Genomic DNA, 144,179 nt, shown 5'->3' with positions numbered 1-144,179 from the left:
CGGCCCACAGAAGAACCACAAATATGTACCACCATGTGACGGTAGTTTGAAATGGTGGATAGACATTGCAACTTCCCTGTATTACTGAAGCTAGTATTCAGCTATTTATATGTTTCCAATGCTTAGTTGCTGAGTGAGTGAGAGAAACAAATATGCCTGAAGAAAAAAAGGGAAAGTATTAGGCACAGCAGAGAACAGCACATAAAACACCTTCTGACCCCATCTTTTCTGTGCAATTGAGGGGTGTATACATTACATATTACGCAATAACCTTCCATTTTTGTCTTGCTTTCTATTGGCTGTTTAAGAGGTTGCTATGCAGATTATGTAAATATAATTTGAGGAAGAGCTATAAATTATGTTCTCTAATGGTAGGATCAACTGATTCTTGCATTTATTAGACAAAGTGAAAAAATTGATTTCTTGCTCAAACAACTGAAGTAGCCAGTTAACCCTCTTGCTTATAGTTGCACTAGGGTCGGTAGCAGAAGCCAAAGCAACCATTTTGGAATGTTTGTGTTAGCTAATCAGCTCCTTTGTTGTTCAAAGGAGCTGACGAAAACAGCAGTTTACTTCAAAACGTTCAATCTTCTTGGTGTAACAGTTGGGATAATGGGACAAAATCAGAGTACAACACATTTGTCATCCCTTGATTAAAGTACCTTTTCCGAGCCATACCTCGCCCCGGGCTCCATGGTGTCTTATTATACACAGGAATGCTGTCAGACCCCAGTGCAGCTGTAAGGAAGTGGGTTGGATCCGCTGGCTAACAACTGAAGTAGAAGGCACTCCATTGGACACTAGTGTCCAGTAGACACTCAATTATAAAAATAGAGTGTATTACAGATCCACACGAACTGTGACATTTCGGTCTGAGACTTTTGCATTTACAGACAAAGAATGAGTTCAGGATCCATGAGTGGTGGGTTTGATTCACATTAAAAAACAGTCAGACCAGAAAAATATTAATCAATCATTACACTTAACTATAAAACATGCTGTTCTGCGCAATTCCCTAAATACATTGTCAGTCACACAAAGGAGACAGTGGCCACTGAATCTGTTTGTCAGTTGGTGCAGTTACTCCTGTGAGCTCACTACTTATCACACTGTGTCTGTCTTTGACCTTTCTAAATTGACTTATTCAGACCAGTGTTCCAACAATTCATATATATATATATATCCACATACATGACACTGCTCAGGAAAAAACTGAATCATAAAACTGATTTATTCAAATAATGTTGTGTAAATCAAATCATGTCGTACTACTGACAATGACAAGTTCCACTATGCTACCTCACAATGCTACCTCACTGACAATGACAAAATCCACAATGCTACCTCACAATGCTATCTCACTGACAATGACAAATTCCACAATGCTACCTCACAATGCTACCTCACTGACAATGACAAATTCCACAATGCTACCTCACAATGCTATCTCACTGACAATGACAAATTCCACAATGCTACCTCACAACAATCCCTACCGATGTCCACCAGTGGATATTCAATGGTATTTTACCCTTCTTGTCAAGATCCTGCTATGACCCCCACGTGGCATGGCAATACATAGAGCAGAATAAAGGAATGTTCTATTACCTTCGAATGCAGAGAACGTAGAGTTTCAAAGACAGAGAGTTAGTGAAGTGTGTCCTGAGAAGAAGAGATGTTTTCTTGGCCAAGGTGTTGTTTTGCCCAATTGTAATTGGCCTGAGTTTATAGCCAAGAGGAAAGAGCAGAGTGTCTGCTAAGAGTAAGGGAGAGGGTTAGGGGGCGAGCACATATAGAGGAAAAGGCACTAAAAGGGAGGGTTGTTCAAAATGATGGTCTCAAGTTTCTTATGACGTCACACATGCTCACTACTTTGCTGCTGTCAAAAGCAGGCGGTCAGGGGCCTTTTCTCGCAACAATTGCTCCATTGGGAATCTATCACATTTGGAGGCACACTCAGATACACTAGACCCATTGACTTGTTGTCCTATCAGCAGACTTCATTCTTACATGCCCCCCTTTTCCAAAAAAACTGGCAACATTGGAAATAAATATGGTGAGGTGATCAACCTCTGGTTGCTTTAGAGTCCGGCCCAGTGGTATGAGTTACATCAGGCCCCCTTATGAAATACAGTCGAAAGGAAAGGTAAACCCCAAGGCTACATGAAGCTAAACTCAGAACTGCTGAAAGCAGTCAAACGTTTTAAACTCAATAGAGTCGTTAAGACAAAGCTGCATCCAAACACCAGATGGCAGAAAAGGAAAGTACTCCCATGGTTGTCATTCTGATTCTGATGAATCAGGGATAGCGACTTTTGTAAATGTGTTTGTTACTAGAAATCTCTGCATTAAAAAATGTATATAAAATGTAGGACCTATAACATCTGAGAAAAAATACACTGTTTATAACTGTTTAGGGGTGATGAGGGTGCTGTAGCACACTCTGAACAATCAGAAGAAAAAATATATATAAATAATTTGTGGTCACACCCAATGATGTGTTTAAATCCTGGATGACTGACAGGGGCACCATATTGGCAGACCTCCATTCTAAAAAAAGATTTTGGAAGCTATAGAAATATATTTATTAATGTCTACATTCGTTTTTTGACACATTTATTATATTACGCACACCTTAATCCATACTTTTAAATGATATTATGTGAGCTAAACATAAAACATATATAAAACATTTTCCTTAAAGTATTTGTTTTAGAGAATACTAATGTTACGGTCCCCCACTACAACAACAAAAATACTTAAATACATGTAATTTTGTCCTTGAAACATTTAATTTAAATAGTGTAGAATTCCATTCATTCCTATGGAGGACTGCTCCAACTGGGGAGTGCCAATATGGCCGACAGGTGGCTTCAAAGCCTCACCACCTCCCTTCCAGACACACTCGACCCACTCTAATTCGTCTGACAGATCAACGGATGACGCAATCGCCATTGCACTGCACACTGCCCTCACCCACCTGGACAAAAGGAATGCATATGTGAGGATGCTGTTTCTTCAACTGCAGCTTGACCTTCAATACCGTAGTGCCCTCTAAGCTCACCACAAAGCTCACAACCCTGGGACTGAACTCCTCCCTATGCAACTGGGTCCTGGACTTCAAATAAGAAAAAAAGTGTTAAGAAAGTATTTACTAAAATAAACTGAAGTAAAAAATAAATAGACCAAATAAAAATATATTAAAAAAATACGAAAAATAACTGATAATTAAGGAGCAACAATAAAATAACACAGAGTCAATGTGCAAGGGCACCGGTTAGTCGAGATAATTGAGGTAATATGTACATGTAGGTAGAGTTAAAGTGACTATGCATGGATAATAAACAGAGAGTAGCAGCAGGTTAAAAATGGGGGGTGTGGACAATGCACATAGCACGGGTGCCATTTGATTAGCTGTTCAGGAGTCTTATGGCTTGGGGCTAGAAGCTGTTAAGAAGCCTTTTGGACCTAGACTTGGGGCTCCGGTACCGCTTGCCGTGCAGTAGAGGAAAGAACAGTCTATGACTAAGGTGGCTGGAGTCTTTGGCAATTTTTCGAGCCTTCCTCTGACATCGCCTGGTATAGAGGTTCTCCACTGCTGTCCCATCGATGTGGATAGGGGGGTGCTACCTTTGCTGTTTCACGATCATCTCCTTTGTTTTGTTGATGTTGAGTGAGAGGTTATTTTCCTGACACCACACTCCAAGAGCCCTCACCTCCTCCCTGTAGGCTGTCTCGTCGTTGTTGGTAATCAAGCCTACTACTGTTGTGTCGTCTGCAACTTGATGATTGAGTTGGAGGCTTGCATGGCCACTCAGTCATGGGTAAACAGGGAGTACAGGAGGGAGTTGAGCACGCACCCTTGTGGGGCCCCAGTGTTGAGGATCAGCGAAGTGGAGTGGTTGTTTCCTACCTTCACCACCTGGGGGCGGTCCAGCAGGAAGTCCAGGACCCAATTGCACAGAGCGGGGTTGAGACCCAGGGCCTCAAGCTTAATGATGAGCTTTGAGGGTATTTATGGTGTTGAATGCTGAGCTGTATTCAATGAACAGCATTCTTACATAGGTATTCCTCTTGTCCAGATGGAATAGGGCAGTGTTCAGTGTGATGGAGATTGCATCGTCTGTAGACCTATTGGGGTTGTAAGGAAATTGAAGTGGGTCTAGGCTGACAGGTAAGGTGGAGGTGATATGATCCTTGACTTGTCTCTCAAAGCACTTCATGAAGACAGAAGTGAGTGCTACGGAGCGATAGCCATTTAGTTCAGTTACCTTTGCATTCTTGGGTACTGGAACAATTGTGGCCATCTTGAAGCATGTGAGGACAACTGACTGACCCGTTGAACTGCAACTCCACTTTGTCTCTATACTCACATTTTGCTTGTTTGAATGCCTTGCGGTGGGAATAACTACACTGTTTGTATTCGGCTATATTCCCAGTCGCCTTTCCATGGTTAAATGCGGTGATTCGCACTTTCAGTTTTGCGCGAATGCCGCCATTTATCCATGGTTTCTGGTTAGGGTAGGTTTTAATAGTCACAGTGGGTACAACATCTCATATATACCTCCTTATAAACTCACTCACCGAATCATCATATACGTCAATATTATTCTCTGAGGCTACCTGATACATATCCCAGTTCGCATGATCAAAACAATCTTGAAGCGTGGATTCCGATTCGTCAGACCAGCGTTGAATAGTCCTTAGCACGGGTACATCCTGTTTGAGATTCTGCCTATAGGAAAAGAGGAGCAAAATGGAGCCGTGGTCAGATTTGCCGAAAGGAGATCGGGGGAGGGCCTTGTATACATCGCGGAAGTTAGAGTAACAGTAGTCCAGCGTTTTTTTAGCGCGAATGCTATAGACGATATGCTGATAGAATTTAGGTAGCCTTGTTCTCAAAAGTCCCCAACTACAACAAATGCAGCCTCGGGATATATGGTTTCCAGTTTGCATAAAGTCCAGTAAAGTTCCTTCTGGGCCGTCGTGGTATCGGCTTGAGGTGGGAGACACACGGTTGTGACAATAACGGAAAATAATTATTTTGGGTGATAATACTTTTGATTGTGAGGAATTCTATGTCAGTTGAACAAAAGGACTTGAGTTCTTGTATGTTGTTACAATTACACCATGAGTCGTTAATCATGAAACATACACCACCGCCCTTCTTCTTCCCGGAGAGATGTTTATTCCTGTTGGCGTGACGCACCGAGAATCCAGAAGGCTGGACCGACTCCAACAGCATATCCCGAGAGAGCCATGTTTCCGTAAAACAGAGTACGTTACAATCCTTGATGTCTCTCTGGAAAGCAACCCTTGCCCTAATTTTGTCTACCTTCTAATCTAGGAACTGGACATTAGCGAGTAATATACTCGGAAGCGGTGGGTGGTGTGCGCGCCTCCGAAGTCTGGCCAGAAGACAGCTCTGTCTTCCTCTTCTCCAGCGGCATTGTTTTGGGTCAGCCTCTGGGATCAGTTCAAATGCCCTGGGTGGTGCGGACAAAAGATCCACATTTTTGGAAAGTCGTATTCCTGGTCGTAATGCTGGTAAGTTGACGTCTCTGATATCCAATAGTTCTTCCCGGCTGTATGTTATAACGCTTAAGATTTTCTGGGCTAACAATGTAAGAAATAATACTTAAAAAAACTAAATACTGCAAAGTTTCCTAAGGACAAGATGCGAGGCAACCCTCTCTGTCGGCGCCAACTTGTTCGGACTACATTGTTTGTATTCGACCATATTCCCAGTCACCATGGTTAAATGCGGTGGTTCGCGCTTTCAGTTTGGTGCGAATGCTGCCATCTATCCACGGTTTCTTATTTGGGTAGGTTTTAATAGTCACAGTGGGAACAACATCGGCTATACACTTCCTGATGAACTCAGTCAACGTGTCAATGTATACTTCGATGTTATTCTCAGAGGCTACCCGGAACATATCCCAGTTCGCGTGATCAAAACAATCTTGAAGCATGGATTCCGATTGGTCAGACCAGCGTTAAATAGACCTTAGCACGGGTACTTCCTGTTTGAGTTTCTGCCTATAAGAAGGGATCCAGGCTGTATCACAACCAGCCGTGCTTGGGAGTCCCATAGGGCGGCGCACAATTGGCCCAGCGTTGTCAGGGTTTGGCCGTTGTAGGCCGTCATTGTAAATAAGAATTAATTTTTTTTAAAGTAACCTTCATTCAACTGACTTACCTAGTTAAATGAAGGTTAAATAAAAAATAAATAAAGGGGATGAACAAAATGGAGTCATGGTCTGTTCTGCCAAAGGGAGGGTGGGGGAGGGCCTTGTAGGCATCCCGGAAGTTGGAGTAGCAGTGGTCGAGTGTTTTAGCAGCGCGAGTACTACAGTCAATGTGTTGATAGAACTTCGCTAGGGTTTTCCTCAAATTTGCTTTGTTAAAATCCCCAGCTACAATAAATGCGGCCTCAGGATATGTGGTTTCCAGTTTGCACAATGTCCAGTGTAGATCCTTGAGGGCCGTTGTGGTATCGGCTTGAGGGAGAATATACATTCACACTTGTATTGGGCTGCATCACAGCCTGTTGCAGCAAGGCGCTAAAGAGGGTGGTACGGCTCAACCAAACGTACCATTGGGTACACACTGCCTATCCCCAACCCCACCCCAATGGACATTAATCATTGTTGACCTCCACACAGACATGGCCACATGGTCTGCTTATCTCGCGTGGACAGATTTGGGGTGGAGTAATGCCGCGTTCCAATACTAGTCGGAACTAGGAAACTCAGAAATGTCCGACTTGCTAAATGGTTGTAGTTGTACCGTGCCGCATTTACCAGTTGGCAAGTCAGACATTTCCGAGTTTCCTAGTTCTGACTAGTACATGAACGTGGCACAAATCCTTTCGCTTCGCCTCTTCCTCGACGCAGTACCCAGTCATGCGACTCTAGAAGCGGGGGTTTGCTGGGAATCATAGTTTTACTTTGCCAACTCTCCAATTTTTTTACAACACTGCTGAAGAATGTTGAAACTCAGCATCCCATAGAACACTGCTATCATATCTTCCTCCCATGTGACTTCATGTGTTTATAGATGCAACATTTTAGCTATCACTCATACGATAAAAAGCTATTTGCAAGACATTTAAGGGAGCACAAAAAAAGTGTTAAGTGGAACGGTTGCTGGAATAGCTACTGTCGTGCCCCTTGTTCATGTGTTGAGAAGTGACAACGTTATAGCTAGTTCCCCAGCTAAAAACAGGCGAGCTAGCTTGTTTTTTTTTAATGGACCCGCCTGTGAGACCGCTTACGTTATCTAGCTAGCCAAAATAAGCATATTGAAGCCTAATGATTGGAATTTAGGGGGCTTTTTGCTAAAGGAATTGCAAGGCACTTCATTTTCTTACAGTGATGGAGGAAGTTGATAAGATTTTAATTCACTCCCTTAGACAGACCGGCACGTAAGTAGTTAGCCAACATTATCAATAACATTTTGTTTCTAGTTAGCGAACGTTTGCCATCTGGCTTGCTACTGTTGCTTGTTTGTGTCTAGTGAGTTTTGGATAGCTCGCTACCTCTAGATACATAGCTCTTTTCTTTGATTTAGTGACTGACACCCAGGTCTTTCTACATTCAATTACTTATCAGAGCCATTATCTCAGCTGATGTTTTCCTTGGGAAGTGAAGTGCAGAAAGCTAGCTAAGTTAGCTAACTTACATTCATTCACACTTGTACACGTGTTCTAACAGCTGGTTCTTTTGATTTTAACTCTGCAAATCTTTGAGCTAGTGTAATGACCAGAATTCTTCCATGTCGGTCAAGTTAGCAACTCTAACGGTACACACTTTTCAATGTCGTTTAAAAGAGTAACTTGCTGATTACATGACTAGCGAGGTGTGAGACACACATGACAAGTTAACCCCGTGTACCTGCATCTCATGCTCTGTGTGTTTGCAAAGGGACGTGGGGGAGGATGTACAGAGTGTGAAGCGCTTCTCCAGTGAGCTCATAGTGGAGGCGGTAGTGAAATGTCTGCGAGTGATCGACCCGGCCCTGGGGAGCAGCCTGTCCCACTCCTTACCCCCCGGCATGTCTGCCCGCTTTCGAGTGGGCATGAGCCTGGCACAGGCCTGTCAGGTGAGGGGTCAAAAAGAAAAGGGATAGTGCTCCCCCTCCTGTTGCGAAGTGAGGCTCGTGACTCTCTCCCAACAAGACTATGTTGATCAAATGAAGAAGATTAAGATATTGTTGGATCTAAAATAATACCCATGCACGACTTCTTGATGTAGAGTAGCCATATGACCTATACCCCCTTTGCATGACTCTCAGTCCAGGGTCTTTTTATACTCTAAAATGAATTGACTTTCATTAGATCAAGCTCAGTTATTAATGGTCCCAACTACATGCATGCAGTCTGGACCACTGATGTCTGAATAGAAGTAATTCAGCAACCAATTTGACCGCCTGCGACAATGTGAAGTCATGTCATATCCTAATGCCATTCCATCTCGTTGAGCACTGCTTTTAACTATCTTTATTTCCTCACTCGATTGGCTTTATTGAATAGTCCATTTGCTTGCATAACTTCATTGAAGTGATCTTCTGAAATGTAGTTTTATTACAAGATTTAGAATCTCCCAAGTGTGAATACATTTGGTTTGCTCATTTTGTGAAGAAGGCTCCATCATTCCACATGTTCATAATGGTCTTCATACACAATGTCATGGACTGGTTCCATTTTCACCCTTAATGACCCTCATGCTCTACAGTTGTAGCCCAAATTTTTGAGAATGACACAAATATTAATTTTCACAAAGTCTGCTGCCTCAGTTTGTATGATGGCAATTTGCATATACTCCAGAATGTTAGGAAGATCAGATGAATTGCAATTAATTGCAAAGTCCCTCTTTGCCATGCAAATGAACTGAATTCCCCCAAAAAAACATTTCCACTGCATTTCAGCCCTGCCACAAAAGGACCAGCTGACATGTCAGTGATTCTCTAGTTAACACAGGTGTGAGTGTTGACGAGGACAAGGCTGGAGATCACTCTGTCATGCTGATTGAGATCAAATAACAGACTGGAAGCTTCAAAAGGAGGGTGGTGCTTGGAATCATTGTTCTTCCTCTGTCAGCCATGGTTACCTGCAAGGAAACACGTGCCGTCATCATTGCTTTGCACAAAAAGGGCTTCACAGGCAAGGATATTGCTACCAGTAAGATTGCACCTAAATCAACCATTTATTGGATCATCAAGAACTTCAAGGAGAGCATTTCAATTGTTGTGAAGAAGGGCGCCCAAGAAAGTCCAGCAAGCGCCAGGACCGTCTCCTAAAGTTGATTCAGCTGCGGGATCGGGGCACCACCAGTACAGAGCTTGCTCAGGAATGGCAGCAGGCAGGTGTGAGTGCATCTGCATGCACAGTGAGGTCGAAGACTTTTAGAGGATGGCCTGGTGTCAAGAAGGGCAGCAAAGAAGCCACTTCTCTCCAGGAAAAACATCAGGGACAGACTGATATTCTGCAAAAGGTACAGGGATTGGACTGCTGAGGACTGGGGTAAAGTCATTTTCTCAGATGAATCCCCTTTCCGATTGTTTGGGGCATCTGGAAAAAAGCTTGTCCGGAGAAGACAAGGTGAGCGCTACCATTAGTCCTGTGTCATGCCAACAGTAAAGCATCCTGAGACCATTCATGTGTGGGGTAGCTTCTCAGCCAAGGGAGTGGGCTCTCTCACAATTTTGCCTAAGAACACAGCCATGAATAAAGAATGGTACCAGCACATCCTCCGAGAGCAGCTTCTCCCAACCATCCAGGAACAGTTTGGTGATAAACAATGCCTTTTCCAGCATGATGGAGCACCTTGCCATAAGGCAAAAGTGATAACTAAGTTGCTCGGGGAACAAAACATTGATATTTTGGGTCCATGGCCAGGAAACTCCCCAGACCTTAATCCCATTAAGAACTTGTGGTCAATTCTCAAGATGCAGGTGGACAAACAAAAACCTACAAATTCTTACAAACTCCAAGCATTGATTATGCAAGAATGGGCTGCAATAAGTCAGTATGTGGCCCAGAAGTTAATTGACAGCATGCCAGGGCAGATTGCAGAGGTCTTGAAAAAGAAGGGTCAACACTGCAAATATTGACTCTTTGCATCAACTTCATGTAATTTTCAATTAAAGCCTTTGACACTTATGAAATGCTTGTAATTATACTTCAGTATTCCATAGTAACATCTGACAAAAATATCTAAAGACACTGAAGCACCAAACTTTGGGGAAATTAATATTTGTGTCATTCTCAAAACTTTTGGCCACTACTGTAGACTGGTTGAGGCATGTGACACAAAGGTCAATGTCATGTGTATGAGCAGACTGCATAACCAGGTTGACATGTGTTTCTATGCAGGACCTTGGCTACAAGGGAGAGATTGGCTACCAGACCTTTCTTTACAGCAATGAGCCAGAGATCCGCTCCCTGCTCATGTTCCTGGTGGAGAAGCTGCCCAGAGAAAGTGCTGAGGCCTTGGACCAACCAGCAGGTACAGACACATTGTCCCACCATTGTACTTCTTGTCATTAATGAGTACCATTCATACCTTAACTTTAGCTATCCCCTTATACATTGGTCATTTTTTTTGCTTTATAATCTGATCAATAAAAATACATTGAATGTTTGTGAATCTCTCAAAATGACAATTATTTTATCATAAGTATTTATTTGTCTCACATTCATTGTACCCCTTAACAGGTAAATCGGTCCTCCTCCAGAAATTGATAGCTGCCCAGATCAAAGCTCAGCTGGCCTTGCCTTGGCTCCCTCCATCTTGCAGACTACCCCTCCTATGTAAAACACAGGTAGGTATGTCCTGCTGGCAATATCACAAAGCATTATCAATGACATGGCAGCTAAAGCTAAGAAACACTGACAAAAAACTGTTGGTTTCCTAGATCATAAAGGAAGCTGGATTTCAAGGCTGGTCGGTGAAAGTAGTGAGGCAATAATGCAATGTCTCTCATGTTTACCCAGTTTTTTATGACCTGGATATTTACTGAAGTCAATATACCAAAATGATGCACTATACAAACTTCCTATTTGAATGTCTTTGTGTCAAGTGTTCTCACTTAACATTTCATTATTTTTAGAACCCAGGACCATCCCACAGTTTCCACTCTCAGCCCCTTAGTGTACTGCACTGCCTCAAAGTGCCTGGGAAAAAGCAATTGAAAGGTAAACCCCAGAATACACAGGGCCCTCTGATATGCAATGACATTAAGTACATTCTGTAATCCAATTCTTCCAATTATGTAGGGTTCTAAATTAGTAGCCTATATATATTAGCATGTGGTACAAGATATTCTTTGCCAATGAAATAAGAATCTGTGGTGAGAGTTAAATCGCAGTGTAACACGTCATTCTTTTCACCCCCTCTCCAGAGGAAAATGACTACCACAGGGAATTTCTTCCCCCTGTGACTGCTCAGCCGTCACAGCATGCCTCAGTGCCGGCCTCCCTGTTTGAGCTGCATGCAGGGGAGCTTAGTGCCGCCCAGGAGTGGGAAAATGAGTGGAACAGCCAAGGCCTTCTTTCCCGCCTCCCACCTGAGGTACACTTTTAAAGGGATAGTTCACTTAAAGGGATAGTTTTTCAAGATTTTGGACAATTTCAATTTGAGCACAAGAAGAATATTTTTGTGTTCATTGCAGTGTTTTAATCTCTGAACTCCACTTTGTCTCCTCTCGTGGCCACCCAGGAATATCGCTCCAGGAAGCGTTCCCGTCTGCAGAAGCGGATCGAAGAGCAGCTGCGCACTGCGGCCCAGCCTCACTCGGACTCCCTCGGTGCCCACAAGTCGGGCTCTGATCTCACAGAGCTACTGCAGTCCTTTGGGGGCTCCTCCCTCGGTGGTGACATCCTCGCCAAGGGCACCCGCTTCACTCACACCGAGAAATTCACTTTCACACAGGTGATTGAAGAGTTAACAAAGCCTGCCCCAAAGACATTGAGCAACATCTACAAATGTTACCCCTTTCATTGCCAATCTGGATCTAGCCTTGTGTGTGTGTGTGTGTGGCAGGAGCCTGCGAAAGCCTCCCAGCAGATGGCAGCAGCGGCCAGCTCCCTTCCCAGCTCGCATCAGTCAGAGGAGGAACTGCAGGCCCGACAGCAGGAGGAGCTGGCCTCCCTGCAGCAGCAGCTACAGCAGCTCTCCCTCAGCCAAGAGGAGGTGGGCGGAGACATGAGGCAGCTCACCGTATCCATACTTCAGGTAACTGGAGCCTCTCTGATTTAAAACAGATAAACTCTGTATTTGTGTAAACCTCAGACTAGGGATGTGCGTGGTTATTCGAATATCCGAACTGACATTTGTATTTTGGATTACTTGTGTGCTTTGTTTTTTTGTGGGGGGAAGAAATCAATTATAGCCCTATTTTAACACTGGAAAGTATTTTAAGTTTCATTAAAATATCCATATGGCAGTGTTACATGAAAGAATATACCATGACATTTAAACATGAAAAGTTTTTTTTTTTAATGTAGTTTTTAGGATGTGCACCCCATTAAAAAGGCCGGTAGCTGACCGGTGGTCTTCACATGTGTAGCTTGTTGTTTATGTTGGCCAATCAAAGCGACAGAGGTTCAATGTGTAGAAAGAGAGTGAGTTCACTAATGCAATGCAAGATGGAATAAAATTATGGAATGAAAAGTTAGCGAAATGAGGAGTAGGCAACAATGAGCAACCAACATATAGGCAGTTGTTTTATCTAGCTAACTTGCTTCTCTAGGCTTTTCCAGTCAAGACTGGCACTGTGTTATGCAACGATAAATAACATTGTGGCTGCAACAAGTTAGCTAGTCTTGGCAGTAGCTGAGTTGCCTTGACGTCTCTCTCTCCGTCTGCTCCTTCACATACTCCGCCCCCTCCACAGCTGCAGCAACTTCTCTCCATCGCGCCGCAGTGCTCAGGTTAACTTAAGTAAAAAAATACAAAAAATACGTACATTTCCTATATCCGGATATCCGACAAATTCATGATACTATTCGAATAGTGAAATGATTACATACCCCCATCCCTACCTCCGACCAGAGTTACCACAGTCAAATGAACTGTGACATGTAAGAGGTAGTCACCCCGCGAGACTAACTTGTCTCCTGTCTGTGTGCAGGTGTCAGATGAGCTGAAGCAGAAAGAGCTGAGCAAGGCGGAGAAGGAGGACTCTGTGCGGGTGAAGAAGCAGACCATTGACCTGATGCCGGACGCAGAGAACAACCTGGCCAAGCTGCAGGGCCTGGTGGAGGGAAGTGCCAAGCGAGTGGTCAACCTTGCCGCGCAGTGGGAGAAACGCAGAGCTCCGCTCATCGATGAGCACCGCAGGCTCAAGGAGCTCTGCAGCAACCAAGAGGTAGCGTTAATCTCATTAGATATCACCAAATGGGTGTGTTTGACTGTGCGAGAGAGAAATTATTATTTCAACTTCCATTCATTTTTGTAGATTGAGTCCTCCAGAAAGCTATCTGAAATCAAAGAGCTTCACAACAAAATCCGTCAATCTGCGGAGGAGTCCAAGAAGAAGGAGGCACTGTATAAACAACTGGTATTAGAATACATTTTAAATGTATTTGGGATGAGTTACTTCCACACTGTTTATTTGGGTTCCAGTCCATGCATTGTACGTCAAGACACAATTTGGGGGAATCTGACTTCTCTTTCAGATAACAGAGTTTGAGAATCTCCCCAAAGATGTCTCCCGCTCAGCGTACACTGCGAGGATCCTGGAGATCGTTGGCAATATCAGGAAACAGAAGGAAGAAATTACGAAGGTACACTGTTTGAGACACCTCTCAACAATACAGTCCTGAGTATCTCCTCAAAAACAAAGGAATTAAAAACTAAATTTGAATCTGAGTAGTGCTATTTCAAGTATGGTATTTGTGTGTCCGACTCTCGGTCTCTGTAGATTCTGTCTGACACTAAGGAGCTGCAGAAAGAGATTAACAATCTGACTGGAAAACTGGACCGAACGTTCGCTGTGACTGATGAGCTGGTCTTCAAGGTAGAGCACCTAGCAAAATAACTCATGCGTCTACTTTTTGCAATTATAGGTCAAGGAAATCCCTTCTAGATCACCTGATAATGCTCAACTTGCTACCAAGGACCCATGCTGTCAATTTGCTCATGCCTTTCATTTCAATTGTTCTATACTACAGTTTGACAATTTCAGGAAAGCACACCAATGATGTTCTTTCTTGCCTAATCAATACTTTCCCTAATACTGTGTAGGATGCGAAGAAAGATGAATCTGTCCGCAAATCCTACAAGTACCTGGCAGCCTTACATGAGGTAAGAGCTTGTTTGCAGAATATAAAATGTTCTTAGAAATTGAAGAGCAAGACATACTGTATATCCTTTGGTCTGGTGCTCTGTGTTAATTTTACGTGCCTATAGCTACATTTCTTAGTTGTGTGACTTCATTATCTTCCTTGGTATAGAACTGCACTCAGTTGATCCAAACTATTGAGGACACAGGCACAATCATGAGAGAGATCAGAGACCTGGAGGAACAGGTATATATGGCCCTCTTTCTTTTATTCCAAACCACTAACTTGCTCTGCTACTGTACCACATGAGTCAGTTTGTCATTTTATTGACATAGTGATATAGGGCTGACTTGGTAGAGCAAACTTTTAAGTTTCCTTCTCTCCATAGATTGAAACTGAAAATGGTAAGAAGACTGTAAGCAACCTGGAGAAGATCCTGGAGGACTACAAAGCCATTCGCCAGGAGAACTCTGCTCTGGCTGCCAAGATCAGAGAGGCCTGACGTGAACCTCCGCATGATGCACTGTAGTGGCCGCCTGACGTGTCTGCTGGTCAAACTGACTGGTAGCATGCCCTCGAGACTGCCTGTCCTGTGTGTGTGTGGAACCAAGAAAGCACACTCCATCTGGTCTCAAGACTTTCAACGCTGTCCTGTGTCCACTGTCTTGTTGCATTGCCTTCTGGGAGCACTGACGGCATATGGGGAAGGGGAGATAGATTTTTGTACCATTTTTATGCACAAACTTTAGCTTACCCAAAAACTATACTGGATAAAGAAAAGAAGTGTGTAACAACACAGCGATGAATTATACTGGCCTTGCATCCCTGGTGTCGATACACTGGTTCCATATTGATTCCACCCAATCAAAAAATACGTTTGGAAAATGATGCTCTGACTTTTTCTATTATAAATTTGTAGTAGTTCTTCAAAATTGCAGTAGTTCTGATAGTGAATGTCTTAATGATCTACTTTGAAGTTCACTGCAATTCAGGTGAATTTCTTCATGTTGGCCCTCATTCCCCAGAACAATGCAGTGGTTAGGTACGGCCTAAGATTCCATTCATGCCATATTTTGTCTTAACTGGAGTCGATTTGGAGATTACTAGGTTTGTCCTTTCTAGTTCATTCTCATGCCTTGAAATCAAATGCTGCTTTTGTCTGTCTCATTGGCTCAGTGTTATTTGGATTAGGGAGCCTTGGTGCAAAGTAAATGGCCTCACCTTTTGAGCACTGATCTCCTGAAATGGTCTAGATTAGGTAACAAACCACATTGATTGATGTAATGAATCATGCGAAACTTGTATAAAAACAATACAAAATATTTGTCATAGCAGAAAATGAACATGTTAATGAAGTCCTGTGCAGTTGTTTTCTTTCACATGTTTATTTTATTTGAAATGCTGAAAGGTCCTTAGTGTTGTTCGTATACTGTCCTTTTTTTGTTGTTGCTTGATCCTGGAAGGGGATGCCTGTTGAACTGGCTCTCAAGCCCCGTTTATACCTGGTGCTAACATGCGCCCTTTGTCCTAATCTTGTCAACATTCTTGACTGCCCACATTTTAGACTGGTGTAGACTATTATTAAAGACACGTGATCTGATTGTTATCAGATCTTCCTGACCAACTCCGGAGGTAGTCAGGTATGTGTGGTGTCTGGATATTAATCAAGTGTAAACAGATCTGGATGGTCAAACTATCTGAATTATCATTATACTGGCCTCTAAAGTCACTGGCTGTGTTCTAGTGCATCAAAACCGTTATGTGTCATGGGTAAATTGTGACTGACTGATCTACAAATAATGAGTTATTTATGACGTAAGGTCATTTGTACACAATGAAAATTTAAATTCAATATGCAACAATTTCAAAACGTAATATAAGAATCAGTCAATTACAATGTATTAATTAGGCCCTGATCTATGAATTTCACATGACTGGGAATAAAAATATGCCTCTGTTGGTCACAGATACCTTTTAAAAAAAGGTAGGGGCATTGATCAGAAAACCAGTCAGTTATCTGGTGTGACCACCATTTGCCTCATGCAGTGTGACACATCTCCTTCACATAGAGTTGATCAGGCTGTTGATTGTGGCCTGTGGAATGTTGTCCAACTCTTCAATGGCTGTGTGAAGTTGCTGGATATTGACGGGAACTGGAACACGCTATTGTACGTGTCAAGCCTTAGCATCCCAAACATACTCTATGGGTGACATGTCTGGTGAGTATGTAGGCCATGGAAGAACTGGGACATTTGCATCCTTCCAGGAATTGTGTAAAGGTCCTTGTGACATGGGGCTCTGCATTATCATGCTGAAACATGAGGTGATGGCGGCAGATAAATGGCACAACAACGAGCCTCAGGATCTCATCACAGTATCTCTGTGCATTCAAATTGCCATCGATTAAATGTAATTGTGTTCGATGTCCGCAGCTTATACCTACCCATACCATAACCCCACCGCCACCATGGGGCACTGTTCACAATATTGACATTAGCAAACCGCTCTCTCACATGAAGCCATATATGCTATGCTCTCTGCCATCTGTCTGTTACAGTTGAAACCGAGATTCATCCGTGAAGAGCACACTTCTCCAGCTTACCAGTGGCCGTCGAAGGTGAGCATTTGCCCACTGAAGTCTGTTCAAGACCCTGGAGATGACGCCAAGCATGCAGATAAGCTTCCCTGAGACTCTTTCTGACAATTCTCTGGAAACAGCTCTGGTGGACATTCCTGCTGTCAGCATGCCAATTGCACGCTCCCTCAAAAGTTGAGACATCTGTGACATTGTGTTGTGTGACAAAACCTCACATTTTAGAGTGGCCTTTTATTGTCCCAAGCACAAGGTGTACCTGTGTAATGATCATGCTGTTTAAACAGCTTCCTGATATGCCACAACTGTCAGGTGGATGGATTATATAAGCAAATGAGAAATGCTCACTAACAGGGATGTAAACAAATTTGTGCACAACATTTTAGAGAAATAAGCTTTTTGTGCGTGTGGAACATTTCTGGGATATTTTATTTCTGGTCATGAAACATGGGACCAACACTTGTGTTCATATTTTTGTTTAGTGTAGAAAAGGCAGTCGGCTGCAATGTTGAACACGCCCATTGACACTGAGCACCATTTACTTATGACCTCAGCAATTGTCTTTAAAAAATGCATTCATATTATTTTGAAAGAATGGGCGTGTTCGAGTGGATCAATTTTACCATTTCACTTTCAAAGTATGTTGCATTATGGGGATAAAATGGTCAGACTTCCGCCTACATGTCGACTGCATGAACTTTACAAAAACGATGAAATCGCCTTCAAGTCCCTGCAGTTGCTTCTCACCCAAGCGAACGGGACAAAAGACCTGCGTGAAACTTTGCTACGATTCATGTCTACAGTGATGATATGTACAAATGAATGTGATATTTTGAGGCTCTCTCTCACCAATTGATAGTACAATGTACACATATTTACATGTTAATTTTGACATTCCATAGAAAAACTTTTTATAAACAATGGCAACACTGCCATATTGGACAGAGCCTTGCTGTAGGTAAACCATAACAGTGTCCGACTTTCGGCTGTCGCAGATACACCTCCCCGACTTCACTCATCAATGTTCAGCCATAGCAGGCTGCGTTTGCGTTAATGCGGGGCGCGTTCTAGTGGATCTCTTTTTTTCAACGCCTTTCAAAGTGTGTTGCATTCTGGGGATAAAAGTTGTCTGACTTTTGCGCCTGCATGTCAACCGCATGAACTTTACAAAAATCATGTGATCAAAGGTCACGAAGTTTTGACTGCAGGTTTTTGCAGTCAACAACTTCATCCTGCGGCCATCGCTTGCACTGTGGGAGACTGTTGTCTACCAATCATTAAGGTGTTTTTGTTTGAACCACACGAACGTGACCAAAGACATGACTGAAAAAGGAAACAATTTGTCCTGACTTATTTGTACAGTGGAAATATACATAGAAATGTGATATTTGAGGCTCTCTCACTAATTGATTGTACAATGTGTACACACATAATATGATTTCAGTTTGTGAGTGTGTGATATGAGGGTTAGTTACATGTTTATTTCGACATAAAGAAACCCTTTTACAAACAATGGGCTTGATCAACAGTGCAGGCAACTGACTGCTCTACAAATTTGCATCACCTTGCATCATAAATAACCACTCATTATTATTTGTAGATCAGTCAGTCAGTCACCCACCATTTACCCACAATGCATCATGGATTTGATGCTCTCGAAACCAGCCAATGGCAGCACTGCCATGTTGATCTGAGCCTTGCAGTTGCAAAACTACATTAGTGTAGACTCTCAGCTGTCGCAGATCAATGATTTATATATACACTAGACGACTATATATACACTAGACAACTAAAAGGGAGGGCTAGAGGCCAACTTGCCTCCATCTTGGAACTTCCCCACCATTGTAAAAAATATTTTGGAAGCTATAAAAATGCATATATTAATGTCTACATTTGCCACACTTATTCTATTACAGACACCTTAATGCATAGTTTAAACATATTATTATGTGAGCTAAAGATAAAACAAATAATATATATATATAAAAACATTTTCCTTAAAGTATGCTTTTTAGAGATTGCCAATGTTACTGTCCTTACTAAAACAACAAAATTACTTAAATACATGTAATTATGTCCTTGGAACAATTAATTGAAATACTGTAGAATTCCATTTATTCCTATGGAGGACTGCTTTTGCTGGGGAGTGCCAATATGGCCAACCAGTGGCTTCAAAGCCTCTCAATGGTCAATACATAGCATTTGCAATCCAGGGTTTATATACATCATTGGTTGCAGATGCACCTCCCCTGACTTCACTCCTTGACTTTAGTCTATAGTCAGTTGCTTTAGTCTTATCACTCAAACACACCTGATATTTGTCAAACAATTTGCACACAGGGAGGCACCCGCTAATCTGGTCACAATGCAAACACAAGTAGGCTGTTTACACAGGCAGCCTAACTCTTTCTTCACCAATAATTGTGCAAAGGATCAGAATTAGACTTCCTGTGTAAACACAGACACATTTTAATACTATGTGTAGACGTGACAGACAGATAGTGATTGGGTCATATTGATCAGATCACAAAACTCGCATGTTACCGCAAGGTGTAAACAAGGCTTCTAAAACAGTTATTATTTTTGAGACATTTGCATCAGGTACAAATATACATTAGCAACCAGTTATCAATCAGTATATCCACACATAGCCAGTGAAAGTAACTGTCATCATGTACGTCTCTTGGACCCATTGTGCTATGTTATTTTCAATAATATACTGTATCTTCTATATTGAATTGCATTTATGAATACATTTTTAATATTTGTATATAAATTGATCATGCGTTACAAAATGTAGTCATGCAGTTACAATATTACACATGGCATTGCTGGACATGGCTGATCTCTGGCTGTAATTTTCACTAGAAGGGCCTACAAACCTTAAATTACAATGTGTATCTTGTTACTGGGGAAAATAAGATATGACCCAGGTTTTATAAATATTTAATCCATGAGGACTGCTGTAAAGTTTGACGTTTTTGAAAATATGTGAAGAAAAAGACCTGAGGAGATGCTGGCGTAGCAAGGCTATATTATACACTATGAAAGTCCTTCCTACTTCCTGGATCATGTCCCATACTGTTTTTGAATGGGATTCAATATTATAGAATCAAATTAGTGAAAACTTGGTCATTTAAAATATATGTGAAATTATATTAATATTTGCCGATTAATTTACTTTTACCCAATGCCTTTTATAAAGGTTTTCGATTACGAAAAACAAAATGCAGTAAAAAATATAATGAAAGGCATAAGGTAAAAGTAAATTAATCCAGAATATTTTAAATGACCACGTTTTCATGAATTTGACAATATAATCTTGAATCCCATTCAAAAACAGTATGGGACATGATCAAATCAAATCAAATTGTATTGGTCACATACACATGGTTAGCAGATGTTAATGCGAGTGTAGTGAAATGCTTGTGCTTCTAGCTTCTGACCCAGGAAGTAGGCAGGACTTTAATGGGAGAGACCATAATGCTGCGTTCACGTGCTATTGTAGTTATCTGAAATTCCTAGTTCGACTTAAACAACCCTCCAAGTGGGAATTACAAGTGGCCGGGAAACTCTGTTGACCGAGTTGTGACCAATGATGCATATAAACCCTGGATTTCTGATGCTATGTATTGGCCATTGAGAGGCTTTGAAGCCACCGGTCGGCCATATTGGCACTCCCCAGTAGGAGCAGTCCTCCATAGAAATGAATGGAATTCTAGTATTTCAATTATATGTTTCAAGGACATAATTATATGTATTTAAATATATCTTTTTTTGTAGTGTGGACAGTAACACTAGTAATCAAAAAAATATATACTTTAAGGAAAATGTTTTAAAATATGTTTTTATGTTTAGCTTACATTATATAATTTAATAGTATCCATTAAGGTGTATGTAATATACTGCTCAAAAATAAAGGGAACACTTAAACAACACATCCTAGATCTGAATGAAAGAAATAATCTTATTAAATACTTTTTCTTTACATAGTTGAATGTGCTGACAACAAAATCACACAAAAATAATCAATGGAAATCCAATTTATCAACCCATGGAGGTCTGGATTTGGAGTCACACTCAAAATTAAAGTGGAAAACCACACTACAGGCTGATCCAACTTTGATGTAATGTCCTTAAAACAAGTCAAAATGAGGCTCAGTAGTGTGTGTGGCCTCCACGTGCCTGTATGACCTCCCTACAACGCCTGGGCATGCTCCTGATGAGGTGGCGGATGGTCTCCTGAGGGATCTCCTCCCAGACCTGGACTAAAGCATCCGCCAACTCCTGGACAGGCTGTGGTGCAACGTGGGGTTGGTGGATGGAGTGAGACATGATGTCCCAGATGTGCTCAATTGGATTCAGGTCTGGGGAATGGGCGGGCCAGTCCATAGCATCAATGCCTTCGTCTTGCAGGAACTGCTGACACACTCCAGCCACATGAGGTCTAGCATTGTCTTGCATTAGGAGGAACCCAGGGCCAACCGCACCAGCATATGGTCTCACAAGGGGTCGGAGGATCTCATCTCGGTACCTAATGGCAGTCAGGCTACCTCTGGCGAGCACATGGAGGGCTGTGCGACCCCCCAAAGAAATGCCACCCTACACCATGACTGACCCACCGCCAAACCGGTCATGCTGGAGGATGTTGCAGGCAGCAGAACATTCTCCACGGCGTCTCCAGACTCTGTCTGTCACGTGCTCAGTGTGAACCTGCTTTCATCTGTGAAGAGCACAGGGCGCCAGTGGCGAATTTGCCAATCTTGGTGTTCTCTGGCAAATGCCAAACGTCCTGCACGGTGTTGGGCTGTAAGCACAACCCCCACCTGTGGACGTCGGGCCCTCATACCACCCTGATGGAGTCTGTTTCTGACCGTTTGAGCAGACACATGCACATTTGTGGCCTGCTGGAGGTCATTTTGCAGGGCTCTGGCAGTGCTCCTCCTGCTCCTCCTTGCACAAAGGCGGAGGTAGCGGTCCTGCTGCTGGGTTGTTGCCCTCCTACGGCCTCCTCCACGTCTCCTGATGTACTGGCCTGTCTCCTGGTAGCGCCTCCATGCTCTGGACACTACGCTGACAGACACAGCAAACCTTCTTGCCACAGCTCGCATTGATGTGCCATCCTGGATGAGCTACACTACCTGAGCCACTTGTGTGGGTTGTAGACTCCGTCTCATGCTACCACTAGAGTGAAAGCACCGCCAGCATTCAAAAGTGACCATAACATCAAAACGTCTGTGGTTACCACCTGCAGAACGACTCCTTTATTGGGGGTGTCTTGCTAATTGCCTATAATTTCCACCTGTTGTCTATTCCATTTGCACAACAGCATGTGAAATTTATTGTCAATCAGTGTTGCTTCCTAAGTGGACAGTTTGATTTCACAGAAGTGTGATTGACTTGGAGTTACATTGTGTTGTTTAAGTGTTCCCTTTATTTTTTTGAGCAGTGTATAATAAATGTGGCAAAAAAAAGAATGCAGACATTAATACATACATTTCTATAGCTTCCCCCCAAACATGTTTACAATGGTGGGGGAGTGCCAAGATGGAGGCTTCAACACAGCGCCCCCTATCAATCATCTAGTGTATACATAAATCATTGGTTGTGACATTGTGGCCTTGTATGCTGATGATAGGGCTGTATGGAAGAGAGATGGGAATGTGAAGTATGTTGTTATGGGTGTAAGATGGCACAGTTATGCCATCTGTTGATAAATGTTAATTACTGCAACGTGTTTTTACCGGTGTGCTTGAGATACCCGGATGTATTGTAATGTACTGAACAAGACTGGTTACTCGCATCAACGCCTCTGTCTCGTCATTTAACATTCAAACATATGTGATGAGGAAGATGCAAGAAGCTGTTGGAGATGTGGAAGATTGGTCTCTAACATGGGGGTTTAGGATGTCTGTGGCCAAGTCCTTCTTTATGGTGTTTTCTAGGAGGAAAGTTAAAGATGTTAGTCTGCAAATATATGGTCAGGATACAGGTAGGGTGTCTGAGTTTAAGTATTTAGGTATGTGGTTTGATGAGAGGCAAAGTGGAAGAGACATGTTGAGTATATTGAAATTAAGTGTAGGTAGGTGCTGAACCTCACGAGGGCAGTGGCAGGATGTGATTGGGGGTCGAATAGATAAACACTGTTGTTTGTGTATGTATCAGACATTGATCAGGTCATCTTTGGATTATGGGTGCTTTGTATATGGATCGGCAGCCAAAAGAATGCTACAGCACCTGGATAGGATACAGTCAAGGGCCCTGAGATTGTGTGTGGGTGCCTTCAGGACAATACCTGTTTAAGCATTGCAGGTGGATAGTGGGGAACTGCCACTAAAGATAAGGCAGCACAAACTTGCATTAGCGTACTGAGCGAGGTTGAAAGGGAGTTCAGAGGGACATCCTGCGGTAACTGGGAAATGTTGGGAGCAAGGAGTAGGTAAACAGAGGGCGTATGGGTGGACAATTGGGCAGAAAGTGGTTGAATATGGACTGGGGGAGAGCGAGAAAGGGCCGGCAATTGCATTGGGGAACGTTCCTCCATGGCTGTTTCTGAAACCAAGTGTAGATGTGGATATGATTGAGGGTAGGAGAGAATGGAGTTAGGACGTGAGACAGGATGCAGAGAGATATATACAGTGGGGGGAAAAAGTATTTGATCCCCTGCTGATTTTGTACGTTTGCCCACTGACAAAGAAAGGATCAGTCTATAATTTTAATGGTAGGTTTATTTGAACAGTGAGAGACAGAATAACAACAAAAAAATCCAGAAAAACGCATGTCAACAATGTTATAAATTCATTTGCATTTTAATGAGGGAAACAAGTATTTGACCCCCTCTCAATCAGAAAGATTTCTGGCTCCCAGGTGTCTTTTATACAGGTAACGAGCTGAGATTAGGAGCACACTCTTAAAGGGAGTGCTCCTAACCGCAGCTTGTTACCTGTAAAAAAGACACCTGTCCACAGAAGCAATCAATCAATCAGATTCCAAACTCTCCACCATGGCCAAGACCAAAGAGCTCTTCAAGGATGTCAGGGACAAGATTGTAGACCTACACAAGGCTGGAATGGGCTACAAGACCATCGCCAAGCAGCTTGGTGAGAAGGTGACAACATTTGGTGTGATTATTCGCAAATGGAAGAAACACAAAAGAACTGTCAATATCTCTCGGCCTGGGGCTCCATGCAAGATCTCACCTCGTGGAGTTGCAATGATCATGAGAACGGTGAGGAATCAGCCCAGAACTACAACGGGAGGATTTGTCAATGATCTCAAGGCAGCTGGGACCATAGTCACCAAGAACACAATTGGTAACACACTACGCCGTGAAGGACTGAAATCCTGCAGCGCCCGCAAGGTCCCCCTGCTCAAGAATACATATACATGCCCGTCTGAAGTTTGCCAATGAACATCTGAATGACTCAGAGGACAACTGGTGAAAGTGTTGTGGTCAGATGAGACCAAAATGGAGCTCTTTAACATCAACTCAACTCACTGTGTTTGGAGGAGGAGGAATGCTGCCTATGACCCCAAGAACACCATCTCCACCGTCAAACATGGAGGTGGAAACATTATGCTTTGGGGGTGTTTTTCTGCTAAGGGGACAGGACAACTTCACAGCATCAAAGGGATGATGGACGGGGCCATGTACCGTCAAATCTTGGGTGAGAACCTCCTTCCCTCAGCCAGGGCATTGAAAATGGGTCGTGGATGGGTATTCCAGCATGACAATGACCCAAAACACACGGCCAAGGCAACAAAGGAGTGGCTCAAGAAGAAGCACATTAAGGTCCTGGAGTGGCCTAGCCAGTCTCCAGACCTTAATCCCATAGAATATCTGTGGAGGGAGCTGAAGGTTCGAGTTGCTAAACATCAGTCTCGAAACCTTAATGACTTGGAGAAGATCTGCAAAGAGGAGTGGGACAAAATCCCTCCTGAGATGTGTGCAAACCTGGTGGCCAACTACAAGAAACGTCTGACCTCTGTGATTGCCAACAAGGGTTTTACCACCAAGTACTAAGTTATGTTTTGCAGAGGGGTCAAATACTTATTTCCTTCATTAAAATGCAAATCATTTTATAACATTTTTGACATGCGTTTTTCTGGATTTTTTTGTTGTTATTCTGTCTCTCACTGTTCAAATAAACCTACTATTAAAATTATAGACTGATCATTTCTTTGTAAGTGGGTAAACGTACAAAATCAGCAGGGGATGAAATATAATGTTAGAGTATGTAAGCGGTTAACTGATTATGTGTCAGTGTATACGGCCGAGTTGATGGCCATGATTATAAGTTTGAGATGGTTGGAGGAGGTGAAACCTCTCAGTGGTGATCTTCTTTGATTCGGCTGCAGTGTTGAGTAGTGTGAAGACGGGCAGGTCAGATAGGGGAGACTTGTTTGTGGTGTTGTTAATGGGATTGGAGAGGATGGTAGTGGTTGGAAGCTTTTGCTGGGTTCCCGCCCATGTGGGTGTGGAAGGTAATGAGAAGGCTGGTGTGGTGGATAAGAGTGCGGTGAGGAGAGAGGGGGTAGATATTCAGGTCCCATTGGGCCGTACGGAAGTCAAGTCGTTGATCCGGGCTGACGGGCTCGATCTTTGGCAAAGGGAGTGAGATGCTAGTAGTAAGGGGAGGCAATTTTATCACGTGCACTGGTCAGTTAGGGAAGAGATGGGGAGTATGGGATGTAGGATAGAGGAAGTTGTGTGGAGTAGACTACGGTTTGGACACACAGGTTTGAATGCTATGTTGTGGATGATAGGGAGAGATGAAACAGGTCTGTGTGATGAGTGTTTAGTGGAGGAAACGGTAGAGCATATGTTGATATTTTGTGAACTGTATGACGTAGATAGGGAGAGATTGTGTGAAAGGGTTAGAGAGGCTGGACAGGGTTGGGATTTGGGTGGTGTAGTGGGGGGAAGGAAGTGATGTCTAGGGATTTATTTCATTTTCTTAGAGGAACAGGACAAATGAAGAGAATTTAATGTATGTAGGCTGTGACTGGCCTCACACTCCAGTAGAGTAGGTGGCGGTGTATGCACCTTAAAAATTGGATATAATACGCCAACCCAATCTCAAAGAAGAAGAAGATCCCCCCCCCTCTCTCCTGTGAGCATCCCAGATACTATGGAGGAACCGTGAGCTCACTCAGAAAAAGTATGCTCACGCAAGAGCGGGAACGCCCACTTACACACAAGAACCATAACAATTTCTTCCAATGGTAAACGGCCTAAGTAAACGTATTTATCCATCATCTTTGACAAAGCGTAAAGAGGTCAATGGGAGCACTGAGGTATATATGAACTACTAGAGACAGCATCCATTTGTTTTCAACGTAATCTATTCCTGTTCGCATCACTAAGGTATACACTGAGTGTACAAAACATTAGGAACACCTTCCTAATATTGAGTTGCCCCACCTTTTGCCCTCAGAACAGCCTCAATTCGTTGGGGCATGGACTCTCCAAGGTGCCAAAAGCATTCCACAGGGATGCTGGGCCATGTTGACTCCAATGCTTCCCACAGTTTTGTCAAGTTGGCTGGATGTTCATTGGGTGGTGGACCATTCTTGATACACACAGTTGAGGGTGAAAAACTCAGCAGCATTGCAGTTCTTGACACACTCAAACCAGTGCGCTTGGTAGCTACTACCATACCCCATTCAAAGGCAATTGTCTCAAGGCTTAAAAAACGTTATTTAACCGGTTTCCTCCCCTTCATCTACACTGATTGAAGTGGATTTAACAAGTGACATCAATAAGGGATCATAGCTTCCATCTGGTCAGTCTATGTCATGGAAAGTGTTCCTAATGTTTTGTACACTCAGTGCATAATGAACTAGACAGCGTCCAAGATGGACGGCCGTTCTTTTATACGTTTTCAAACTTTTCAAACTCAAGTTTGCATACCCTGTTTTGTCAAAGATAGTTTAAATAAAGAGACCTTGAAACTGTTTCTCCAATAGAAATCCCTGATTACACTTGTAGGCGATGTCATGGCGACCCTTACGAAACAATATTGCAGTCAGAGAGCAGTATAACTGCAGAACACTGCAGTATAGCTACAGTATGCTGCAAAACAACAGTTTATTTACTGTAATCATTTTGCAGTGTAACTGCAGTTAGAGTACAGTATAACTGCAGTTCAACTGCACTACACGGCTGTTATTCTGCAATTACTGAATCCAAAATATCACAGTCGACTGCAGTTACTGTACTTTTACTGCAGTTTTAAAACTGCAATCATTTTTTGAAAGGGGACTTTAGCTAGCTAAGCTCAATGGTCATGTCGCGCCGAACTGTGCATGTGCTCTCAAATCAAAGACATTTCTTCAAGTTGTTTTTGATGAAAATCAAAACATTTCAGGTTTGTCACTTTCACACAGTTGTAGTAGGCTAATTACAGTTTCAGCTGCTTAAGACATTGGCTCAAATGTAGGTTTTGCCTTTAGATTTAGAAAAATGTAACAACTTGATGGCACATTTTTCACTTCTCCCATTGACTTGCGAAACCCCAAACCTCGGTCTTGTGGAGTCTGCTTCATGAAGCGTTCCAGGAAGTATCTGGAAGTTAGGCCTCTGGGTTTAGAAACTATGTGTAAGTGGCCATCTTTCGATATGCAGTTTTACTGGGAGGAATCCACTTAGTGCGCACTGGACAGACCGCATTGTCGGGCGAACATGCTCCTGGAACCAATGAGCTTCTCCTGGCCTGGTTTGCACACCTTTGAAGTTCAGATGGGAACAGTAATAGTTGGACTACTAACTGAAGTCTGGACACTGATTGTAGGCCTCACATGTTGCCAATTCTTTACATTAACACTTTTTTACATTCTTGCAGTGTCTACCCTGGCCATACTTCAATTCGCATACCGTCCCAACAGATCCACAGATGACACAATCTCAATTGCATCTCACACTACTCTTTCCCACCTGGACAAGAGGAATACCTATGTGAAAATGCTGTTCATTGACTACAGCTCAGCGTTCAACACTATAGTCCCAGCCAAGCTCATCACCAAGCTCTGGACCCTGGGACTGAACATCTCCCTCTGCAACTGGATCCTGGACTTCCTGACGGGCCGGCTCCAGGTGGTGAGGGTAGGCAACAACTAATCCGCCACGCTGATCCTCAACACTGGGGCCCCCCAGGGGTGTGTGCTTAGTTCCCTCCTTTACGCCCTGTTCACCCACGACTGTGTGGCAATGCACGACTCTGTAGGGTCCTCCCCCGCCATCCTCCAAAGTGAGCCCCTGCCACCCTCCTAATTGACTCTCATCAACTACATGCAAGAGGGTTTATTGTCTTCTTAGGAATTCAGCCTTTTCTGTGTTGCTCTCAAACCCCCATTCTGTCTCAACTCTAGGTAGCAGAGGTTCAGTTGCCTTTACATCCTGTTGGTCTGATATCTGATTGGAAGTTAACTCAACAGTAATGCTATACAACTCAGATTTTATAAAAGAGATTTGTTGTTCTCTCTCTCTTTGTTCCTGATCTGTGCTAGTAAGATACTCTCTCTCTTTCTCTCTCCACCCCATGGACTCTTGTGGCATGGCCTTTCAGGCTTCTCTCTCTCTCTCTCCCTCTCTTATCATGCCTAGAACAATGCTTGTAATGCGTGTTAATGCTTTGTACCTTAAGCTTTATGTCTTGTATGGGAATTAATTCATTTTACAAAGTTATTAAATAATACACTTGATTTAGAATTCCATTCTCAGACCTATCTTGATTGCTATTACTGTAACTCAACTATAGTCTATTATAGCATATTGCTAAATCATATTTATGGAGTCAGATTAAGATTTTAATAGGCTAATTGCATAGTCTTATCATGGATCGCATGTGTGGTATACACTGAGTATATAAAACATTAAGAACACCTGCTCTTTCCATGACATAGACTGACCAGGTGAAAGCTATTTGTTACTTGTTAAATTCACTTCAACCAGTGTCAATAAAAATGATTTTTTATCCTTGAGACAATTGAGACAGATTGTGTATGTGTGCCATTCGGAGGGTGAATAGGCAAGACAAAAAAATTGACTGTAAGTGCCTTTGAACAGGGTACCAGACGCACTGGTTTGTGTCAAGGACTGCAACGCTGCTGGGTTTTTCACGCTCAGCAGTTTCCCGTGTGTATCAAGAATGGTCCACCACCCAAAGGACATCCAGCCAACTTGACAAAACTGTGGGAAGCATTGGAGTCAACATGGGCCAGCCTCCCTGTGGAACGCTTTCGACACCTTGGAGAGTCCATGCAGTTCAACTACAGTATGCTGCAAATACTGCATCCAAACAACAGTTTGTTGATGAATTGAGGCTGTTCTGAGGGCAAAAGGCAGGGGGTGCAACTCAATATTAGAAAGGAAGGTTTTCGTAGTGTTTGGTATACTCAGTGTATATGTTACACACCTCGGACTGAGTCGTGGTCAGCAGACAATAGACCTGAATTAACAGGGTGGAATGAGGAGAGAGAGAAAAGTTAGTAGTGTTCAGTATTAGGCATTCTTCAAAATGTATGAAAATGTTTTATTATTTCTCTTTTTTTTCTGTTGTCAAAATTAATTATACATTACAACTGCATTGTAGTATTAATATTAAGTCTTTTCACATTCCATATTGAATATCAAAAATAAAGGTCTCAAGTTCAAAAAGCTATCTCCCTACATCTACACATTCAAACACATTCACCTTTCAATAATAATCAAATGAATAGTGCATATAACTATTTTCACAGTAGTATTTAGGCTATTTTATCAGTAGTATTTAGCATCTAACAGCAAAAGCTATTTAGCATGTAAAACCATCAAATTGTACATTATATAGATCTGACTGTACTAGCAGTGTCAATTTCCATAAAGCTAGCAGGAGCCTGTGCTACACAATGCTACAACCATTACATTCTAAACCATCAACATGTGAGCTAACAATAGCTGAAACCCAATAACCTAGAGCTAGCTACATTTGGTTAGCATAAAGCTAAAGATCTGTTAAATGCTATTTTCTTACAAATATAAACACTTTCAACACATTCTACCATCGCATATTTACATATATTACCTGACGTAAACTGAGCCTTTGTTCATAGAAAATAAACCAAATAGCAGCTAAAACATGATTGAAAAAAGTTTGGACGCCATCTTATTCCCTTTTCTAATACACAGTATATATATCTTTTTAGGGGGTATTATTCCCTTTTCATACATGTAAACCATTAGCAACATAGTGAAAGTCCATTACTTATAATGGGGGAAACACTAACCAGTGTTTCACTTGGTTAAAACTGCCTTCAATTTCCTTCAAACATCACCAAACTCATGGACTATGTAGTTAACCATTTTATCTCAATATTGCACTTTTGCGCATTACATACCTGAATTAACAGGGTGGAATAATGAGAAGATACATCCAAGACCTCACGATCCCGCTAACGCTCCCCATTGACATCACAACTCCCACTAGCGGCTATAATCATATACAGTTGAAGTCGGAAGTTTACATACGCTTAGGTTGGAGTCATTAAAACAAGTTTTTCAACCACTCCTCAAATTTCTTGTTAACAAACTATAGTTTTGGCAAGTCGGTTAGGACATCTACTTTGTGCATGACACAAGTAATTTTTACAACAATTGTTTATAGACAGATTATTTCACTTATAATTCACTGTATCACAATAGCAGTAGGTCAGAAGTTTACATACACAAAGTTAATTGTGCCTTTAAAAAGCTTGGAGAACTCCAGAAAATAATGTCATGGCTTTAGAAGCTTCTGATAGGCTAATTGACATAATTTGAGTCAATTGGAGGTATACCTGTGGATGTATTTCAAGGCCTACCTTCAAACTCAGTGCCTCTTTGCTTGACATCATGGGAAAATCAAAAGAAATCAGCCAAGACCTCAGAAAAAAATGGTGGACCTCCACAAGTCTGTTTCATCCTTGGGAGCAATTTCCAAACACCTGAAGGTACCATGTTCATCTGTACAAACAATAGTACACGAGTATAAACACCATGGGACCACGCATACCACTCAGGAAGGAGACGCGTTCTGTCTCCTAGAGATGAACGTACTTTGGTGCGAAAAGTGCAAATCAATCCCAGAACAACAGCAAATGACCATGTGAAGATGCTGGAGGTACAAACAGGTACAAAAGTATCTATATCCACAGTAAAACGAGTCCTATATCGACATAACCTGAAAGGCTGCTCAGCAAGGAAGAAGCCACTGCTCCAAAACTGCCATAAAAAAGCCAGACTACGGTTTGCAACTGCACATGGGGACAAAGATCGTACTTTTTGGATAAATGTCTTCTGGGCTGATGAAACAAAAATAGCACTGTTTGGCCATAATGACCATCGTTATGTTTGGAGGAAAAAGGGGGAGGCTTGCAAGCCCGAAGAACAACATCCCATCTGTGAACCACGGGGGTGGCAGCATCTTGTTGTCGGGGGTGCTTTGCTGCAGGAGGGACTGGTGCACTTCACAAAATAGATGGCATCATGAGAAAGGAAAAGTATGTGTATATATTGAAGCACCATCTCAAGACATCAGTCAGGAAGTTAAAGCTTGGTCACAAATGCGTCTTCCAAATGGACAATGACCACAAGCATTCTTCCAAAGTTGTGGCAAAATGGCTTAAGGACAACAAAGTGAAGGTATTGGAGTGGCCATCACAAAGCCCTGACCTCAATCCTATAGAACATTTGTAGGCAGAACTGAAAAAGCGTGTGAGTGCAAGGAGGCCTACAAACCTGACTCAGTTACACTAGCTCTGTCAGTAGGAACGGGCCAAAATTCACCCAACTTATTGTGGGAAGCTTGTTGAAGGCTACCCGAAATGTTTGACCCAAGTTAAACAATTTAAAGGCAATGCTACCAAATACTAATTGAGTGTATGTAAACTTCTGACCCACTGGGAATGTGATGAAAGAACTAAAAGCTCAAATAAATCATTCTCTCCACTATTATTCTGACATTCTTAATATAAAGTGGTGATCCTAACTGACCTAAGACAGGGATTTTTTACTAGGATTAAATGTCAGTAATTGTGAAAAACTGAGTTCAAATGTATTTGGCTAAGGTGTATGTAAACTTCCGACTTCAACTGTACATTAATTTCAATGCAGATACCTGGGAAATTTGGATGACTCCAAAGATAACAAATTAAGTAAAACATCAAAAATATGATAGTAAGTACATTACGTGACCCAAACTATGTGGATACTTGCTCGTCGAACATCTCATTCCAAAATCATGGGCATTAATATGGAGTTGCTGCTATAACAGACTTCACTCTTCTGGGAAGGCTTTCCACTAGATGTTGGAATATTGCTGCGGGGACTTGCTTCTATTCAGCCACAAGAGGATTAGTGAGGTCGGACACTGATGTTGGGCGATTAGGCCTGGCTTGCAGTCGGCATTCCAATTCATCCCTAAGGTGTTCAGTGGGGTTGAGGTTTGTGCACAGGGGCATTGTCATGCTGAAACAGGAAAGGGCGTTCCCCAAACTGTTGGCACAAAGTTGGAGGCACAGAATTGTCTAGAATGTCATTGTATGCTGTAGCGTTAAGATATTCCTTCACTGGAACTAGCCCAAACCATGAAAAACAGTCCCAGACCATTATTCTTCCTCCACCAAACTTTACAGTTGGCACTATGCATTAGACCATGTAGTGTTCTTTTGGTATCCACCAAACCCATATTTGTCCAGATGTTGAAGTGTGATTCATCACTCCAGAGAACACGTTTCCACTGCTCCAGAGTCCAATGGTGGTGAGCTTTACACCACTCCAGCCGATGCTTGGCATTGCGCATGGTGATCTCAGACTTGTGTGCGGCTGCTCGACCATGGTGACCCATTTCATTAAGTTCCCGATGAACAGTTATTGTGCTGACGTTGCTTCCAGAGGCAGTTTGTAACTGGGTAGTGAGTGTTACAACCAAGGACAGACGATTTATATGCGCTACGTTCTTCAGCACTCAGCGGTCCTGTTCTGTGAGCTTGTGTGGCCTTCCACTTTGTGGCAGAGCCGTTGTTGCTCCTAGACGTTTCCACTTCACAAAAACAACACTTACAGTTGACTGGGGCAGCTCTAGCAGGGCAGAAAATGTGATGAACTGACTTGTTGGAAAGGTGGCGTTCTAAGATGGTCCCACATTGAAAGTCACTGAGCTCTTCAGTCAGGCCATTTTACTGACAATGTTTGTCTATGGAGATTGCATGGCTGTGTACTCAATTTTATACACCTGTCAGCAACCGTGTGGCTGAAATAGCCAAATCCACTAATTTTAAGGGGTGTCCACATACTTTTGTATAGTGTTTTTGTGTGCGTCACATATATAATATATACTCATCAAATATTACAACATTACAATGCCAACACCATCATCAAGTTTGCTGATGACACAATGGTGGTGGACCTGATCACCGACAGCGATGATACAGCCTACAGCGAGATGGTCAGAGACCTGCCAGGACAACAATTTCAACGTCAGTATGACCAAGGAGCTGATCGTGGACTACAGGAAACCGGGGCGAGCACGCTCCCATCCACATTGGCGGGGTTGTCGTGAAGCTAGGACTGGACAATATGGATGGCATATCATATCACAGTATTTTTTTGTATTTTTAATATTAACAATTCTACATTTGCTTTATGAGTAGTGCGTGACCCTAGAGTGGAAACACATACATTCTGATTGTTTTATACTGTTCAATTAAACTTCAACCAATACTTTTCTGCATTTCCCCAAATTTCTGCATTTCCGGCACTCATTTCATATCCATACTGTTGGGCTGCACGATATTGACAAAAACCTAGGCCTTATTTTAACCAACTGTTGTAATTGTGATTTGACTTGCGATTTAGCTCAAAACACTTGGGAGAACTGTCGGAAAAAGAATGATTATTGTTATTCTATAGTTATAATATAATAGTGGGCACAGTGTTGTTTGACATGACAACAAATGAAAATGCCAGAGAGGAGTTATTGTGATATGGTCGGAATCAAAGTGTTAGTCAGTGTTTCCTAGGGGACCCTGTCATCTATGTCTACATTAAATGTTTTCTTCTAGACACTTTATGTAGCTAACATATTCATGCTTCACCTCATCCTCTCTGGTTTAGAAGATAGCATGCTGATTTAGGCAGACACCATCACTGGTATCAGGCTGTATAGCTAGCTATGTTTGTTTTGACTCAGTACATTGTTTTGCTAGTGTCACAACTTCCGCCGAAGTCGGCTCCTCTCCTTGTTCAGGCGGCGTTCGGCGGTCAACGTCACTGGCTTTCTAGCCATCGCCGCTCCATTTTTCATGTATCCATTTGTTTTGTCTTATTCCCTGCACACCTGGTTTTCATTCCCCAATCAATCTACATGTATTTATTCCTCTGTTCCCCATCATTTCTTTGTTAAAGATTGTTTGTGTTACATGTTTATTGTTGACGCGCCAGACTGGTTTGTTTTTTCCGTGGTATTTTTCACGAAGATGTTTATTGTTAAACATAATTCTTGTGACTGTTTTGCGCGTTTTGCACTTTTGCCTCAATAAAGTGTGCGCCTGTTCACAAATCTCTGCTCTCCTGCACCTGACTTCGCTACCAGTACGCACACACCTGACAGCTAGCTTGATTAGATTTTTAAAAAAATCTCTTTTAGTCCTCATTTGGACTAATCTTCCAGGAGTCCTTAAACATTAAAATACAATTTATAACACAAACACATTTTCACATATAAACACACTGTTACAAACAGACATAATACACTAACATATTGACCAGATAAATACTCAGTCTAAAAATATATTGATTCTTCATCTACTATAGTCCAACACAACATTTCTATGTATTATATTTAAATGGTTTTAACGTATTGTTTAAATGTATATATTGAGAGGTTTCTGGTTTGCTCAGTTAAATTATTCAATTTCTTTATTGCTCTAAATCAAAATGTTATTTTGCCTATTTCTCGTTTCTGTCTGGATAACACATAGATGTTGGACAATCTATTCCTAGTATTTAATGAATGTCTGTCTCTTACCAACTGAATACCGTTGTGAATAGAGTTTGGCCGTTTTAAATGGTGTATAGCTAGCTAGTGATTAGCATTAGCGGCTAACACAATTTAGCCACAACTTCCTAAGAAAAGACAAACTAGCTGTTTGCAGATGTAAGAAACAAAAACTGAGAGTATAATTTTAGAATGCTTGTGGATTTATATTAAAAGATGCAAAGTGAAAACAGCATTGTCGTCATCAACATTGTTGCATGTGCTGCATTAACCATGCAGACTGAACACAAGTATCTCGTGGTTAAGCCACAACAAATGCGCTCCTTGAGTGATGGGGCGGGGCTAGGTCTGGGTGTGGAAAGCAGCATGGAAAGAGAGTGGAGAGAGATGACTCAAATAGCAGAGTAAATTATAAAAATGGACGTTACACACGGCTTATCAAATTTAACAGACCAAAAATTCAAATACTGTTATAGAAGGTAAAGTAAAAACCCAAACCGGTCCGTGCATCAATACCGGTATATAGTAAAATACGGTATACCGCCCAGCCCTAAGTGGAGCGGGTCGAGAGCTTCAAGTTTCTCGGTGTCCACATCACTAAAGACTTAACATAGTCCACACACACCTGCACAGTCGTGAAGAGGGCACAGCAGCGCTTCTTCTCCCTCAGTAAGCTGAAGAGATTTGGCATGGGCGAGGAGATCCTTAAGAGGTTCTACAGCTGCACCATCGAGAGCATCTTGACTGTTTGCGTCACTGCCTGGTATGGCAAGTACACTTCCCTCAACCACAAGGTTCTACAGAGGGTGGTGCGGACGGCCCAGTACATCTCTGGGGCAGAGATCCCTGCCATCTAGAACCTCTATATCAGGTGGTGTGTGTCAGAGGAAGGCCAAATTCTTCAGCCACCCAAGCCATGAACTATTCTATCTGCCACCGTCCGGCAAGAGGTACCGGAGAGTCGGGCCTTGAACCAACAGGCTCCGAGACCGCTTCCATCCCTAAGCAATAAGACTGTTAAGTAGCTAACCATTGGCTACCTGGACTATCTGCACTGACTTTATGCACACTCACAGAACTCTATCCACACACTCACACACATGACACTTTCACAAAAAATACACACACACACAATGAATCAATCAAATGTATTTTATTAAGCCCTTTTTACATCAGTAGTGTCACGGCTGTTTGAAGGATCGGACCAAAATGCAGCGTGTTTGTAGATCCACATCTTTATTTATTTGTCAAACCTAATGCAATACACCAAATACTTGAAATAACAAAACAACAAACCGTGACGCAGAGAGAAAACACACTACTCAAAATACTATAATCACCCACAAACACAGGTGGGACAAACATCAACATAAATATGACCTCCAATTAGAGGTAACGAGGATCAGCTGCCTCCAATTGGAGATCAACCCAAACAACACCAACATAGAAATACAAAACTAGAAAATGAACATAGAAATACAAAAACAGACAAACACCCCCTGTCACGCTCTGACCTACTCTACCATAGAAAATAACAACTTACTATGGTCAGTTTCTAGTTTTGTATTTCTATGTTAGTGTTGTTTGGGTTGGGGGCGGGTCAGTCTTCTTTTGGCTGTGCCGTGTGGAGATTATAGGAGTACATCGCCGTTAAGGCCCAATCATTCTTCAAGACATTCAAACATTCTTAAATGACCAGCAGTGTCAAATAACAAACACAGTGGTTTTAGAGGGTGCAGCAGTTCAACACCTAAGGAGTAAATGTCAATTGGCTTTTCAAAGCCAAGAATTAAGTGGTCAAGGCAGCCGGTCCGTGAGAGAGAGAGGGGTGGTGTAAAAGAGAATGAGAGAGAGGGAGATATCAACTTCCGTGAGTGTAATGTTTACTGTAAATTTTTGTTGTTTATTTCACTTTTGTTTATTATCTACTTCACTTGCTTCGGCAATGTTAACATATGTTTCCCATGCAGACAGAGAGACAGAGAGACAGAGAGACAGAGAGACAGAGAGACAGAGAGACAGAGAGACAGAGAGACAGAGAGAGAGAGAGAGAGAGAGACAGAGAGACAGAGAGACAGAGAGACAGAGAGACAGAGAGACAGAGAGACAGAGAGAGAGACTGTGACAGGTATCACGTCTGGGGAAACAGGTTGGGGTTCCGTAGGCAGAACTATATCAGCAGCATGACTGGGGACAGGGACAGCCAGGAGTCATCAGGCCAGGTAGTCCTAAGGCATGGTCCTAGGACTCAGGTCCTATCTGGAGGTATGAACATAGAGAGAAAAAGAGAGAGAGAGAGAGAGAGAGAGAGAGAGAGAGAGAGAGAGAGAGCGAGAAAGAAAGAAAGAGATAGGAAAGAGATAAAGGAGAATTAGAGGGAGCATGCCTAAGATCATACAGTACACCAGATTGGACAGATTAACCCTATCCCCCCGGCACATAGGCTATTGCAGCAAAGATACTGGGGACTGGGATGGGGGGGGGTCAGGGGACACTGTGGCCCATCCTAAACTACCAACCAGGCAGGATATAATCCCAGACACTATGTCAAAGCACAGCCCCCAGACCACCAAAGGGATATCAAAAGACCACTCATTTACTATCCTGAGACAAGGCCGAGTACAGCCCATGGAGATATCCCCCAACACACAAGCACGAGGGGGGCGCAAAACCGGACAAGAAGATCACTTCAGCAACTCAACCAAGTAGAGTATAGCAAAAAAAAGTCTGGCATGACGTGATGCGCCCTCTTAGAGACGTCATGGGAGAGTGTAAGCAAGCCAGTGACTCAGCCCCTGTAATAGGGCCAGAGGCAGAGAACCCCAGTGGAGAGTGGGTAGCCGGCCAGGAAGAGACAGCAAGGTTGGTTCGTTACTGCTGTGCCTTCCTGTTCACCTTCGCACCCCTGGGTCAGACTACACTCAATAATAGGACCTACTGAAGAGATGAGTCTTCAGAAAAAGACAGTAAACTCCCCCCAAATACAGGTGTGCCAAGTTTGTAGCGTCATACCGAAGAAGACTCAAGGCTATAATCGCTGCCAAAGGTGCTTCAACTAAGTACTGATTAAAGGGTCTGAATACTTATGTAAATATGATATTGCCCCAAAAAAATTACATCTGTTTTTGCTTTGTGATCATGGGGTATTGTGTGTATTTTTATCCATTTTAGAATAAGGCTGTAACATAACGAAATGTAGAAAAAGTCAAGGGGTCTGAATACTTTCTGAATGCGCTGTATATAGAAGAAAGCCCTGCCTCCAGCTGTTTGCTTAGAAATTATAGGAACAATATGGAGGCCTGCGTCCTGTGACCGTAGAGTATGTGTAAGTATGTACGGCACGACCAAATCAAAGAGATAAGTAGGAGTAAGTCCATGCAATGCTTTGTAGGTTAACAGTAAAACAAGTAAAACCTCTGTGGCGTCAGTATGCATCACACATACTGACACCAAACACACACAAAGTTATCATGCTGCCACTTTGTTTTTTATTCATATTGCTATCAAGTCGTTTCTATGCGACACAGGCACAGCCACGTGTAGAAGTAGATGACAGCGCATCACACAGTGTGACCAAAAAAAAAAAAAAAAGATCTACACACATTCTCAGAGTTTTGGAGAACCATCTTAATTTATCCACCATCTTTGTTTCCAACTTCACAGTATGGCTGTAAAAAAAAAGAGAGAGCTGTAAAAAAAAAAAAAAAAGTGTTTATATTATTTTCTCCAGAAATGCCTTCTTGAACATGTAAACTTTCAATTGTCTTAATAACAAACTGGTATTTGATCTGTAAATATGTAAAATTACGAGCCTAGTTTAGCCAAGGAGAAAGTTCTGAACAAATAGGGAGAACGACAGGATCCTTCCTGGTTTTATTATTATTATTACTATTATTATAATTTTTTTAGGGGGTAGATCAGCTTCAATATTGTAGATAGACTTTGGCCTCCATCAATGCAATGCGTTGCAGCACAGCTATTTTACGGTCTCTCCAGAGATGTTCAATGGGTTCAAGTCCGGCTCTTGCTGGGCCACTCAAGGACATTCAGAGACTTGTCCCGAAGCCACTCCTGCATTGTCTAGGCTGTGTGGTTAGGGTCATTGTAAAACATTTATATATATATATATATATATATATATATATATTTTTTTTTATACATTTAAAATATAAGAATTTGTTCTTAACTGACTTGCCTAGTTAAATAAAGGTTAAAGAAAAAATAAAGAAAAAATATCCATTTCGAGTCACATAGCAAAGGGTCTGAATACTTATGTAAATAAGGCATTTCTGTTAGTTTTTTTTGTATACATTTGCTAAAATTTCTAAAAAACTGTTTTCACTTTGTCATTATGGGGTATTGTGTGTAGATTGCTGGAGACTTTTTTTTAGTTTTATACATTTTAGAACAAGGCTGTAATGTACAATATGTGGAAAAAGTCAAGGGGTCCGAATACTTTCCGAAGGCACTGTATACAGGCTAATCTACTTAACCACTGCATTTAATCATGAACTTGGAACCTGGGTATGAATGAATAGCACATACTGATTTTGTCTGATTCACAGACAACTAAGATCTATTTAATGACAAAAACAGTTTCTATAAGTTTTGCAATAGTCGAGACCAGAACCAATTGAAACTGGATTGATAATTTTCTAGTGTCTTTCACTATAGGGATAATTATCAGCAAGGTTAACACTGCACTCTTTTTTTACAGCCTTCCGTAAAATCTAGTATCCGCTCATTCCTGTTTATGGTAGCAAAAAAAGTGCATGATAAGAGTACCTACAACGGCTCATTCTTAATATTGTATTTTCAGTGTGTGCAGCCTGGTCGGATAGACTAAACGTAACATAGTAAATGTAAATCCAGGACACTCAAATTATTATGATATGTTACGTTTGGTATAATTAGATAAGAAAGAAGGTTACTTAAGGAAAAAAAGAAAGGAAGGTGGTTGGGCGAGCGTATAACGCGAATGTCTAGCAACCCAAAGGTTATGTGTTCAAGGCTCATCACAGACTACTTTAGCATTTTAGATCATTTTCAACTTTTGAACTACTTACTACTTTTGAACTACTTTGCAACAACTTAGCATTTTAGCTAACCCTTTCCCTAACCCTAACCATTTTAGCTAACCCTTCCCCTAACCCTAACCATTTTAGCTAATCCTTCCTTTAACCCTAACTTCTAACCTTAACCATAACTACTAACCCTTGGCCTATGTTAGCAAAATAGCTAACGCTAGCATTAGCCACCTAGCTAACGTTAGCCACAACAAATTGGAATTCATAGCATATTATACCTTAAGCAAATTGGTAACATATTGTACGTTTTCCAATTTCGTAGCATATCATACGAATTGTAATTCGTAACATATTTTACGAAATGGATGATGGACATCCAGCAATTAATAAATGCCATACGAAATGTAACATATCATACGAAATGGAGTGTCATGGATTTATACTGAACAAAAATATAAATGCACATGCAACAATTTAAACGATTTTACTGAGTTACAGTTCATATAAGGTAATCTGTCAAATGAAATAAATTCATTAGGCCCTAATCTATGGATTTCACTAGACTGGGAAGGGGCGGAGCCATGGGTGGGCCTGGGAGGGCATAGGCCCACCTGCCTGGGAGCCAGGCCCACTCACTGGGGAGCCAGGCCCAGCCAATCATTTTTTCCCCACAAAAGGGCTTTATTACAGACATAAATACTCCTCAGTTTCATCAGCTTTCCAGTTGGCTGGTCTCAGACAATCCCGCAGGTGAAGAAGCCGGAAGTGGAAGTCCTGGGCTGGCTGGCATAGTTACACATGGTCCGCGGTTGGGAGGCCGGTTGGACGTTCTGCCAAATTCTCTAACACAACGTTGGAGGTGACATATGGTAGAGAAAATAACATTACATTCTCTGGAAACAGCCTTGGTGGACATTCCTGCAGTCAGCATGCCATTTGTATGCTCCCTCAAAACTTGAGGCATCTGTGGCATTGTGTTGTGTGACAAAACTGTACATTTTAAAGTGGCCTTTTATTGTCCCCAGCACAAGGTGCACCTGTGTAATGATCATGCTGTTTAATCAGCTTCTTGATGTGCCACACCTGTCAGGTGGATGGATTATCTTGGCAAAGGAGAAATGCTCATTAGCAGGCATGTAAACAAATTTCTACAAAGATTTTTTGGGAAATACACTTTTTACTTCAGTTAATGAAAAGTGGGACCAACACTTTACATGTTGCGTTCATATTTTTGTTCAGTTTATGTACAGAATACGAAATTCTCTTAGACCAGGTTGGTGGTTGAGCTTTAGGCATCACTGCTTTGTTGCTAGCATTTACCTCACAAGCTTAGGAGTCATGCGGTGCATATGACCAAGAACACACTAGCCTATTCATAGTAACACAAATGTGTGCATGTGTGTGCGCGACCATGGCATAGATAACCTATCTTTAGCTGTAGTAAAGCTAGAGACTGCCACAGACAAACATCTGCATTCTTGAACATGTGACCTTTCATGTGCCTTAATAAATAACTGTTATATGATCTATAAAGAACAAACATGTTATATTATGAGCTTAGTATAACCAAGGAGAAAGCTCTGAGCTATAAAGGGAGGAAGACAGGATACTTGATTATGGATAATAATGGTGCTTAAAAAACATGTTTAGCTAGCTAAACAAAGGAGACAAAGGAGACCCATTGTCACGACTTCTGCCGAAGTCGATGTCCCTCCTTGTTCGGGTGGTGCTCGGCGGTTGACATCACCGGTCTTCTAGCCATCATTGATCCATTTTCCATTGGTTTTGTCTCGTCTTCCTACACACCTGGTTCCTATCCCATTAATAACATGCTGTGTATTTAACCCTCTGTTTCCCCTCATGTCTTTGTCGGAGATTGTTTGTGGTTATGTGTTCGTAAATTTTGTATAGGTGTGCGACGGGTATGTTCACCCATGTTTATTTTATGTACGTTGGTTTTGGAGTTTGTTTTAATATATTAAACTACTCCAGTTACACTAAGTTGTTTTTTCCTGTGCCTGACTTCCCTGCCACCTACACACACACGACAATGACACCCATTCACGTGAAATCTTAAAGAGATGGGTGAGGCTAAAGGCGTCCGCATAGTTCCTAGCTGAAGCAGTGTGTGCATATATTATGACGACATTTGGTGACATTTATGTTCGTTTTGGAATTCGTAAAGTTTTTCTTCAGCTGTTCAGGCACAAAACATTTTTTCTGGAGGCAAGCTGAAGTTGGTAGCTGAAGTCGGTTGCTGAAGTCTACGCCTCTTCGTTGGTGATTGATCAACAGTAGAGATTCTTCAATAAAGTCTTTGTTGTCAATCAACGAGAGATGACTGGTTTTCATGCATATTTCTTTAATTGAAAAATACTGCACCAAACATCTTAGTTAGATGTAAAATTGCGCGACTAAGATCTCCTTGCAACAATGTTAACTTAAGAAATCTGTCATTAATTTATCTTAGATTCATTCTGACTATTTGGAGGAAGTACTGACTATGGCATTTCAAATGGGACAAACAATACTATTGGTGCTTTTTTTTCTCGTTCGGTAGGAGCCAGCAGAACTGTAGCATGCTGAGGCCTTAAGGCTTAAGAGGGTGTGAACAATGCTGAATGGGCATACACAAAGAAAAGCTCTCCAGCAAGTTTGAAAACCTCTACAAAATCTCGTGGGGGCTTTTTCTCAACAGTGTCAACCAATCGACACGGGATTGATGATTTTCTAACCTCCTTGACTATAGGGATAATTCTCAGCAAGTATAACACAAGTGCCTACGACCGCTCATTCTTAATATCGTATTTTCAGTGTGTGAGCTGCATCACTGCTGTGTCGCTAGCATTTAACTCAAGAGCTTGGGAGTCTATTTGATTCACGCAGTGCATATGACCAAGGATACACAAATGTGTGTGTGTGTGTGTGTGTGTATGTGTGTGTGTGACAATAGCATAGATAACCCATCTTTAGCTGTAGCAGAGAGTAGGATGTGAAGCGGGAGAGTTTACTCTTCCCAAAGTCTGTCTATAAAAATAATACCTCAAAGTAACACATTTTTGTATGGAGGTCAATGAAAGAGTGTGGAATTTGGTCAACAAAAAACGTAATTGCTATTTTCCTACATGAGGCTTATTTGATAAAAATAAGTTTTATAGTGGTTAGTATGTTCCTGTTGTTTACACGTGTATCTTCCCCATCATTGGCTAGAATTGTCCCTCTGATCTCGCCTCCTCCCGCGTGCCTTCCATCTTTGAGGACATGTATTTCCATTGTTAGAGCGCTCACGCGAGTATCTTGTCACTATAATAGACAATCTTTGGCTGTAGTAAAGCTAGAGACTCCCACAGACAAACATCTGTTTTGGAAACTAGAAATTCTACCCTTACTGATACCAGGTGTCAATGGTCGTCTCTCTCTTGCTCCTACCTTTTTCTATCCCTGTCAAATCAAATCAAATCACATTTTATTAGTCACATGCGCCAAATACAACAGGCGTAGTAGACCTTACAGTGAAATGCTTACTTACGATCCCCCAACCAACAATGCAAATAGTCTGGGTAGCCATTTGATTAGATGTTCAGGAGTTTTATGGCTTGGGAGTAGAAGCTGTTTAGAAGCCTCTTGGACCTAGACTTGGCACCGCTTGCCGTGCGGTAACCGATAGAACAGTCTATGACTAGGGTGGCTGGAGTCTTTAACAATATTTTGGGCCTTCCTCTGACACCGCCTGATATAGAGGTCCTGGTTGGCAGGAAGCTTGGCCCTTGGCTTGTACTGGGCCGTTCGCACTACTCTATGTAGTGCCTTGTGGTCAGAGGCCGAGCAGTTGCCATACCAGGCAGTGATGCAACCAGTCAGGATGCTCTCAATGGTGCAGCTGTAGAACATTTTGATGATCTGAGGACACATGCCAAATCTTTTCAGTCTCCTGATTGGGAATAGGTTTTGTCGTGACCTCTTCATGACTGTCTTGGTGTGCTTGGACCATGTTAGTTTGTTGGTGATGTGGACACCAAGGAACGTGAAGCTCTTAACCTGCTCCACTGCAGCCCCGTCGATGAGAATGGGGGCGTGCTCGGTCCTCTTTTTCCTGTAGTCCACAATCATCCCCTTTGTCTTGATCACGTTGAGGGAGAGGTTGTTGTCCTGGCATCACATGACCAGGTCTCTGACCTCCTCCCTATAGGCTGTCTCGTTGTTGTCCGTGATCAGGCCTAGCACTGTTGTGTCATCTGCAAATTTAATGATGGTGTTGGAGTCGTGCCTGGCCGTGCAGCCGTGAGTGAACAGGGACTACAGGAGGGGACTGAGCACACACCCCTGAGGGGCCCCTGTGTTGAGGATCAGCATGGCGGGTGTTTTGTTACCTACCCTTACCACCTGGGGGCGGCCCGTCAGGAAGTCCAGGATCCAGTTGCAGAGGGAGGTGTTAGTCCCAGGGTCCTTAACTTATTGATGAGCTTTGAGGGAAATATGGTGTTGAACGCTGAGCTGTAGTCAATGAATAGCATTCTCCCATAGGGGTCAAAAGGCAGTGTGGAGTGCAATAGAGATTGCATCATATGTGGATCTGTTGGGGTGGTATGCAAATAGGAGTGGGTCTAGGGTTTTTGGGATAATGGTGTTGATGTGATGCGTGACCAGCCTTTCAAAGCACTTCATGGCTACAGACGTGAGTGCTACGGATCGGTTACCTTAGTGTTCAGGCAGGTTACCTTAGTGTTCTTGGGCACAGGCACTATGGTGGTCTGCTTAAAACATGTTGGTATTACAGACTTGGACAGGGAGAGGTTGAAAATGTCAGTGAAGACACTTGGTCAGCGCATGCTCGCAGTAAATGTCCTGGTAATCCGTCCGGCCCTGCGGCCTTGTAAATGTTGACCTGTTTAAAGGTCTTCCTCACATTGGCTGCGGATAGCGTGATCACACAGTCTTCCGGAACAGCTGGTGCTCTCATGCATCTTTCAGTGTTATTTGCCTCGAAGCGAGCATAGAAGTAGTTTAGCTCGTCTGGTAGGCTTGTGTCACTGGGCAGCTCTCTTGGCTGTGCATCCATTTGTAGTCTGTAATGGTTTGCAAGCCCTGCCACATCCTACAAGCGTCAGAGCGGTGTAGTGTGATTATAACTCATTTTCTGTTCTCTGTAGCAAAGAGCATCCATCCATTATCTTTGACTGACTAGTTCTTCGTAATGTGCACTGTGTAATGTACTTCTTCAAAACAGGCCAGTATTTGCCATATACATTTTGGTCATTTAGCAGATGCTGTTATGCAGAATGACTTACAGTCAGTATCGTAGCATAAGGATGGGTGTGTGTATGTGCGCTCGCATGTGCGTGGCTCAGCTTAAAACACTCAGGCTCATCCTCCTTCATTTTTTCCCCCTTCGTTTTCCCTCTTCCCTCTCTTGTTCTGCCTCCCTACCTCCCTCATAAGCATGCATACTTAAGAAGTGTGCTTGCATTGCAGATGTTTAGTGAGGAATCGCATGCATTTGCATGGATCCGCAGGATATTGTGTGTCTTTCTACCCCCCCTTCATTCCCTGTCTCCTTCCTCCCCTTTTCTACTCCATCCATCTCTCCATCACAGCTAAACCTACACAGTAACAAGGCCTTTCTCAGACTATTAACCTTCAACGCTTCACACACCACCCAGTGTTGCCAATTCCAGCACAGAGAGCAAAACAACCATGACTGGGATTGGGCCGAAAACAACATAATACCTTCATGCAATTGTCTCCTAGCCCACTGTCTTGTAGTGTCTTAGTGATTGTGTGGACTGTGCAGTGCCGACACTACAGCTATGAAGCTGTATTGGTTTGTATCCTTGTGCTGTGCTGTAGTGTTAGCCGCTAGTGTGTGATCAATCTCCCATGCAATAGGCAAGCCATTGACCAGACACAGCATTAGTTGGAGCCCTTGGTCAAGGTCATTTGCATAGGTAGAGAGCTACAGACTGACTCCAGTGACCTAACTAAAATATACCCGATACCCTATATGCCTGACAACAACCCTCACTCCAGAGGAGCTTTCCCATGTGCCTTTGCTCCTAGTCAGGTCACTCCAAAGAGAAAGCGCTCAGAACAGCGGGGAGCGCCGGGCCAACCTCAAAGACAGGAGTAGTGAACTACATACAGGTGAAGCCCGAAGTTTACATACACCTTAGCCAAATACATTTAAATTCAGTTTCACAATTCCTGACATTTAATCCTAGTAAAAATACCCTGTCTTAGGTCAGTTAGGATCACCACTCTATTTTAAGAATGTGAAATGTCAGAATAATAGTAGAGAGAATGATTTATTTCAGCTTTTATTTATTTCATCACAATCCCAGTGGGTCAGAAGTTTACATACTAATTGAGTGTATTTGGTAGCATTGCCTTTAAATTATTTAACTTGGGTCAAACATTTTGGGTAGCCTTCCACAAGCTTCCCACAATAAGTTGGGTGAATTTTGGCCCATTTTTCCTGACAGAGCTGGTGTAACTGAGTCAGGTTTGTAGGCCTCCTTGCTTGCACACGCTTTTTCAGTTCTGCCCACAAAATGTTCTATAGACTTGAGGTCAGGGCTTTGTGATGGCCACTCCAATACCTTGACTTTGTTGTCCTTAAGCCATTTTGCCACAACTTTGGAAGTATGCTTGTGGTCATTGTCCATTTGATAGACCCATTTGCGACCAAGCTTTAACTTCCTGACTGATGTCTTGAGATGTTGATTCAATATATACACATAATTTTCTTTTCTTATGATGCCATCTATTTTGTGAAGTGCACCAGTCCCTCCTGCAGCAAAGCCCCCCCACAACATGATGCTGCCACCCCCGTGCTTCACGGTTGGGATGGTGTTCTTCAGCATGCAAGCCTCCAAACATAACGATGGTCATTATGGCCAAACAGTTCTAATTTTATTTCATCAGACCAGAGGACATTTCTCCAAAAAGTACGATCTTTGTCCCCATGTGCAGTTGCAAATCGTAGCCTGCCTTTTTTATGGCGGTTTTGGAGCAGTGGCTTCTTCCTTGCTGAGCGTCCTTTCAGGTTATGTCGATATAGGACTCGTTTTACTGTGGATATAGATACTTTTGTACTGGTTTCTTCCAGCATCTTCACAAGGTCCTTTGCTGTTGTTCTGGGATTGATTTGCACTTTTCGCACCAAAGTATGTTCATCTCTAGGAGACAGAACGCGTCTCCTTCCTGAGCGGTATGATGGCTGCGTGGTCCCATGGTGTTTAGACTTGCGTACTATTGTTTGTACAGATGAACGTGGTTCCTTCAGGCATTTGGATATTGCTCCCAAGGATGAACCAGACTTGTGGAAGTCTACAATTTCTCTTCTGAGGTCTTGGCTAATTTCTTTGGATTTTCCCATGATGTCAAGCAAAGAGGCACTGAGTTTGAAGGTAGGCCTTGAAATACATCCACAAGTACACCTCCAATTGACTCAAATGATGTCAATTAGCCTATCAGAAGCTTCTAAAGCCATGACATTTTTTGGAATTCACCAAGCTGTTTAAAGGCACAGTCAACTTAGTGTATGTAAACTTCTGACCCACTGGAATTGTGATACAATAAATTATAAGTCAAATAATCTGTCTGTAAACAATTGTTGGAAAAATTACTTGTGTCATGCAAAGTAGATGTCCTAACCGACTTGCCAAAACTATAATTTGTAAACAAAACATGTGTGGTGTGGTTGAAAAATGAGTTAATGTGTTGGGGTAGGTTCCTTGTCAATCATTGGCTTATTGGTGAAATCAGCAATTAGACAATATCTTCTTTAAGTAAATCAATCAAACCTTTATTAATGCAATTGCAGACACAAGTTGACAACGGAAACACAGCACGCATGTTTCAGAGTAAGTTCTGCAAAATAAAGTCAAAGTTTTTTAATATGCTTGCAGTCAACCCCTAGTGATGGAACTGCCTACGTCAACACCTTCTACTCATCAGACCAAGCATATACAATTATACAAACTTGCAGGAGCAAACAACAGTCCAGTGTTTTCTAGGGGCTCAGCAGTAATTTTCCATTCCTGTGTGGTTTGCAGTGGTATGTCTGACTTGTCTCTTATCTATTTAATCCTCTGCAGGGGTCTGTGTCTATGTATCTCTTTTAGCCTCGAGGCGCTTTCTCACAGACACCCTGTTTTGACTGCAATGGCTCACACATCTCTCAGACCGTTTCTTATAAGAGGCAGAGACTAGAAAAGAATTGTGGAACAGTATTAAACCTTATAATGCATATATTGCTAATCTGTGGCCCAGGACCCTATAAATGTAGTGGGGGAGGGTCTTATAGCCCTTCCCCTTCTATTAATACAACATAAGCATAATCAATTATTATAATACAACAATGATTTGGTGCAGCCACTATCATGACCCCAAGGTGACCCCCATCAAATGACTCCAAGTGTATGTAAACTTCCAACTTCAACTGTATAGTTCAACTAGTAATTAAACTACATTTTGCAGTAGCTTGGTGGTAGTTAAACTAAATTCAAATCTTGGTAATATTTTCAGTAGTTAATTACTTTTTTGCCATGTAGTGGTGTAGCTAATTACTGGAACTACACACTACTTTTTTTGCAGAAATAAAATATGGGTGAAGTAGGCAAGAATTTCCTTTCTTTTTCGACAACAGACCTTCCTAATACTCACTTGAAACATAGCTTTTGTGTGTAATAGGCTAAATTACATATCCTGTTAACATCTGACTGCAGAGTGATGTGATCTGTTCTCGCAATTTGTTGTCTGTGACGCTTCAGATTTAGTTATGATAGTCTGGTTTGGGTGTAGTGAACTACTTTTTCAAAGTAACTTTAGTTACGTAAACGATATTTTTAGGGTAGCTTTAGTGTAGCTAAATTGAACTTCTTCCAGTGTGAAGAGCAGCCCAGGGGCCTTGCGCTTTGATCGGGAGCCAGGGCCATGTGGGATAGGAGCCATAAAGAGCACCCGTGTTCCCCAAAAGCAACCCAGGGTCGAACACACACGCGCACACGCACACACCCCCACTTGCATTCACACACATACACACCAAGTAGTGCAGACGCACAAGCACAAACACAAAAACAGTCACATTTCATGCTCCTTTCCACTGAGACCATTCTCCTTCACCCCCTCGAATCTCCAACTTCCCCCTCCCCCTCCAAACCTCACTCAGCCTCCAACCTAAAAAAAAAAACTCAGTTTCTCTGTCACAAACTGAGAGGTTTCTGAGAGGGGTCAGAGTTGAAGCAGCTGGTAAAGCTCAAGGTTATTTTTCATACTACAAAGCATTCCTTTCTACCTCATTTAGGCCTAAAGAACGGTGCTAGGGAAGGAAATATGTTTGGATTTGGAAGTAATCCTTTTTTGGGGTTGTTAAAATAAAATATAAATATTATGCAGGCATTTTTCCACCAATATTCACAACAAGTAATCTGGCGTTGACACTTTGCCCATGCTGCAATAGCCAGTCTTTCTGCTGGGAAAGTAATATTGTTGCTTTGCCATGGTGAAAGCTGTAGCACAGAGAGGGAAAGAACATTTGAGAAAATGAGAGAGAGAGAAAGAACAAGAAAAGAGAACGACTGAGACGTCTAAAATCCCTTAATCTAAACACATATACATATTAACAAAGAATACACACAGAGAGACAGAAAGAACGAGGAACAGAGAAAAAAGAAGAGAGAGCTCCTTTCTAAGGCAATCACAGACAAGCACACACACACACAATCCTGTGTAAGTATGTACGGCAGGACCAAATCGGAGAGAAAAGTAGCAGTAAAACCAGTTAAACCTGTGTGGTGCCACACACACACACACACACGGTGCTGTAATAGTAGTCAAAGAAATTAGGTGGGTCTGTGGAGGCATCCAGCTGAGAGGGACAGGACACCGTGTTTTTTGTAAGAAATTCTCGCAACCTTAACCCCCCCAAATTCGAATGACACAACCTTAAAATTGGTACATTTATACTGCAAAAAAATTAAAAGCAACATGTAAGCGTTTGTCTCATGTTTCTTGAGCTGAAATAAAATATCCCAGAAGATTTCCATATGCACAAAAACGTATTTCTCTCAAATTTCGAGCACAAATTTGCATTTGTTCCCTGTTAGTGAGAATTTCTCCTTTGCCAAGATAATCCATCCATTTGACAGGTGTGGCATATCAAGAAGCTGCTTAAACAGCATAATCATTACACAGGTACACCAATAAAACGCCACTCTAAAATGTGAAATTTTGTCACACTACACAATACCACAAGGTCTCAAGTTTTGAAGGAGCTTGCAATTGGCATGCCGACTGCAGGAATGTCCACCAGAGCTGATGCCAGACAATTGAATGTTTGTTTCTCTACCATAAGCCGCCTCCAATGTTGTTTTAGAGAATTTGGCAGTATGTCCAATCGGCCTCACAACCGCAGACCACGTGTAACCACCCCAGCTCAGGACCTCAACATTTGGCTTCTTCACCTGTGGAATCATCTGAGGGGGTGCTGAGGTGTATTTCTGTTTGTAATAAAGCCCTTTTGTGGGGAAAAACAAATTCTGATTGGCAGGGCCTGGATGGGCCTATGCCCTCCCAGGTCCACCCATGGCTGCGCCCTTGCCCAGTCATGGGGAAAATCCATAGATTAGGGCCTAATTCAATTATTTCAATTGACTGATTTCCTTATAATAACTGTAACTCAGTAAAATCTTTGAAATTGTAGCATGTTATATTTTTGTTCAGTTTACAGTTCTCAAAAATATTTGTATATTGTCCCATACAATAATCTGTACTTTAAATATTTTGTTACAATTTGTTTTGTAAGGTTTTATTTATTTTGTCTCCCCCACTGCAGTTCCCGCTGACTTTGAATACGACTGCTCTAGCCCCTTTCTATCAGCCACGCTCAATCGACCCAGTCTCACTCTCGTTCCTGGAAATACCCACAGAAGTCACAGAGGGAGAGATAGATAGAGAGATGGGGGGAGTAGATAGAGAGATGGGGGGAGTAGATAGAGAGGGAGGGAGGGATAGAGAAAGAGAGCGAGATAGAGAGGGACATAGAAAATTATTAAAGATCCCACTGTATTCTCCAATTATATTGAATGAACTACAGGACAAAATACAAACCCTCCAACCCAAAAAGTCCTGTGGTGTTGATGGTATCCTAAATGAAATAACAAATAATACAGACCACAAATTACAATTGGCTACATTTAAACTTTTTATCATCCTCCTCAGCTCTGGCATCTTCCTGTAACGGTTGTCGTCTGGAAAGGACCAAAACGCAGCGGGTTGTATACTCATCTTCTTTTAATAGGAGAAAGAAGGAAAACCAAACAAACACATACAAAACTCACAAAAATGATGAACGACGAAATGCAGTCTTGTCAGGCATAGACAGCTAAACAAGCACAACCTCCCACAAATCACAAACACACCCTAATATATAGGACTCTCAATCAAAGGCAACTAGACAACCCCTGCCTCCAATTGAGAGTCCACACCCCAATTAACTAAACATAGAAACAGACTAACTAGAAAGAACATAGAAATAGACTAACATAGAGCAGTGACCAAAAAACCCGGAAATAATAAATCAAACACCCTACTACATAAACCATCATCCCGAAACACATAAACAAAATACCCTCTGCCACGTCCTGACCAAACTACAATAGCAAATAATCTTTATACTGGTCAGGACGTGACACTTCCCCAATATTTGAAAGGACTGATCACCCCAATCCATAAAACTGGAGACAAATTTGACCCTAATAACTACCATTGGATATGCGTGAACAGCAACCTTGGGAAAATCCTCTGCATTATCGTTAACAGCAGACTCGTACATTTCCTCAGTGAAAACAATGTACTGATCAAATATCAAATTGGCGTTTTACCAAATTACCGGACGACAGGCCACATATTCACCCTGCACACACTAATTGACAAACAAACAAACCAAATCAAAGGCAAAGTCTTCTCGTGCTTTGTTGATTTCAAAAACGCTTTTGACTCGATTTGACATGAGGGTCTGCGATGCAAATTGATAGAAAGTTGTGTTGGGGGAAAAACATACAACATAAAATCTATGTATCCATGCGGTTAAAATTGGCAATAACATTTCTTTCCACTGGGCTGTGGGGTGAGACAGGATGCAGCTTGAGCCCCACCCTCTTCAACATAAACAGTGGCAAGAAAAAGTATGTGAAGCCTTTGGAATTACCTGTATTTCTGCATAAATTGGTCATCAAATTTGATCTGATCTTCATCTAAGTCACAACAATAGACAAACATAGTGTCTAATAACTAATAACACACAAATTATTGTATTTTTCTTGTCTATATTGAATACAGAATTTAAACATTCACAATGTAGGTTGGAAAAAGTATGTGAACCCAAAGGCTAATGACTTCTCCAAAAGCTAATTGGAGTCAGGAGTCAGCTAACCTGGAGTTCAATCAATGAGACGAGATTGGAGATGTTGGTTAGAGCTGCCCTGCCCTATAAAAACTCACAAAATTTGAGTTTGCTAGTCACAAGAAGCATTGCCCGATGTGAACCATGCCTCAAACAAAAGAGATCTCAGAAGACCCAAGATTAAGAATTGTTGACTTGCATAAAGCTGGAAAGGGTTACAAAAGTATCCCTAAAAGCCTTCATGTTCATCAGTCCACGATAAGCCAACTTGTCCATAAATGGAGAAAGTTCAGCACTGTTGCTACTCTCCCTAGGAGTGGCCGTCCTGCAAAGATGACTGCAAGAGCACAGCGCAGAATTCTCAATGATGTTAAAAAGAACCATAGAGTGTTAGCTAAAGACTTACAGAAATCTCTGGAAGATGCTAACATCTCTGACGAGTCTACGAGACGTAAAACACTAAACAAGAATGGTGTTTGTGGGAGGACGCCACGGAAGAAGCCACTGCTGTCCAAAAAAGACATTGCTGCACATCTGAAGTTTGCAAAAGTGCACCTGGATGTTCCACATAGCTACTGGCAAAATATTCTGTGGACAGATGAAACTACAGTTGAGTTGTTTGGAAGGAACACATAACACTGTGAGGAGAAAAAAAGGCACATCAAAACCTCATCCCAACTGTAAAGTATGGTGGAGGGAGCATCATGGTTTGGGGCTGCCTCATATTTATCTGTCCGCCAATTGAAGCTCAAGAGAAGTTTGGTAATGGAACAGGACAATGACCCAAAACACAGAAGTAAATCAACAACAGAATGACTTCAACAAAAGAAAATACGCCTACTGGAGTGGCCCAGTCAGAGTCCTGACCTCAACCCGATTGAGTATTTCCAAAGGGTTCACACACTTTTTTTGCCACTGTATTTCAACGAATTGGCGAGGGCACTAGTACATTCTGCAGCACCCGGCATCACCCTACTAGAATCTGAAGTCAAATATCTACTGTTTGTTGACAATATAGTACTTCTGTTCCCAACCGTGGTCCTACAGCAGCACCTAGATATTCTGTCAGACCTGGGCCCTGACAGTAAATCTCAGTAAGACAAAAATAATGGTGTTCCAAAAAAGGTCCAGTTGCCATGACCACAAATTCCATCTATACACCGTTGCCCTAGAGCACACAAACGATATGTAGTCCTAAACATCAGTGCCACAGGTAACTTCCACAAAGCCGTGAACGTTCTGAGAGACAAGGCAAGAAGGCCCTTAATTAAACACCATCAAAGGGAACATCAAATGTGATGTACCAATTAGGATCTGGCAAAAAAATACTTGAATCAGTTATAGAACCCATTGCCCTTTATGGTTGTGAGGTCTGGGGTCTGCTCATCAACCAAGAATTCACAAAATGGGACAAACACCAAATTTAGACTCTACATGCAGAATTCTGCAAAAATATCCTCTGGTGTTCAATGTAAAACACCAAATAATGCATGCAGAGCAGAATTAGGCCGATACCCGTTAATGATCAAAATCCAGACCTTTAAATTCTACAACCACCTAAAAGAAAGCGATTTCCAAACCTTCCTTAGCAAAGCCATCACCTGCAGAGAGATTAACCTGGAGAAGAATTCCCTAAGCAAGCTGGTTCTGTGGCTCTGTTCACAAGCACAGGTTATCCAAGATGGCATAGCAGTCGGACGTGTGTTTTGTCTTGTCTCGTCCCATGTAATATCGTTTTCTTGTATGTATTTTAATCTCACTTTCCATCTACGGACTGAATATACTCTCCTGCAACCCACCTCACCCAATGTGGTATGAATCTGCTATTTTTATACTTTAGAACCAGAACCCCCCATCAGTAGCTAGCCAGCTAACTAGCTACTAGTCAGTTAGCCACTGCTAGCGGTCTTCACCGTTAACTCGTACACCAGCAAGCCTCAGCTCGGTCAATACCTGCCAGTCTGCACAGTGCGATATCAACCCATATCGGACTGCTTTTTCTCTACCAAATCTCCGGATTCCTACCGCAAGCTCTGATCCTTTACACCGGATCATCACAGCTAGCTAGCTGCAATCCGAGTGGCTACTCCTGGCTAATGTCTCTGTCCCGAAGCAAGCACCAGTTAGCCTTGAGCTAGCCTCGAGCTAGGCCCATCTCCCGGCCAGCGGAAGAGGTCCACCAGCAAATTCCTGGACCCTCTACTGCCAACACAATCCATTACGACTGGTTTGGCAACAAAAACGTCCAAGGTGATTTCAACAGGCTCTTCCGTTGCGACGTCACCGGAGGCCCATCTGCTAGCCCCAGCCCCAGCCCGCTAGATGTCTGAATCGCCGTGTCTCCAGCTCGGCTCCCTGACTCATCTGTTGCTACTCATTGGACTCTATGATCACTCGGCTACACATGCCTCTCCCTAATGTCAATATGCCTTGTCTATTGCTGTTTTGGTTAGTGAATATTGTTTTATTTCACTGTAGAGCCCCCAGCCCTGCCCAATATGTCTTAGATAGCTATTTTGTTCCACCCCACACACAAGACTCTAGAGACAAAACCTCTCTCATCGTCATGCCTAGGTTTACCTCCACTGTACTCACATCCTACCATACCCTTGTCTGTACATTATGCCTTGAATCTATTCTTCCACGCCCAGAAATCTGCTCCTTTTACTCTCTGTTCCGAACGCACTAGACGGCCAGTTATTATAGCCTTTAGCCGTACCCTTATCCTACTCTTCCTCTGGTGATGAGAGGTTAACCCAGGCCCTGCAGACCCCAGCACAACTCCCATTCCCCAGGCGCTCTCATTTGTTGACTTCTGTAACCGTAAAAGCCTTGGTTTCATGCATGTTAACATGAGAAGCCTCCTCCCTAAGTTTGTTTTATTCACTGCTTTAGCAGACTCCGCCAACCCGGATGTCCTAGCCATGTCTGAATCCTGGCTTAGGAAGGCCACCAAAAATCCTGACATTTCCATCCCCAACTACAACATTTTCCGACAAGATAGAACTGCCAAAGGGGGCAGAGTTGCAATCTACTGCAGAGATAGTATGACAGAAAGAACTCTGCAAGCTATCCAGTTCTGTGCCCTAACAATTTGAGCTTCTACTTTTAAAAATCCACCTTTCCAGAAACAAGTCTCTCACCGTTGCCGCTTGTTATAGACCCCCCTCAGCCCCCAGCTGTGCCCTCGACACCATATGTGAATTGATTGCCCCCCATCTATCTTCAGAGTTTGTACTGTTAGGTGACCTAAACTGGGATATGCTTAACACCCCAGCTGTCCTACAATCTAAGCCAGATGCCCTCAATCTCACACAAATTATCAAAGAACCTACCAGGTGAAACCCTAAATCTGTAACCATAGGCACCCTCTTAGATATCATCCTGACCAACTTGCCCTCTAAATACACCTCTGCTGTCATCAACCAGGATCTCAACGATCACTGCCTCATTGCCTGTGTCCGTAATGGGTCTGCGGTCAATCGACCACCCTCATCACTGTCAAACTCTCCCTAAAACACTTCAGCGAGCAGGCCTTTCTAATCGACCTGGCCCGGGTATCCTGGAAGGATATTGACCTCATCCCGTCAGTAGAGGATGCCAGGTTGCTCTTCAAAAGTGCTTTCCTCACCATCTTAAATAAGCATGCCGAATTAAAAAAAATGTAGAACTAAGAACAGATATAGCCCCTGGTTCACCCCAGACTTCACTGTCCTTGACCAGCACAAAAACATCCTGTGGCGTTCTGCATTAGCATCGAATAGCCCCCACGATATGCAACTTTTCAGGGAAGTCAGAAACCAATATGCACAGTCAGTTAGGAAAGGCTAGCTTTTTCAAACAGAAATGTGCATCCCATAGCACTAATTCCAAAAGGTTTTGGGGCACTGTAAAGTCCATGGAGAATAAGAGCACCTCCTCCCAGCTGCCCACTGCACTGAGGCAAGGAAACACCCCCCCCCCCCGCTTCTCCTTCACCCAAATCCAGACAGCTGATGTTCTGAAAGAGCTGCAAAATCGGGATCCCAACAAATCAGCTGGGCTAGACAATCTGGACCCTCTCTTTCTAAAATTATCCAGCGTCATTGTTGCAACCCATATTACTAGCCTTTTCAACCTCTTTCGTATCGTCTGAGATCCCCAAAGATTGGAAAACTGCCGCGGTCATCCCCCTCTTCAAAGGGGGAGACAATCTAGACCCAAACTGTTATAGACCTATATCCATCCTGCCCTGCAATTCTAAAATCTTCGAAAGCCAAGTTAACAAACAGATGACCGAACATTTCGAATCCCACCATACCTTCTCCACTATAGAATCTGGTTTCCGAGCTGGTCATGAGTGCACCTCAGCCATGCTCAAGGTCCTAAATCATAGCATAACTGCCATCAATAAAAGACAGTACTGTGCAGCCGTCTTCATTGACCTGGCCAAGACTTTCGACTCTGTCAATCACTGTGTTCTTATCGGCAGACTCAACTGCCTTGGTTTCTCTAATGACTGCCTCGCCTGGTTCACCAACTACTTCTCAGAAAGAGTTCAGTGTGTCAAATTGGAGGGCCTGTTGTCCGGACCTCTTGCAGTCTCTATGTGGGTGCCACAGGGTTCAATTCTCGGGCCAACTCTTTTCTCTGTATATGTCAATGATGTCGATCTTGCTGCTGGTGATTCTCTGATCCACCTCTACGCAGACGACACCATTCTGTATACATCTGGCTCTTCTTTGGACACTGTTAACAAACCTCCAAATGAGCTTCAATGCCATACAACACTCCTTCCATGGCCTCCAACTGCTTTTAAATGCAAGTAAAACTAAATGCATGCTCTTCAACCGATTGCTGCCCGCACCCGCCGGCCCAGCATCACTACTCTGGACGGTTATGACCTAGAATATGTGGACAACTACAAATACCTAGGTGTCTGGCTAGGCTGTAAACTCTCCTTCCAGACTCACATTAAGCATCTCCAATCCAAAATTAAATCTAGAATCGGCTTCCTATTTCGCAACAAAGTCTCCTTCACTCATGCTGCCAAACACACCCGTGTAAAACTGACTATCCTACCAATCCTTGACTTCGGCGATGTAATTTCCAAAATAGCCTCCAACACTCTACTCAGCAAATTGGATGTAGTCTATCACAGTGCCAACCATTTTGTCACCAAAGCCCCATATACTACCCACCACTGCAACCTGTATGCTCTCGTTGGCTGGCCCTCGCTACATATTCGTCGCCAAACCCACTGGCTCCAGGTCATCTATAAGCCTTTACTAGGTAAAGCCCCATTTTATCTCAGCTCACTGGTCACCAAAGCAACACCCACCGTAGCACGCGCTCCAGGAGGTATATTGCAAAAATCAAATTGCAAAAATCACTGAAGCTGGAGACTTATATCTCCCGCTCTGACTTTAAGCATCAGCTGTCAGAGCAGCTTACCAATCAATGTACCTGTACACAGCCAGTCTGTAAATAGCACACCCAACTACCTCATCCCCATATTGTTATTTATCTTCTTGCTCTTTTGCAACCCAGTATCTCTACTTGCACATCATCATCTGCACATCTATCACTCCAGTGTTAATGCTAAATTGTAATTATACTACTCTTCTACATTTGCACATACTGTACATAGATTTTTTCTATTGTGTTATTGACTGTACGTTTGTTTATGTGTAACTGTGTTGTTTTTGTCGCACTGCTTGCTTTATCTTGGCCAGGTCGCAGTTGTAAATGAAAACTTGTTCTCAACTGGCCTACCTGGTTAAATAAAGGTGAAGAAAAAAAAAATATATATATATATTAGAGTCCCAGGACAGCAACACAGTTACACCCAACCAAATCATGATAAAACAAAAAGATCATTACTTGACTATTTGGCCCTAAACAAAGGTTACACAGTGTACCTGACCACTGTGACTGAACCAAAATTAAGGAAAGCTTTGACTATGTACTTTTGAGAGAGGCAGCCGTAGGCAGATTTGGCTCTCAAGAGAAGACAGGCTGTGCACATTGCCCACAAAATTAAGTGGAAACTGAGCTTCACTTCCTAACATCCTGCCAAATGTATGGACATATTCGAGACACATGTTTCCCTCACATTACACAGACCCACGAAGAATTTGAAAACAAATCCATTGTGTGCCATGTGTGCCACCACAGCAGCAAGATTTGTGACCTGTTGCCACAAGAAAAGGGGAACCAGTGAAGAACTTACAACACCATTGTAAAGACAACCCATATTTACAGTATGTTACAGCACTGTACATAGCCATAATATGACTTTTGAAATGTCTATATTCCTTTGGAACTTTTGTGAGGGTACTGTTTACTTTTGTATTGTTTGTTTCACTTTTGTTTATTATCTATTTCACTTGCTTTGGCAATGTAAGCATATGTTTCCCATGTCAATAAATCCCATTGAATTGAAGGGAATTGAGAGGGAAAGAAAGAGAGCGATAGAGGAGTGAATTCCCTCGCTCTGGTCATATTACACTTCTCTCCATTGCTCTCTGAGAGAGAAAAGAGAGAGGGAGAAAGGCAGTGGAGAGAAAAAAATAAATAGAGAAAGAGGAACAGGCAGGGAAAGAGAACAAAAGAGCGAGGGGTGTAGCCCACATCTGTCCTCTGCCACTCAGCGTAACCACATCCAGGTCAATCAGATGGATCGATCACACACACACACACACGCTGCCTGGGGGACACAAGTTAGACTTATTACAGACAGATACATTTTTCATTACTGTTACCATTGGCCCAGCCAACCAAGGTCTGAATGCCAGTTGTGATCGGCTACAGTTAATAATACAAGGAAGAAAAAGTGCCTCATCGTGACAATGACTTAGCAATGTGTTTGTATTTATAAGCAAAACAACAACATGACTCTTTTAAGTGGGCATAACGAAGAACTAGCTCAAATTCTAGCATTAGCTTTGTTGGTACAATTTAGTGGTAAAGAAGTGGTTGCACATCTCATAAATAAGAAACAAAACAGAGCTTGTTGTGAATGTAGCTCAGAAGCATGGTCCAATACTCAACAAGTCGCTTGATGTGGACAAAGTAGAGAGTACAGTATCTGTTCGTGGTCACAGAGGTAGAAACAACTTAGCCCAGCCACGGTGTAGAAAGCAGAAAAGAAAGTACCTCGCCTCATCTGGCGAAGTCTGTTCCACTGAAGAGAATTTTGCTAGTGCTGCCACTGACTCAATCCTGCCTCTGCCTAGTTAGTTAGTAACCAGTGAGCTTTAACTAAAATGAGTGGGCTTCCTTTAATAAAAATCATGCAGACAGGGAATTTGAATAACTTCAATTAAAAAGATCTCAGAAGGGTGCTTTGACTGTTGCTAGGTGGACCACCTGGAGAATACGAGGTAGAAGGTTTGACTCGAGGTGTTCACCGGACTGATGAACCATGTGGGGGCTCCAGTGTTCGAAGGAGTGGGAAGAAAAACGAATTCAGGCTTAAATTGTACTTGTTTTTGGCACTAGAGAGAGAGTCAGTTGGCTTGCTATCAAAGGCAACCAGATCACACCAGACCAACTTTAGTATTCAACGTTTGTCCAGGTCCCCAGGATGTCAGGTGATGCCTTCAATACCATCTACTAGGGGCAACGTGAGCAGCTATTACCATCTAGTAGGCTCACAGCTTGCTAGGGCATTGTGAATGGGAATAGAGGAAGGGCTTGAACTCCTGCTCCGAGGATCCCGGGTTCAATACAACTTGTTTTAGTTTTTTCTGTTTTAACTCTATCCCAAACCTTAACCCTTACCTTAACCAGTTGAAATGAATGCCTAAACCTCAGTCGAAAATTGACGTTTATGCCCCCTGGATAGATGTTGAATACTGAAGTGAGACCATGATACCGTGTTGTCAAAGGCCCAGGGTAGGTTACAGGGTAGGTTGCGTTCCAGGTGAACGTTTGTTTTCAGGCAGAGCTGTTGCTACCCCCCAAAAAACATCTATTGGTTCTACAGACAAATCAGTCTTCTCTTTTCAGCAGTAGGCATTTGCTTTCCAAATCTGTATGCAGGCCAGATTCCAAGTCCTAATCACTTTTATAGACCTGCACTGCACTACAGCCACTATCCACTGTGCTTGAGTGCAGGGCCAGATTAAGAAATCATAGGCCCCTTTTTTTTATATAGTATGTGGACACCTGCTCATCAAACATCTTATTCCAAAATCATGGGCATTAATATAGAGTTGGTCCCCCCTTCGTTGCTATAACATCCTCCACTCTTATGGGAAGGCTTTCCACTAGATGTTGGAACATTGCTGTGGGGACTTGCTTCCATTCAGCCACAAGAGCATTAGTGAGGTTGGACACTGATGTTGGGCGATTAGGCCTGGCTTGCAGTCGCCGTTCCAATTCATCCCAAAGGTGTTCGATGGGGTTGAGGTCAGGGTTCTGTGCAGGCCAGCCAAATTCTTCCACATTAATCCCCCAATTCTCTGGACCTGGCTTTGTGCACAAGGGCACTGTCATGCTGAAGCAGAAAAGGGCTTTCCCCAAACTGGTGCAACAAAGTTGGAAGCACAGAATCGTCTAGAATGTAATTGTATGCTGTAGCGTTGGGATTTCCCTTCACTGGAACTAAGAGGCCTAGCACGAACCATGAAAAACAGCCCTAGACCAATATTCCTCTTCCACCAAACTTTACAGTTGGCACATTCGGGCAGGTAGCGTTCTGCTGGAATCTGCTAAACCCAGATTCGTCCGTCGGGATGCCAGATGGTGAAGCGTGATTCATCTCTCCGGAGTACGTGTTTCCACTGCTCCAGAGTCCAATGGTGGCAAGCTTTACACCCCTCCAGTCAGTATCTGGTGTGACCACCATTTTTCTCATGCATTTTGAAGTATCCTTCATATAGAGTTGATCAGGCTGTTGATTGTGGCCTGTGGAATGTTGTCCCAGTCCTCTTCAATGGCTGTGCGAAGTTGCTGGATATAGGCGGGAACTGGAACGCGCTGTTGTACACGTCAATCCAGAGCATCCCAAACACTTTTCCAGCGTGGCAATGGCCATCGAGGTGAGCATTTGCCCACTGAAGTTGGTTATGATGCCGAACTGCAGTCAGATCAAGACCCTGGTGAGCACGCAGATGAGCTTCCCTGAGTTTCTGAGAGTTTGTGCAGAAATTCTTCAGTTGTGCAAACCCACAGTTTCATCAGCTGTCCAGGTGGCTAGTATCAGACGATTCTGCAGGTGAAGAAGCCGGATGTGCAGGTCCTGGGCTGGCATAGCTACACGTGGACAACGGTTGTGAGGGCGGTTGGACGTACTGCCAAATTCTCTAAAATGGCTATTCCCAAACTGCGGTACGCACAAAGGCTTCGGGGTACGCCAAATAAAAATGTGGTTCCCATTTTCAAACGGTCCATTTACATTTTCCAACGGGGCTATATATTTGGGTGATGTTTTTTTCTTGCCTGAGTAGCCTCATTTCACTGCCAAAAATACAATTAAACCATCTAGTGTTCAGCGAAATAACAACAATGTCAAATACAGGTAGCCTAGTCAAATAATTAACATCCAGTCACATTAACCGTTACTCTCTCGCGGGAAACATTCACGCTTGGGCAGACATTGAGAAACGAAACATGCCAATTTGAAAAATAAGCCACAGGAGTTTTTGGAGCGAGAATTAAGATGACTTTCGAGTAGTAAGACGTATAAAAGCAACAGATACCATTAATAAGAAGGGGCTAGAAGCATCTTATGTGGTGAGCTACCAAGTGGCTAGGACAGGCAAGCCCCATACTACTGTGGAGGACTTAATTCTTCCTGCAGCCGCAGATGTGGCTGGGACAATGCTGGGGGGAAAAAGCCAAAAATACTATACAGACAATTCCTTCATTAAACAACACTGTTTCACAAAGCATTAGTGATATGGCAGGAGATGTTTAGAAACAATTACTGCTTCGCATACAAGCCAGTGAATTCTATGCGTTACAGCTGGATGAGTCAGACATCGCGGGCCTGGCATAGCTCCTGGTATATGTTCGTTACGTTTATCGGGGTCAATTAAGGAAGACCTCTTCTGCAAACCACTGGAAACCAGGACAACAGGAGAGGATATTTTTTAAAGTGCTGGACAGCTTTGTGACATCAAATGGACTTTGGTGGTCAATATGTGTTGGTATCTGTACTGATGGCGCAAAAGCCATGACAGGGAAACATAGTTGAGTGGTAATGCGCGTGCAAGCAGTTGCTCCCGATGCCACTTGGGTACACTGCAGCATCCACCGAGAGGCTCTTGCTGCCAAGGGAATGCCTGACAGTTTGAAAGACATTTTGGACACTACAGTGAAAATGGCTAACTTTGTTAAATGCAAGGCCCCTGAACTATTGTGTATTTTCTGCATTATGCAATGATATGGGCAGCGACCGTGTAACACTTTTACAACATACAAAAGTGCTCTGGTAATCAAGGGGCAAAGTATGACACGTTTTTTAAAATTGAGAGACGAGCTTAAAAAGTTCTCTTTATTGACCATAATTTTCACTTGCCTAATCGCTCGCATGATTACGAGTTTCTCACATGACTGGCCTATCTGGGTGATGTTTTTTTCCTCGCCTGAATGACCTGAGTCTAGGATTACAGGGACTCTCCGCAACTATATTCAATCTGCGGAACAAAATTGAGGCTATGATTAAGAAGTTGGAGCTCTTCTGTGTCTACATCAACAAGGACAACACACAGGTCTTTCCATCATTGTATGATTTTTTTGTGTGCAAATTAACTTAAGCTTACGGCCAATGTCAAATGTGTATGATTCTTTTGTGTGCAAATGAACTCAAGCTTACGGACAATGTCAAATGTTATATAGCTGTCACGACTTCTGCCGAAGCTGGTGCCTCTCCTCGTTCGGGCGGCGTTCGACGTCACCGGCTTTCTAGCCTCCACCGATCTACATTTCTTTTTCCATTTGTTTGTCTGTATTGTACACACCTGGTTCCCATTTTGTTTTAATTATTTCCCTATTTAACCCCCTGGAGCCATCATGGTTTTGTGCGTGTTTATTGTTGTCAGGTTTATGTGATTCTGGATTTTCGTTCTCCTTGTTGGAGGATTATTTGAGTAAAGTTACTATTATTACTCGTTTCTGTGTCCTGCGCCTGACTCCGTCTTACCCACATCACCTAGACTCTGACAATAGCGAAGCACCTGAGTGAGCTGGGTGCGCAATTCCGCAGGTACTTTCCAGAAACGGACGACACAAACATCTGGATTCGTTGTTCCTTTCATGCCCTTCCTCCAGTCCACTTACTGATATCTGAACAAGAGAGCCTCCTCGAAATTACAACAAGCGGTTCTGTGAAAATGTCACGATCGTCTAAAGGAGTAGACCAAGGCACAACGTACTTAGAGTTCCACATGTTAAATAAATATGAAACTCTCCAAAACAATACAGACGAAAACGAAGCGTGACGTTTTGTGCTGCTCACATGCAGCTACACAAACACAAGATCCCACAAAGCACAGGTGGGGAAAAGGCTGCCTAAGTGTGATTCCTAATCAGAGACAACGGTAGACAGCTGCCTCTGATTAGGAACCATACTCGGCCCAAAACAAAGAAATACAAAAACATAGAAAAAGGAACATAGAACGCCCACCCTAGTCACACCCTGGCCTAACCAAAATAGAGAACAAAACCCTCTCTATGGCCAGGGCGTGACAGAAAATGTTATTTAATCAGAAGCCACTGCCAGATTTTCGGATTGGGCTGCGCTCAGAGTATCCTGCCTTGGCAAATCTCGCTGTTAAGACACTGATGCTCTTTGCAACCACTTAACTATGTGAGAGTGGATTCTCAGGCCTCACTAGCATGACAAGTACAGGCACAGACTGTGTGGAAAATAATTTATGTGCATCCTTTCAAGCACACCCTTCTCATTAACCTGTGGTGAGTAATTCATTTGATGAAAAAATACGGTTTTATATGTAAGATGGCTAAATAAAGAGCAAAATTATTGATTATTATTATTTGTGCCCTGGTCCTATAAGAGCTCTTTGTCACTTCCCACGAGCCGGGTTGTGACAAACTCACACTCATTCCTATGTTTAATAAATGTATTGTATAGTCTGTATTGTATAGTGTGACCCTGGTGCTAGAGGGGGTATGCAGCTGGAGGTTGAATGTTTGAAGGGGTACGGGACTATACAAAGTTTGGGAACCACTGCTCTAGAACAACGTTGGAGGAGGCTTATGGTAGAGAATTGAACATTCAATTCTCTGGCAACAGCTTTGGTGAACATTCCTGTAGTCAGAATGCCAATTGCAAGTTCCCTCAACTTGAGACATCTGTGGCATTGTGTTGTGACAAAACTGCACATTTTAGAGTGGCCTTTTATTGTCCCCAGCACAAGGTGCACCTGTGTAATGATCATGCTGTTTAATCAGCTTCTTGATATGCCTCACATGTCAGGTGGAGGCACTGTGTCAGTGCTAGAGGTGTCACTACAGACACCATGGTTCAAATCCAGGCTGTATCACAACCAGCTGTGATTGGGAGTCCCATAATTGGCCCAGGTCGTCTGGGTTTGGCCGGCATAGGCTATCATTGCAAATAAGAATTTGTTCTTAACTGACTTGCCTAGTTAAATAAAGGTCAAATAAATAAAAGAAATCTTGGCAAAGGTGAAATGCTCACTATCAGGGATGTAAAAACATTTGTCCACAACATTTTTGAGAAATGGATTTTGTGAGTATGGAACATTTCTGGGATCTTTTATTTCAGCTCATGAAACATGGGACCAACACTTTACATGTCGAGCCCTCATGCTCCAGGGTTAAGCCATGTGAGAGACCAAGATGGTTCTCTGCAATAAAATATTTGACATCATGACAATTTTTTTTACAATTAGAATATCTTTCTCAAATACAATGATCAAGAATAAGGAGTTGGCTTACCTTGTGAAGGTGAGAAGAGTTTTTCTGGCGCTTCAGGGCACATTTTGGTGGGGGCTTGGTTGGACCTTAACATACAGCCTATTTCTACACACATTTGTCATTTAAGGGCTTGTAAGTAAGCATTTCACTGTAAGGTCTACACTTGTTGTATTCGGCACATGACAAATACAATTTGATTTGTTGAAGTTTTACTGGAGTGGGAGAAGACTTAAAAAGTCAACCTAAACACATTGCCAAAGTAGTTGAAGTGGGATTTGTTCTGTCAAACGGTATTTCACGCCTCGTGATTTATAAGAAGGACATAGCAGGAGGTAAGACAATTAGGTAATAAAATTATATAACTCTCGAGTCACCATGATCTGGCTACTTTGATCTGTACGGAGGGAGGGGGGGTCTTTGCTGAGTTTCGGTAATCAAGCCTGAGAGGATGTATCCATTTGAAAGGGCTGTCCTGCTCTTTGACCAGACCAAACGGTCAGACTTAATGTTTGTAACATCAGCAACACAATAGGTTGGTTGTCAGGTCATGGTGCCCAAATGTCTGTAATGGAACTGAGGTTGGGTGTGTTGGTAAGATTTACTTTCTCCTATTCCAAAATATTTTATTAATAGTAGAGATGTGGATTTAAAATTATCCCAATCCTGGTTAATGTATTTATAACCATAGAATTGGGGTGATTTAAACACCACCAAACATGATTATTTTTTTAAAGTAAGGGCCTGACAAGAATGGAGCATTTCACAGGAGAGACAATAAATCAAATCAAAGTTTATTTGTCACGTACGCTGAATACAACAGTTACAGTGAAATGCTTACAGTGAAATGATTACTTACAGGCTCTGACCAATAGTGCAAAAAAGGTATTAGGTGAGCAATAGGTAGGTAAAGAAATAAAACAACAGTAAAAAGACAGGCTATACACAGTAGCGAGGCTATAAAAGTAGCGAGGCTACATACAGACACCGGTTAGTCAGGCTGATTGAGGTAGTAGGTACATGTAGATATGGTTAAAGTGACTATGCATATATGATGAACAGAGTAGCAGTAGCGTAAAAGAGGGGGTGGTGGGTGGGACACAATGCAGATAGCCCGGTTAGCCAATGTGCAGGAGCACTGGTTGGTCGGCCCAATTGAGGTAGTATGTACATGAATGTATAGTTAAAGTGACTATACATATATGATAAACAGAGTAGCAGCAGCGTAAAAAGAGGGGTTGGGGGGGCACACAATGCAAATAGTCCAGATAGCCATGTGATTACCTGTTCAGGAGTCTTATGGCTTGGGGGTAAAAACTGTTGAGAAGCCTTTTTGTCCTAGACTTGGCACTCCGGTACCGCTTGCCATGCGGTAGTAGAGAGAACAGTTTATGACTAGGGTGGCTGGAGTCTTTGACAATTTTTAGGGCCTTCCTCTGACACCGCCTGGTGTAGAGGTACTGGATGGCAGGCAGCTTAGCCCCAGTGATGTACTGGGCCGTATGCACTACCCTCTGTAGTTCTTTGCGGTCAGAGGCCGAGCAATTGCCGTACCAGGCAGTGATGCAACCAGTCAGGATGCTCTCGATGTTGCAGCTGTAGAACCTTTTGAGGATCTCAGGACCCATATCAAATCTTTTTAGTTTCCTGAGGGGGAATAGGCTTTGTCGTGCCCTCTTCACGACTGTCTTAGTGTGTTTGGACCATTCTAGTTTGTTGTTGATGTGGACACCAAGGAACTTGAAGCTCTCAACCTGCTCCACTACAGCCCCGTCGATGAGAATGGGGGCGTGCTCGGTCCTCCTTTTTCTGTAGTCCACAATCATCTCCTTAGTTTTGGTTACGTTGAGGGATAGGTTGTTATTCTGGCACCACCCGGCCAGGTCTCTGACCTCCTCCCTATAGGCTGTCTCGTCGTTGTCGGTGATCAGGCCTACCACTGTTCTGTCGTCTGCAAACTTAATAATGGTGTTGGCGTCGTGCCTGGCCATGCAGTCGTGGGTGAACAGGGAGTACAGGAGGGGACTGAGCACGCACCCCTGGGGAGCTCCAGTGTTGAGGATCAGCGTGGCAGATGTGTTGCTACCTACCCTCACCACCTGGGGACGGCCCGTCAGGAAGTCCAGGATCCAGGTGCAGAGGGAGGTGTTTAGTCCCATGATCCTTAGCTTAGTGATGAGCTTCGAGGGTACAATAGTGTTGAATGCTGAACTGTAGTCTATAAATAGCATTCTCACATAAGTGTTCATTTTGTCCAGGTGGGGAAGGGCAGTGTGGAGTGCAATAGAGATTGCATCATCTGTGGATCTGTTTGGGCGGTATGCAAATTGGAGTGGGTCTAGGGTTTCTGGGATAATGGTGTTGATGTGAGCCATTACCAACCTTTCAAAGCACTTCATGGCTACGGACGTGAGTGCTACGGGTCGGTAGTCATTTAGGCAGGTTACCTTAGTGTTCTTGGGCACAGTGACTATAGTGGTCTGCTTGAAACATGTTGGTATTGCAGACTCAGACAGAGAGAGGTTGAAAATGTCAGTGAAGACACTTGCCAGTTGGTCAGCACATGCCCAGAGCACACGTCCTGGTAATCCGTCTGGCCCCGCAGCCTTGTCTATGTTGACCTGTTTAAAGGTCTTACTCACTTACTACGGAAAGCGTGATCACACAGTCGTCATGAAACAGCTGATGCTCTCATGCATGCCTCAGTGTTGCTTGCCTCGAAGCGAGCATAGAAGTGATTTAGCTCGTCTGGTAGACTGTCGTCACACGGTGCAGCTCGCGGCTGTGCTTCCCTTTGTAGTCTGTAATAGTTTGCAAGCCCTGCCACATAAGATGAGCGTCGGAGCCGGTGTAGTATGATTCAATCTTAGCCTTGCATTGACGCTTTGCCTTTTTGATGGTTCGTTGCAGGGCATAGCAGGATTTCTTGTAAGCTTCCGGGTTAGAGTCCTGCACCTTGAAAGCGGCAGCTCTACCCTTTAGCTCAGTGTGAATGTTTCCTGTAATCCATGGCTTCTGGTTGGGGTATGTACGTACAGTCACTGTGGGGACGACGTCCTCGATCCCTGAGTTTTCACCGCATTCCCAGCATAAGGTGCTCATCGATTCAGGCACGCCTGGGAATTTTATTGATAGAGCTTTAGCCCATAGTTTAGGGATCCCCATCGTTCCCGTGGATGTGCCCTTCCCCGTTCACACCTTAGATAGTCGACCATTAGGGTCAGGGTTGATTAGGGAGGTCACCGCGCCTTTGGGCATGGTGACGCAGGAGGGTCATACGGAGAGAATTAGTCTCTTCCTTATTGACTCTCCTGCGTTTCCCATGGTGCTGGGCCTACCCTGGTTAGCTTGTCATAACCCCACTGTTTCTTGGCCACAGAGGGCTCTCACGGGATGGTCGCAAGAGGGCTCAGGTAGGTGTTTAGGGGTTTCCGTTGGTGCTACTACGGTGGAGAGTCGAGACCAGGTCTCCACCATGCGCATTCCCGCCGAATATGCCGATTTGGCTCTCGCCTTCTCCAAAAAGAAGGCGACTCAATTACCACCTCATCGACGGGGCGATTGTGCGATAGATCTCCTGGTAGACGCTGCACTTCCCAGGAGTCACGTGTAGGTGGAGGTGGAGAGAGTGAACCAGGATGTGGGTAGGTTTCTGAGGTCCTTTTGCCAGGTCTGGCCGGGGGAGTGGGCAGCGTTTGTGCCCTGGGCAGAGACGCCCAGGGCACAACTGCCCCTCGCCTGCCCTGTCGGAAGCTGGGTCCGCGGTTTGTGGGGCCATTTAAAGTCCTGAGGAGAGTGAACGAGGTTTGTTACAGGTTACAGCTTCCCCCCGATTACCACATTAACCCATCGTTCCATGTGTCTCTCCTCAGGCCGGCGGTGGCTGGCCCACTCCAGGAGTCTGAGGTACGGGAGGTTCCTCCGCCCCCTCTGGACATCGAGGGGGCCCCGGCGTACTCCGTTCGTTTCATACTGGATTTGAGATGTCGGGCGAGGGGCCTTCAGTACCTCGTGGACTGGGAGGGGTGTGGTCCGGAGGAGAGATGCTGGGTTCCGGTGGAGGACGTGTTGGATCCTTCAATGCTGCGAGAGTTCCACCGTCTCCATCCGGATCACCCTGCGCCTCGCCCTCCGGGTCGTCCCCGAGGTCGGTGTCGACGTGGAGCCGCGCATCGTGGGGGGGGGGGGACTGTCACGACTTCCGCCGAAGTCGGTCCCTCTCCTTGTTCGGGCGGTGTTTGGCGGTCGACGTCACCAACCTTCTAGCCATCGCTGATCCATTTTTCATTTTCCATTGGTTTTGTCTTGTTTTCCATCACACCTGGTTCCAATCCCATCAATTACATGTTGTGTATTTAACCTTATGTTTCCCCTCATGTCCTTGTCGGTGATTGTTTGTTGTATGTATTTGTGCAAGTTATGTTCTGGTGTGCGACGGGTTTTGCACCCTCTTATTTTATTTTGTATATTTTGGTTTTCTGAGTTTTTGTATATTCATTAAACTGCTCCGTTTATACCAAGTTCACTCTCCTGCGCCTGACTTCCCTGCCACCAGCGCGCACCCCTCACATCTGTAAATCAGATAATGACAGGCTCACCATTTTGTCTTTTTAACTACCATTTAATCCAATAGCAAACTAACGCAGACACACATTTCAAAACAGTTATTTTTGAAGTACTGAATAGGAAGAACAGTAAATGGTAAATATAATTTTCCATACAATATTTCACTAACTTGACATGAACACATTTTTATAACATGCCAGTTTTACAGTTTTATTATCAAGTATATACAGTGCCTTCAGAAAGTTTTCATACCCCTTGACTTATTCCACATGACAGTCGGAATTAAAAATTGGTGAACATTTTTTTGCACCCATCTACACACAATACCTCATAATGACAAAGTGAAAACATTGCTACCATGATTAGGGATCATCCTGAATGAATCGTGAGTGATGATGAAAGAAAAAGTTAGACGCACAAATATCATACCACCCAAAATGCTAACCTGCCCTGTTATTGTAATGGTGAGCGGTTAGCATTTTTGTGGGGTTGGGGGGGTCATATTTGTTCTTCTGTAACTTTCTCACTCATCATTACTCACGGCTCATGCAGGATTGTCCGTAATCATGGTAGCATCCATAATGTAGAAGTGTTTAGAAACATATTCTATTCTTATTTACAATAAAAGTGATTCCAAAATGACACAATATATTATTTACCATTAATTGCCATTGGGCACAAAATAATCTGAAACACAACCAAAACAAACAGCAAATGCATCCAACAAATGTGTAGAGTCACATGCTTGATGTAGTCATTGTGTGCTAGGAATATGAGACCAAATACTTAACTTTTGACTACTTTCATACACATATGTAATTTGCTACTTTAATGCGCATAAGTGAATTGTCCTAATACTTTTGGTCCCCTAAAATGTGGGGACTATGTACAAAAAATGCTGTAATTTCTAAACGGTTCAACTGATATGGATGAAAATACCTAAAAATGAAAGCTGACAGTCTGCACTTTAACTGCATGGTCATTGTATCATTTCAAATCCAAAGGGCTGGAGTACAGAGCCCCAAAGAATTAGGAATATGTCTCTGTTCCAATACTTTAGGAGCTCACTGTATGTTTGGAGCTCACTGTACGTTTGGGTAGTTTGATTAAGTAATACTTAATTAAAAAGTCAAGAGAATATTGAATTTTGAAAAGCTGATACTTAGACTGAATATGCATCCAAATTGAAAAGAGTGATTTGGTGCAGTGAACATGTGACTTTGGGAATTTGTTTTGTTGTACTCAGTCAATTGAAAATGTGCTTAAAGTTTTGATGAGCTGATTTGATTTTTGTGCTTAGAGTTATGAAAATGTTCCACAGACTTGTAAAAATTGCCCCAAACCTGCAACTCCCAAGGCTATGTGAAGTCCAGACAATTGCTTGTTGATTCCCCACTGGGCAAGGTGTGAATGATCTGGAAGGACTAAAGGAGTCCACGTGCTTCCCAACCGAAACATTTCGGCACAGTTTGTGCATATATTATGATGACATTGTAACTTCGGCAAGGTTTTTTTTGTGTCTGTTCTGGCACATTACATTTTTCTCGAGGCAAGCCGAAGTCGGTAGCCGAAGTCTACGCCCCCTCGTCAGCGATAGGTCAACAGTAGGGATTCTTCGATGAAGTGCCTGTCCTCATGCACATTCTTTCACTTGAGAAATACTGCACCAAACACCCTAGTCTGATGCCCTAAGATCTCCATAGCAAAAACGTCTAAATTAATGACAGATTTCTTGAGTTATTTTAGATTAATTCAGACTGTTTTGAGGCTACGACAATCACACTTGTAGGCGATGTCATGGCGACGTTGGCTAGCTAAGCTCGTGTGCAGAAACACATCATTGGGTCTAATGGTCGTCTCATTCCGAACTGCTCATGTACAGTCCGTCAAATCAAAGGCCTTCCTTTGATATAAAGTTGTTGGTAGGCCTGATCACCGACAATGATGAGGCAGCCTATAGGGAGGAGGTCAGAGACCTGGCAGTGTGGTGCCAGGACAACAACCTCTCCCTCAATGTGAGCAAGACAAACAAGCTGATCGGGACTTTGAGGAAAAGGAGGGCCGAACATGCCCCATTCACATTCATGGGGCTGTAGTGGAGCGGGTCGAGAGCTTCAAGTTCCTTGGAGTCCACATCAACAAACTATCATGGTCCAAACACACCAAGACAGTCGTGAAGGGGGCACGACAATGCCTATTCTCCTCAGGAGACTGAAAAGATTTGGCATGGGTCGCCAGATCCTCCTGACCGGTTGCATCACTGCCTGGTATGGCAACTGCTCTTCATCCGACCATAAGACGCTACAGAGAGCAGTACATACGACCCAGTACATCACTGGACCAAGCTTCCTGCCATCCAGGACCTCTATACTAGGCGGTGTCAGAGGAAGGCCCAAAATAACTCCAGCTACCCTAGTCATAGACTGTTCTCTCTGCTACCGCATGGCAAGCGCTACCAGAGTGCCAAGTCTAGGTCCAAAAGTCTCCTTAACAGCTTCTACCCCCAAGACTGCTGAACAATTAATCAAATTGCTACCCGGACTATTTGCATTGACCACCCCCCGCTTCTCACTGTTTATTATCTATGCATAGTCACTTTACCCCTATCTACATGTACATATTACCTCAATTACCTTGACTAACCCGCACATTGACTTGGTACTGGTACCCCCTGTATATAGCCTCGTTATTGTTATTTTGTTGTTATTTTTTTTTAAACTTTAGTAAATAATTTCTTAACTCTTATTTTCTTAAAACTGCATTGTTGTTTAAGAGCTTGTAAGTAAGCATTTCACGGTAAGGTCTACTACACCTGTTGTATTCAGTGCATTTGACAAATACAATTTGATTTGATTTACTTGTTCACTTCTCTCATTGACTTCTCAAATCCCTGCCTGGTCTGCTTGGTCTGTTTCGCAAGTGATTCTTGATGTCTCACAATGCCTTGCCTCTGGGTTTAGAAACTCTGTGGCAACACTCTATCTTAACTCCTCCTTCACATTTACTGGATTGGTTGAACAGTGCAGAAGAGAACATCCCCCTACCAGAATGTGGGGAATCTAGTTTCAGGGTTTATTTTATGCCTGGGGCATGTTCAGCAGGAAACAACATTTTGGAAAGTTCAGATAGGCATGTTTGTTCAATATAGAATATTTATATCTGACATAAGGAATAACGTAGGCTATCTTGATGTAATTTCTATCTGAAACATCAAGAACGTTTTTCAAATGAATGTGTCCCTGGCTACGTTGGTGAAGTTGTTTACATGCGAATCTGCCCTCTCATTGGCTAGAATATTCCCGCCTGTTCCCGCCTCCTTTGCGGATATTTGTTCTCTTTGTTAGAACATTGAGACCCGTCTCAGTACATACATAGCCTAGTCTTTGTTGATGATACACTGTCTTCCTTGTGCAGCTGACTCAGTTGCTACTGTATCAACTGTAGGTTTGAATTAGATAACGTTCTGGAGATACTCTGATAAATGCCAGGTAGTAATGTCCTGTCAAAAAATAAGAAAGTTTAGCCATGCGTTATTGCAGAAAAGTAAGGCAGCTTCGCTTTGCAAGGTTTTAAAAACATCTGTTGCGTCTTATGGTAACGTGGCATCTAAAGGTCCGACCAACCAAATAGTAAAATGCTGCGAAAATGGTCAAAGTTGTGAATCAAATTCAGGTATCCAGGCTACAGGATCCCCAGCCATCCCAACTTCTCCATCACCCGCAAATCACAGACAAGTCGCGGGCAAGAACTTTAAGGAGGTGTCGCCGACGTTTTCTGAAAGGGCATTCACTACAGCACCCAAGATTGACTCCAAGATTTACCTTTGGTCAAGGTATAATGAGATGAAACGACTTGTGCACGGTAAGATGTTTTTATGTAATGTTAAAGCGTGCCTAATGTATCGAATATTAGCGAGCAGATCTGACCTGCTTGCTTACAGCTGCACTAGGGTTAGACAGCATTACTGTTTATAGCCTATTAAAACACCACAGAGCTGGTGTAAGATAAGGCTCAGAAAATGAGCATCATTCCAGGGATAAGAAATGTGTTGTACTCCGAATTGTCCCGTTATCCCATTATCCCAACTGTTACACTTCGAAGATTGAACAACTTCTGTTTTGCCCTGAAACCTGCCCTTTTTGTCATAATGCTAGGTATCAGAAGGCACAGCAGCCATTTTGAAATGGTAGTGTTTGCCCGAACAGCCTGTCAGGGTTGCCAGGTCTAGCAAAAATGTGTAGCCCAATGACTACTCAAAACCTAACCACAAGGCTTGAAAACTAGCCCAAATGTTTTTTACTGCAGCAAGAGGGGAGTTGCCATATTTTGCCAATAAACACTTTCTCCATAACGTTATTGAGCAAATTGAGAAGGAATCTCGACATAACTTCTAAAGACCATAAGAAGCAAAATTAGGTTTTCCATCAAAATAATTAATATTGGTAGCTAATGTGACTAATACAATAATTTAAATATATTGCAAGAGAAAAGATAATGTAATTCAACTTTGCCATGGTTTGGTTACCTAGATGCAGGTAGCCTATAGCTCCTGATAGGCCTACTTCTCATTTCACATAGCCTACACAGTAGCCTAGGCAAGATGTAAGATTCGTGATTTAACAGCTTGCTTAGTTCAAATTGACAGACTCATTTATTCAACATGAATAGCGAGGAGATTTAGTGGTAAGAAGTGCTTCCATTGCCCAATGGCCTGCTGGAATAGGCTACTGAAGATGGGTTTGTAATTTCAATCACTTAATAAAATATTCATAATATGGATATTAACTGATCTGACTGGCTGTTACCTTCAATCTAATGCATTCTAAAAACAGCTGAACGGCAATTGCGATAGAACTGTGACCATGATCACAATTGATAACTTCCAATTTCATTAACTTAACTGCCCATTAACAATTGCATAATAACACAAGGCTACAACAGCAGTAAACTGAAGTTATAGGCAGTTTATTAAATGCGTTTTCCAACTCCAGGTAGGCAACACAAGTGGCACAAATTGATTTGCAATGGCTCCAGTGATATCGTCATTTCAGTATATTTATTTTATAAAATGGTAGGCTACAGTAGCCTACATAGGCATAGAAATTGATAGCCAACAGATGCAAATGTATCATTATCCACATTTAATGTCAGTTTCGTTGTGGACTTTTCCCCATAACAGACGCACGCAAGGGAGTTCCATAACTGCCATTTCAAATTTCCACTCGCGCAGTGCTCGAAACCCAAGAATAAGCATGCATGAGCAAAGTCAACATTAGAATGCAGTTTAAACCACCTCCAAGTAAATTTATCTAATGCGCTCTAGAGCGTCTAAAGGCATTTCCTGTGCTTTGTCACTGTTATTTATTGATCAGTTATAGCGCGTTAATATGGAAAAAGGGTTGGAAATAGGTGTCTCCGTAATGACAATCTAAATAGCCTACCTATAACTGGTAAAAAGTTTTCAGGATGTGCGCATGTGCTCTTCTATCTCCTCTCACTCCCTTGACTCAGCTGCCTGCTGCAGCGCTCAGTCTCAATACATACACACCCCTCATAAGCCCCCCCCCACTCTCTCACTCACTCACTCACTCAGAAACAGGCTGCCTCACTGCCTGATAGTCTGCAGCAGCAGGTTACAGTGAAATATATATTTTTAAAACATTGCCATGCAATTTAGAAGTAGCCCAAAAACCCGCGACCAATACATTTTCACCCTCGACATCATTTTGTTAAGTAGCCCAATTTTTCAGGAAAACAGCAGACATGGCAACCCTGGCTCTTGTTGTTCAACAAGATGTGCCATTCCATAATGGTTGCTGTTGCTACTGCTAGTTAGCATGAGGACAAAAACAGTAGTTTACTTAAACAAGCAGTTGTTCATTCATTTTGGTCTAACAGTTGGTATAATGGGACAATTTGGAGCACAACACATTTCTCATCCCTGGATTGAGGTACATTTTCCGAGTCATACCTCGCGCCGGCTTTGCGGTGTCTTAATATACACAGGAATGCTGTCTGACCCTATTGCAGCTGTAAGCAAGAGGGTCGGATCTGGTGGCTAATAAATACATAAAATCAGGGTTGATTGGAACATCATTTGTTCACTGTATCTTTGTGCTTCCTGAAGAAGGCCATGCTGCCAAACGTGTCATTTAAAAAAATGTTGAGGATCCCTGCCCGGTATTGGGATTCATTGTCATGTGACCATGGCGGGGAATTCAAAACTGCAAGAGTCTAATCATTTCAAATACTCAAATAATCAACTATTTTCCTCCATTTGAAAGATACACATCTCCTAAATCTAACCACGTTGTCCGTTTTTCAAAGAGGCTTTACGGAGAATGCATAAAGTTAGGTTATGTTAGGAGAGTACATTGACAATAGCTGTGTGTAATGTTTAGCCAATTCAAAGAAGGGCGTCAACAGAGACAGAAAACCAGCTAGAATTATGCACTTACCTTTGACAATCTGCATCAGATGACACTCATAGGACATTATGTTATACAATACATACATTTTTAGTTCCATCAAGTTCATATTTATATCCAAAAACAGCATTTACAGTCGCGGTGAAATTCAGAATGTTTTTCGGCTCGAATGCTCCCAGTGAATCCAGCGTTACAAATCACGGAATTACTATTCGAAAACATTGGTAAATTATAATATTGTCATTCAAAGAATAATATATTATCATCTCGTAATTGCTACCGAATGGCCAGATCTCAAAATAACTTTACTGGGAAATCACATTTTGCAATAAACGGGGTACTATGCTAATAACAACATGCTAGGCTATACAGTTAGCAGCATCTAATATCATAATAACATTGTAAATATCCCCTTACCTTTGATTATCTCCATCAGAAGGCACTGCCAGGCATCCCAGGTCCAGAACAAATGTGGTTTCTTTTGACAAAGTTCATAATTTATGTCCAAATAACACCTAGTAGTTTGCGTTCAGTAGGCTCCCACAACACGTGTGGGGGAGGGTGTAAAATCACGCCGAAAAGCTAAAAAACCTAGTAAATAATCTATTTACGTTCGTTCAAACATGTCAAACGTTGTTTAGCATCTATCTTTTGGTCCATTTTTAACGTGAAACATCAGTAAACATCAGTAATATTTTCACACAACCTATTCTTTGTCTAGAAAAACGATTATGACAAATGCACTCTTCTCAGATTTATGCGCAGGCGTGAAAAAATGAAGTGACGACATGTCAACTTCCCTGCATTCTAATTTGCTCCCTGTTCATCACAGACGCTTCAAACAACTTTATAAAGATCGTTGACATCTAGTGGAAGCCGTAGGAGTTGCGAAATGAATCCTTTCTAACTGTGGTATCTATAACACAATGACACTAAATAGTACAGTCACAAAATGCACATTTTTTTAAATCTATTTTTCACAGGTTTTTGCCTGCAATATGAGTTTTGTTATACTTACAGACACCATTCAAACTGTTTTAGAAAATTCAGTGTGTTTTCTATCCGAATGTTAATAATATGCATATCCTAGCTTCTGAGTTGGTGTAGGAGGCAGTTAAAAATGGGCACATATTTTTTTCAAAATTTCTCAATACTGCCCCCTAGCCCGTAGAGGTTAAAAAAACAAACATTTGTTCCATTGAAAATGTCATACAAATATGAAGTGTTTTGATCCTTCTTGCTTTTTAAAATCCAATTATCCCCTTTTACCAAAGATCACCTTCTATTTACAAAGACCTATTGTGTAACCTACCAGCACTTTCCTTCCTTCTCTTTTCTAGGCTACTTGCCTAAAACATGTATGTTTTTTTGCCAACTGAATGTGTATTGGTGGATGGGTTGTTAAGCAACAAAACTGATGCGTGTGCAACCTTAGAGCAGAACAGGCGGGGTTTGCGTGGAATCAAAGGATTGTTGCCAACATGTAAACCACACTGAACAAAAATATAAACACAACATGTAAAGTGTTGATCCCATGTTTCATGACCTAAAATAAAAGATCCCATAAATGTTCCATACGCACAGTTGTGCACAAATTTGTTTACATTCTTGTTGGTGAGCATTTTTCCGTTGCCAAGATAATTAATCTGCTTGACAGGTGTGGCATATCAAGAAGCTGATTAAACAGCATGATCATTACACAGGTGCACCTTGTGCTGGGGACAATAAACGGCCACTCTTAAAATGTGAAGTTTTGTCACAACACAATGCCACAGATGTCTCAAGTTTTGAGGGAGCGTGAAATTGGCATGCTGACTGCAGGAATGTCCACCAGAGCTGTTGCTAGAGAATTGATTGTTAATTTCTCTACCAAAACGTTGTTTTAGAGAATTTTGTATTATGTCCAACCGGCCTCACAACTGCAGACCACATGTAACCACACCAGCCCAGGACCTCCACATCTGGCTTCTTCACCTGCGGGATGGTCTGGAACGAGCCAACACGACAGCTGATGATACTGTGGGTTTGCACAACCAAAGAATTTCTGTACAAACTGTCAGAAACAGTCTGAGGGGAATCTCATCTGCGTGCTCGTCGTCCTCACCCGGATCCTACCCTGACTGCAGTTTGGCATCATAACCGACTTCAGTAGACAAATGCTCAACTTCGATGGCGACTGGCAAACTGGAGAAGTGTGCTCTTCTCGGATGAATCCCAGTTTCAACTGTACCGGGCAGATGGCATTGTGTGGGTAAGCGGTTTTCTGTAGTCAACATTGTAAACACGGACAGCAAACACCATTGCAGTTTATCAATGTCAATTTGAATGCACAGAGATACCGTGACAAGATCCTGAGGCCCATTGTTGTGCCATTCATCCTCCGCCGCCATCACCTCACCACCTCACCTTTCAGCATGATAATGCACGGCCCCATGTCGTAAGGATCTGTACACAATTCCTGGAAGCTGAAAATGTCCCAGTTCTTCCATGGCCTGCATACTCATCAGACATACAGTTGAAGTCGGAAGTTTGCATACACCTTAGCCAAATACATTTAAACTCAGTTTTTCACAATTCCTGACATTAAATCCTAGTAAAAAATTACCTGTCTTAGGTCAGTTAAGATCACCTCTTTATTTAAAGAATGTGAAATGTTAAAATAATAGTAGAGAGAATTATTTATTTCAGATTTTATTTATTTAATCACATTCCTAGTGGGTCAGAAGTTCACTCAATTAGTATTTGGTAGCATTGCCTTTAAATTGTTTAACTTGGGTCAAACATTTTAGGTAGCCTTCCACAAGCTTCCCACAATAAATTGGGTGAATTTTGGCCCATTCCTCCTGATAGAGCTGGTGTAACTGAGTCAGGTTTGTAGGCCTCCTTGCTCGCACACACTTTTTCAGTTATGCCCACACATTTTCAATAGGATTGAGGTCAGGGCTTTGTGATGGCCACTCCAATACCTTGACGTTGTTGTCCTTAAGCCATTTTTCCACAACTTTGGAACTATGCTTGGGGTCATTGTCCATTTGGAAGACCCATTTGCGACCAAGCTTTAACTTCCTGACTGATCTCTTGAGATGTTGCTTCAGTATATCCACATAATTTTCTTTCATCGTGATGCCATCTATTTTGTGAATTGCACCAGTCCCTCCTGCAGCAAAGCACCCCCACAACATGATGCTGCCACCCTGTGCTTCACGGTTGGGATGGTGTTCTTCGGGTTGCAAGCCTCCCCCTTTTTTCTCCAAACATAACGATGGACATTATGGCCAAACAGTTCTATTTTTGATTCATCAGACCAGAGGACATTTCTCCAAAGAGTACAATCTTTGTCCCCATGTGCAGTTGCAAACCGTAGTCTGGCTTTTTTTATGGCGGTTTTGGAGCAGTGGCTTCTTCCTTGCTGAGCGTCCTTTCAGGTTATGTCGATATAGGACTCGTTTTACTGTGGACATAGATACTTTTGTACCTGTTTCCTCCAGCATCTTCACAAGGTCCTTTGCTGTTGTTCTGGGATTGATTTGCACTTTTCGCACCAAAGTACGTTCATCTCTAGGAGACAGAACGCGTCTCCTTCCTCAGCGGTATGACGGCTGCGTGGTCCCATGGTGTTTATACTTGTGTACCATTGTTTGTACAGATGAACGTGGTACTTTCGGGCGTTTGGAAATTGCTTCCAAGGATGAACCAGACTTGTGGAGGTCTCTAAATGTTTTCTGAGGTCTTGGCTGATTCTTTTTGATTTTCCCATGATGTCAAGCAAAGAGGCACTGTGACCAACAGATGCATATCTGTATTCCCAGTCATGTGAAATCCATAGATTAGGGCCAATTCATTTATTTAAATGAACTGATTTCCTTAAATTAACTGTAACTCAGTAAAATCTATGAAATTGTTGTGTTTATGTTTTTGTTCAGTGTATATTTCCTTTCCAAATCTTTATTGGAAGACATAAAGATATGTGCACAATGAGCACTTTTTGTCTCAAATACATTGTTACAGTTGTTGGTTTATTAGGTAATTACTTTTAGACAGAGTTAAAATTAGTTTTATATTGGATATTCGGTTTTCTCTCATCAATAGCTCTTAATTAACCTGTTTGGGATAGGGGGCAGTATTGAGAATTTTGGAAAAAATATGTGCCCATTTTTAACTGCCTCCTACACCAACTCAGAAGCTAGAATATGCATATGATTGTTCAGGTTTGGATAGAAAACACTCTGAATTTTCTAAAACTGTTTGAATGGTGTCTGTGAGTATAACAGAACTCCTATGGCAGGCAAAAACCTGACAAGGTTTCATGCAGGAAGTACCCTGTCTGACAAGGAGTCGTGCGTCTTGCATCTGTTTATTGAAAAGTAAGGATCTTAGCTGTAACGTGACAATTCCCAGGGCTCCGATAGGCTCTCAGAACCCGGGAAATACCTGAAGGTTGACGAGGCAGCCTCAGGCTGAAACACATTATCGCCTTTGGTAAGTGGCGGATCAGAGGACCTTTGAATGAGGCGCGTGCACGATTCGCTCCTGAGGAGAAATTTAATTTGGCTGTTTAGGCTCAATGCATATTCCCGGTCGGAATATTATCGCTTTTCTACGAGATAAATGGCATAAAAATTGGTTTTAAACAGCGGTTGACATGCTTCGAAGTACGGTAATGGAATATTTAGAAATTTTTTGTCACACCAATGCGCCATGCGCGAGACCGTGATGTAGCATTCTGATAGTGTCTAGAACGCATGAACAAAACGTCGCTGTTTGGATATAACGATGGATTATTTGGGACCAAACCAACATTTGTTATTGAAGTAGAAGTCCTGGCAGTGTATTCTGACGAAGAACAAGCAAGGTAAGAACATTTTCCTTATAGGAAATGTGATTTTGGTGGAGGCTGACCTGGGTGGGTGTCTAAATAGCTAGCCCTGTGATGCCGGGCTATGTACTTAGATTATTGCAAAATGTGCTTCATCCGAAAAGCTATTTTAAAATCGGACATATCGAGTGCATAGAGGAGTAATGTATCTATAATTCTTAAAATAATTGTTATGCTTTTTGTGAACGTTTATCGTGAGTAATTTAGCAAACTGTTAGTAAATTCCCCGGAAGTTTGCGGGGGTTATGCTTTTTCTGAACGTCACATGCTAATGTAAAAAGCTGTTTTTTGATATAAATATGAACTTGATTGAACAGACATGCATGTATTGTATAACACAATGTCCTAGGTGTGTCATCTGATGAAGATCATAAAAGGTTAGTGCTGCATTTAGCTGTGGTTTGGGTTTATGTGACATGATATGCTAGCTTGAAAAATGGGTGTCAGATTATTTCTGGCTGGGCACTCTGCTGACATAATCTAATGTTTTGCTTTCGTTGTAAAGCCTTTTTGAAATCGGACAGTGGGGTTAGATTAACGAGATTCTTGTCTTTAAATAGCTGTAAAATAGTCATATTTTTGAGAAATTGAAGTAATAGTATTTCTAACGATTCAAAAATCGCGCCACTGGATTTCAGTGGCTGTTACGTAGGTGGGACGAGTTCGTCCCACATGCGCCAAAGAGGTTAAACAAAGTGTGCCATGACTATGAAAATTATATATCCCAATTCAGGGGAGGATGGAGAATAGTCCATTGCTTTTTTGTTGTTGAAATTTAGATTGTTTCTTCCGGTTTTCAATCTTCTATTTTTTTCCTTCATCAATCTACACACTATGCCCCATACTGACAAAGCAAAAACGTTTTTTTTAGAAATGTTTGCAGCTGTAAGCAAGAGGGTCGGATCTGGTGGCTTATATACACTGCTCAAAAAAATAAAGGGAACACTAAAATAACACATCCTAGATCTGAATGAATGAAATAACCTTATTAAATACTTTTTTCTTTACATAGTTGAATGTGCTGACAACAAAATCACACAAAATGAATCAATGGAAATCCAATTTATCAACCCATGGAGGTCTGGATTTGGAGTCACACTCAAAATTAAAGTGGAAAACCACACTACAGGCTTATCCAACTTTGATGTAATGTCCTTAAAACAAGTCAAAATTAGGCTCAGTAGTGTGTGTGGCCTCCATGTGCCTGTATGACCTCCCTACAACGCCTGGGCATGCTCCTGATGAGGTGGCAGATGGTCTCCTGAGGGATCTCCTACCAAGACCTGGACTAAAGCATCCGCCAACTCCTGGACAGTCTGTGGTGCAACGTGGCGTTGGTGGATGGAGCGAGACATGATGTCCCAGATGTGCTCAATTGGATTCAGGTCTGGGGAACGGGCGGGCCAGTCCATAGCATCAATGCCTTCCTCTTGCAGGAAGTGCTGACACACTCCAGCCACATGAGGTCTAGCATTGTCTTGCATTAGGAGGAACCCAGGGCCAACCGCACCATCATATGGTCTCACAAGGGGTCTGAGGATCTCATCTCGGTACCTAATGGCAGTCAGGCTACCTCTGGCGAGCACATGGAGGGCTGTGTAGCCCCCAAAGAAATGCCACCCCACACCATGACTGACCCACCGCCAAACCGGTCATGCTGGAGGATGTTGCAGGCAGCAGAACGTTCTCCACGGCGTCTCCAGACTCTGTCACGTCTGTCACATGTGCTCAGTGTGAACCTGCTTTCATCTGTGAAGAGCACAGGGCGCCAGTGATGAATTTGCCAATCTTGGTGTTCTCTGGCAAGTGCCAAACGTCCTGCACGGTGTTGGGCTGTAAGCACAACCCCCACCTGTGGACGTCGGGCCCTCATACCACCCTCATGGAGTCTGTTTCTGACCGTTTGAGCAGACACATGCACATTTGTGGCCTGCTGGAGGTCATTTTGCAGGGCTCTGGCAGTGCTCCTGCTCCTCCTTGCACCAAGGCGGAGGTAGCGGTCCTGCTGCTGGGTTGTTGCCCTCCTACGGCCTCCTCCACGTCTCCTGATGTACTGGCCTGTCTCCTGGTAGCGCCTCCATGCTCTGGACACTACGCTGACAGACACAGCAAACCTTCTTGCCACAGCTCGCATTGATGTGCCATCTTGGATGAGCTGCACTACCTGAGCCACTTGTGTGGGTTGTAGACTCCGTCTCATGCTACCACTAGAATGAAAGCAGCCCCCCTGTGGCTCAGTTGGTAGAGCCTGGTGTTTGCAACGCCAGCATGGTGTGTAATGCCAGGGTTGTGGGTTCGATTCCGACGGGGGGCCAGTACAAAAAAATGCATGAAATGAATGTATTCGCTACTGTAAGTCGCTCTGGATAAGAGCGTCTGCTAAATGACTAAAATGTAAATGTAAAGCACCGCCAGCATTGAAAAGTGACCAAAACATCAGCCAGGAAGCATAGGAACTGAGAAGTGGTTTGTGGTCCCCACCTGCAGAACCACTCCTTTATTGGGGGTGTCTTGCTAATTGCCTATAATTTACACCTGTTGTCTATTTCATTTGCACAACAGCATGTGAAATTTATTGTCAATCAGTGTTGCTTCCTAAGTGGACAGTTTGATTTCACAGAAGTGTGATTGACTTGGAGTTACATTGTGTTGTTTAAGTGTTCCCTTTATTTTTGTTGAGCAGTATATAAAGAAATAAAATCAGGGTTGATTTGAACATCGTTTGTTCAAAAGACATCACTGTATCTTTGTACTTCCTGAAGAAGGCCATGCTGCCAAATGTGTAAAAAAAAAAACATTTGTTCCATTGAAAATGTCATACAAATATGAAGTGCCTTGGCCTCCTTGCTTTTTAAAATACAATTATCCCCTTTTACCAAAGATCACCTTCTACTTACAAAGACCTATTGTGTAACCTACCAGCACTTTCCTTCCTTCTCTTTTCTAGGCTACTTGCCTAAAACATTTATGTTTTTTTGCCAACTGAATGTGTATTGGTGGATGGGTTGTTAAGCAACAAAACTGATGCGTGTGCAACCTTAGAGCAGAACAGGCGGGGTTTGCGTAGAATCAAAGGATTGTTGCCAACATGTAAACCATACTGAACAAAAATATAAACATGACATGTAGTGTTGGTCCCATGTTTCATGAGCTAAAATAAAAGATCCCATAAATGTTCCATATGCACAAAAAAACGTATTTCTCAAATTTTGTGCACAAATTACTTTACATCCCTGTTAGTGAGCATTTTTCCTTTGCCAAGATAATTAATCTGCTTGACAGGTGTGGCATATCAAGAAGCTGATTAAAGAGCATGCTCATTATACAGGTGCACCTTGTGCTGGGGACAATAAACAACCACTCTAAAATGTGTAGTTTTGTCACAACACAATGCCACAGATGTCTCAAGTTTTGAGGGAGTGTGAAATTGGCATGCTGACTGCAGGAATGTCCACAAGAGCTGTTGCCAGAGAATTGAATGTTCATTTCTCTACCATAAGCCACCTCCAATCGTTTTAGATAATTTGGCATTACTCATTTGTCATTTTGACTAGAAATTAGGGCTGCGCGATAAACATAAAGAAATGCATAGCCTAGGCTATATATTTCTGACGGACCAGTTCAAATTTTTACTTTAACTTCTATAACATTATTTTAATGTTTTATTTGTTACATTAAAGCTGCAATATGTAACTTTTTGGGCAACCCGACCAAATGTACATAGACATTTGAGTTATAGATCTGTCATCCTCATATAACCTTTTTCGGCAAGACAGATCTTCCAAAGTTGGTGTGTACCTGGCCCCTGACACTAAGTCTGAATTTGTCCTGCTAGGTGACCTAAACTGGTACATGCTTAAACCACCTGACCAAGTCCTAAAGCAATAGTACTCCCTAAAATTTTCTCAGATTATTACCAATCCCACAAGGTATGACTTCAAACACCCAGAAAAGGCTACTCGATGTTATCCTTACAAATAATCCTGATAGGTATCAGTCTGGTGTTTTGTGTAATGACCTTAGTGATCACTATTTTACAGCCTGTGTTCGTAATGGCTGCTCTGTGAAACGACCTGTCCTGATTTGTCATAGACATGCTCATTAAAAAAACTTGAATGAGCAAGCCTTCCTTCATGATCTGGCCTCTCTCAATTGTTATAGAATCAGCTTGATCTCCTCTGTCGAAGATGCTTGGACCTTCTTTTTTATATTTTCAGTGGTATCGTTAACAACTACACGCCCATAAAGAAAATGAGAATTAAAAACAGGTTCTGCCCCTGTGTGTTCTAATGTTGTGATGTCTATCTTATCGTGATGCGTGTTTTGTCCTATATTTTAAATGTATTTTTAATCCCAGCCCCCGTCCCCGCAGGAAGCCTTTTGCATTCTGGTAGGCCGTCATTGTAAATAATAATTTGTTCTTAACTGATTTTCCTAATTAAATAAAGGTTAAATAAAAAACACAATTGAAAGTAAGTCTAAAAAGCTGTAGATCTGTTCTATGTTTGCTATTTCTATGCTTACCGTTCTTAAATAATTCATAATTCAGGAATGACCAAATCTAGATTTAACCTAACATGCTGACCACACCACTCGCATCGCGTGCATTGCAAAATAAATGTAAACATACGTTATTCAATTATTGCACCCACACTGCTCGCGTGTGCCAACGAGCATCTGCGTTGCCAAGCGCTAAAATAGAAGTCAGTTCTATTTGTGACACTGAACGCAGTGCAAGTCCTGCCTCTCCCATTGGTTTATAGAAGCAGATGCATGCCATCTCCTCATTGGTTATACCCACATGGGTGATTTTTTTTAACCTTTACTTAACCAGGTAAGTCAGTTGAGAACAAATTATTATTTTCAATGACAGCGGGTTAACTGCCTTGTTCAGAACGACAGATATTTTACCTTGTCGGTTCAGGGATTTGATCTGGCAACCTTTCGGTTGCTAGACCAACACTCTAACCACTAGGCTATCTGCCACCCCATTGAAAGATGAACTGAGTTTGTTCGTTCGTCGTGTAACTATGAAAGTTAGATTCCAATCGCCATATAAAGTCCAAAGAAGAAAAGGCCTGGAAGGAGAGATGACTAGAAACGATTCAGTTGACCGTTTTATATGTGGATTAATTGTCGGAGTAGAGGACCTTGTGCGTTTCAGGTAAAATAACAAATCAACGTTTATATCCCAGGACAAATTAGCTAGCAACAGGAAGCTAGCTAAATAGGACAAATTAGCTAGGAACTGCAAGCTAGCTAGCTAAATTGCCATAAATGTTTAATGCTTTTCGACCTGTCCCCAAATTCATATAATTGGTTCAGAGTTTGTTTTGATATTTCAACCTGCGTGTTGTGTTTGGTGTGGGGGGCCAAAATCAATTTGCGCACGATGGCGCATGGGCGCGTCCGGTTTGGGTACGGTGTTAGCTAGAGGTCGACAGATGATGATTTTTCAACGCCGATACCGATTATTGGAGGACCCCAAAAAAAAGCCGATGCCGATTAATCGGCCGTTTTTAAATGTATTTATTTGTAATAATGACAATTACAACAATACTGAATGAACACTTATTTTAACTTAATATAATACATCAATAAAATCAATTTAGCCTCAAATAAATAATGAAACATATTCAATTTGGTTGAAATAATGCAAAAACAAAGTGTTGGAGAAGAAAGTAAAAGTGCAATATGTGACGTGTAAGAAAGCTAACGTTTAAGTTCCTTGCTCAGAACATGAGAACATATGAAAGCTGGTGGTTCCTTTTAACATGAGTCTTCAATATTCCCAGGTAAGAAGTTTTAGGTTGTAGTTATTATAGGAATTATAGGACTATTTCTCTCTATACGATTTGTATTTCATATACCTTTGACTACTGGATGTTCTTATAGGCACTTTAGTATTGCCAGTGTAACAGTATAGCTTCCGTCCCTCTCCTCGCTCCTACCTGAACACATCGACAACAGCCACCCTCGAAGCAACGTTACCCATGCAGAGCAAGGGGAACAACCACTCCAAGTCTCAGAGCGAGTGACATTTGAAACGCTATTAGCGCGCACCAGCCTCATCTTGGGAGTTGACAGGCTTGAAGTCATAAACAGCGCAATGCATTGCGAAGGGCTGCTGGCAAAACGCACGAAAGTGCTGTTTTGAATGAATGCTTACGAGCCTGCTGGTGCCTACCACCGCTCAGTCAGACTTCTCTATCAAATCATAGACTTAATTATAACATAATAACACACAGAAATACGAGCCTTAGGTCATTAATATGTTCGAATCTGAATCTCGAAAAAAAACATTTTTCCTGTCAGGGAAATACACAACCGTTCCGTATTGTATCTAACCAGTGGCATCCCTAAGTCTAAATATTCCTGTTACATTGCCCAACCTTCATAATTATGTCATAATTACGTAAAATGCTGGCAAATTAGTTCGCAACGAGCCAGGCGGCCCAAACTGTTGCATATACCCTGACTCTGCGTGCAATGAACGCTAGAGATGTGACACAATTTCATGTTAGCAGGCAATATTAACTAAATATGCAGGTTTAAAAATATATACTTGTTTATTGATTTTAAAGAAAGGCATTGATGTTTATGGTTAGGTACATTGGTGCAACGATTGTGCTTTTTTCGCAAATGTGCTTGTTAAATCAACAGCCGTTTGGCGATGTAGGCTATGATTCAATGATAAATTAACAGGCACCACATCGATTATATGCAACGGAGGACACGTTAGATAAACTAGTAATATCATCAACCATGTGTAGTTAACTAGTGATTATATTAAGATTGATCGTTTTTTTATAAGATAAGTTTAATGCTAGCTAGTAACTTACCTTGGCTTCTTGCTGCCCTCGCGTAACAGGTAGTCAGCCTGCCATGCAGGCTCCTCGTGGAGTGCAATGTAAGGCAGGTGGTTAGAGCGTTGGACTAGTAACCGGAAGGTTGCAAAAACGAATCCCCGAATCCCCCCTGAACAAGGCAGTTAACCCCGGTTCCTAGGACGTGATTGAAAATAAGAATGTGTTCTTAATCTGACTTGCCTAGTTAAATAAAGGTGTAAAAAATAAAATAAAAAAATCGGCAAATCGGTGGCCAAAAATACCGATTACCGATTGTTATGAAAACTTGAAATCGGCCCTAATTAATCGGCCATTCCGATTAATCGGTCGACCTCTAGTGTTAGCCTGCAGCTTTGATATGTGCTGAGAGAAGGACAGTGTTCCGTCTAGCCATACTCCCAAGTACTTGTATGAGATCTAAACCCTCAGAAGTAGTAATCACACCGGCGGGGAGAGGGGCATTCTTCTTACCAAACCACATTACCTTTGTTTTGGAGATGTTCAGAACGAGGTTAAGGGCAGAGAACTTGCTGGACACTAAGAAAGCTTTGTTGTAGAGCTTTTAACAAAATCCAGGGAGGGGTCAGCTGAGTATAAGACTGTATCATCTGCATATAAATGGATGAGAGAGCTTCCTACTGCTTGAGCTATGTTGTTGATGTAAATTGGTAAGAGCGTGGGGCCTAGGATCAAGCCTTAGGGTACTCCCTTGGTGACAGGCAGTGGCAAAGACAGCAATGTTCTGACTTTATACACTGCACTCTTTGAGAGAGGCAGTTAGCAGACCAGGCCAAAGACCCCTCAGAGACACCAATACTCCTTAGCCGGCCCACTAGAATGGAATGGTCTACTGTATCAAAAGCTTTGGCCAAGTCAATACAAATAGCAGCACAACATTGCTTAGAATCAAGCGCAATGGTGACATTATTTCAGACCTTTGAGGTTGCTGTCACACAACCATAACCTGAGCAGAAACCCGATTGCAGTTGATTATTGACAAGTTTTTCCAACACTTTTGACAAACAGGGCAAAATAGAAATTGGCCTATAACAGTTAGGATCAGCTTTCTCTCCCCCTTTTAAATAGAGCTGCTACCTATGGTAGTCCAGAGAGGACATTTGAATAAAAAAATAATTCCCTCGTTATGTCAATCACAATGAATTTTTTTCATGATCACGACATACAAATAGTTGTTTTGTCGAAGATCACGAGATAAACTGTATAAATAGGAGTGGACGTTTTGATGATAGATTGACCTGATGATAGATTGGCTGAGGCGGCAGAGCCCATGCTGGGTCAGAGCATACGTTTTTATTGATTGCTACACTAAGGGATGGTACATTTCATGCCAACAACATGCTTTCATTTGTGTTTGGAGCTCATTATGAGTTTATAAGTTGGAATGTTAGCAAGCTAAATGTCCCTTACTTTGAGCTAAGAGCTCTCGGGCATTTAAGTTCTGAACGATGCCTCTGAACGATGCCTGACAGACAGAACTGTCTCCCAGGCAGCACTGTTTCCCAGGCTGTGTGCCACCCCCAAGACCAAAGCCAATCACATGTAAGCAACAACACAGCTAATTTGGCTAGTCTTGTGAGTGAGCTAGCTAGGTAGTCTTGGTAGTTAGATAGATAGCTTGTTATCTATGCTGGTTGTTCGCTTGCATAACTGATGTTTATAATTGTAAGGGACACTTCATGTTTTATGGATGCTATTGAATCTGATCAGTCTCTCAGGAATTGAGCTCACCCCCTGTAAATGTAAATATTATCCATAAAACATGAACTGTCCCTTTATAATTATACACATATCAGTTATGCAAGCTAACAACCAGAAAATATTTGATCTTTATTTAACTAGGCAAGTCAATTAAAAACAAATTCTTATTTTCAATGACAGCCTAGGAACAGTGGGTTAACTGCCTTGTTCAGGGGCAGAACGACAGCTTTTTACCTTGTCAGCTCAGGATTTGATTTTGCAACCTTTTGGTTACTAGTCCAACTCTCTAACCACTAGGCTACCTGCCGTAACAAGCTAGCTTGCTACCTAACAAGACTACCGAGCTAACTAGCTAGCTCACAAGACTAGCCAAATTAGCTGTTTTGTTCCTTGCATGCGATTGGCTGTCAAGACCGGCACACAGCCTGGGAGACAGACCTCAGAAAAATAATTGTAGACCTCCACAAGTCTGGTTCATCCTGTGGAGCAGTTTCCAAACGCCTGAAGGTACCACGTTCATCTGTACAAGCAATAGTACGCAAGTATAAACACCATGGGACAACGCAGCCGTCATACCGCTCAGGAAGGAGACGCGTTCTGTCTCCTAGAGATGAACGTACTTTGGTACGAAAAGTGCAAATCAATCCCAGAACAACAGCAAAGGACATTGTGAAGATGCTGGAGGAAACGGGTACAAAAGTATCTATAGCCACAGTAAAATGAGTCCTATATCGACATAACCTAAAAGGACACTCAGCAAGGAAGAAGCCACTGCTCCAAAACCGCCATAAAAAAGCCGTCTGGCTTTTTAGTTCATACTTTTTGGAGAAATGTCCTCTGGTCTGATGAAACAAAAATAGAACTGTTTGGCCATAATGACCATCAATTAATTATGTTTGGAGGAAAAAGGGGGAGGCTTGCAAGCCGAAGAACACCATCCCAACCGTGAAGCACGGGGGTGGCAGCATCATGTTGTGGGGGTGCTTTGCTGCAGGAGGGACTGGTGCACTTTACAAAATAGATGGCATCATGAGAAAGGAAAATTAGGTTGAAGCAACATCTCAAGACATCAGTCAGGAAGTTAAAGCTTGGTCACAAATGGGTCTTCCAAATGGACAATGACCCCAAGCATACTTCCAAAGTTGTGGAAAAGTGGCTTAAGGACAACAAAGTCAAGGTATTGGAGTGGCCATCACAAAGCCCTGACCTCAAACCTATAGAAAATTTGTGGGCAGAACTGAAAAAATGTGTGCGAGCAAGGAGGCCTACAAACCTGACTCAGTTACACCAGCACTGTCAGGAGGAATGGGCCAAAATTCACCCAACTTATTGTGGGAAGCTTGTGGAAGGCTACCTAAAATGTTTGACCCAAATTAAACAATTTAAAGGCAATGCTACCAAGTACTAATTGAGTGTATGTAAATTTCTGACCCACTGGGAATGTGATGAAAGAAATAAAATCTGAAATAAGTCATTCTCTCTACTGTTATTCTGACAAGGCAATCAAACAAGCTAAGCGTCAGTACAGAGACAAAGTGGAGTCGCAATTCAACGGCTCAGACACGAGAGGTATGTGGCAGGGTCTACAGTCAATCACGGACTACAAAAGAAAAATCAGCCCCATCGCGGATCACGATGCCTTGCTCCCAGACAGACTAAATACATTTTTTGCTCGCTTTGAGGACAATACACTTACACGGCCGACTACCAAAACCTGCGGGCACTTCTTCACTGCAGCCAACGTGAGTAAAACATTTAAACGTGTCAACCCTCGCAAGGCTGCAGGCCCAGACGGCATCCCCAGTCGCGTCCTCAGAGCATGCGCATACCAGCAGGCTGGTGTGTTTACAGACATCTTCAATCAATCCTTATCCCAGTCTGCTGTCCCCACATGCTTCAAGAGGGCCACCATTGTTCCTGTTCCCAAGAAAGCTAAGGTAACTGAGCTAAATGACTACCGCCCTGTAGCACTCACTTCCGTCATAATGAAGTGCTTTGGGAGACTAGTCAAGGACCATATCACCTCCACCCTATCTGACACCCTAGACCCACTCCAATTTGCTTACCGACCCAATAGGTCCACAGACGACGCAATCGCCATCACACTGCACACTGCCCTAACCCATCTGGACAAGAGGAATACCTATGTAAGAATGCTGTTCATCGATTACAGCTCAGCATTTAACACCATAGTACCCTCGAAACTCGTCATTAAGCTCGAGACCCTGGGTCTCGACCCCGCCCTGTGCAACTGGGTCCTGGACTTCCTGACGGGCCGCCCCCAGGTGGTGAGGGTAGGTAACAACATCTCCACCCCACTGATCCTCAACACTGGGTACCCACAAGGGTGCGTTCTCAGCCCTCTTCTGTACTACCTGTTCACCCACGACTGCGTGGCCATGCAACAAAACAAAAGAGATGATCGTGGACTTCAGGAAACAGCAGAGGGAGCAGCCCCCTATCTACATTGACGGGACAGTAGTGGAGAGGGTGGAGAGTTTTAAGTTCCTCGGCGTATACATCACGGACAAACTGAAATGGTCCACCCACCCACACAGACAGAGTGGTGAAGAAGGTGCAGCAGCGCCTCTTCAACCTCAGGAGGCTGAAGAAATTCGGCTTGTCACCAAAAACACGAAAAAAAACTTTTACAGATGCACAATCGAGAGCATCCTGTCGGGCTGTTTCACTGCCTGGTACGGCAACTGCTCCGCCCATAACCGGAAGGCTCTCCAGAGAGTTGTGAGGTCTGCACAACGCATCACCGGGTGCAAACTACCTGCCCTCCAGGACACCTACACCACACGATGTCACAGGAAGGCCAAAAAGATCATCAAGGACAGCAACCACCCGAGCCACTGCCTGTTCACCCCGCTAACATCCAGAAGGCGAGGTCAGTACAGGTGCATCAAAGCTGGGACTGAGAGACTGAAAAACAGCTTCTATCTCAAGGCCATCAGACTGTTAAACAGCCATCACTAACATTGAGTGGCTGCTGCCAACATACTGACTCAACTCAAGCCACTTTAGTAATGGGAGAATTGATGTAATCAATTTATCACTTGCCAGTTTATATTATTTATATTAGATAATGTTTACATAACCTACATTATTCATCTCATATGTATATACTGTACGCCATACCATCAGCTGCATCTTGCAATCATGATGTAATTAGATGTATCACTAGCCACTTTAAACAATGCCACTTTATATAATGTTTTCGTAACCTACATTACTCATCTCATATGTATATACTGTACTCTATACCATCTACTGCATCTTGCCATCCTGATGTAATGTATCACTTGCCACCTTAAACAATGCTGCTTTATATGTTTTCGTACCCTACAATACTCATCTCATATGTATATACTGTACTCCATACCATCTATTACATCTTGCCTACGCCGTTCGGCCATCACTCATTTATATATTTGTATGTACATATTCGTATTCATTCCTTTACACTTGTGTGTATAAGGTAGTTGTTGTGGAATTGGTAGATTACTTGTTAGATATTACTGCATGGTCGGAACTAGAAACACAAGCATTTCGCTACACTTGCATTAACACCTGCTAACCATGTGTATGTGACAAATACATTTGATTTGATTTGACATTTGACATTCTAAAATAAAGTGGTGATCCTAACTGACCTAAGACAGGGAATTTTTACTAGGATTAAATGTCAGGAATTGTGAAAAACTGAGTTTAAATGTAATTGGCTAAGGTGTATGTAAACTTCCGACTTCAATTGTACATCTTTGGCCATTTTGAACAATAGACCACTTACTGCCCAAAATTGTAAGCCCAGGCTCTTTAGATTATCCACACAATTCATTGAAGATGAATCATGAAGTTGAATCATGTTAGATTTTACATTTTTGTGTAATGTCTCCACCTCCTTTTCTGCAGATTTGATTCCTCCAGGTGTATGTAACTTACTGAACCCCTCCACCATCTATGCCAACAATGAGGTTGACTTGGACGAAGTGGAAATCTATGGCTTTGATTATGACTACACGCTCGCTTTGTACTCCAACACTCTTGATACAATGATCTACAATACAGCTCGAGACTTCCTTGTCAAACACTACAAGGTTAGTTTGATGGAAATGTGATGCTGTTTGCCTCATATCCTCATACAAATGGTCATGGTGCACGTTGTTTATTGTTTGATTGAATTTAAATTGTTACTTTTAATTCCCCTAACAGTATCCAGAGGGCATTAGCAAGTATGACTATATTCCCAACTTCGCTGCTCGTGGTCTCCACTATGACATTCAGAAGGTAAGTGCTTTTATGGGTGTATAAAAGCTTATAAACATCCAAAGTTTGAGAGTGAAATTAGAGTGAAATGGTAGTTCAGGCAATAAAATTCTAATTTTTCATGCAGGGACTGTTGATGAAAATTGATGCCTTCCATTACATTCAGCTGGGGACTGTATACAGGTGAGGCACTTGCTGGGGGAATATATGGAAAACTAAAGGCCTAAACTCACCAAATCAAATTTTATTAGTCACATGCGCCGACTACAACAGGTGTAGTAGACCTTACCGTGAAATGCTTACTTATGAGCCCTTAACCAACAATGCAGAGTTTTTAAAAGTTAGTAAGAAAAGATTGCTGATTAAACCTAAGGAAAAATAGTAACACAATGAAATAAGAATAACTTTAGGCGTGCGTGCAATTTATTTTAGAATGCTTTGTTTTGAATGATAATGACCCAACTGATGCCGGGCGGGCAACGCTCTGTCCTCTTTGACACTCCGCTCAATTACAACGTGTCTATTTTTGCTTTTTATGGCTGGCGCTGTAGTCACACACAACATTTTCGAGCTCATTTGAATATGAAGAGTTAGCTAAGGGTTGAGGCTTTACCATACATGCTAAATTAGACCAATTTATCCACTTCTGGAAACATCGCTATCAGCAAAAATGATTGGAGGTATCCTGATAGCATACAGTCAATGCAAAAGCCAGAACTGTCATTGGAGGTGTATTTACCGATGTTGAAAGAGAGGGAGATGAGAATTTACATTTTATTTCAAGGTAAGCTGTTGAAAGTATAACTTTTTGGAGGGTGCGCAAAAGTGTATATTTATTATTCTCGAAGTTGCTAGCAACAGTAGCTTGCTACTGATGGTATTAACTATGCAGATACTAAACATAACTGACGGAGACTCATTCATTTGAAGTACCAGAGACCTATCAAATCTGGCTAGCTACCGAGTGCACCACCAGCCAAACTAGAATCAGCATGATGTTCACACTGTCTATTGATTTTACCGCTCTGCTCGTCCCGTCCTCTCCGCCCTCCCGCTTCTGTTGAGTTTTGTCCACAACGTCTTTTCTAATTACAATACTCTTTGCTATTGGTATGTCATGGATTCAATTCTGTAATAGAGAGATCATAATGAGAGATGTTGATTCCCACAGGGGTCTGAATCCTGTCCCAGATGAGGAGGTTTTGGAGCTCTACGGTGGAACTAACCATGTCCCTCTTGAGGAAGTCAGTGGCTTCTATGGAAAGGTAATTTCTTACATTCTTCTACCTTAACCTTTTCACACGTACCAACAAATGGGTGTGATCATTCTACAGTGGTCCCTGGAGCGTACGCTCAAACCAGTGTGATTAGAATGCTTATTTATAACGTCTAGTTTCGATTGACGCAACAATCAGCATTTGAGCTGGCCACACTGTTTTTCACAGAAACATTTTGCACAAACACTGTCCATACAAATTTCTGTCCAGAATGTGACCAGTTTATTTTTGGATGCAATGTTCAGAAATTCAAACAAGTAGCTACAGCATAACACAATCATCCAAACCGGAAAATGTAGGCTGCATTTTTCTAGCGCTAAGTGAGGAAAGATTGACGTAACGCAAGGGGTCATATTTTTATAACTCTCGGCTGACAGAAACTACAATATGAATTAGCTAATAGCAATTATTATTTATAATTAATCACATCACGGGTGAGGTCACCATTGATCAAAATAATTGAGTGAAACACTTTGTAGAAATCAAAAGTTATCCGACGATGGGTAGTTTGTGCGCACCGGCATGTTTGATTTTTCACTTCAACCAAAGATAATACAAGGAGACAAGATGAGTTTGGTCTGTTTATAGTATGCATGTTGAAGGGGGTGTATTTTCTACGATCATTCACTTCCCTTCATTCACTTCCGGAAGTTTACCCGAAAGATGAGTGAACCATTCCTTCACCTCATTATAACATCTTTGGTCTGACAGACGTTTAGGTGACACCCAGAATGCATTGTATAATGTCAACAAACATGGCGCCACACATAGCTGGCAAATAGCTTAGCATTAGCTCATTATAAACAGTACGACCTTCAAAAAAGTATTTTACACACATTATAGGTGTCCATTACAATCAATGCAATAATCGGAATGCATTATTTGTCACCGGTACTGTGAATAAAACTGTAAGTACATTATGCCCCATACATAGATACATACATACATACATACATACATACATACATACATACATACATACATACATACATACATACATATTGTATGCGCCTACAGTAGAAACGACAACATGATATACAGAAAATAAGGAGCTTACTTTCATAGGAACGCATGTCCAAAGTTATTATTTGTAAGGAAAACCAAAATGTTCCAATTTGTGCAAGACTGCGCAAATGTCTGCATACTTGATCTGCGCAAACATTGGTGAAGTGCGTGCGCTCTCGAAGAGACAAGTTTGTCCGTCTCAGTAAAGCCTCATGCATAAATTGTCCGCAACGCTGAAATGGGCTACTAATACTAATACTAATGCTAATGTGAATTAATGAGGAGGCGGAACACACCTCAATTCAAACTGTTGTTAGAAAATACAGCTTGTTAGAAAAGTATTTGAAATTGACAAGTTGAAACATAGTCTATAGATAATTAGCAGGAAGCGCGTGTTAACTATCCTGTTGCGTAATAATCACATTTTGGAACAGTGAGTGCATTCTGACATCACGTGCATAAAACAACTCTGCTGGGGGTGACCGTTAGAGATATTTGAAACTCGTATGAAAAGGTTAACTGAAAAATAAGGACCGGAGACACTAAAATAGAATATAGAGTGTATTCAGACCCCTTCACATTTTCCACATTTTATTACATTACAGGCTTATTATAAAATGGATTAAATAGTTTTTTTCCCCCTCATCAATTTTACCACAATACCACATAATTACAAAACAAAAACAGGTATTTAAACATTTTTGCAAATGTATTAAAAATAAAAAATGAAAATATCAAATGTACATAAGTATTCAGACCATTTACTCAGTACTTTGTTTAAGCACCATTGGCAGCGATTACAGCCTTGAGTCTTCTTGGGTATGACGCTACAAGCTTGGCACACCTGTATTTGGGGAGTTTCTCACGTTTTTTTCTGCAGATCCTCTCAAGCTCTGTCAGGTTGGATGGGAGTGTCACTGCACAGCTATTTCCAGGTCTCTCTAGAGATGGTTGATTGGGTTCAAGTCTGGGCTCTGGCTGAGCCACTCAAAGGCATTCAGAGACTTGTCCCGAAGCCACTACTGCGTTGTCTTGGCTGTGTGCTTAGGGTCGTTGTCCTGTTGGAAGGCGAATCTTTGCCCCAGTCTGAGGTCCTGAGCACACTGGAGCAGGTTTTCATCAAGGGTCTCTCTGTACTTTGCTCCATTCATCTTTCCCTCGATCCTGAATAGTCTCCCAGTCCCTGCCGCTGAAAAACATTTCCACAGCATGATGCAGCCACCATCATGCTTCACCGTAGGGATGATGCCAGGTTTCCTCCAGACGTGAGGCTTGGCATTCAGGCCAAAGAGTTCAATCTTCGTTTCATCTGACCAGAGAATCTTGTTTCTCATGGTGTGAGAGTCTTAAGGTGCCTTTTGGTAAACTAGAAGCGGGCTGTCATGTGCCTTTTGCTGAGGAGTGGCTTCCGACTTGCCACTCTACCATAAAGGCCTGATTGGTGGAGTGCTGCAGAGATGGTTGTCCTTCTGGAAGGTTCTCCCATCTCCACAGAGGAACTCTTGAGCTCTGTCAAAGTGACTATCGAGTTCTTGGTCACCTTCCTGACCAAGGCCCTTCTCCCCTGATTGCTCAGTTTGGCAGAGCAGCCATCATTTAAGAATGATGGAGGTCAATGTGTTCTTGGGGACCTTCAATGCTGCATAAATGTTTTGGTACCCTTCCCCAGATCTGTGCCTCAACACAATCCTGTTTCGGAGCTCTACAGACCTCATGGCTTGGTTTTTTCACTGACATGCACTGTCAACTGTGGGACTTAATATAGACAGGTGTTTGCCTTTCCAAATCATGTCCAATCAATTGAATTTACCACAGGTGGACTCCAATCAAGTTGTAGAAACATCTCAAGGATGATCAATGGAAACAGGATGCACCTGAGCTCAATGTCAAGTCTCATAGCAAAGGGTCTAAATACTAATGTAAATAAGGTATTTTTGTTGTTCATTTTGCAAACATTTATATAAAGAAGTTTTGCTTTGTCATTATGGGCTCTTGTGTGTAGATTGAAGAGGGAAAATGTCAATTTAATCAATTTTAGAATATGGTTGTGATGCAACAAAATATGAAAAAAGTCAAGGGGTCTGAATACTTTCTGAACGCACGGTATGTTTGAAAATACGTGGATTTTTCTGCAATTGTTGCCAAATTTGCATTCTTTAAAGATAAAATAATGGTTAAAAGCCTGTGTAAAAGACTTGCATTAATGATCAGTTCCCGAAGGAAATTGCAGAATGGCGTAAAGTTCTGTACCCACTCTTAAAAGGGAAACGTGTAGCTCTCGTAGTCGATAAACTGTATATTGATAACCAAATGTTCCGAGACACCAAGACTAGTCTATGGCTATTCTAAATATTACAAAGTTTCCATAGAGGAGTCGAATAAGGAAACACCCAATACTATCCATGGTAGGGATTGTAAAAAAAAAAAGATGTATGAAAACAAATATTCAAATACAAGGAACTGGAACACAGAAGTATTCAGAATCAACATGGTAGGGATAAAAACACAGCAAACAGAGGACATAGAAGGCATAGTATTCTGGGTAAGTCCTGGTGTATTGTGATTGAAGGCGTTATGTGTGTTAGGAAAAGTGTTGAGTTAGGTGAGTTAAAAAGGAAAATGGTTGCGAATATCAGAGCCCATGTGTGTCTGCGAGCAGGGGTTGTGAAAGAGAGCTTTCAATTTTTTGCAGTTATTGGATATACATTTTAGAATAATTTATAAATATAGTTTAGTTATTTATTGTTCTATCATGATGGAACGGTCCTCAACCCTTGTCACCCACCTGAGTGACCCATACACTAAGGAGAAGTCCTTATCTGTTTTATGGGTCTACTGTATATTTTTTATTTATTTAACTAGGTAAGTCGGTTAAGAACAAATTCTTATTTACAATGACGGCCTAACCCGGGCGACGCTGGGCCAATTGTGCACCGCCCTATGGGACTTTCAATTTTGGATAATGTCTTATAAAATGGGTTAAAGTTATGTATAGTAACCCTAGGTGTAAAATAGCAAATAATGGTTACTTCTCAGAAAGTATTAAACTGTCAAGAGGAGTAAAACAAGGTTGTCCACTATTGGCATATTGTCACGGTTGTCGTCGGATTGAGACCAAAACGCAGCGGGTATATGTGTACTCATCTTCTTTTATTAAGGAAAGAAGGAAAAACAAAAATAAACACGTACACCAAAAGAAACACAACGACGAATAAACAGCCCTGTAAGGCCATAAGCTATACATGGAACAATCTCCCACAAACTACAAAACAAAACACATACCTATATATAGGACTCTCAATCAGAGGCAACTAAAAACACCTGCCTCCAATTGAGAGTCCAACAGCCAAACCTAGACATAGAAATACAAAGAACTAGAAAGAACATAGAACATAACCCGGAACTAACAAATCAAACCCCCTTTAAATACAACACACACACACACCCCAAACCACATAAAACAAATACCCTCTGCCACGTCCTGACCAAAATAAAAAAAAACAATACTCCCTCTACTGGTCAGGACGTGACACATATCTATTTATTATGGCCATCGAAATGTTAGCTATTAAAATCAGATCCAACAATAATATCAAGGGGTTAGAAATCAGGGGCTTAAAAACAAAGGTGTACGTTGATGATTCATGCTTTCTTTTAAATCCACAAATTTTGATCCCTCCACAGCCTCAAAACCTCTATGGATTGCACCCAAATTATGATAAGTTTTTTTATATTTTACGTATTGGATCATTAAAAAAGTCAACTTTAATATTACCGTGTAGTTTACTAATAAAATTGTCTGATGGTGATGTGGACATACTCGGTATACAGTTGTGGCCAAAAGTTTTGAGAATGACACAAATATTAATTTTCACAGTCTCCTGCCTCAGTTTGTATGATGGCAATTTGCATATACTCCAGAATGTTATGAAGAGTGATCAGATGAATTGCAATTAATTGCAAAGTCCCTCTTTGCCATGTATATGAACTGAATTAAAAAAGAAAAAACATTTCCACTGCATTTCAGCCCTGCCACAAAAGGACCAGCTGACATGTCAGTGATTCTCTAGTTAACACAGGTGTGAGTGTTGACGAGGACAAGGCTGGAGATCACTCTGTCATGCTGGTTGAGATCAAATAACAGACTGGAACCTTCAAAAGGAGGGTGGTGCTTGGAATCATTGTTCTTCCTCTGTCAGCCATGGTTACCTGCAAGGAAACACGTGCCGTCATCCTTGCTTTGCACAAAAAGGGCTTCACAGGCAAGGATATTGCTGCCAGTAAGATTGCACCTAAATCAACCATTTATCAGATCATCAAGAACTTCAAGGAGAGCGGTTCAATTGTTGTGAAGAAGGCTTCAGGGCGCCCAAGAAAGTCCAGCAAGCGCCAGGACCGTCTCCTAAAGTTGATTCAGCTGCGGGATCGGGGCACCACCAGTACAGAGCTTGCTCAGGAATGGCAGCAGGCAGGTGTGAGTGCATCTGCACGCACAGTGAGGCAAAGACTTTTGGAGGATGGCCTGGTGTCAAGAAGTGCAGCAATGAAGCCACTTCTCTCCAGGAAAAACATCAGGGACAGACTGATATTCTGCAAAAGGTACAGGGATTGGACTGCTGAGGACTGGGGTAAAGTCATTTTCTCAGATGAATCCCCTTTCCAATTGTTTGGGGCATCCGGAAAAAAGCTTGTCTGGAGAAGACAAGGTGAGCGCTACCATCAGTCCTGTGTCATGCCAACAGTAAAGCATCCTGAGACCATTCATGTGTGGGGTTGCTTCTCAGCCAAGGGAGTGGGCTCGCTCACAATATTGCCTAAGAACACAGCCATGAAAAAAGAATGGTACCAACACATCCTCAGAGAGCAACTTCTCCCAACCATCTAGTAACAGTTTGGTGATGAACAATGCCTTTTCCAGCATGATGGAGCACCTTGCCATAAGGCAAAAGTGATAACTAAGTAACTAAGTATTTTGGGTCCATGGCCAGGAAACTCCCCAGACCTTAATCCCATTAAGAACTTGTGGTCAATCGTCAAGAGGCGGGTGGACAAACAAAAACCCACAAATTCTGACAAACTCCAAGCATTGATTATGCAAGAATGGGCTGCCATCAGGCAGGATGTAGCCCAGAAGTTAATTGACAGCATGCCAGGGCAGATTGCAGAGCTCTTGAAAAAGAAGGGTCAACACTGCAAATATTGACTCTTTGAATCAACTTCATGTAATTGTCAATAAAAGCCTTTTGAGACTTATGAAATGCTTGTACTTATACTTCAGTATTCCATAGTAACATTTGACAAAAATATCTAAAGACACTGAGGCAGCAGACTTTGTGAAATGTATATTTGTGTCATTCTCAAAACTTTTGGCCACGACTGTACATGTCCCGAAAGAAAGAAATTGTCTTACTACAATAAAAGTTAATGGAAAGTTACCAAAATTGATATGATTTAGCTACCATGGAAGGGAAAATACCTGTCTATTTGTGGAAAAATCACCCTGATTTAACTCTTTAGTTATACCCCAGTTTACCTATTTGTTTATGGTCTTCCCTACACCTAGCGTCATGTTTTTTTATTATATGAGCAGAAAATACAACATTTTATTTGGAAAGGCAAGCCAGACAAAATTAAACGGGCCTATTTATATGATGAATATGCTTTTGGAGGGCAGAAATGATTTAATATTTAAGCAATAGACCTCTCACGAAAGGCGTCAGTCATACAAAAGTTATATTTAAATCCAAACTGGTTCTCCAGCAGATTAGTAAGAATGTCTCACCCCATGTTCAAGAACGGCCTTTTTCCCTTTATTCAGATTACAACCTCTCACTTTCGTTTATTTGAAAATATGAAAATCGCTATTCTCCAAAATATTGCTATTTTTAAAACAAGCCATAGAAAGTTGATTGTAATTTCAGTTTAATCCACCAGAAAAGACAGAACAAATAATACAGCAAATATTGTGGTTAAACTCAAATATACTAATTGATTAAAAACATACTTAAACATACTTAAAAAAATGTATTATATCATGAATAGGACTGGTGGAGATATGTCACACATGCAGCTAACAAAAATATATGGAAATGTCTGCTCTACCAAAATTACAACCAAACTAATTGCAGAATTACTGCAAAAATGGAAGAGACAAGCAGAAGGGGGGGAAAGTAAGGAACTTGTCTGTTGGCCTTGCATTAAAGACCAAAATTGGATAAAGAAAATTGTGATAAATAAAAGAGTTTCATTTAAGGCCCAAATAATTGACAGCTGTGCCATATAGATTGAAAAATAGTTGGGAAGATATTTTCGATTGTACCGAATCCATGGCACATGGACTCAATTTCGAGTCTCATAGCAAAGGGTCTGAATGCTTATGTAAATAAGGTATTTCTGTTTTTTATTTTTAATAAATGTCCAAACATATCTATAAACCTGTTTGCTCTTTGTCATTGTGGGGTATTGTGTGTAGCTTGATGAGGAATATTTTATTTTCAATCCATTTTAGAATAAGGCTGCAACATAACAAAATGTGGAAAAAGTGAAGGGTCTGAATACTTTCCGAATGCACGGTATATATCAAGTTTTACCGTGTCAAGCATGTCCATGACCTGCTCTTCACCAAATTGTATTTTAATCAGTCTTATGGAGACTTAAGGCCAACTACTGTAGAAACATACATGGTCCCACTCCATTATTGCTCTGTAAATCTTGTTACCTCAGAGCTTTGGGTGAAGTTGAGTTTATTTGCCCACTTCATAAAATTGCCTACTAAACTAATGGTCAGTGTTCGGCTCATACTGTGTTACGGTAATAAAAAGCAATTAACTGACTAGAGTGCATGAATATGTCTCACTTGGTTTGGAATAAGATGGTATTTGTGTTAGATTGTCATCCCACTAATTTCACACAAGGATTAGATCTGTATTAAGACCTGTTATAGGCTAAATCATTTGTAATCGTTTTTAAACATCAGATTTGTTGTTTGTTTTCTTGCTGAGGCTCAGCTTTGTCTTTTATCCCGTTGAGCTAACGTTATCTTACAGGGTCCTGTGATGAAGCAGTTCATGGATGTTTTCTCCATCCCAGAGATGACTCTCCTGGCTGCTGCCAATGACTACTTCAACTCCAATGACATTGAATATGACCCTGGTCATCTCTACAAAGACGTTTCAGTGAGTGCATTCCCACATTCTGACAAACTTGAATCCAAAGATAATACTGTATTTTAATTGAGACATTCAAACTGAAACCAGCTTTCAAAATGTGGGCAAATAACTGGTTCTGGAAATAGAGGCTTTTAACAAAAATGCTTTTTGACTTAAATAATGTAACTAACTTAGTTGATTGCTGCATCCTAGCTCATAAGTAGTTGCACCAAAGTCAATATTTGTGAATGGTCCTTTTGTCTACCAGTGTGCAAGGCAGTTGGGAATGTGATTTTAACATTGTTTGTTATGCTGTGCCGGTCGGTCAGTGAGCCAAAAGTTCTTTCATTCCCCCTTAATGAAAAAGATGCATACTATTTGATCTTCTCATTCCGTTTAACGGGCAGTTGAACTCAAAAACCAACTTCTCTGGTTGAAAACGGCCAATGTTGCATCAATATTAGTCTAGTGTATATAGCAACATTTTTTCTTCTAAAACTGACATTTGCGAAATTTAGTGAAGCTGTTACGGCACCGAAGCACTTTGCCACTCGCCAGTGACTTGATAAGATGATTTGGGCCGGAAGGTAGCCTAGTGGTTAAGAGCGTTGGGCCAGTAACCAAAATGTCGCTGGTTCAAATCCCAGAGCCGATTAGGTAAATCTGTCTGTGCCCTTGAGCAAGGTCCCCACAAGGGTGTGTGCTCAGCCCCCTCCTATACTCCCTGTTCAGCCATGACTGCGTGGCCATGCATGCCTCCAACTCAATCATCAAGTTTGCAGACGACACAACAGTAGTGGGCTTGATTACCAACAACGTTACCAACAACGACGAGACAGCCTAGAGGGAGGAGGTGAGGGCACTCGGGAGTGTGGTGTCAGGAAAACAACCTCTCACTCAATGTCAACAAAACAAAGGAGATGATCATGGACTTCAGGAAACAGCAGAGGGAGCTCCCCATATCCACATTGACAGAACAGCAGTGGAGAAAGAGGAAAGTTTTAAGTTCCTCAGTGTACACATCACGAACAAACTGAAATGTTCCACCCACACAGACAGTGTGGTGAAGAAGGCGCAACAGCGTCTCTTCAACCTCAGGAGGCTGAAGAAATGTGGCTTGTCACCTAAAACCCTCACAAACTTTTATAGATGCACAATTGAGAGCATCCTGTCGGCATCACCGAGGGCAAACTACCTGCCCTCCAGGACACCTACAGTACCCAATGTCACTGGAAGGCCAAATGATCATCAAGGACAACAACCACCCGAACCACTGCCTGTTCACCCCGCTACCATCCAGAAGGCGAGGTCAGTACAGGTGCATCAAAGCTGGGACCGAGAGATTGAAAACCAGCTTCTATCTCAAGGCCATCACACTGCTAAACAGCAATCACTAACTCAGAGAGGCTGCTGCCTACATTGAGATCCAATCACTGGACACTTTAATAAATGGATCACTAGTCACTTTAAACAATGCCACTTTAATAATGTTTACATATCTTACATTACTCATATCACATGTATATACTTTATTTTATACCATCTATTGCATCTTGGCCTATGCCGCTCGGTCATCGCTCATCCATATATTTCTATGTATATATTCTTTTTCCATCCCTTTACTTAGATTTGTGTGTGTTAGGTAGTTGTTGTGGAATTATTAGATTACTTGTTAGATATTACTGCACTGTCGGAGCTAGAAGCACAAGCATTTCGCTACACTCGCAATAACATCTGCTGACCATGTATATGTGACCAATATCATTTGATTTGATTTGAGGCACTTAACACTACCGTAATTTCCAGACTATTGAGCGAACCTGAATATAAGCCGCACCCACTGAATTTAAAAAAAAATATTATTTTGAACATAAATAAGCCGCACATGTCTATAAGCCGCAGGTGCCTGCCGGTACATTGAAACAAATGAACTTTACACAGGCTTTAACGAAACACGGCTTGTAACAAAAATAAATAGGCTTTAACGAAACACGGCTTGTAAAAAAAAAAAAGGCTTTAACGAAACACGGCTTGTAACAAAAAATGTAAAATTAGCAGTAAGCTTTAGTTGTCTTTTTGCACTGAGTCAATTCCTCACGCTGCTGTTTCCAACGTCTTATCATCGACTCATTAAGACCAAGCTCCCGTGCAGCAGCTCTATTTCCTTTTCCAACAGCCAGATCAATCGCCTTCAACTTGAAAGCTGCATCATATGCATTTCTCCGTGTGTTTGCCATGATGAGGGTGACAAAATGACTACCGTAATCAGAATGATGGGAAGTTTGAGAGCGCTCGATTTAATCTAAACAGTAAACCAAAAAGTTGTTTGACCTTAACCCGTTCGGCAATTTCATTGGTCTAGTGAAAGCTTCATGCCGCCAAAAAACTGAGCACGTCACAGAATGTGTTTAAAAAAATTTAAAAAATTGAAAGCGGGAAAAATCCATATATTAGCCGCGTCATTGTTTAAGCGTCAAGGTTCAAAGCGTGGGGAAAAAGTTGCGGCTTATAGTCCGGAAGTTACGGTATTTGCTCCTGTAAGTTGGTCTGGATAAGAGCGGCTTTCATGCCTCAGCGAGATCGCCAGGCTTCCTTGCCTCCATCGGCTTGCCAGGCTCTCACGCCTCAACCGGATCGCCAGGCTCTCACGCCTCAACCGGATCGCCAGGCTCTCACGCCTCAACCGGATCGCCAGGCTCTCACGCCTCAACCGGATCGCCAGGCTCTCACGCCTCAACCGGATCGCCAGGCTCTCATGCCTCAACCGGATCGCCAGGATCTCACGCCTCAACCGGATCGCCAGGCTCTCACGCCTCAACCGGATCGCCAGGCTCTCACGCCTCAGCCGGTTCGTCAGGTTTCTGCGCCTCGGCGGAGGCGACCAGTCCGCTCCTGATCCCCGGGATTGTCCCTGTGGTTGGTGTCCTGCGGCTGGAGCCGAACGCACCTTGGAGGGGGTACTGTCAAGTATGCTCGCTCTCCGGCGTCTAGGTCACCAGGCTGCTTGTTATGGCGCACACCTGTCACCATCGTTACGCACATTATGACACTCACCTGGACTCCATCACCTCCTTGATTACCTGCCCTATATATGTCACTCCCTTTGGTTCCTTTTTTGTGGTTTGTTTGAGAAGGCTATGCATGCCTTGTTTTGTAAAATTGCTGATTCAGAATGTCTATGATTGGTTCTGAACAAACTGTACTTACCAGTTACAGAAGTACAGTATGTGAGTGGCAAGATTCTAGGGATGCTAGCTGTTTATAGCACACTATGCAACATTCAATGAATGTTCTCTCCCAAGAGAGAGAAGAGAACCATGTTGAAAAAAACGTGTCTGGTTAAATTTCCTGTTAGATAGGTGTAGAAAGCCATCAGAAGTGTAAATACAGAAGTCGAGTCAAGGATGTATTTAAACCTTGAGCAAGATGACTGTATATAAGAATACTCAGTGAAAGAAAACAGTCAGCTCAACTGCTTATCCACTGTGTTTATTTTCCACAGGATGCCATTGGAATGGTGCATATCAAAGGCTACATGTACAAGTGGATAATGCAAGACTTGGGTGAGATATACTATTATGTTTTTAAAATATTTGCTTCTAGACATAAATCTCAAATATGTTTGTATCAGATGCTTCCTATGTCACCCACACCCAGTTTGCAGGTTCTCTCAAACTGAACAGTGCGAAAATCCCCTATATAAAAAGCATTGTGGTCTTGATTCACTCTTCATTCTCTGTATTTGAAAACCTAAACAGTGTAGCAATTTAACAGCCCTGCAGATAATAGTTTTCGGGTTATGATTTAGGTAAAAAAGCATATTTTATTTAGGCCAGAAAACCATGGCTAAGTGGAAGTCAAGATCATATATAAAATGTTACTAACATACATTAAATTGCAAAAATATTACCATACTTTTAAGTGAATATAAAAATGACAGTACACTTAACAATTTATAATCTTAAACCCTAGCTTTTGTTTAAATATGTGTTTACGGAGTTCAGGTTTGGCAGGAATTGAGAGAAGAACATTTTAGGACATATCTATCTCTTTATACTCTGCTCTCTCACAGTCTCGAGAAAATTACTTTAAATGCCTTCATCTTTTGCTTAAATGCTACAGGACTGTTTCCAAATGGGAAAATCTGACAGTTTCTTCCAAGGAACAATACATTCTGATGGAAGTGGAATATTTACATACTTTCGAAATGCTCTAGGGAAGCTCAGTCTGCTTGAAGTCAGGGGATATTCCAGTCAGAATTGACACCCCTCTTCTCATCTCCCTCCCACAGAGAAATATATCCTCAGAGGAGATGAGACATATGCAGTTCTACACCGTCTGGCAAGCCATGGCAAGAAGCTCTTCCTTATAACCAACAGCCCATTTAGCTTTGTGTGAGTGCCACCATCCACCAAACTAACTGAGTTAATCAGAGATATATATATATGCAGGTTATTGATTTGTTCTCTGGGCACTTTCAGCTCTGCACATTATCTGTACCTTTCATGGTTGTTGACTAACCAGCTTTTTTTCTTCATTATTTAGAGACAAAGGGATGAAATACATGGTAGGAAAGGACTGGAGGGACTTGTTTGACATTGTCATTGTTCAAGCTGACAAACCACACTTCTTCAACAGCTGTGGCAAGTAAGTCTGGTACTCTGCATATCTTTATATTCCCAATCAAGACGTGTCCAAATTCCGAAACTTTGGTCTTCACATAAATTCACAGAAAATGCATACTGTTCAGGTCATTCTGTGACCATATTTGCCACTTGCAGACCTTTCAGACGTTTGGATAGCAACGGGGACCTTCAGTGGGACAAGATCAAGAGCTTGGATAAGGGCCAGGTCTACAAACAGGTAAGAGCGTAGACATTACCCAGCAGTATTACTGTATACAGTATATGGAGCTAAAGTGGCACGTTGGCTGGTACTGTCTTTTTAACTTGGAAAATATATGACTAACTCAGTTGCAGGATTTACCAGCATTGACTACTTGCGTAACAGATTGTGAATCTCACAAATTACCACAATGTCAAAACCGCATTTGCTCCTTTTATTGTGGGAAGTGAATGTCGCATGATTGGACTGGCATGTTAAGTTAACTCTTTAATCAACCTGAATCAAATGTCCAAAGTCTAAGTTAGGCTGGTATTACAAAGTTGGCCTTTGAAGCCTGTGCAAAGATGTTAGTCTTGTTCTTGAATTTAGGTCAGAATAGAATGGACTAAAACTTTATTGTCCATCCAGGATGGACATCACCTTCCATTAAAAGGATCACATACACATACATTCTCACATCATACACACTTAAACCAGTCAGTTGATCATACTAAAAACATAGGACATTGATACGTTCACAACTGTCTGCTGTCCCAACTGCACTGGATAGGTAAGTACATATACGGATCAAATCATTTAGTAGTCCAACAGCACAAGGAATGAATTAATGTTTGAACACGTTCTTCTTGGCCATGGGCATTCTGAAGCGGCGGCCAGAGGGAAGCCTCTCGAACTGAGGGTGGGAGGGGTTGCCAACGACAGCCAGTGCCTTCTTTATGGTTGACTGCTCAAATGTGCCTGTGGTCGACCAATTACTTTGCTGGCTGTGTTTACTATTCTGGTCAGTTTGCTTTTGCTCCTCACGCTCAGATTACCATACCAGACTGTCATATTGAACGTGAGGATGCTCTCCACCAAGCTGCTGTACGCCCTCTCCAGAGCATCTTGGCTGACCCCAAACCCCTTCAATTTCATGATTAAAAACAGGCGCTGGCTTGCTTTAAAAAAAAATACTGTCTGCATTCTCTGCAAAACTCAGCTTGTTATCAATTTGTGTCCCTAGGTATTTAAAACACTCATCCACCTCCACTGGTTGGTCGTTCAGAGAGAGTGGTTGGGACATTGGCAAGTTGTTGCCATTGATGATCAGCTCATTTGTCTTTTTCACATTGATGTGGAGGGCACTTGACCGGCACCATTCTTGAAGGTTGTTGGTCTGTTTAAAATAGTTTTACCCATCTGACGTAGCATCTTTAAAAAAGAGAGTCCTACTAGAGCCATGTCATCCGCATACTTGAAAGGCTCACATTGGCTCACATTGTTTCGTTGGATCTTCATTTCGTTAGTGTAGATCGAGAACAACAACAGTGAAAGGACACACCCCTGGGGTGCCCCTGTGTTCAGTGTCAGTTCATCAGAGAGGGCCCCATTCATGTGGACCCTCTGTGGGCGGTCAGTTAAAAGTCCTTGATCCAACCTGCGAGGCCTCCGTTGACATTCAGGTCCAGTAGTCGTTTCAGCAGTATGTGTATTTGCATTGTATTGAAAGCTGAACTAAAATCAATAAATAACATGTTGAAGGTGACTAGCCACCATGTTCACCAAGGTCAGGATAGCATCCTCAGTCCCCTCTGTGACTAATAGGCAAACTGTAATGGGTCCAGTTGATCTGCTATGGACAGTGTAAGGTGTTTACTAACAACCCTTTCCATGCATTGGGCCAGAAGAGGCGAAAGTCATTTGTGATTTGGCCTCTGGTACAATGTTCGACACCTTCCAGGAGTTTTGCACTGTAGAGGTGCTCAGAAGGAGTTGAAACAGTCGTGTGAAGACTCCCTTGAGCTGGTCGGCGCAGACCTTCAGTACTTTGCCCCGTAGTCCATCTGGGCCCGGTGCTTTCTGTGGCTTAATATGTGACAAGCATGAGGCCACCTCGTTCTCTGTTATCTGGATAAGATTTGGGGACAATCGATCAGGCTTGGTGATAAATGGATACCATTTTGATGAAATTACATGTATTGTTGCCTCACAGTTGGACATGTTAACCATGCAGTACTTTTCCTCTAAGAACACTGCCAATATCATTGCCAGACTGACCCCCAAGGCCAATAATTGTCTGTTGCTAAGGCCTCAGCAGACCACATAATTACTGTCATTAGTCATGTTGTAGTTTTACCAATCCACGGTCCTTTGTTTGCCATATTTCCTCCTCTGTTAACTTCAACCATTGCCTGATTTAACTTAATAATAATTCCTTGTGACATTCATTACGCTGTCTCCTTGTTGTAGGGCAACCTGTTTGACTTTCTCAGGCTCACAGGATGGAGAGGATCCAAGGTGCTGTACTTTGGAGATCATCTGTACAGTGACTTGGCAGTGAGTCATACTATATTTACAGTACCAGTCACAAGTTTGGACACATCGACTCATTCCAGGGTTTTTCTTTATTTTTGCTATTTTCTACATTGTAGAATAATATTGAAGACATCAAAACTATGAAATAACACATATAGAATCATGTATTAACCAAAAAAGTGTTAAACAAATTAAAATATGTTAATATATTAATTATAAGTAGCCACCCTTTGCCTTGACAGCTTTGCACACTCATGGCATTCTCTCAACCAGCTTCATGAGGTAGTCACCTGATGTGCCTTGTTAAAAGTTAGTTTGTGGAATTTCTTTCCTTAATGCCTTTGAGCCAATCAGTTGTGTTTTTACAAGGTAGGGGTGGTATACAGAAGATGGCACTATTTGGTAAAAGACCAAGTCCATATTATGGCAAGGACAGCTCAAATAAGCAAAGAGAAACGACAGTCAATCATTACTTTAAGACATGAAGGTCAGTCAATCCGGAACATTTCAAGAACTTGTAAGGTTTCTTCAAGTGCAGTCGCAAAAACCATCAAGCGCTATGATGAAACTGGCTCTCATGAGGACCGCCACAGGAAAGGAAAACCCAGAGTTACCTCTGCTGCAGAGAGGTAGTTCATTATAGTTACCAGTCTCAGAAATTTTTGCCCAAATAAATACTTCACAGAGTTCAAGTAACAGACACATCTCAACATCAACTGTTCAGAGGGGACTAAGTGAATTAGGCCTTCATGGTTGAATTGCTGCAAAGAAACAACTACTAAAGGACACCAATAAGAAGAAGAGACTTGCTTGGGCCAAGAAACACGAGCAATGGACATTCGACCGGTGGAAATTTGTCTTGTTTGGTCTGATGAGTCCAAATTTGAGATTTTTGGTTCCAACCACCGTGTCTTTGTGAGATTCAGAGTAGATGAACGGATGATCTCTGCATGTGTGGTTCCCATCGTCAAGCATGGAGGTGTGGTGGTGCTTTGCTGGTGACACTGTGATTTATTTAGAATTCAAGGCACACAACCAGCATGGCTACCACAGCATTCTGCAGCGATACTTCATCCCATCTGGTTTGGGCCTATCATTTGTTTTTCAACAGGACAATGACCCAACACACCTCCAGGCTGTGTAAGGGCTATTTGACCAAGAAGGAAAGTGGAGTGCTGCATCAGATGACCTGGCCTCCACAATCCTCTGACCTCAACCCAATTGAGATGGTTTGGGATGAGTTGGACTGCAGAGTGAAGGAAAAGCAGCCAACAAGTGCTCAGCATATGTGGGAACTCCTTCAAGACTGTTGGAAAAGCATTCCAGGTGATTGAAAGAATGCCAAGAGTTTTCAAAGCTGTCATCAAGGCAAAGGGTGGCTGCTTTGAAGAATCTGAAATAGAAAAATGTAACACTTTTTTGGTTACTACATGATTCCATATGTGATATTTCATAGTTTTGATGTCTTCACTATTCTACTTCCCTGTGGCTCAGTTGGTAGAGCATGGTGTTTGCAACGCCAGCATGGTGTGTGCAACGCCAGGGTTGTGGGTTCGATTCCCACGGGGGACCAGTACACACAAAAAAAATGTATGAAATGTATGCATTCACTACTGTAAGTTGCTCTGGATAAGAGTGTCTGCTAAATTACTAAAATGTAAAAAAGTTAAATATACAATTTAGAAAATTATAAAAAATTAAGAAAAAACCTTTGAATGAGTAGGTGTGTCTAAACTTTTGACTGGTACTGTATCTAAATATTTTGGTGACTGATGCAGGTAGTGTGGATGTGATTTCTCAACACAGGAAATTGCGAACAGAAATGTACTTTGTTTTAAGGACTGTGTGTCTCACGTGCTTACTGTAATAACCTGTGTAATGTTGTGGCTAGTCATTGTACTGGGCTGACTACTCATGCTCTTCTGCAGGACCTGATGCTGCGTCACGGCTGGCGGACGGGAGCCATAGTACCGGAGCTGGAGGTGGAGACCAGGGTTGTGAACACGGAGCAGTATGCCCAGGGCCTCACCTGGCTGCAGGCACTCACCGGTCTACTGGAACGCATGCAGGTACACTTATAGAGCTATAGGGTCTTCTACAACATAGAAATCGGCAAACTGTGAGGTCAAAGCAATGTTGCATTTACCATGATGGGTCTCTTGCCTATATGGAATGTAGTGCCAATCAGAGTATGTGAGCGGAGTTGAGCGGTCGGAAATCCCACTCATCGCTCATGGAGCAGCACCGCTCCACACTCACAGTGGGGGAAAAAATACTGCTCAAAATTCGCTCCATTCATTAAAATCACAATTTAACCAACACCCATCTATTTTTGTGACTGCCTAGACCTACCATATGGTTTTGAAGTATTAAAACCAAACCATATGATATGAATGAAAAGTATTTTAATAAACATGAAAAGGGGAATGTAAGAAGCGCTCATTTCAAATAGGCTTCATGAAATATTATACAACATTTAAACACTCTAAATAGGTCAGGAGCCAGACAGGGAGCCTAAGAAGGAACGAACATGAATTATTTAGGCTGTATTATTTCAAGGCTATAGCCTACAAAGGAATACATTGTGAAGCATTTGCAAGTGTGACAGAATAGGCTGGTAGGGACATAAAGCACTCAGCATTTAAACAACATTTCGTTGTATCATTATAGTCTATAAATTGAGCATATAGGCTGTGACTTAGAATTAAATGAAAAATGCCTTATTTGGCTCAGTCTACTGTGCCTTTTGAATTCATTTTTAGAAACAGGCCAGCAGTGGAGAATATCCTTTCTGAGCTTGCAGAGCCACGGGGGATGCTAAACACCCTTTTGGCCACTCTGGTCAGGCTGGGCAGAGATGCAGAGTTGTTTTTTTCTATAGGTAAGATATGTAGGCCTAAAGGTTTTTAGGCAAAATAACCAGAAAGCTCCTTAAAAGTGGGAATATGCCAGGCCTATTGGCCAAAATCAATTATGGCCTATTGTATAGATAATAGAACAAAAATTAACTAAACTTTTAAGAGGTCTGATTTTTAACTTTTTTTTATAAATACTTTTGCTACAGTGACACACTTAGTTATCTACCCACCTCGTTCCTTTCTTTTAGCATGTACATGAAGTATACCATCATGGATACGCCTCTTTTCAGATTCCACAATGATTCTTTAGTTGTGGAGACTACATCACCGCACTCCCTCTCTTGGTCCTCATCTTTGTAAGTCATTTTGATTTTGCAACTGTGTTTTATCAGTTTCTTTATTCAAATATTTTGTGAACTCCATAACAGTAGTTAAAGAAAGGGGCTATAGTAGCACTCAAGTAGACTACAAATGCATGCTGGGCCAGGCATGCCCTGAGCTTGTGAAGTGAGCGCTACTGGAGCGAAATTGGAGCGGGCTCCAGCCTTTGGGAATCTCGCTCAGTGCTCCAGTCAAATTGATCATGCTCCGCTCAAGCCCCGCTGCACATACTCTGGTCCCAATCAATTGTACCCCCACAATAAGCACTACTTTTACAAGCTAATATTATGATATATTTTTTACCCATCAGCCATGCCATGTTTTTTTATGTTAAGATGAAAGTGTTCAAGTAAAAACATTTTTATTGCACTTGTGCAGATGCATCGAGATCCAGAGTCAAAGAAAGTTCTGCAGGATTGGCTGAAGGAGAGAGAAGAGCTTCGGTGAGTCTAGTGTTAGTAGATATTATACACTAAATATACAAAAGTATGTGGACACCCCTTGAAATTAGTGCTTTCGGCTATTTCAGCCACACCTGTTGCTGACAGGTGTATTAAAATCGAGCACACAGCCATGCAAACTCCATAGAACAGTGGCAGTAGAATGGCCTTACTGAAGATCTCAGTGACTTTCAATGTGGCACACCATCACAGGATGCCACCTTTCAACAAGTCAGTTCATCAAATTTCTGCCCTGCTAGAGCTGCCCTGGTCAACTGTAAGTGCTGTTATTGTGAAGTGGAAACATCTAGGAGCAACAACGGCTCAGCTGTGAAGTGGTAGGCCACACAAGCTCACAGAACGGGAACGCCGAGTGCTGTAGCGCGCAAGAAAATTGTCTGTCCTCGGTTGCAACACTCACTACCGAGTTCCAAACTGCCTCAGGAAGCAACATCAGCACAAGAACTGTTCATCGAGAGCTTCATGAATTGGACTCCATGGCCGAGCAGCCGCACGCAAGCCTAAGATCACCATGCGCAATGCCAAGCGTCAGCTGGAGTGGTGTAAAACTCACCACCATTGTAATAGCAACAAAGGGGGGACCAACTCCATATTAATGCCAATGATTTTGGAATGAGATATTCGACGAGCAGGTGTCCACATACTTTTGCTCATGTAGTGTATGTCATAATATTCTAAATAAATATTTAATTTTTCAAGACCGTCGGACAGCAAGTCAGACCTAAAGGATTCAGTGTAATTTTGACTTAACAAGCTTCGTACAGACCTATGAACTTCCTTCGACCCTTTCTTTCATTTTCCCCCCTCACAGAGCCGTGACCAAGAACCTGTTCAACCCTCACTTTGGTAGCATTTTCCGCACCTGCCATAACCCCACCTACTTCTCCCGTCGCCTGTGCCGCTTCTCTGATGTCTACATGGCATCCATCAGCTGTCTGCTGAACTATGACCTCTCCTACACCTTTTACCCTCGTCGCACCCCCCTGCAGCACGAGGCGCCCCTGTGGATGGACCAGCTTTGCACTGGCTGCATGAAGACTCCCTTTCTGGAGGAGATGGCTCACATCCGCTGAGAGGGGCAATCCAAGATCTCACAAACCGCAAACTGAATATGAAGATGCAGGAACTGAGGCTAAGCTGAGAGTAAGGAGGCATGGTGGACAACACAGAACAGGTTAAAGGTCTGCACGGATCATGAGTGCCACCTGCTGGGTTATTGTATGCCAGTAGGCCTACAGTAGTAGCATATCAAAATATCTGCCTATTCAACTCACCCAATATCACTTGGTTGGCCAGGCCATTTGATGGGTTTAGCCATTAGTTTTACTTTTTAGGTTAGTTAAGGTTGTAACTTGTTATCCACACCATGTACAAACGTATGCTTTTGATATCTGTCACGACTTTTTTAATCTCATTTTAACAATTTAGCCTGTAATGGACTGATGTCATATAATGACATACAGTATCTTATGACTGCATCAGTTTGAGTTTTGAGTAATGGATCTTGATTATTAGAATTTTTTACAAGTATGTTTTAAGTCATTGGTGTTACCGCCTTGAAAATCACTCATTACAAAGGACCTTGAGAATTCTCTTCAGTGAAAAACTGTTATTGGGGAGGGGCCTATATTAAAGGAAAGGATTAGTTAATCAAACCCTTTTAGTATGTCATACATGTGAGGATTGAGAATTTTGTGTTTAAATAAAGTGTCATTGGTGTTGCATTGTGAAAAATTATTAATCATATCACTTTTGTAAATTATTTTTAAAGGGTTATTGACCATAGATTTGCGTTTCTGTGGCCTCCATTTTATGAAAATCCTCAATTACCTAAAAATTGGCATTGGTGTTACTGCAACTGGTGGCACAATGTTATCATAATAGTCAAAATGTATTAAAAAGTTATTAAGCTACCATATTAGTTTGTTTATAATGGGAAGATGTACCCATGTACCCAAATACATGAAATACATCAATGAAATACAAATCTACAAAAATTACGTTAATTTGTTACAAAATGCAATACTTAAATGCCACCCCAAATCAAAGAATTACCTTTTTAACAAAATGTGTTGTTTTTGTAGTGACTGAGCTTTCATGTCAGTTTCTGAACAGTACACTCCACCAAGGGAGGGAAGTATGGTCGGAAGGTGAATTCAAGAATTGGAAAATCCTCTTGAAAAAGAAATGGCACTTTTTAATTCTTGAATGAGATTTTTGTTTTGCCTACTAAATTAAAATGCAATTGGCCCCAACCATGTCACCCTAACTGTGACCATATAATAATTATTATTTGTGGTTTCCAGCTGTATATCATATACATTGTACACTGAACAAAAATATAAACGCAACATGTAAGGTTGTAACATGTAAGGCCCATGTTTCATGAGTTGAAATAAAAGATACCAGAAATATTCTATACGCACAAAAAGCTTATTTCTCAATAATGTTGTGCAAACATTTGTTTACATCACTGTTGGTGAGCATTTCCAGGATAATCCATCCACTTGACATGTGTGACGTATCAAAAACTGATTAAACAGCATGATCATTACACAGGAGCGCCTTGTGCTGGGGACAATAAAGGTCACTCTAAAATGTGCAGTTTTGTAGTTTTATTACACAATGCCACAGACGTCTCACGTTTTGAGGGAGCGTGCAGTTGGCATGCTGACTGCAGGAATTTCCACCAGAGCTGTTGCCAGAGAATTGAATGTTAATTTCTCTACCATAAGCCGCTTCCAATGTCGTTTTAGAGAATTTGGCAGTATGTCCAATCGGCCTCACAACCGCAGACCACATGTAACCACGCCTGCACAGGACCTCCACATCGTGCTTCTTCACCTGCGGGATCATCTGAGACCAGCCACCCGGACAGCTGACAAAGCTGGGTTTGCACAACCGAAGAATTTCTGCACAAACTGCCAGAAACCGTCTCAGGGAAGCTCATCTGCATGCTCGTCGTCCTCACCAGGGTTTTAAGCTGACTACAAGTTTGGCATCGTAACCGACTTCTGTGGGTAAAGGCTCACTTTCAATGGCCACTGACATGCTGGAGAAGTGTGCTCTTCACAGATTAATCTCAGTTTCAACTGTACCGGGCAAATGGCAGACAGTGTGTATGGCGTCGTGTGGGTGAATGGTTTGCTGAACAGAGTGCCCCGTGGTGGCGGTGGGGTTATGGTACGGGCAGGTATAAGCTATGAACATTTTGCAATTTGAATGCACAGAGCTACTGTGACGAGATTCTGAGGCCCACTGTCGTGTCATTCATCTGCCGCCATCACCTCATGTTTCAGCATGATAATTCCTGGAAGATGAAAATGTCACAGTTCTTCCATTGCCTGCATACTCACTAGACATGTCACCAATTGAGCATGTTTGGGATGCTCTGGATCGACATGTAGGACAGCGCATTCCAGTTCTAGCCAATATCCTGCAACTTCGCACAGCCATTGAAGAGGAGTGGGACAACATTCCACAGGCCAAAATCAACAGCCTGATCAACTCTATGCGAAGATGTGTTGCGCTGCATGAGGCAAATGGTGGTCACACCAGATACTGACTGGTTTTCTGATCCACGCCCCTACCATTTTTTTAAGGTATCTGTGACCAACAGATGCATGTCTGTATTCCTAGTCATCCATAGGTAAGGGCTTAATTTATTTATTTCAATTAATGGATTTACTTATATGAACTGTAACTCAGTAAAATCTTTGAAATTGTTGCATGTTGCGTTTATATTTTTGTTCAGTGTAAAATACCTGGGATATGGTTTTCCTCTGCATGTAAAAAGAGGGATTGATGGTGCATTCAGGACAAGTCAGAAACTCGGAACCTCCACGTCAAAATTATCATAAAAAAAGATTGTAAACTGACAAGATAGTGGAGTGAACGCTGTAAAAATGGGAATGAATGTCCGCAAAAGCAGAAGGCAGACAGGAGGAGGTGGGATCAGGTGAGAACATTCTAGACAATGAGAGGGCAGATACACATTTAAAAAAAAACAACAGGCACAACTCCAATACAAAATTGGTTTTCTCAAATTGGCCAGAATGCCACGCCATTTATTTTTATTTATTTTATTTCACCTTTATTTAACCAGGTAGGCCAGTTGAGAACAAGTTCTCATTTACAACTGCGACCTGGCCAAGATAAAGCAAGCAGTGCGACAAAAACAACAACACAGAGTTACACATGAGATAAAGAAATGTACAGTCAATAACACAATAGAAAAATCTATGTACAGTGTGTGCAAATGTAGTAAGCTTAGGGAGGTAAGGGAATAAATAGGCCATAGAGGTGAAATAATTACAATTTAGCATTAACACTGGAGTGATAGATGTGCAGATGATGATGTGCAAGTAGAGATACTGGGGTGCAAAGATCAAGAAGATTAATATCAATATAGGGATGAAGTAGGTAGTTGGTTGGACTGGCTATTTACAGACAGGCTGTGTACAGCTGCAGCAATCGGTAAGCTGCTCTGACAGCTGACGCTTAAAGCTAGTGAGGGAGATATAAGTCTCCAACTTCAGTGATTTTTGCAATTCGTTCCAGTCATTGGCAGCAGAGAATTGGAAGGAAAGGCGGCCAAAGGAGGTGTTGGCTTTGGGGATGACCAGTGAAATATACCTGCTGGAGCGCGTGCTACGGGTGGGTGTTGCTATGTTGACCAGTGAGCTGAGATAAGGTGGAGCTTTACCTAGCAAAGACTTATAGATGACCTGGAGCCAGTGGGTTTGGCGACGAATATGTAGCGAGGACCAGCCAACGAGAGCATACAGGTCGCAGTGATGGGTAGTATATGGGGCTTTGGTGACAAAACAGATTGCACTGTGATAGACTGCATCTAATTCGCTGAGTAGAGTGTTGGAGGCTATTTTGTAAATGACGTCGCCAAAGTCAAGGATCGGTAGGATAGTCAGTTTTACGAGGGTAAGTTTGGCAGCATGAGTGAAGGAGGCTTTGTTGTGAAATAGGAAGCCGATTCTAGATTTAACTTTGGATTGGAGATGCTTAATGTGAGTCTGGAAGGAGAGTTTACAGTCTAGCCAGACACCTAGGTATTTATAGTTGTCCACATATTCTAGGTCAGAACCGTCCAGAGTAGTGATGCTAGTCGGGCGGGCGGGTGCGGGCAGCGATCGGTTGAATAGCATGCATTTCGTTTTACTAGCATTTAAGAGCAGTTGGAGGCCACGGAAGGAGTGTTTTATGGCGTTGAAGCTTGTTTGGAGGTTTAACAACACAGTGTCCAAAGAAGGCCCAGATGTATACAGAATGGTGTCGTCTGCGTAGAGGTGGATTAAAGAATCACCCGCAGCAAGAGCTACATCATTGATATATACAGAGAAAAGAGTCGCCCTGGGAATTGAACCCTGTGGCACCCCCATAGAGACTGCCAGAGGTCCAGACAACAGGCCCTCCGATTTGACACACTGATCTCTATCTGAGGAGTAGTTAGTGAACCAGGCGAGGCAGTCATTAGAGAAACCAAGGCTATTGAGTCTGCCGATAAGAATACGGTGATTGACAGAGTCGAAAGCCTTGGCCAGGTCGATGAAGACGGCTGCACAGTACTGTCTTTTATTGATGGCGGTTATGATATCGTTTAGGACCTTGAGCGTGGCTGAGGTGCACCCGTGACCAGCTCGGAAACCAGATTGCATAGCGGAGAAGGTACGGTGGGATTCGAAATGGTTGGTGATCTTTGTTAACTTGGCTTTTGAAGACTTTAGAAAGGCAGGGCAGGATGGATATAGGTCTGTAACAGTTTGGGTCTAGAGTGTCTCCCCCTTTGAAGAGGGGGATGACCGCGGCAGCTTTCCAATCTTTAGGAATCTCAGACGATATGAACGATAGGTTGAACAGACTAGTAATAGGGGTTGCAACAATGGCGGCGGATAATTTTAGGAAGAGAGGGTCCAGATTATCTAGCCCAGCTGATTTGTAGGGATCCAGATTTTGCAGCTTTTTCAGAACATCAGCTGTCTGGATTTGGGTGAAGGAGAAGCGGGGGGGGGGGGCTCAGTGCAGTGGGCAGCTGGGAGGAGATGCTCTTATTCTCCATGGACTTTACACTGTCCCAAAATGTTTGGAATTAGTGCTGCAGGATGTACATTTCTGTTTGAAAATGCTAGCCTTTGTTTTCCCACCTGACTGTGTGTATTGGTTCCTTATATCAGTACATTCATAACAAGCTAAACATTACCAAACTTCTATTTCGATCAAATAAGCCTCAAGTAGCACATTTTGCAATTCAATTTGTTGACCATATTCAACACTCTCTCATTGACCTCCATACAAAAACTAGGGCGTCATCTTTCTACGAAGAGTTTCCATGTTGGAAATTACCGAGTTTCGAGTTTCCTTAAACGCACCATCAGCAGCACTAAATGATGTAATGTATACGGGCGTCATATCCTGAGTTCCAGTCGTGAAAGCTGAAACTTCAATATTTTTTGGAGATATTAAAAGTCCTCATTTGTTAGCAAGAAAGGCATTTTGGGTAATTTTCTAATTTTGAGCTGGAATGTTAACATCGGATTATTCTCAAATTCTGTAGTAAATTATATTTTCTTTTTCTTGTTACAGAACATAATCACGGAAATAACCTTTGCCAAATTAGCTTCAGTGAAGTACTGCAAATGTGTGAATAAGCTTTTATTTTAAAACAAATTCCCGTCAAACAGGAAACAGATTTATCTTATTGTCGCTGATGTACAAGTCTGGACAAAGCGGTGACTGAAAAACATGAGTCGCCGCAACCGTTCTCTTCCAATTTGAGAAATGCCTATGTAAGAAAAATCTAATTGAATACAACCATCGTGGGTCCAGTGGACTCCTCATCAACATGGCAACTGATGAGGAGAGGGGCGTAGTGCGTGTCAAAGTCAAGGTGAGGAATATGTGAACGATGGAATAGCTGCAGCTAGCTTGGGGTACCCTTTGACATGTATCACATTTCCAGGTAGCTAGCTTTATTGTTATCATAGTGGCTGACGTATTTTGGCAATTTTTCGTTACATTTTGGTGACTTTTGCGTTAGCTAGTAGCAGTTTGACTGCTATCCTTTTCTTTTACCCAAAACAGTGCTTTGTTGTTTTTTAGCATTGATCCTGCTAACATCTAATGAGCAATAGTGGACAGTTATTCTGAACGTAACCCTCTTGGATCTTCTGACTACAAAAAGTAAATAATGTATCTATGAAAAATAACGGATTAGGAAGATTCGATTATTGACAATAGGTCTAACTAGCTACCTGCTGCTGGTGTTGATATGTGATCGTGCACCGGGGAAACAATTTTAAAGCAATATTGCGAGTCAACTAAACCCGCGAATCTTGACAGCTAGTTAGATTGGTTTATTGTGTTATACCAAATAATGAACTCAGTTATTCACAGACAGAACCCCACAGTGACGTGGCAGGTTGTTATAACGTTGTCTTGACGCTTTAGTAATAGTAGTGAGTCATTTAGTTAACATCGCCGTCAACACCAGATCAGCTCTGAGCTCTTGACTGAGAACAGGTGACACGTCATTTAGTGATATAAAAGTAAGCATTTCTGCTCTCTTGTGACAAATATAGCCTACACCATTTTTTATGTACGACCAAATCATTACAACAAAAAGTTTAGTCTTCCATTGTAGAAGGTCAGTCTGCTATTTGTTGTTGGCTTTTGGTAGCCTGGGTTAACTGAATTTCAAAACTTAATTCTTGAACCCAGGCTAGCCTTTTTATTGGAACTGAAGAATAACATTGATTCAGTCACACATGATTTACAGTGATTATATGAAATAGGCCTTCAATGTACCTCAATGAATGTTTACATTATTGTTTCTCACCTTCCTCAGAAGTGTGAGGGGCTGCTGCCAGTGGAGTTTCGCTCATTTGCTGTGGATCCTCAGATAACATCACTTGAGGTGCTACAGCACATCCTCATCCGAGCCTTTGAGTTAAATGGGTGAGGAGGAGCATCAACATAATAATGTTTACAGTGCTGTTGATTGACATGGCAAGCAGAATTGTGGAGGTGCATAAAAATGGCAGCCTCCATGCACTTTACTAAGTTTGCCCTTTTGTACATTGCTCTTCGTTACTCTTTTTTTGTATTGGCATTAGCACAGTATACATGATCCCAATTTTAGCTCCAAGATGGCTGCAGTTTGAAAAAGTAGATTGTGCTGATTTGTTGGCGCATTCAACCATGTCGTGCGCCATAGTTTAAGAACTCCATGGATAGTGCTAAACATTGACAGCATATCTGAATTCCACCATTATTTTGCACTTTCACCATTCTGCAGACAATATTAGAAAGTATTGTTTTGGGAGAAAGCTTTGCCTACAATAAAGTTTGAAAAGATTATGGATATGGAATGACTTGGATTGCCATGCTTTCTAGAATTGATATCAGCCTTTTAAATATTGCTATCAGCTATTTTCTTGTTTCCTAATTAGCAAACGCAACTTTGGAATAAGTTACCTATCCCGGGACCGTGGAGGTTTGGAAGTGTATCTTTCGCTTCTGTCTGACTGGGATTTAGATGCTGCATTTGTCAGTGCAGCTAAACCTTATCTACAGCTCAAGATGGACATTAAGCCTGCCGAAGACAGTAAGCAGACCTGTCAAACGTTCTATTGATGTGTTCCTATGGGTCACCACTGAAGAACTTGTGTGTGTGTGTGCACGCTTTCATTCAGTATATGTTTTTGGGATATGTATTAAATTACTGTCAAGTATCTCTTTCCTATTGAAACTTTTTTTTTGCTATGTATTTGTTGTCCTCCTTCATACAGTCCCATTTTATCGACCATCTCGTGTTTCCACTTTCTTCCTTTTAGGTCCCGTTATGGAAGACTGGGACATAATAAGCCCCAAAGAAGTGATTTGTTCTGACCAGCTTCCCGGGGATAGAAGGTCCTTGGCGGCTGCGGCCCTCCCCTTCACCCAGTCCCTACTGTCCCAGGTTACTGACAACGCTCTCGCTCTTCACCCTGTCAGCCATCTTTTTTACCAGCCAGTCACTGCTGCCTTGAGTCAGGTCCTTCTGCTAATGCTAAATAACTCCAGTTCTTAGGTTAGTGTTGCTCCCAATGACCCACCTGCGGTTTAATCTCTTGCTGTCTGTCTGTTCAGATGATGGGTCGAACACTGTCCAGAGTACAACAGGCCTTGAGCTGGTCTTACGGGGAGGAAGTGAAGCCTTTCAAGCCCCCTTTGAGCGATGCAGAGTTCCACAGTTACCTCAACGGCCAGGGCCAGCTTTCCCGACCAGAGGAACTGAGGCTACGCATCTATCATGGCGGGGTAGAGCCTTCACTACGCAAGGTAACAGCGCATTCACTGAGAGATTCCAACAACAAGTGTGCTAACAGACAGCTCTTTTAACCCTCGATACCAAAGCATTTCACAAATATAATTGAAAGTACTAGAATATCAAATAAAATCCCATAGGGCCGAATCTTAACTTGTGTGTTTAACTTAGACTTTCTCGTAACCATGCATTGGTGTCAATGGGAGATTTACGCAGACATTTGAGTTTGAGAAGGGCCCATGGTCTCCAAAACTTTGACGGGAATTGTATACTTATGGTCTTTGGATATTAATAATTTCCCGAAGTGTGAATTAGATGTAGGACTAAAGCATTTGGGTGTATCCATGTTTCACTTCGGAGTGTAAACAGAGTATCTATGTAGGTCATTCAATGTGGAACATGAATGTATGAGAAAATGAGCATAAAGAAATGCCATTTGGATGTAGAAGAGCTATATTGTTAAATGACTATACACTCACTGTATTGTATGAACATAGATATTTTAGATAGTGAAGCTAAAACATTTAATTTGGCTCTGATGTGGCAGTACAGAATGTCACCTTTTATTTGAGGGTATTTTCATACATATCTGTTTTAACATTTAGTAATGAAAGCACTTTAGGTATCTTGTCCCCCCATTTGAAGGTATCATAAGTATTTGGACAAATTCACTTAGGTGTATTAAAGTAGTCAAAAGTGTATTATTTGGTCCCATATTTCTAGCATGCCAAGACTACAACAACCTTGCAACATTTGTTTTGATTGTTTTTCAGATGATGTTGTGCCCAATAGAAGGGAATGGTAAATAATGTATTGTCATTGTAAATAAGAATAGAATATGTTTTTGAACACTTTACATTAATGTGGATGCTACCATGATTACGGATAATCATGAATGAATCGTGGATAATGATAAAAAAAATGCTAACCTCCACTGTTATTGGTAATGGTGAGAGGTTAGCATCTCTTGGGGGTATGATCTTTCTTCCTTTAACTTTCTCACTCATCATTATTCACAATTCATTCATGATTATCTGTAATCATGGTAGCATCCACATTAATGTAGAAGCGTTCTTTACCTTCGCCTCATATGAAACATAAATCCAAAATACTGGAGTATAGAGCCTACAAAATGCTGGTGTATATCCTACATGTCAAAACCCCTTCTCCAACGGACATGTTGTGGTAAAAAGAATTTCAGGTTTGTCATTTCCTCTGTGTCCAGGTTGTGTGGCGTTACCTCCTGAACGTGTACCCCGATGGGCTGACCGGTCAGGAGAGGATGGACTACATGAAGAGAAAGACTAGGGAGTACGACCAGCTGAAGGGGGAGTGGTCAGCTAGGGTCAGTCCAGAGGACCTGGAGTTCATCAGGGGCAACGTACTGAAGGACGTCCTGAGGACCGACCGGGCCCATCCCTATTACGCCGGCTCCGAGGACAGCCCCCATCTCACCGCTCTCACCGACCTGCTTACCACCTTTGCCATTACACATCCACAGGTGTTGGAATCTATTTTTTTCTCTGTCCTCTTTGGTAGCCTGATGGTGGCGTTATACGGACATGTTTGCATTCCTTTTACATTCCTTGACATGCAGACATGCTAAGGGGTGTGGTGTTATTAGCTCAGTGAGAACAAATATATGCTCAACGCTGGTGTTTGGCATCTTCAATTCTGTCTATTTGCTTTTGAGTTATGATTAGTAAACTCTGTCTGCTTGCAGTGATACAGTATATAGACAAACATATGTGGACACCCCTTCAAATGAGTGGATTTGTCTATTTCAGCCACACCCATTGCTGACAGGTGTATAAAATGGAGTACACAGCCATGTGTGTGCTCCATAGACAAACATTGGCAGTAGAATGGCCTGACTGAAGAACTCAGTAACTTTCAATATGGCTCCGTCATAGGATGCCACCTTTCCAACAAGTCAGTTTCTCAAATTTCTGCCCTGCTAGAGCTGCCCCGGTCAACTGTAAGGGCTGTTATTGTGAAGTGGAAACATCTAGGAGCAACAATGGCTCAGCCACGAAGTGGTAGGTCACACAAGCTCACAGAACGGGATAGCCGAGTGCTGAAGCGCGCAGCTCATAAAATAATTGTCCGTCTTCGGTTGCAACACTCACTACCAAGTTCCAAACTGCCTCTGGAAGCAACATCTGCACAATAACAGTTTGTCGTGAGCTTTATGAAATGGGTTTCCATGGCCGAGCAGCCGCACACAAGCCTAAGATTGCAATGCCAAGCGTTGGCTGGAGTGGCGTAAAGGTCGCCGCCATTGGACTCTGGATCAGTGGAAACACGTTCTCTGGAGTGATGAATCACGCTTTACCATCTGACAGTCCGACGGACGATTTTGGGTTTGGCGGATGCCAGGAGAACGCTACCTTCCCAAATGCATAGTGCCAACTGTAAAGTTTGGTGGAGGAGGAATAATGGTCTGGGGCTGTTTTTCATGTTTCGGGCTAGGGAAATCTTAACGTTACAGTTAACAATGACATTCCAGACGATTAAGTGCTTCCAACTCTGTGGCAACAGTTTGAGGAAAGAGCCTTTCCTGTTTCAGCATGACAATGCCCCTGTGCACACAGCAAGGTCCATACAGAAATGGTTTGTCGAGATTGGTGTGGAAGAACTTCACTGGCCTGCACAGACGCCTGACCTCAACCCCATCAAACAACTTTGAGATGAATTGAAACACTGACTGCGAGCCAGGCCTAAACGCCCAACATCAGTGCCCGACCTCACTAATGGTCTTGTGGCTGAATGGAACCAATTCCATATTAATGCCCAAGATTTTGGAATGAAATGTTTGACAAGCATTTGTCCACATACTTTTGGTCATGTAGTGTATGTAATCCTAGTTTTTGCTGTGTTTTAATTCATTTCAACTCTGTTTCGTAGGTGTCGTACTGCCAAGGCATGAGTGACATCGCTTCTCCGATACTTGCCGTCATGGACAATGAGGCACATGCATTCATCTGTTTCTGTGGCATCATGAAACGCCTAGAGGGCAATTTCCGCCCGGATGGCCAACTCATGTCCGTCAAGTTCCAGCATCTGAAGCTGCTACTGCAGTACTCAGACCCCGAGTTCTACTGTTATTTGGTGTCCCGCGGAGCTGATGACCTGTTCTTCTGTTACCGCTGGCTGCTCTTGGAACTCAAACGGGAGTTTGCCTTCGATGATGCTCTGAGGATGCTGGAGGTCACCTGGAGTTCCCTGCCTCCTGATCCTCCCGAAACGGAAGTGGAGCTTTTTGGGCCGCCCCTAGAAACAGACCAGACCAGAATGACATCTGAGAGTGGTGTTGAAAAGAGGCCTGCTTTCGCAGGTGAAGAAGAAGGGGAGCAGAAAGAGAAGCAGCGGAGACGACACATGTTGAGGCCTTCAAGAGAGGAGGCAGACGGCGGGAGAAAGATCGACATGGAGGAAAGAGAGCGGGAGGACAGAGGAGCCAGAAGAGAGGGTGAGGGGAACTTCGACATGCCTTATGTAGGAAAGGAGAAGGTGCACAACAATGCGCCTGTTCCTCCCTTCGAGAAGCAGAACAGTTTTGGTGAGTTCAAATACTACAATGCACGGAACAAGGACAGCTTTGATTTCGTGGAGAGAGACCCACTAGAGGGTCCTGTTGAGATGGAAGCCTCCTTGCACCCTGTATCAAGTCCACCAGCCCGGCAGGGCACCGAGGACAGCGAGGAGGATCCAGGGGAGAGAGCACCTCTTATAACGGATGATGACAAGTCCTCCAGTCCAGAGACGGAGGAGAGGAGCTCCCCTAATGGACAAACAGCCTCTCCGGTCTCCCCATTTCCTCATGGTCTACCAAGCTGGAAGAATGGTTCCTCTCCGTCTCCAGGCTCCACTCCCTCCCCCTCAAGTTGGAGAGGTGCCTCCCCGGACACCCCATCACCAAGGTACACCTCCCCCATTTTACCCAACGGAAGGGTTGAGTCGCCAGAGAAAGCCACAAGAGGATTTGCTTCCTTTGCCTCGGTGCCGAACGGAACCGGAGGTAACTCTCCCGCTACCCCCACAGGGAGGTCCTTGGTTTCCTCTCCCCTACTGACTAGATCATTGCTCTCCTCCCCTATTTTGTCCTTCGGGAGAGCTCTTCCTTCGCTGCCGGTCAGCACAGTGAACAAGTCCTTTCCCAGTAACCTCCCTTCTCCTTGCAGCAAAGCCTCCAGCACTGCGCCCAACACTCCAAATTCAACCAAACCAGAGAATACCACCATCAAACCTTGTTCCCTGCCACCGCCTCAAGAGTTTGGCAAAGGGAATCCTTTCATGTTGTTCCTGTGCCTGTCAATCCTGTTGGAGCATCGAGACCACATTATAAAGAACAGCTTTGATTACAACGAGCTGGCCATGCACTTTGACCGCCTTGTTCGGCGACACAATCTGGGCAGGGTGCTGCAGCGCGCCAAGGCCTTGTTTGCAGACTACCTGCAGAGTGAGGTGTGGGATTCGGAGGAAGGAGATGAGGTCAGCTCGGACTCGCCCACCACAGTCACTGCTGCTTTCCACTCCCCGCCCCCCTCTGCCACCAGGCCTCTTTTTACCCCTTTGTCATCCTCTCCAAACTCCACCTATAACCTGGCTGACACTATACCTTCCCCTTCTTCACCTGTCTCCCTCTCTCCCTCCTCTTGACTTCTGTCACTATATCCCCATCCCCAACACATTTACAGTACAATGACTAATGGTTGCCTAGTCCAGCTGTTTGTCCCTTTATCGTTGCTCATCTTATTTAGCTCTCCACCCATACCAGACTTGACTAGGTTACTACTGTTAGTTTTTCATGTCTATGCTGTCAGTATTGCTCTTCTCTCCATTTCCTCTAATTGACAAGTCCTCATGCTTACTCTTGCCTTGCTATGCACTCATCCATTGAGTTTTTACTGTTTCAAACTTTTAGTTACAGGGATAATAATAATGTTTCAAATACCTTTTACCTTTATATGAGGGCCCAGGGCTGGACACATTGTGTTGCCCACGGTTAACATAGATAAGAACCTCATTGGATAAGCCACAACTGTGTCTTCTTGACCAAAGAGCTCTAGTTGTGATTACACTGCTAAGAACCAACACTGGCACATTGCTAGTCTGGACTCTTTTTAGCATAATGGCAGTGTGTATGGTTGCTGGTTCAAGCTCTGCCCCCTCTGTTCCCTGACTTGGCTACAGTTGGAGTGAGCAGTGGGCGCTGACCATTGGAACTATGGAGAAATATGAACAGTATGAATGAGTCATGCGATTCCCCTTAAAAATGCCCTGTTGAGAATATATCAAATATGCCTGTATTTGACTGCACACATGCCAGCATAGTGATTATGAGGACACTAACAACAGCAACTGAGCTTTGTAAAGGTTATATTCATGAGTCAGTATTTGCATTGTGTATTATTACATTTTCTATCAAAATAATTTCAATACTGTATCATTTTGGTGTTGCAAGGTCACATTTTAAATATCAAGGTGAGATTAAGTTATTTTCTTTAGAAATACTATGAAGCATGGTGTGCCCCATAGGAATCTGAACGGCAAAGAAAAGTTACAGTATATTGGGAGAGGCCTTATAAGAAATGAATGGGTTTCAGTACTGCAGTTTCATGGCCAATTTCTGCATTTGCGCTCACAATTGACTATTGTTTGCTTTTGAATCGCACATACCCACTATGATCTGAACAATATACTGAATTAAATGGGAATGTTTTGCTATTCAGGGGTTCAATGGATCATTCAATCGATAACAAAAAATGGATGCACAAATTATGCATTTGCCCTAGATCATGTATGGCCGTAGGCGACGGGTACATTGCACAATGTGCACATAGCTACTATATGGTGCTAAAAGATTTCATAAGGTATAGGATTCATCATGGCTTTATGAGAATGGTTATAAATGTGTAAATTAATGTTATATTTCACAGTTCTGGCTATATATGGTCACCCCTGAACTTTTCTTAAATAATTCCCTATTTCTTCTCTAATAAGTTGAATAAAAAAATGTACTTTTGGTCACCACACCTTATTGGATTTTCAACCAACGGACAAATTAAGCAATCAAAGAAAATAACACCCTCTCCACAATAAAACATGGGGGAGGTTTGCTACCACTGGTACTGGGCTTGAATGTGTACAATACATAATGAACTCAGCAGATTATCAAGGTGGTTTGGAGTGCAACCCAGTGTACAAAAATTGTCTATGTTAAATGTTGTGGGTCTTCCAGCAGGTCAACAACCCCGAACACACATCAGAAACACGCTGGAATGGTTCAAGAAGAAACTCTGGAGTGGCCAGCAAAGAGTCCAGATCTGAATCACATCTATAACCAATGGCGAGAGCTGAAAACAGCAGTTGGTGGAGGGCACCACTCAAATATTGAAAAATTAGAGCAGTTTGCTGCTGAAGAGTGGGACAAATTGACAGTAGAAAGGAGCAGCAAGCTCATTGATGGCTACAAGAAGCATTTGTTGGCAGTTACAGTGCATTTTGAAAATATTCAGACCCCTTCACTTTTTCCACATTTTATGTTACAGCCTTATTCTAAAACGGATTAACTTATTCTACACACAGAGCGAAAACTTTAAAATGTAAAACATAAATACCTTATTTACATAACTATTCAGACCCTTTGCTATGAGACTCAAAATTGAGCTCAGGTGCATCCTGTTTCCATTGATCGTCCTTGTGACGTTTCTAAAACTTGACTGGAGTCCACCTGTGGTAAATTCAATTGATTGGACATGATTTGGAAAGGCACACACCTGTCTACACAAGGTCCAAGGGTTGACAGTGGATGTCATAGCAAAAACCAAGCCATGAGGTCGAAGGAATTGTCCGTAGAGCTCCAAGACATGATTGTGTCGTCACAGATCTGGGGAAGGGTACCAAAGCATTTCTGCTTTCATTGAAGGTCCCCAAAAACACAGTGGCCTCCATCATTCTTAAAGGGAATAAGTTTGGAACCACCAAGACTCTTCCTAGAGCTGTACGCCAGGCCAAACTGAGCAATCGGGGGAGAAGGGCCTTGGTCAGAGTGGTGACCAAGAACTCGATGGTCACTCTGACAGAGCTCCAGTGTTCCTCTGTGGAGATGGTTGTCCTTCTGTAAGGTTCTCACATCTCTGCAGCACTCCACCAATCAGGGGGAAGCCACTCCTCAGTAAAAGGCACATGACAGCCCGCTTGGAGTTTTCCAAAAGGCACCTAAAGGGCTCTCAGACCATGAGAAACAACATTCTCTGATCTGATGAAACCAAGATTGAACTCTTTGGCCTGAACGCCAAGCATCACGCCTGGAGGAAACCTGGCACTCTCCCTACGATGAAGCATGGTGGTGGCAGCATCATGCTGTGGGGATGTTTTTCAGCGGGAGGGACTGAGAGACTAGTCAGGATCAAGGGAAAGATGAACGGAGCAAAGTACAGAGAGACCCTTGATGAAAACCTGCTCCAGAGCGCTCAGGACCTCAGACTGGGGTGAAGGTTCACCTTCCAACAGGACAACGACCCTAAGCACACAGCAAAAACAACGCAGGAGTGGCTTCAGGACAAGTCTGTGAATGTCCTTGAGTGGCCCAGCCAGAGCCCGGACTTGAACCCGATCTAATATCTCTGGAGAGACCTGAAAATAGCTGTGCAGCGAGGCTCCCCATCCAACCTGACAGAGCTTGAGAGGATCTGCAGAGAGGAATGGGAGAAACTCCCCAAATACAGGTGTGCCAAGCTTGTTGCGTCATACCTAAAAAGACTTGAGGCTGTAATCATTGCCAAAGGTGCTTCAACAAAGTACTGAGTAAAGAGTCTGAATACTTATGTAAATGTAATATTATTTTTTTGTATAGATTTGTGAAAATGCTTTGTCATTATGGGGGATTGTGTGTAGATTTGAGGGGGGGGAAACTATTTAATCAATTTTAGAATAACAAAATGTGGAAACGTCAAGGGGTCTGAATACTTTCCAAAGGCACTGTGTCTTACAAAAGTCTGTGCAACCAAGTACTATAGCTCCGGGGTGCCAATAATGTTGTCCATGCCATTTGTCTTAAGTTTACAATTTTAATTTAGAAAATAAAGTTTACAAAAATTAATTGTTTCTGCAATGTTGGCAATCCAATAACCAGGTGTGAAGACCTAAAGCTTTTTTTCAATTTCAACTTATTTTAGAAGAAATAGGGATTTAAAGAAAAGTGCAAGAGTGCCAATATATTTGTCGAACTGTATGTCTGGAGAATTCTCTTTTCCTGTAAGATATTCGATTGATTGGTCAAAGTTTTACTCTGAAGCAAAACATTCCACTGTGAATTATATGGGCCACTTTCAGCAGGACAGAACGTTGTGGAACATCCAGGTAGAAATATACTCAACAAAAATAGAAACGCAACATGTAAACTGTTGGTAATATGTTTCATGAGCTGAAATAAAAGATTCCAGAAATTGTATGTATGCACAAAAAGCTTATTTCTCTCAAATGTTGTGCACAAATTTGTTTACATCCCTGTTAATGAGCATTTCAACTTTGCAAAGATAATCCATCCACCTGACAGGTGTGGCATATCAAGAAGCTGATTAAACAGTATGATCATTACAAAGGTACACCTTGTGCTGGGGAAAACAAAAGGCCACTCAAAAATGCGCACTTTTGTTACAACACAATGTCACAGATGTCTCAAGTTTTGAAGGGAGCCTCAAATTGGCATGCTGACTGCAGGAATGTCCACCAGAGCTGTTGCCAGATAATTGAATTTGAATTTCTCTACCATAAGCCGCCTCCAACATTGTTTTAGAGAATTTGGCTGTATGTCCAACCGGCCTAACAACCTCAGACGTATGGCGTCGTGTGGGTCATCGTTGTGAACAGAGTGCCCCATGGTGGTATTAGGGTTATGGTATGGACAGGCATAAGCAATTTGAATGCACAGAGATACCGTGGTGAGATCTTGAGACCCATTGTTGTGCCATTCATCCGTCGCCATCCCCTTATGTTTCAGCATGATAATGCATGTCGCAAGGATCTGTACACAATTTCTGGAAGCTGAAAATGTCCCAGTTCTCCCATGGCCTGCATACTAACCAGACATGTCACCCATTGAGCATGTTTGGGATGCTCTGGATTGATGTGTATGACATCGTGTTCCAGGTCCCGCCACTTCGCACAGCCATTGAACAGGAGTGGGACAACATTCCACAGGCCACAATCAACAGCTTGATCAACTCTATGCGAAGAAGATGTACTGCGTGAGGAAAATGGTCACACCAGATACTGACTGGTTTACTGATCCACACCCCTACCTTTTTTTTAAAGGTATTTGTGACCAACAGATGCGTATCTGTATTCCCAGTCATGTGAAATCCATAGATTTAGGGCCTAATGAATTCCTTTCAAATGACTGATTTCCTTATATGAACTGTAACTCAGTAAAATCTTTGAAACTGTTGCATGTTGCGTTTATATTTTTGTTCAGTGTATATTATGTAGAACAAACATGCCTCTGACATGTAAAATAAGGTAGGCATCATGGAAAATCCTCCAAAAAGTACACTTCAGGATTTTATTTTTGGAGATCTCTTTCCAATTCTTGGGAGTTATGTAAACTCTTTTCATGACATTTCTATCTGCAATGTTCTGCAACGTTTGCCTACTGAACGTTGGTATCATGGTATCATGTGCAGTAGCGTTGGAAATGTAGTCCTGATACACCATGTAACAAGAAGAGGCCATTACTTCATTATGTTGTATAGAGTAAGCCTAAATGGAACCTCTTTGCAGAGAAGTGCCTCATCACCAGAAGTAATTGTGTACATGTAGCCTTGATTTATGTTCATTTTTTTGTGACCTTGATACTCATCTTTATTTACTCCACCAACAAGGCTTAATTATCTTCATATTGAACAGCTTGTGTGTAGCCATTACGGTTGATGGATTTCTTTGTGGGACCTACCAAAACCACAGAGTCCTTGTGAAACATTTTTAAAGGGTACTGTAAGTGCTATGTATTGGACAAGGGCAATGAGGATGTGGGTTAAAATCTTTTGAAATGCCAATACCCAGCACAAAATGCCTTCATCAGGTGAAGTAGTACATTTAGCTGTAGGTGTAGGGAAGACAGGCTAGAGAATGGTTGAATTGGTGTGTACAAGTATTGTCTATTAGTCATTTCAGTGAGTGTGAAATCCTGCAGGCATGCTGGACACATTTTGAAATAGATCATAATCTCATAATATACTAGAAACATTTTCATAGATGCTAAGTGATCATATTGACTGTATTTTCGATTTTAAATCTTATTAATACCAAGTGTAGATGGTGTCATGGACAATAATAAATACTGCATATTTTAACGAACCAGACAACAAAATCATGATACAGTGCCTTCAGAAAGTATTCATACCCTTTGACTTATTCCAGATTTTGTTGTTACATCCTGAATTCAATAGATTTTTTTTCTCACATATCTTCTCACTACTATTGCACACAGTGAGTCCATGCTATTTATTATGTGACTTGTTAAGCACATTTTTACTACTGAACTTATTTAGCCTTGCTATAACAAAGGGGTTAAATACTGATTGACTCAAGACATTTCAGCTTTTAATTTTTTATTAATTTGTAAACATTTCAAAAAAGATAATTCCACTTTGATATTATAGGGTATTGTGTGTGGGCCAGTGACAAAATAAAATCTACATTTAGTTCATTTTAAATTCAAGCTGTAACAAACAAAATGTGGGAGAAGTCAAGGGGTGTGAATACTTTCTAAAGGCACTGTATCTATCTAGATTAGTCACATGGAAGAAAGCATCTTATTTTATGATGAAAATGTACACTGAACAAAAATATAAACACAACATGTAAAGTGTTGTTCCCATGTTTCATGAGCTGAAATAAAAGATCCCGGAAATGTTCCATATGCACAAAAAGCTTATTTCTCAAATTTTGTAAACAAATTTGTTTACATCCCTGTTAGTGAGCATTTCTCCTTTGCTAAAATAATCCATCCACCTGACAGGTGTGGCATATCAAGAAGCTGATTAAACATCATGATAATTACACAGCTGCACCTTGTGCTGGGGATAATACAAGGCCACTAAAATATGCCGTTTTGTCACACAACACAATGCCACAGATGTCTCAAGTTTTGATGGAGCATGCAATTGGCATGCTGCCTTCAGGAATGTCCACCAGAGCGGTTGCGAGAGAAGTTAATGTTAATTTCTCTATCATAAAACCTCTCCAACTTCATTTTAGAGAATTTGTTCGTATGTCCAACCGGCCTCACAATTTGAATGCAAAAAGATACCGTGACGAGATCCTGAGGCCCATTGTCGTGCCATTCCTCCACCGCCATCACCTCATGTTTAAGCATGATAATGCACAGCCCCATGTCGCAAGGATCTGTACACAAATCCTGGAAGCTGAAAATGTCCCAGCTCTTCCATTGCCTACATACTCACCAGACATGTCACCCGTAGAGCATGTTTGGGATGCTCTGGATTGATGTGTACGACAGTGCGTTCCAGTTCCCGCCAATATCCAGCAACTTCACACAGCCATTGAAGAGGAGTGGGACAACATTCCACAGGCCACAATCAACAGCCTGATCAACTCTATGCGAAAAAGATGTGTCGCGCTGCATGAGGCAAATGGTGGTCACACTAGATACTGACTGGTTTTCTGATCCACGCCCCTACCTTTTTTTAAGGTACAGTATCTGTGACCAACAGATGCATATCTGTATTCCCAGTCATGTGAAATCCATAGATTAGGGCATAAGGATTTTATTTCAATTGACTGATTTCCTTATATTAACTGTAACTCAGTAAAACCTATGAAATTGTTGCATGTTGTGTTTACATTTTTGTTCAGTATAATTGCTTTGCAATTTCTCTCAGCTGCTTTTGAGTCTACCTTCTGAATGCAATATTTGTTGCAATTTGCAGAACTTCTGCATTTGTAGGTCATATTTTTTTCCTGAAAACATTGACCATATTTCTTACACCTGGTTGATTTCATCTGAGGTTGTTAAAGAACATGAAAATCATGAGTTTAACTGGACAGGGCCTTTAACAAGGTTTATAAGTTATTGTCCTGATTTGGAAGTGTACTTGTGATTTTGAGTTATATTTGTAAATAACTTATAATGATGATTATTTGTTTTCTTTGTTTTTTGTATGATAGTGTTTTAAAGCCTGTTTAAACATTTACCCCTTGAAGAAACTTGCTAGATGGAATGCTAGCAATATGTGTATTTGTCCAATAAACAAACTCAATAATTGTAGTTGTTTATTTTTTACTTCATATATTCATAAAACAGTCATTATGACTGACTGTTGTATCATTGACCAAAAAACAATGTCTACCTGTAACAAGTTTGCACTAGATCAAGCACATTTTCAGAGAGAACGGTTCAGATTATTTTTGTTGTTGAAATGTTCACTATATGAAGACAATAGATAGGCTTCCATAGATTTGAGTGAATTGTCTAATATTCACTCAAAAAGATATGGACAATTTACAGGCAAAGGTATTTCCATCCCAATGATTTGTACACTGCTCAAAAAAATAAAGGGAACACTTAAACAACACATCCTAGATCTGAATGAAATAAATAATATTTTTAAATACTTTTTTCTTTACATAGTTGAATGTGCTGACAACAAAATCACACAAAAATAATCAATGGAAATCCAATTTATCAACCCATGGAGGTCTGGATTTGGAGTCACACTCAAAATTAAAGTGGAAAACCACACTACAGGCTGATCCAACTTTGATGTAATGTCCTTAAAACAAGTCAAAATGAGGCTCAGTAGTGTGTGTGGCCTCCACGTGCCTGTATGACCTCCCTACAACGCCTGGGCATGCTCCTGATGAGGTGGCGGATGGTCTCCTGAGGGATCTCCTCCCAGACCTGGACTAAAGCATCCGCCAACTCCTGGACAGTCTGTGGTGCAACGTGGCGTTGGTGGATGGAGCGAGACATGATGTCCCAGATGTGCTGAATTGGATTCAGGTCTGGGGAACGGGCGGGCCAGTCCATAGCATCAATGCTTTCCTCTTGCAGGAACTGCTGACACACTCCAGCCACATGAGGTCTAGCATTGTCTTGCATTAGGAGGAACCCAGGGCCAACCGCACCAGCATATGGTCTCACAAGGGGTCTGAGGATCTCATCTCGGTACCTAATGGCAGTCAGGCTACTTCTGGCGAGCACATGGAGGGCTGTGCGGCCCCCCAAAGAAATGCCACCCCACACCATGACTGACCCACCGCCAAACCGGTCATGTTGGAGGATGTTGCAGGCAGCAGAACGTTCTCCACGGCGTCTCCAGACTCTGTCACGTCTGTCACGTGCTCAGTGTGAACCTGCTTTCATCTGTGAAGAGCACAGGGCGCCAGTGGCGAATTTGCCAATCTTGGTGTTCTCTGGCAAATGCCAAACGTCCTGCACGGTGTTGGGCTGTAAGCACATCCCCCACCTGTGGATGTCGGGCCCTCATACCACCCTCATGGAGTCTGTTTCTGACCGTTTGAGCAGACACATGCACATTTGTGGCCTGCTGGAGGTCATTTTGCAGGGCTCTTGCAGTGCTCCTCCTTGCACAAAGGCGGAGGTAGCGGTCCTGCTGCTGGGTTGTTGCCCTCCTACGGCCTCCTCCACGTCTCCTGATGTACTGGCCTGTCTCCTGGTAGCGCCTCCATACTCTGGACACTACGCTGACAGACACAGCAAACCTTCTTTTCACAGCTCGCATTGATGTGCCATCCTGGATGAGCTGCACTACCTGAGCCACTTGTGTGGGTTGTAGACTCCGTCTCATGCTACCACTAGAGTGAAAGCACCGCCAGCATTTAAAAGTGACCAAAACATCAGCCAGGAAGCATAGGAACTGAGAAGTGGTCTATGGTCACCACCTGCAGAACCACTCCTTTATTGGGGGTGTCTTGCTTATTGCCTATAATTTCCACCTGTTGTCTATTCCATTTGCACAACACCATGTGAAATGTATTGTCAATCAGTGTTGCTTCCTAAGTGGACAGTTTGATTTCACAGAAGTGTGATTGACTTGGAGTTACATTGTGTTGTTTAAGTGTTCCCTTTATTTTTTTGAGCAGTATATATACACTAGATGACTGACACGGAGCGCTGTATTGAAGCCACCGCACCTCCATCTTGGCACGCCCCCACCGTTTTACATTATGTGGTCGTTGTCTTCAAAGTTCTTTCCCCTGGGTCGCAAAAATCTAAATTTGCATGACACGAGCTGAAAATGTAAAAGTCTTTGCAAATAAAACGCTCGGTATACGCTCAGTGCTCAGTTGATACTTGACAGAGATACCCTTGTTCCTGTGAGAAATCTTCAAAAAAAGAACAGGGATTTCGAATGAATATGAAAAGCGTATACTAAAATATTAAAATACTACATGTCATGTGTCAAAATTGATATCCATCTTACCTCTATAGTGTTTAATGTTCTTCAGATTTGAGAAGAAAGATGACGAGTTCAACGGGAAAGTGAGCCTGTCAGGTTGCCAGTAGCTTTAATTCTTGCACAGAATCCAGCCTAGCTGACATGTTGCAAACCACCATTTTTTTCTCTGGCATCCATTGATTTAGTCACCCTAATTCTGGACATCCTACAAGGGTAAACACTTCAATAACTTTTTAAGTGATTATGATAGAGCTATGAGGTTTGGACCATCAGTTTTCTTAGAGGATTATCTACACAATTAACATATTATTTTACCCATTGGTCAAAATATGCATTTTGATTGGATACCTTAAATACTGTAGAATTCCATTCATTCCTATGGAAGTCTCCTTTTTCTGGGGAGTGCCAATATGGCCAACCTGTGACTTCAATGCCTTTCCCTGGCCTGAATACATAGCATCAGCAATAGAGTACCACAGTATGAGTCGTAATACCCATAGAACCTAGCGGTCAAACAAGGAAATGGTTCCAATTGTTTTTCCACCATTCATTTTACCCATATGGGATTTAAAAAACACTTAAAATAAGGTCTGTGTTTCGTGTAGGCTTACCCTGGCGTGACGTTTTGATAACTGTGTCGATCTCTCTAGCACAAGGTGAATTTTAGCATTATATTTGCCTGTTTTTACTCCCCATAAAGAACTACAAATGCCATGAAGATCTGGACGACACTCCCAAATCGAGGCAAGGGTAAGAATCTCTGGATTAACTATCTAATGTTAGCTAAATTTAGTAATTATTTCTTTAAATTGACAATTATGTGATCAGTCTTGTGCAAGTTTTAAATTGACACAATACCTGTTAGTAAAGGTGCCAACTAAAGATGACGTGCAGAAGCTTGCAGGGATTTGTAGTCTTGCATGATTTCTACTTTATTGCTAATTAGCATTTCGAATCTGAGAGTAAATAGAGCCGAATATATTGATAAAGGATAAAACTACTTCTCCAATAGAAATCCCCAATCACACTTGTAGGCGAAGTCATGGCAACCTTGGCTAGCTAAGCTCATGTGCAGAAACATCGAGAGCATCCTGACCGGTTGCATCACTGCCTGGTACGGCAATTGCTCGGCCTCCGACCGCAAGGCACTTCAGAGGGTAGTGCGTACGGCCCAGTACATCACTGGGGCAAAGCTGCCTGCCATCCAGTACCTCTACACCAGGCTGTGTCAGAGGAAGGCCCTAAAAATTGTCAAAGACTGTTCTCTCTACTACCGCATGGCAAGCGGTACCGGAGTGCCAAGTCTAGGACAAAAAGGCTTCTCAACAGTTTTTACCCCCAAGCCATAAGACTCCTGAACAGGTAACCAAATGGTTACCCGGACTATTTGCATTGTGTGCCCCCCCAACCCCTCTTTTACGCTGCTGCTACTCTCTGTTGATCTTATATGCATAGTCACTTTAACTATACATTCATGTACATACTACCTCAATTGGCCCGACCAACCAGTGCTCCCGCACATTGGCTAACCGGGCTATCTGCATTGTGTCCCGCCACCCGCCAACCCCTCTTTTACGCTACTGCTACTCTCTGTTCATCGTATATGCATAGTCACTTTAACCATACCTACATGTACATACTACCTCAATCAGCCCGACTAACCGGTGTCTGTATGTAGCCTTGCTACTCTTATTTTCAAATGTATTTTTACTGTTGTTTTATTTCTTTACTTACACACACACCCCCCCCCCCCCCCCCCCACACACCTACCTCTTTTTCACACTATTGGTTAGAGCCTGTAAGTAAGCATTTCACTGTAAGGTCTACACCGGTTGTATTCGGCGCACGTGACAAATACACTTTGATTTGAAATATCATTGGGTCTAACAGTCGTCTCGCGCTGAACTGTGCATTTGCAGGCCGTCAAATCAAAGGCACTCCTTCGATTAAAGTTTTTTTTTACAAAAATAAGTTATGCCTGCAGAGAAGAACAAAGTTGGTGATACCATCGACGTTGTGCATCGCCTCGGCAAGAAGCAACAGCAAAACGATTCAAGACAAAGGGGTATCATCATCCTCTTCACTGCCAGATTCTACAGGGATGCTGTCTGGAAAGCTGCTAGGAAGAACACCTTCCTTCAGAGCCATGGTCTGCGTTCCGCCGAGCATCTCAGCCTGGAGGACATAGAAAGAAGGAACAAGTTGTGGCCAACGATCAAGAAAGCACGAAATGAGGGAAAGACTGCTTACTTCGTCGGAGGACGAGGCTTCATCAACAGTTCAGAAATCCATATTCCTCCCTAGAATCTCACCAGAAGGAACAGATTGATGGTTTCAGCCATGGTATTCTCATTTTCCTTATACTGATTAACGTTACCTAACAAGCATCAGGTGACTATTTTTCGGAATACTACGGTACCTCAATTTATTAGTTTGTTCTTGTATGACCAGACCAGAAGGCCTATTTTGTTTACAAACTTACGAAGAAGACTGAATGTTGTATTTATTTTCTATACATACAGTAACTAAGATACTGTTTTAAAGGGGCATACAAGTCTGCTCTGACTTTACATGTTTAGTTATTATTTAGTTATTAATACTTATTTCCAAGTGAAAAAGGTCTTGTGAAGAAAAATATTATTGCAAGATCTGCAAGAGCTCTTTAAATTTCAGGTGTCCAAATACCTTAGAAATATGGTAGTAATCTTGCTAAGACCAGAAGAGCTGAGGAGGAAATTGTGAGATAACTTGCCTTTCTCAGAGGTCCCCAGCCGGCCTCCTGGGGGAGGTGTCACGGTTGTCGTAGGGTAAAGTGGACCAAGACGCAGCGGGGAAATGTGCACTCATCTTCTTTTATTTAAATGGACAAGAAGGTGAACCAAAACAACACGTACACAAAAAAACACAACGACTAATAACAGGCCGGTAAGGCACAAAGCTACACACAGCACAATCTCCCACAAATACTGAAACAAACACATGCCTATTTATAGAACCCTCAATCAGAGGCAACGAGAAAACACCTGCCTCCAATTGAGGGTTCAACCCCCAATAAACTAAACCTAGAAATACAAAGAACTAGACTAAACATAGAAATACATTAACATAGAACAGTGCCCAAAACCCCGGAATAATAAATCAAACACACCACTAAACACACAACCACCCCGAACCACATAAAACAAATACCCCCTGCCACGTCCTGACCAAACTACAATAACAAATAACCCCTATTACTGGTCAGGACGTGACAGGAGGAGAAGATGGAACTGATTGAGTTACAAAATAAACTGGATAATATATATAGATGAAATAAACTGTGTGTCTTTTCAGTTCAGGATTTCGTGCGGGATTGTTTTATGTCTATTCAGGACAGACGTTAGTAAGCGCTGCTCCCTATTCTAGTATTGGCCGGGCTGCGCCCCGTGCGTCATTTGTTTTGGGAACGTGTTCCCTCTTTGGGTATTGTGTGCGCCCTGTGCCTTTCGGCTTCTTGTGTTGTTTTTGGGTTGTTATTAAACGCTATCGCACTACCGGACCTCTGTCTCCTGCAATTGACTCTGCCTTTCTACTGCTCCTGGTAAATCGTGACATCATCCTATTGCTTTAGACTTGAGAAATGTCTACAAATAACACTATCTATAAGTTAAACATTGATGGTGTTATTACAGATGATTAAAAATTAATAGCTAAATACTGTAGCAATTTTTACAGGAAATTATATAGCTCTACGTACTGTCAGGAATCCATAGATATGCTTTTTGACTCACTGAATAATGTTCACTCTATCAGTGATACAGAATCTAAACAGTGTGATGAACCCATCAAAGTTGAAGAGATTATAGAGTCCATCAAACATCTAAAGAACAATAAATCACCAGGTGTTGATGGAATTACTTCAGAATTTTACTAATAATTTTCTGAACAAGTAGCTCCCTTCCTATTTGAAGTCTTTTTAGGGAGTATTCAAAACAATGTTCTCCCTCCTACAATGAGTCAGGGGTTAATAACACTGATACCTAAGCCTAAAAAAGAACTGCTGCTCATCGATAACTGGCATCCAATTTGTCTTCTTAATAATGACTATAAGATATTAGCCTTACTACTTGCAAAAATATTTAAAGAAGTTCTGGATGCAATCATTGATGAAACAGTCTGGCTTTATGAGGAACAGACATATTTCTAACAATATCAGACTAGTATTAGACATACTTGACTACTCAGACCTAATAACCGAGAATAGCTTCATATTATTTTTTTTATTTTTATAAAGCATTTGACACAGTAGCACATCAATTCCTCTTCCACTCCCTTGAGAAATTTGGCTTTTGGGATTTTTTCTGTAAGGCTATTAAGACTCTCTATACAAATGGTAACAGCTCTATCAAATTGAAATATGGCACCTCACCTAAATTTGAGTTAAAGAGAGGAATTAGGCAAGGCTGTCCTATCTCTCCGTATCTGTTTTTATTAATCACCCAACTTCTTACAAATAGTCCTGTACGGGGTATTTCCATAGCTGGTAAAGAAATTATTATAAGCCAGCTAGCTGACGATACTCCATTTTTTCTGAAAGACGCTAACCAAATTCCCATATCGATCAATGTGATTACAATCCTTTTCCAAAGCGTCTGGTCTATATCTTAACATTAATAAATGTGAACTCATGGCTGTAAAAGATTGTGTGCCACCTTCATATTATGGTATTCCAGTGAAAGAAGAACTTACATATTTAACGTTCCCAAGATGGCGTAGCAGTGCAGACGTGTTTTGTTCGTCCTCTCGTGTACTTTTGTATTTTTCGTCCTTTTTTGTATATATATATTTACATTTTTATTTTCAATCTCTTTCCATTTTAACTCAATTATACCTTCCGGTAACCTGCCTCACCCAATGTGATACAGAACCGCTATTATTTTATTTTTTTAGACCTTATAGCAAGAGCCACCTAGCCATTACAAGTTAACCAGCTAATGTAGCTACAAGCTATTTAGTCATTGTTAGCCACTGCTAGCGGCCTTTACCTTCTGCACAGATACCAGCCCTTTTTTTAGCTTGGATAATACTCGCCAGCCTACAAGTATCGGACTGTCTCTCCACTACAACGCCGGATTCCTGCCGTAATCCCTGGACCATTACTCCTGATCTTCACAGCTAGCTAGCTGCCACCGAGTGACCCAGTACCAAAGCTATCCCTGAGGCCCACCTCCCGGCCTACTCAGTTGTTCACCCCAACCCCACCCAAACACGGCTAGAACCCACTACTCCACCGGATCCTTTCCGTAAGCTCTGGACCTTGGCACCAGATCACCGCTGCTACCGAGTGGCTATAGTGGCTAACGCCCCATGCCCTGAAGCTAGCACCAGGTAGCCGTGAGCCAGGCGCATCCCCCGGCTAGCAAACTAAATTACTACATCTACAATACCTCTTTCGCCATCTGGCTTGGATCCTTTGTCGACACGGCGCCCCGCCACACCACCACGACTGGTCTGCCGACGAATACTCCATCCGCTATGCCTCCAACCGGCCTCCGTCGGACGTCGGAGCAGACGCTTCTACTAGCCCCGGGCTACTAACTTTAAGCGGCGTGTCGCCCGCGTGCTAGCGTAGTAGCGACTACTCCGCGGCCTCCCTGTTCCATCTACCGCTGCCCCCTGGACCCTATGATCACTTGGCTACATAGCTGATGCCTGCTTAACTGTCCATTAATCACGGTACTCCATTCTGTTTATTATTTGTTTATCTGTCGGCCCCAGCTGCTGACTCAGGCTGTGTGTGTATTTAACCGACCCTCTCTGTCCTGTCATCGCCATTTTACCTGTTGTTGTTGTTGTTTTAGCTGATCAGCTGTTGTCTCGCCCGTTGTTGTCTAGCTAGCTCTCCCAATCAACACCTGTGATTACTTTATGCCTCGCTGTGTGTCTCTCTCAAATGTCAATATGCCTTGTATACTGTTGCTTAGGTTAGTTATTGTTTTAGTTTACAATGGAGCCCCTAGTTCCACTCAACATACCTCTGTTACCTCCTTTGTCCCACCTCCCACACATGCGATGACCTCACCCATTATAACCAGCATGTCCAGAGATACAACCTCTCTTATCATCACTCAGTGCCTGGGCTTACCTCTGCTGTACCTGTACCTGCACCCCACCATACCCCTGTCTGCACATTATGCCCTGAATCTATTCTACCACGCCCAGAAATCCGCTCCTTTTATT

General features: G+C 42.3%; 4 protein-coding genes across 7 annotated transcripts in view; 3 read left to right on the top strand and 1 right to left on the bottom strand.

Annotated features, from left to right (window-relative positions):
* The window catches only part of slc38a5b (solute carrier family 38 member 5b), an 18,161-nt gene extending 16,378 nt beyond the window's left edge, over nt 1–1,783 (bottom strand). Inside the window, exon 1 of the mRNA XM_029723336.1 lies at nt 1,609–1,783. The gene's annotated coding sequence lies outside the window, so the exon portion shown is untranslated. The remainder of the gene's footprint in view (nt 1–1,608) is intronic.
* A 5,238-nt stretch (nt 1,784–7,021) lies between these two features.
* On the top strand, nt 7,022–15,666 carry ccdc22 (CCC complex scaffolding subunit CCDC22). Of its 3 annotated transcripts, XM_029723333.1 has the most exons (16): nt 7,022–7,426; nt 7,926–8,103; nt 10,376–10,508; nt 10,718–10,824; nt 10,918–10,959; nt 11,113–11,197; nt 11,404–11,573; nt 11,721–11,933; nt 12,045–12,236; nt 13,135–13,371; nt 13,462–13,563; nt 13,682–13,789; nt 13,927–14,022; nt 14,250–14,309; nt 14,459–14,533; nt 14,676–15,666. In XM_029723333.1, exons 1-16 carry the CDS (start codon nt 7,377–7,379, stop codon nt 14,787–14,789), a joined length of 1,962 nt encoding a protein of 653 aa, XP_029579193.1. In that variant the 5' UTR covers nt 7,022–7,376; the 3' UTR covers nt 14,790–15,666. The 3 variants fall into 3 exon arrangements, with proteins under 3 accessions (XP_029579193.1, XP_029579195.1, XP_029579194.1); XM_029723335.1 differs by lacking the exon at nt 7,926–8,103 and having other exon boundaries at nt 7,023–7,426; XM_029723334.1 differs by lacking the exon at nt 10,918–10,959 and having other exon boundaries at nt 7,023–7,426.
* A 57,452-nt stretch (nt 15,667–73,118) lies between these two features.
* Nucleotides 73,119–115,928, top strand: nt5dc2 (5'-nucleotidase domain containing 2). Of its 2 annotated transcripts, XM_029723331.1 has the most exons (14): nt 73,120–73,639; nt 93,568–93,752; nt 93,868–93,942; nt 94,049–94,104; nt 95,093–95,186; nt 103,250–103,378; nt 106,854–106,914; nt 107,643–107,745; nt 107,897–107,998; nt 108,133–108,214; nt 110,426–110,512; nt 112,420–112,560; nt 114,109–114,173; nt 115,003–115,928. In XM_029723331.1, the coding sequence occupies exons 1-14, from the start codon at nt 73,273–73,275 to the stop codon at nt 115,262–115,264; spliced, it is 1,809 nt and encodes a 602-aa protein (XP_029579191.1). In that variant the 5' UTR covers nt 73,120–73,272; the 3' UTR covers nt 115,265–115,928. The 2 variants fall into 2 exon arrangements, with proteins under 2 accessions (XP_029579192.1, XP_029579191.1); XM_029723332.1 differs by lacking the exons at nt 114,109–114,173; nt 115,003–115,928 and adding an exon at nt 113,598–114,083 and having other exon boundaries at nt 73,119–73,639.
* Nucleotides 115,929–120,782: 4,854 nt separating this feature from the next.
* tbc1d25 (TBC1 domain family, member 25) lies at nt 120,783–129,682 on the top strand. The gene is made up of 7 exons (XM_029723330.1): nt 120,783–121,092; nt 122,050–122,159; nt 122,654–122,808; nt 123,038–123,162; nt 123,333–123,524; nt 124,736–125,011; nt 126,418–129,682. The coding sequence occupies exons 1-7, from the start codon at nt 121,048–121,050 to the stop codon at nt 128,170–128,172; spliced, it is 2,658 nt and encodes an 885-aa protein (XP_029579190.1). The 5' UTR covers nt 120,783–121,047; the 3' UTR covers nt 128,173–129,682.
* The last annotated feature ends 14,497 nt before the right edge of the window (nt 129,683–144,179 follow it).

The sequence above is a fragment of the Salmo trutta genome, chromosome 30, assembly GCF_901001165.1.
Source record: "Salmo trutta chromosome 30, fSalTru1.1, whole genome shotgun sequence".
In the NCBI taxonomy this organism is placed as follows: Eukaryota; Metazoa; Chordata; class Actinopteri; order Salmoniformes; family Salmonidae; genus Salmo; species Salmo trutta.
Note: the sequence above shows the minus strand (reverse complement) of the source record. Positions and strands in the feature narration are given on the sequence as shown.

What these genes read in the sequence shown, in the direction of transcription:
- tbc1d25 (XM_029723330.1), top strand. Translation starts at nt 121,048, where the DNA reads ATGGCAACTGATGAGGAGAGGGGCGTAGTGCGTGTCAAAGTCAAG. An exon ending in TAGTGCGTGTCAAAGTCAAG is followed by an intron (nt 121,093 to 122,049) that starts GTGAGGAATATG and finishes CACCTTCCTCAG; the next exon opens with AAGTGTGAGGGGCTGCTGCC. An exon ending in CGAGCCTTTGAGTTAAATGG is followed by an intron (nt 122,160 to 122,653) that starts GTGAGGAGGAGC and finishes TTTCCTAATTAG; the next exon opens with CAAACGCAACTTTGGAATAA.
- ccdc22 (XM_029723333.1), top strand. Translation starts at nt 7,377, where the DNA reads ATGGAGGAAGTTGATAAGATTTTAATTCACTCCCTTAGACAGACCGGC. An exon ending in TCCCTTAGACAGACCGGCAC is followed by an intron (nt 7,427 to 7,925) that starts GTAAGTAGTTAG and finishes GTGTTTGCAAAG; the next exon opens with GGACGTGGGGGAGGATGTAC. An exon ending in AGAAATTCACTTTCACACAG is followed by an intron (nt 11,934 to 12,044) that starts GTGATTGAAGAG and finishes TGTGTGTGGCAG; the next exon opens with GAGCCTGCGAAAGCCTCCCA.
- nt5dc2 (XM_029723331.1), top strand. Translation starts at nt 73,273, where the DNA reads ATGTCCTGTCAAAAAATAAGAAAGTTTAGCCATGCGTTATTGCAGAAA. An exon ending in ATCTCTACAAAGACGTTTCA is followed by an intron (nt 103,379 to 106,853) that starts GTGAGTGCATTC and finishes TATTTTCCACAG; the next exon opens with GATGCCATTGGAATGGTGCA. An exon ending in TTCTTCAACAGCTGTGGCAA is followed by an intron (nt 107,999 to 108,132) that starts GTAAGTCTGGTA and finishes TGCCACTTGCAG; the next exon opens with ACCTTTCAGACGTTTGGATA.